Source organism: Medicago truncatula, chromosome 1 (assembly GCF_003473485.1).
Source record: "Medicago truncatula cultivar Jemalong A17 chromosome 1, MtrunA17r5.0-ANR, whole genome shotgun sequence".
NCBI classification, from domain to species: domain Eukaryota; kingdom Viridiplantae; phylum Streptophyta; class Magnoliopsida; order Fabales; family Fabaceae; genus Medicago; species Medicago truncatula.
Window position 1 is genome coordinate 423,667 of NC_053042.1, and position 132,669 is coordinate 556,335.

At 33.5% G+C, this 132,669-nt stretch overlaps 15 protein-coding genes, 1 non-coding gene and 3 pseudogenes across 25 annotated transcripts; 9 read left to right on the forward strand and 10 right to left on the reverse strand.

The window, feature by feature from the left end:
* The first annotated feature begins 2,729 nt into the window (after positions 1–2,729).
* LOC11429773 (54S ribosomal protein L24, mitochondrial) lies at positions 2,730–6,317 on the forward strand. The gene is made up of 3 exons (XM_003588412.4): positions 2,730–2,868; positions 3,010–3,217; positions 5,391–6,317. Exons 2-3 carry the CDS (start codon positions 3,021–3,023, stop codon positions 5,890–5,892), a joined length of 699 nt encoding a protein of 232 aa, XP_003588460.1. The 5' UTR covers positions 2,730–2,868; positions 3,010–3,020; the 3' UTR covers positions 5,893–6,317.
* A 1,412-nt stretch (positions 6,318–7,729) lies between these two features.
* TRNAK-UUU (transfer RNA lysine (anticodon UUU)) lies at positions 7,730–7,802 on the reverse strand. Its single transcript has one exon. It is a non-coding gene; the product is annotated as a tRNA-Lys (tRNA).
* A 65-nt stretch (positions 7,803–7,867) lies between these two features.
* Positions 7,868–11,721, forward strand: LOC11438261 (protein PEP-RELATED DEVELOPMENT ARRESTED 1, chloroplastic). Its single transcript, XM_003588413.4, has 9 exons — positions 7,868–8,287; positions 8,913–9,068; positions 9,311–9,379; positions 9,487–9,657; positions 9,758–9,901; positions 10,069–10,215; positions 10,308–10,373; positions 10,631–10,690; positions 11,464–11,721. The coding sequence occupies exons 1-9, from the start codon at positions 7,970–7,972 to the stop codon at positions 11,509–11,511; spliced, it is 1,179 nt and encodes a 392-aa protein (XP_003588461.2). The 5' UTR covers positions 7,868–7,969; the 3' UTR covers positions 11,512–11,721.
* A 261-nt stretch (positions 11,722–11,982) lies between these two features.
* LOC112418699 (metal-nicotianamine transporter YSL3) lies at positions 11,983–16,836 on the reverse strand. 3 transcript variants are annotated; one of them, XM_024775184.2, is made up of 8 exons: positions 16,626–16,833; positions 15,762–16,174; positions 15,269–15,441; positions 14,758–14,855; positions 14,529–14,663; positions 14,168–14,357; positions 13,951–14,065; positions 11,983–13,103 (listed from the first exon to the last, which is right to left on the reverse strand). In XM_024775184.2, the coding sequence occupies exons 2-8, from the start codon at positions 16,141–16,143 to the stop codon at positions 12,166–12,168; spliced, it is 2,031 nt and encodes a 676-aa protein (XP_024630952.1). In that variant the 5' UTR covers positions 16,144–16,174; positions 16,626–16,833; the 3' UTR covers positions 11,983–12,165. The 3 variants fall into 3 exon arrangements, with proteins under 3 accessions (XP_024630952.1, XP_024630953.1, XP_039687596.1); XM_024775185.2 differs by lacking the exon at positions 16,626–16,833 and adding an exon at positions 15,625–15,662 and having other exon boundaries at positions 15,762–15,901; XM_039831662.1 differs by lacking the exon at positions 14,758–14,855 and having other exon boundaries at positions 14,529–14,656; positions 16,626–16,836.
* A 2,990-nt stretch (positions 16,837–19,826) lies between these two features.
* LOC112419118 (metal-nicotianamine transporter YSL3-like) lies at positions 19,827–23,221 on the reverse strand (annotated as a pseudogene).
* A 491-nt stretch (positions 23,222–23,712) lies between these two features.
* Positions 23,713–30,278, forward strand: LOC11423167 (helicase and polymerase-containing protein TEBICHI-like; annotated as a pseudogene).
* Positions 30,279–31,604: 1,326 nt separating this feature from the next.
* Positions 31,605–33,363, reverse strand: LOC11425657 (BURP domain protein RD22). 2 transcript variants are annotated; one of them, XM_039831664.1, is made up of 3 exons: positions 33,235–33,363; positions 33,024–33,132; positions 31,605–32,589 (listed from the first exon to the last, which is right to left on the reverse strand). In XM_039831664.1, exons 1-3 carry the CDS (start codon positions 33,271–33,273, stop codon positions 31,760–31,762), a joined length of 978 nt encoding a protein of 325 aa, XP_039687598.1. In that variant the 5' UTR covers positions 33,274–33,363; the 3' UTR covers positions 31,605–31,759. The 2 variants fall into 2 exon arrangements, with proteins under 2 accessions (XP_039687598.1, XP_024633770.2); XM_024778002.2 differs by having other exon boundaries at positions 31,605–32,547; positions 33,235–33,302.
* A 4,459-nt stretch (positions 33,364–37,822) lies between these two features.
* LOC11430554 (metal-nicotianamine transporter YSL3) lies at positions 37,823–41,755 on the reverse strand. Its single transcript, XM_003588418.4, has 8 exons — positions 41,623–41,755; positions 40,761–41,173; positions 40,302–40,474; positions 39,803–39,900; positions 39,574–39,708; positions 39,215–39,404; positions 39,000–39,114; positions 37,823–38,872 (listed from the first exon to the last, which is right to left on the reverse strand). The coding sequence occupies exons 2-8, from the start codon at positions 41,140–41,142 to the stop codon at positions 37,935–37,937; spliced, it is 2,031 nt and encodes a 676-aa protein (XP_003588466.3). The 5' UTR covers positions 41,143–41,173; positions 41,623–41,755; the 3' UTR covers positions 37,823–37,934.
* An 8,064-nt stretch (positions 41,756–49,819) lies between these two features.
* LOC11429596 (metal-nicotianamine transporter YSL3) lies at positions 49,820–54,598 on the reverse strand. 2 transcript variants are annotated; one of them, XM_003588421.4, is made up of 8 exons: positions 54,424–54,598; positions 53,393–53,780; positions 52,883–53,055; positions 52,334–52,431; positions 52,103–52,237; positions 51,713–51,902; positions 51,492–51,606; positions 49,820–51,082 (listed from the first exon to the last, which is right to left on the reverse strand). In XM_003588421.4, the coding sequence occupies exons 2-8, from the start codon at positions 53,763–53,765 to the stop codon at positions 50,145–50,147; spliced, it is 2,022 nt and encodes a 673-aa protein (XP_003588469.1). In that variant the 5' UTR covers positions 53,766–53,780; positions 54,424–54,598; the 3' UTR covers positions 49,820–50,144. The 2 variants fall into 2 exon arrangements, with proteins under 2 accessions (XP_003588469.1, XP_039687601.1); XM_039831667.1 differs by lacking the exon at positions 54,424–54,598 and having other exon boundaries at positions 53,393–53,796.
* A 2,178-nt stretch (positions 54,599–56,776) lies between these two features.
* LOC11434631 (rab GTPase-activating protein 22) lies at positions 56,777–60,818 on the reverse strand. The gene is made up of 5 exons (XM_003588422.4): positions 60,416–60,818; positions 58,986–59,091; positions 58,848–58,897; positions 58,582–58,635; positions 56,777–58,465 (listed from the first exon to the last, which is right to left on the reverse strand). The coding sequence occupies exons 1-5, from the start codon at positions 60,598–60,600 to the stop codon at positions 57,085–57,087; spliced, it is 1,776 nt and encodes a 591-aa protein (XP_003588470.1). The 5' UTR covers positions 60,601–60,818; the 3' UTR covers positions 56,777–57,084.
* Positions 60,819–61,696: 878 nt separating this feature from the next.
* On the reverse strand, positions 61,697–64,525 carry LOC11434184 (pentatricopeptide repeat-containing protein At2g13600). The gene has a single exon (XM_003588425.4). It carries the CDS (start codon positions 64,392–64,394, stop codon positions 61,911–61,913), a length of 2,484 nt encoding a protein of 827 aa, XP_003588473.1. The 5' UTR covers positions 64,395–64,525; the 3' UTR covers positions 61,697–61,910.
* A 1,111-nt stretch (positions 64,526–65,636) lies between these two features.
* LOC11434632 (pentatricopeptide repeat-containing protein At3g24000, mitochondrial) lies at positions 65,637–68,169 on the forward strand. The gene has a single exon (XM_003588426.4). It carries the CDS (start codon positions 65,897–65,899, stop codon positions 67,901–67,903), a length of 2,007 nt encoding a protein of 668 aa, XP_003588474.1. The 5' UTR covers positions 65,637–65,896; the 3' UTR covers positions 67,904–68,169.
* Positions 68,170–73,291: 5,122 nt separating this feature from the next.
* Positions 73,292–82,345, reverse strand: LOC11429783 (uncharacterized). Of its 5 annotated transcripts, none has more exons than XM_013610232.3 (13): positions 82,148–82,341; positions 81,890–82,054; positions 79,988–80,086; positions 79,758–79,880; positions 79,560–79,628; positions 79,390–79,486; positions 79,210–79,312; positions 78,240–78,405; positions 77,532–77,645; positions 76,590–76,721; positions 74,576–74,656; positions 73,943–74,059; positions 73,292–73,637 (listed from the first exon to the last, which is right to left on the reverse strand). In XM_013610232.3, the coding sequence occupies exons 1-13, from the start codon at positions 82,244–82,246 to the stop codon at positions 73,548–73,550; spliced, it is 1,455 nt and encodes a 484-aa protein (XP_013465686.1). In that variant the 5' UTR covers positions 82,247–82,341; the 3' UTR covers positions 73,292–73,547. The 5 variants fall into 5 exon arrangements, with proteins under 5 accessions (XP_013465686.1, XP_013465688.1, XP_003588476.2 ...); XM_013610234.3 differs by having other exon boundaries at positions 78,240–78,417; XM_003588428.4 differs by having other exon boundaries at positions 78,240–78,450.
* A 2,267-nt stretch (positions 82,346–84,612) lies between these two features.
* Positions 84,613–88,865, forward strand: LOC11421377 (macro domain-containing protein XCC3184). Its single transcript, XM_003588429.3, has 7 exons — positions 84,613–84,847; positions 84,969–85,017; positions 86,004–86,106; positions 86,606–86,701; positions 86,839–86,913; positions 87,640–87,709; positions 88,425–88,865. Exons 1-7 carry the CDS (start codon positions 84,614–84,616, stop codon positions 88,497–88,499), a joined length of 702 nt encoding a protein of 233 aa, XP_003588477.1. The 5' UTR covers position 84,613; the 3' UTR covers positions 88,500–88,865.
* A 4,201-nt stretch (positions 88,866–93,066) lies between these two features.
* LOC112418700 (Werner syndrome ATP-dependent helicase homolog) lies at positions 93,067–99,451 on the reverse strand. Its single transcript, XM_024775186.2, has 8 exons — positions 98,932–99,451; positions 98,515–98,646; positions 96,570–96,693; positions 95,220–95,665; positions 94,599–94,675; positions 94,345–94,468; positions 93,787–93,990; positions 93,067–93,473 (listed from the first exon to the last, which is right to left on the reverse strand). Exons 1-8 carry the CDS (start codon positions 99,301–99,303, stop codon positions 93,414–93,416), a joined length of 1,539 nt encoding a protein of 512 aa, XP_024630954.1. The 5' UTR covers positions 99,304–99,451; the 3' UTR covers positions 93,067–93,413.
* A 1,046-nt stretch (positions 99,452–100,497) lies between these two features.
* Positions 100,498–103,898, forward strand: LOC11425658 (histone-lysine N-methyltransferase ATXR6). The gene is made up of 6 exons (XM_003588432.4): positions 100,498–100,823; positions 101,003–101,083; positions 101,660–101,889; positions 102,689–102,789; positions 102,874–103,086; positions 103,568–103,898. The coding sequence occupies exons 1-6, from the start codon at positions 100,580–100,582 to the stop codon at positions 103,725–103,727; spliced, it is 1,029 nt and encodes a 342-aa protein (XP_003588480.1). The 5' UTR covers positions 100,498–100,579; the 3' UTR covers positions 103,728–103,898.
* Positions 103,899–104,886: 988 nt separating this feature from the next.
* LOC11425659 (histone-lysine N-methyltransferase ATXR6-like) lies at positions 104,887–107,445 on the forward strand (annotated as a pseudogene).
* A 2,719-nt stretch (positions 107,446–110,164) lies between these two features.
* LOC120579445 (histone-lysine N-methyltransferase ATXR6) lies at positions 110,165–112,191 on the forward strand. Its single transcript, XM_039831690.1, has 3 exons — positions 110,165–110,486; positions 111,303–111,429; positions 111,506–112,191. The coding sequence occupies exons 1-3, from the start codon at positions 110,306–110,308 to the stop codon at positions 111,786–111,788; spliced, it is 591 nt and encodes a 196-aa protein (XP_039687624.1). The 5' UTR covers positions 110,165–110,305; the 3' UTR covers positions 111,789–112,191.
* Positions 111,581–115,844, forward strand: LOC11432812 (histone-lysine N-methyltransferase ATXR6). Of its 2 annotated transcripts, XM_024784604.2 has the most exons (7): positions 111,581–111,718; positions 112,201–112,395; positions 112,622–112,905; positions 113,147–113,382; positions 114,368–114,468; positions 114,552–114,767; positions 115,486–115,844. In XM_024784604.2, the coding sequence occupies exons 2-7, from the start codon at positions 112,310–112,312 to the stop codon at positions 115,643–115,645; spliced, it is 1,083 nt and encodes a 360-aa protein (XP_024640372.1). In that variant the 5' UTR covers positions 111,581–111,718; positions 112,201–112,309; the 3' UTR covers positions 115,646–115,844. The 2 variants fall into 2 exon arrangements, with proteins under 2 accessions (XP_024640372.1, XP_039687622.1); XM_039831688.1 differs by lacking the exons at positions 111,581–111,718; positions 112,622–112,905 and having other exon boundaries at positions 112,257–112,395.
* The last annotated feature ends 16,825 nt before the right edge of the window (positions 115,845–132,669 follow it).

The following is a 132,669-nucleotide window of genomic DNA, read 5'->3' on the forward strand; positions in this document are numbered from 1 at the left end:
CACTAGCTGAATCGATTGTTAGCATGAGAGCACGTTCTAAGGACGTAATACAAAGGTGCATGAAAGAAACAAGAAATGTCGTAAAAGAGATAAGATCAAGTTAAACATGAGGCATCACGTACTCCCAACAACGAGAAGAATAACGCATTATCCGAACAATTAGTCAAACAATACTAAACTTTGTAGGTCATAATATTTTGACTTGTTTAACTAATGTTTACCTATAAATATCATACTTGTTCATTTTTATTTTGGGTTAATAGGCATTTACACCCCTGTAATATAGACCACTTTTAATTTATGTAAATTTTTTTTGTCAGATTTCGTCCTTGTAAATTTTTTTTGTTTTAGAATACCCCTTAGGCCAGCTGACTGTACATTTTCGCTGATGTGGTATTTTGCGTCATCTTTTTCTGATGACGTGGTACGCTGACTGTATAATTTCTTTTTATTGGCGTGACACTATTTGAATTAGAAGCAATGGAGATACCATCCACTCGTCTCGGTGTATCTAAAATGTACTTTCCAATATAATTCTAATATTATCATGAATGAGATTTCTAATATTGAAGATCGTGATCCTAAGGTGGATAGTCAGACGAAATAGGATAGAATGAGGGTAAATTAAAGTATCTTTGTGGTGTGGTTCTCCTTGGTGTTGTGTATTTTTAAAGAAGTTAATATGTTATAATGTGATAGGTTTGAGGGGGTTTTGCAAAAAAGATAAAGTTACAAAGTTTGACGAGAGAAAAGGGGCCAGATATTGTTTATGTTAAGGAAACTAAGTTAGAGGGGCCAAAACCATTTTGTGTGTTGAAGTGATGTTTGAAGGTCTTGGGTATAAAAAACTCATAAAGGAAAAATGACAAACTTTTGAGATAGACGGTTGAGGAGATTTTATTCTCAAGGAAAAATTTAAACCGTTGAAATCTGAAATCTAGCTTGAAAGACTAACATCTGGTGCATGGTGCGAATATTAATAGGAAACATAAAACTGCAAAGGAACGTCTTTTTCACATTGACATGGAACATAAAGCAGGTGAGTTAGATGTTGTTGAAAGGGAAGTTCCGTGGACTATTTTATCTTAGGTGTTCTCTTTATCAAGAATCAATTGTAGTATGTAGCAACGAAAAGAGAGGTTGTTATGGCTCAAAGTAGCAAATGCTCACTCTAAATTTTTCCATGGCGTGATGACTCGTAAGAAACGGGGAAATGCAATTTCTATGACAAAGTGGAAAGAGTAACCAATGTTTAAAATGATGTGTTCACACATTTTAATTATAATTTCCGGTATGTTTTTCTTGAGCGAACTAAGGTGAAATTTTTTCTATTTAAGACTCTTACTACTGGTGTGGAAGTAACTCAGATTGAGACTCCTTTCACGGAAGATGAGGTTAAGATGACAGTTTGAGATTGTGATATTTTTAAGAGTCCAAGTTTAGATGACATAAATTTTGGTTTCGTCAAAGACTTATGGGAGGATCTAAAAGGTGATTTTATGAGGTTTCTTGCATAATTCTACTTGGTAAGAAGCCATAGTTGCACTTTTATAGACTTGATTCTTAAAGTGTTCCACTTTTAATATTGAATGGTATTGGCATTGCCAATGAATTGGTGGATGTTGGTGAGAAATTAAATAAGGAGCTAATTTTGTTTAAAGTTGATTTTGAAAAAGTTTATGATTATATTAAGTGGAAGTACTTAGAGCAGTCATGTTGAAAATGAGACTTTCGTGTAAACTATGTTATTGAATCATGGAATGTGTGCATTCAACAACAACCTTTGTTTTAGTTAATGTGAGTCTCATTGATGAGTTTAAGTTGGGGAGGGGGTTACACCAATGAAATCCTCTTACACCTTTCTTGTTCCTTATAACGGTTGAAGGTTTGAATGTGATGTTTAATGAATCGGTGATGGCTAGTCTCTTTACTGGTTATGGTGTTGGGGGCAGACTATAATGTTCGGGTCTCTCCCTTACAAATTGTTGATGGCACATTGCTTTTGGGTGAGAAAAAGTTAAGGAAATATTTGAGCTTTAAAGATAAACCTAAAAAATGAATTTTCATAAGAGCCTCTTGGTTGTTGTTAACGTAGAGGAGTCTTAGTTGTTAGAAGCTGTCATGATTTGAAATTGTAAAGTTCTTCCTTTTGAAACGATCCTTGGCTATATAATTATGACTTTTACATTTAAGATTTGATCAACTTTTTTTATCTTCTTGTTGATAAAAATATTTTAGTTGCTTAGATGAGGAGATTAGACTGAGGGTTAAAGGGTCATGTATAACTTTGGAAGAGAAGACTTTCTCCTTGCGAGGAGGAACTTTTAGTGGAATGTTGTTATTTGTTGAATAATATTGTTATGTAGAATTTTGTAGTGGACGCTTGGCTTTGGAAACATGATCCGAAACACGATTACACAATAAAATGACTCTATAATATGTTGGTTTACGAAGAGCAACATGTCCATTCACCTTTTACGGACACTATTTAAAATAAACCAGCGCCTCTCCAAGTTTCTATTTTCACGTGGCGACGTGAGATTAAAGTGGTGCCTCTCCGAGTTTTTATTGGTAGATAGATGAAATGATAAAGCCATCATAAAACCACACACACACACAATGGAGGTGTTGGAGTTCGAAATCCAATCGTAATGTCCGGCTTAATAATTTCAACATTATTTTATTAGTCTCGGCAGTTGAACACAAAAATTTTCGATCCAAAAAAAAAAAAAAAAGTAAAGGGTTTTTTTTTTAAATTTTTAATTAAAAAAAAAATCTGCTACTCCATAAAAAAATTAAAAAACAGTGCAGCCGTTGCCATTTTAACCTTTCATCACTGTCCGGAAAAACACTGATAAACTCGTCCAGGTTTTCTTCTTAACCTTTTTTTCAGATTAAATTCCGACGCAATTTCCACTTCATTGCGTCGTAATAGATCTCTATTTCATTCCACTCCGCTTGTTTTAAAATATCCAAACAAAACTTTAATTTTTTTTTGCTTTTGTGTAGTGATAAGGAAAATGGCTTTTAGAGGAAAAGAGATGATGAAGAAAGTTCTGAAAAAGGTTGGAGACAAGAATTTGACTCCACGAGCGAAGGAATCGATAGAGAAATGGCTTCCCAAAAACAAAGTTGTTATGGGTCGTGCAAAACGTGGTCTTTTTGCGGGGAAACATATTCAGTTTGGGAATAGTGTTAGTGAAGATGGTGGTAACAGGTTTCTATTCACTTCTTAAATCCATTTTTATTTGTTGTTTGTTGCTTATAATTGTTAATTAGGTTATAAATTTTCATGCTTTAGCTTATTGGGGGTGCGTTTGGATAAAAGCATGGCTTAATTTAAACGGAAGAAGCTATGAATTAGATACGTGGACACAGATAATAAGAGGCTTATCTGAGCTCATTTAATTGACATTGGGCCCGTTTGGATTGGCTTATTTTTGAGGTTATGCAAAACAGCTTATGCAAATAAATAAGCTTTTTTATATATTATTCATAAGCTTGTCAATGTAGTATTGTAGTTTATGAAAAAACAATACGAAGATACAATTTTCGTTAGCGAGAACTTATGAATTAACATAAAAAGCTTATTTATTTGGATAAGCTATTTTTCATAAGCTAAAAATTAAGCCAAGTTAAACAGGCCCATGAGCACGTGCGAAACTAGTTTATGGAAACAACTTATTACATGCCCATGAGATGTTTTGAGCATATTTTTATAAGCATTCCATGATGGTTTATGAAAATAGCTTATAGGAATATAATTTTATTTTATTTTCTTTTGTGATAAGAATAGATTATACAGAAACATTTATATGATAAGTGTTTATGCTGTGAGTGCTTAATAAAGTTGTTTATCTGAATATGATCTAATTTGAATAAATAAAAGTGATTGTATGTAATCACACAAGTATCACAGTTGTGTCAGTGATGCATGTCGGATACTCTACATTCGATATAAAATGTCGATGCTACATTGGGAAGAAGAGATACGTGAGTTAAGGGGGGTAAGATAACCTGATCATATAGGATCGAGAAAAACCATGCCTAGAGGATTAATACAAATGCATCTTTTCAATGTCTTTATGAATAATCATAGTAATTTTTTAATTGTAACTTTATGTAAATAACAAAAAAAATGTTTTATTTTTTATTTTTGAAGATACAAGAAATTTGAACGATTTAGCTTAATTTAAAGGGAAGAAGTGATTCATGAACTAAGGGGGATAAGGTATACTGATTATGTATAATAGAAAACAACCATAGTGAAGGATTAATACAAATGCAGCTTTCCAATGTCTTTCAATCCTTTTCTCTTTCTAACAAGGAGAGGCCATCATAAAGAGCAACAAGTAGAGCCATGAAAATCAGAATGTCCCTAGGTAATGATTATTCGCAAAAGAACCAAGAATTTCTCTCTGTTTAGAGCACCACCAATCCACATTTATAGTCATTTGGGATAACAATTTGTACTGCTTCTTCCTGACAAATCCTATAAACTTGAACTATAAGAATTGCTCCAAGCTTCATGAGCCTAGTGTTGTCAACCGCGGATCGGTGGAAATAGTGGTTTGTTGAAATTCCACTACTCTACAGTAAGTATAGCCTATATTTGACAACACTTTGTACTATATTGTGTATCGCGGAACAATAGCAGTTTGTTAAAATTCTGCTGCATTATAACACTATAGTGGTGCTATACCTCCTATTTGACAACACTGCATGAGCAAACCAAAGTTTCCCTTGAAACACTAAATTGTGAGTCCCAATCATTTGTAGCTGTTAGGCAAATCTTGTCAATATTATTAGATTATTTACATCCTTGTGATAAGCTTCTTGTCTATCGTAGGATGCCTATGATTGCGGAGTGTGAAACACAGAACTGTTCACATGTAGTTTTTAAGTGAATACTATAGTCATTGTTATTACTTGCAATTTATATTGCTTGCAACAGTACTTTGCTTGTTCTCATGACTTTAGCAGCAGCAGATATCAGCTCTCTGTTTTTGGTTCTTCCTTTGCTTTTGCCTTTCTTTTTCTTTATAATCTTGGATATTTAATTACAATAATACATGTTTGGAATATCTTGTTGATTGTTGCCTATATTTGTTAGTTTTGACATGGATCCCAAAGGTGCTGCTTGCAATATTTTGATTTCCTGCATGATCTTGCCCGTCACATTACAGTAATTGCTTTGTAAAAAAACAAGAATGAATCTGTTTGTGGGTTTAGTGGCCATAACTCAGTTTAGAACTTCGATGCTATCTTTTGGTTGCTCAAATTTGTGTTAGGAATTTCCTTTGCCTTTAATTGTATGTTTGGGAGACTGAATGAGAGAAAGAAGACTACAATACTGAGTCAAATTTGTTGTTTTCTAATGACCTTAATAGGACAAGGAGAACATGGAAACCTAATGTACAAGATAAGAGGCTCTTTAGCTATATCCTAGATCGTCATATTCGTATTAAAGTTACCACTCACGCCCTCCGTTGCATCGACAAGGCAGGCGGAATTGATGAGTACTTGCTGAAGACTCCTTATCAAAAGATGGACACAGAAATAGGTGTCTTGTGGAAGTCAAAGATTGAGAAGTTGTACGAAGAGCTTGGAAAGAAAGAGGTTGTATTCTTTTCACCGGAGGATGAAGCAAAGTTTGAACAGGGCTTTAAAGATTTGAGATTATCTGAACGGGAAGCACGAAAAGAAGTCAGAAAAATAATGCATGCCAGCATGAACAAGCACAAACTAATTGAGGTAGAAAGTAAAGATGGTGACGAGGGAGCTGCTAAAATTGAGGGAGAAATCTCACTCGATTCATCTAAGCGATTGGTTCCTGTCTCATACGTTTTAGCTCCTGACAGGCTCAAAGTTGGAGATTATATATCTAATTGATGTTATGTCAGCTGATAATGGCGGTGTAAGTTGTCTTAGCTCATTGAGTATGAAAGTCTTGGTTCTTTGATTTTTGGTTCATCCTGGTTTTATGACCTAAACTTTCTGTAGTCAAAAAGCATAATTTATGGCGCCAAAATAAAGAGTTTATTCCTTGTAGTAGGATCAATTTTCCTGATGCATTCTTAGTGAATCTAAAAGGCATTCCTGTAGTCAGTATTGTTTTCATGTTGTTAATTTTGTATTTGGGTGCACCTATGCAGGTGACTAATATCTAACAGATACATAATATTGTTAGTTCTTTTTCTTTTCATTTTTTTCTTTGTATGAGGCAATTGTTTTGGACCTTCTGACTTGTATAAGGTACTATTAAATCCTTCGTGAATGCATTTTTCAAAGAGGAAAGACGAAGACATTTAAATCAAGCAGTGTCCTAGTTGTCCACAGTAGGATACTATAATGGTTTATTTAATTTAATCCTTTGTTGTTGAATGAATGTACAATTTTACACCTAATTTTTGTGTAATGCTGATGCAGCATTGCATACATAACCAACTAAATTATCATTATTAATGAAATAAAAGAGAATATAATGACAAGAACCAAAATGTAGTATCTATATATGACCCATGCAGAAATTCCAGAATCAAGTATTATGGGTTGAAATATTTGAGTGATTTAGACTTTTTCTCCCAGGTTTTTGAAACACTTTTCTAACGAGTAGCATCTATATATGACCTTGAATTGGGAGAAATAAAATCATATTTTCTTCTCCAAAATTACATAGTATCGGAATGCAATACTCCAATCCAGAAACTGTCAGAAGTGGTGAAAATGTATAGTTTTGATTAAATCAAATATGCTCTAATACCCCTCAAATAACAATAGTCCAAGGGTATATGATTCTACTGGGGTTTGTAACATGCTTAACTATACTTAAAAAAAGCATGCTCAACTATAAACCTAATAGATTCTTCCACTCTTTTCATATATTTATGTGATAATCGCCTGGAAATTATCCATTTTAATCCATAATAAGTTGTTCTAACTAATTAATTAGCAGCAACAAGTTGCCGTCAACATGCACATTCATTTCAAAGGAGTTGGCGTCAACATGCAATAACACGTATTGTCAATTTGCATAATTTTTTATTGGCTCAGAAATCAAGAGAGAATTCACTCTGTAATTTTCAAATGAGAAACTCAAATTTTATATAATTCAATTGATGATGATACATGAAAAGAATGATCCTATTTATACTAATCTTAGAGGTCAAATTGTAATTGAAACAGTTACAATAATTAATACATCAATGGAAACACAATCTAGTAAAAATAGATATTGTCAAACATGATGGCTTATTTGGCTTAAAGTCAATAGTAGAGTGATGGAATGGGAAAGCCAGCATGGTAGAGTGGTGTCTGCGAAGTCTATGCTATTTGAATGTCTTGATCTTTATCCTATATATGACTGATTTTTCATCTAATAAATTTCAACATAATTATCCTTTGGTCTCAAAACACATCTATGTAAATGGTATCACCACTCATATTAAGTATTAAATAATACATTTTTTTCGAGCAAAAGTAAAATATCAATGAAACTATTAATCAAGTTATTTTGCAATCCTAGAGACTAAAGAAGGAGACAGTTTTAAGGAATTATAGAGTCAAAAATGAAAAGAAAAAGAACAACTTGTATGTTATTATGTCGAACAAAATATACAAGTTCTTTTTTTTTTTTTCGTGCACAAGCTACAAGCACTTTTTCCTTAAAAAAGAAAGAACTATAAGCACTTATTGAACCGGTTGAAAACGTTGAAGAAAATCTAAAAAACGCCGTCTGTGGGAATCGAACCCACGACCACACGGTTAAAAGCCGTGCGCTCTACCAGCTGAGCTAAGACGGCTTAGTGTTTTAATAACATAAATATATTTATATATATATGATTGTTTCCGTTTAGCTATAACATAACATATCCAGTATCTTACAATTGTTCTTATTTTGAGTTGTGCAGCTAAAACCCAGATAGAACCCCAAAAACGATTCGAAATTAATCCATTAATTTAAAACGCTATGTTTGGCGCTTCTTCAATTTTGTTCCCTCTATCCACACAAGCATCTCCTTACATTTTTCCAAACTTAACAACTTCCACTTACCAAGAGTGTTTTAAGTTGAAGCAGAATCTGGTAAAAGTTAAAAAGAAGAATCGATTAATTGTGTTAAGCAGCAGCAGCAGCAGCGATACGAGTTATGAAGTTGGTGGTGGATTTCCACTTAACGAACTTCTTAACCGAAATAAAAACTCAGAGGAGGATACTTCTGCTCAACGTGAAGCACTTCTTAAAGGTGGTGATCAAGTTATCTCCGTTCTTCAAGAAATGATTACCCTTGTAAGTTCTTTCTTATTTTCACCAATGAGTTATTTTATTTGAATTGACTTATTTACTATGTTTGCGAGAGCTTATAGAAACATTTTATGACGTGTCCATATATGTTGGGTACCAAATAGAAGTCAAGTTTAAAAAGTGTCGTTAACAAGTTCCACTTTACTAGAAAATTAAATTGGCAAAAACTTGAAAGGACGAAGAAACTCGTCCTTAACATTATGTTGGATAGGTTGTGGACCATCTATCAAGGTGGTCCACCCCTAGAACTTGCCGTATTGATGATGGTTGGAAACTTTTAAATTTCATTGTGTTTTTTTAAACTGCCTGAGTGAAAGCGCGAACATCGCGCATGCATTTTCTTGGTTAAGATATGAGGTCCGGATTCACTTCAGTAAGGGAATTACACAATTAGTGCTGTCACACAATCTGGACTGTTCGATCAAAATTGGACAGTCCATGTTCCAGTTTTCCGTAAATTGGGTCCAATTATAAAGTCAGAACCCAAGTCTTGGTCATGTTTATGTATTTTTCTTTCAGCATTTGCATGATAAGTTGTTAAACTTGAATTTCAATGTGGAACGTTGTTGTTAACCCCTATGTTACATGTATAAATTTGTTATTGCTTCAGTTGGAAGATATGGATATGGATGAAGAATCTGAGAAAGTAGCTGTGGAGTTGGCTGCACAAGGAGTTATTGGTAAGAGAGTTGATCAGATGGAATCTGATTTCATGATGGCCCTTGATTACATGATCGAGCTTGCTGAGAAGGACCAGGATGATAAGGTGTGATTTTCAGAATAAAGTTTTAAACTTGTTGAATTATACGTAGAATCATCCACACTCCATTCCATTTGGAAAGGTCTCCAACTATAATCTATTACAATCTACATTTGGATTCATTTGTAACAATTCTAAATCAAAGCCCTAACAGACCAAATTAACCAAAATACCATTTAGCCTAGCAAGCTTAATAATCGCAACACACACACATGCTGGAACCTAACTGTGCATATATTTCTCTGCAGCGCAAGTCACTGTTGGAAGTTATCAAAGAGACAGTATTATCACATCTAACTAAAAAATGCCCACCCCAGGTAAGGAACTTCTCTGAGCCACTTCATGAACACTTCTCTGATTGGTTCCAAGTTGTATACCAATGTGATATGAATCGTTCTTCTCTGATTTCACCTTCATCTTTTAGGTTCAAGTAATTGGTCTTCTATGTAGAACTCCCAAAAAGGAAAGTAGATATGAATTGTTGCGCCGAGTTGCAGCTGGTGGAGGTTTATTTAAAGGCGAGAATGACTTGAAGATTCATATCCCAGGGGCAAATCTAAATGACATAGCTAACCAGGCTGATGATTTATTAGAGGTATTGATACAAACTTCAAGTATTATATGATTTTTTTGCTCTATCTGAATTCTTGCCAAGGAAACCACGTGAATTTTAAACACTGATTAATTGTTTACAGACAATGGAAACTCGTCCTGTTGTGCCAGATCGTAAACTGCTTGCAAGGCTTGTTTTGATTAGAGAAGAAGCTCGTGATATGATGGGAGGGGGGATTTTGGATGAAAGAAATGACCGTGGATTATATACTCTACCTCCGGCTGAGGTATGTTGATGTGAAGTTTGCATATTTGATTTTCAGTTTCACACAATTTTGTTGTTTGTGTTAAAAGGGCTTGGAAATTTCCACTCGATATGTATAGATTTAAAACTAAATGGTCATTCGTCGCAAATAATATGCTTTCGGCATCATTAAAACTGTTGGCATTGCAGGTGAACTTCTTAACTAAATTGGTGGCCTTAAAACCTGGGAAAGTTGTGCTGGATATGATAAGAAATGTGATGCTCGGAAAAGATGAAGGTGCAGACAACTCTGGCAACGATGATGACGACAGGGTTTCAATAGGAATTACTGGAAGGGTAAGTTGAGTTGGATGATGTGTACTATTTAACATGTGAATGTGTTTTACACTCATTCAATTTATATTTGACTTGTCTGTCATGATATCCAGGCAAGTGTGACAGGACGGAAGCCACATCCTGTACGCCCTGGCATGTTTCTCGAAACAGTCTCTAAGGTAATGTTATGCCATAGTTTTTATGATGAATGGTTATCTTTGAAGCAATGAGCCTGAGAATTCCATATAATTGTAAAATACTTGGTTCAGTTGAAAATTTCACTCTATTGGGAATCCAAACTGTTTTACTTTGACAACTTTTTCCCATACCCAGTTCTTGATATATATCCTGATTATTACTCTATCATACAGTAGATTTGAATGACCTTCTCTGCCTGTGTCTGCACTTCCAGTTGATACTTTTCTATTTTTGCCAGGTTTTGTCTGGTATATATGCTGGATCTGACAATGGTATCACTGCACAACATCTGGAATGGGTAAATTCTTTCACACTTTACCAAATCCATAAATGTTTCTATTTCCAAAATAATGTGTATACAGCCTGTCATAAATATCTATTTCTAATTTTATGCATAAGCTTCTTTAAAACTGTCATGTTATCTCTGTATTTTTCATTTGAAAATTGATTAACCGATCTTTAATTAGCCCATAACTCGGTGCTAAATCAGCTACTAAGAACACTAAAGTTTCTTAAAAATATGCATTTTACTTTATTATTTTTGATACATTTGATTTTCTGTGTAACTGTTAAAAAGATTGTCAAAGTGGAGAGTCTATCTACAGAGTATGTATAGACACGATGAAGCACGGACACTTCTTAGATTAGGCGTGTCCCGGACACCTATAATTACACTGAATTATGTGATTTTTTCAAATTATTAGCGGTGTCGGCGTGTCAGTGTCCGTGTCGTGTCCGGTGTCCGCGTCCGTATCCGTGCTTCATAGGACACGACTCAAACTTGAAAGAGTTTATAAGAAAAAGGGCAATCTAGTGCCTTAGAGATTTTGACATATGACTTTTAACAATATTTTTTCCTTCTTTATTGATTCTTCATGTCACATTTGGTGTTTCTTATGATCTTTAAACCATGTTGCCACAAATACCACTTGTAGCTAGAGAAAAATGCAGGTTTGAAAAACAAGGTTTGGTGTTTGAGCATACATTCACCATATTATAAAGTCACAAGCCATTTAATCATCATGATCCACTGAATGACTTATGTCTTTTGTTCCTTTCCTTTGCTTGCAGGTTCATCAAAAGACACTTCAAGTCCTTCAGGAGATAGCATTTAACTAGTTCATTCTCTATCTCTATTTCTCTTCCTATAATCCTATTTTTTTTGTGGTGAAGAAGAATGGCTCAATGTAGTTACACTTTTTGATGCAAAAAATACTTTGTAGACTGTTTATAGCTTTACAAATGATGTCAAAATTTTGAACCTTTACAAAGTGAATAATGTAAATTTACTATTTATTGTGAAGAATAGTAGACGTCAGAAATTCATGATTTTGCTGTGGGTCGATTGCAGAGATGATGGCAAAATTCCATAGTTAAAGTGATTAGTTATACTGAAATTCAGTACTAATAAAATTCCACCTTGGTAATAAAAAAATTACTACGTTTAGTTGCTATAACATGTGCAATATTGCGCATGTTAGACAAACCCCTTTAATTTATGAAATTTAACAGTCGTGTTGTTCTTATAAAATAAATTGATGTGAATGAGTGCTTAAATTAGATCTAAATTCAACAAACTATTTACACCAATTCAGTGATCACTGTTAACTATCAAAACATTTTTTTTTTCCATTTATTGTCCCTATGCCATTTCAAATCAGATCTAAATTCTTTTTTGACTAAGATCTTTATGAACTTAATACTAAGTGACTAACTAATAGACACAACAAAATCTGACCGTACCTATTTCCTCTAAAGATCTAAATTCTTCTTCTACTTATTTGCCAAGAAGTTCATGCAAATTGGTGGATGAACCTTAAACCAAGCAAGAAGAGATGAAGGAAGAACCCATATCCCATCTCCACAAATCAAACCAGAAGCAACAGCTGGAATCATCAAACCTGCTTCCTCTTTTTTCATCCAACTCCAAACAAACACTACCAAACTTCCCACACACATGTCAATGGCAAAGTAAGCACCTACAACAAAAGGTACAGCCATTGCCATTGGAAGTGGGACCCACTTTCCAATATTTTTAGGATTCCAATCTCTCAACAAGTTAGCCAACAAAGCAAATGCAAAAAACCCATAACAGAATTGCAAGCAATGACTTGGTAGTGCTGAAAAGCCTTCAACACCAAGAATTGCCATGTTTCTATAGATGATAGCATATGGTGATTTGTATTCACCATCAGGGTTTCCAACATCATATGTATGATAGAAAATAGAGGCTGTGAGTGGTGCTACAACACAACCTATTGCTGTACCAATTGTTTGTGATACAAGCATTGATCTTGGTGAAGTTAGAGTTAAATAACTAGTTTTGAAATCTTGCATTAAATCAGCTGAAGTTGAAGCTAGAGATTTTATTAGTCCGCATGCTACAAGTCCAGCAACAACACCATTACTTTTTCCTCCTAGGGCTGCAAGAATGAAAAGTGCTACTTTTCCATAGTTATAGGACATGTTCATGTCGGTTAAGCCGGCACCATAAGCATTGCAGAAGCCAAGAATTGGTGCTAGGAGATACGCAACCACCACAAAGTACCACTTCACTTGTGGGAATATGAGAGGGATAACTGTGATTGAAATTACGGTGAGTCCCACATACCCTACACATGCTAACCATATTGGGATGCTTTCTTTTACAAAGAATTCATCGCGTGTTAGATCGTCTAGAGTCCGGTTCTGGCTATTATTTGTAAAGGAATCTGTATTGGAAAAAATATATACATCAGATTCAGTATTGTCGAATTGTGGCTATAGTGTTATAGTGTAGCAGAATATAACAAATCACCATTGTTCTGCGATATACAATTTAGTACAAAGTATTGTCAAATAGAAGTTATAGTGGCGCTACAGCGCTGTAGCATAGCAGAATATAAAAAAAAATCTCTATTTTGTGTGATCTGAGATTGACAATAACGATTAGACTTCACGAAAATATGAGAACTGGCATACTCTGCTAGTATGCATATATGTATTATTATATGTTCCAAAACATCAATAATAAAAACATGTTGCAGAGTTAAAACACATATCACAACCCATACCCGAGATAAGACGGCTTATATCCTGAATTTACCAAATCTGCTTTAAAATACATCTCAGAATATAAGCCATATGAGATTCATTTATTGGCCGAGAGATCCACATCTGCATGACTGCAGAGAATCCAAATCCATCACAATCCTACCACCCAAAACCTTTTCACTTAACTCAAATTTTTGCCAACCTCTATCACATCCTTCCCTTCCCTTTTATCTTAGCTTCTATAGCCAATTTCTTCCTTTTCCACACTCCTCCACACAGCCAAGGTTGTTTATAGCCATTTACAGTCCAAATTCATATTCTGCTTCTTAGTCACATTGTCCTACTAGTTTCATTGGAAATCAATTACTTCTAATGAATATTGATATGGTTGTATCTTGTACTTACAACATAGGAATATAGGTTTATAGAGTGGTAATATAGTAAGGCAAGTAAACATCTTAAAACTTGAAAATTACGTAACTCATGAACTGGAAAAAAAAAAATGCTAAAAGGCCATTTATTTACCTGCTTTGTGATCCTTCTTTTTCATATAGGCCTGAAAATTTAAGGTACTGAAATATAGAATTTTGATAAAATTGTAGAGCCCATCACCAAGGATTAATGCAATGGAAATAAAAACCTGCATCATGAAATGAAAATAAATGAAAGTTAAGGGTTAAAATGGAAAAAATAACTCAAATCAGTTCTAAGAGTGTTCTTCAATTTTTGTTCAGTTAAATACCTTGTAACCATTAAGACTCTTCATGCTACTCTCTGGTAAACTTTCAGGGAACCAATTTCCTTTTAGTACTCTGATCAACGGCCACATAATACCCCATGAAACCACAGCACCAAAAAGCAACGATAAATTGACAAGATGAGAACAGATCATTCCTGCTCCAACATATGTCATGCTGAAATCAAAGTAAAATCTGCAAAACAATATTAAACATTCTTGTCAGATTCATAAAACATAAAAGAGAGTTAAAGCAATTGAAGTTAAAGGACCGGTTCAAACTCCGTCTACCGAGAAAATACTAACATAACTAATATACCAACATTTACTTATTAAAAAAAGAGAGAAATGGAATCAAAGCACACACGTGTTTTTCCATGCTTTCAACCCAAAAGTAGGAAACTGAGCAAATCCGCATTGGCCATCACCAGCATAGAACCATTGGAAGAAAGACCAGAGCAAACTGAACGAGAAGAACCGCGTGAAACCCTTAACCTGCTTCCTGTGAAAGATGCCAAATTAGTTTTATATGTTTTCATCTTGAAATAACAAATAGAGTTCAAATAACATAAACATAATTGGTTTCATAATCATACTTGGCCATGACATTTCCTTTAGGAGTATGGAATCCATTAATAAGAACACCAGTAGCAGTTCCACTTGGATAAGGTAATTTAGAGTCTATTATCATCATCTGTTATTTAACATAGCAAACAATACTCAAGTTACCCTAAAGTCAATTCATCTTAAATAAAAACTTTCATCACTTCTACATTAATATATTATTACTTAAAAAATATACTTGATTTCGTCAAAATATCCTCCGATCACTATATCAGTCATTGGATGAAGATTATACGGCTAATATTCTGAGCTTGTATTGTAAACTTTATTTGGTGAAGTCAGAATATGAACAGTCTAACCTTCATCCAATGACCGAGATGTATTGACTGCAGGAACAATAACGTAAAGTAAATAGTGCATCGCAGAACAACGGCGATTTGCTCGAGTTCCGCTATGCAATATAGTTATAGATAGTGCTGCTATAGCTGCCATTTGACAGCATTATTTGACTGCACAAAATCAAGAATCATTCATAAGCAATACCTTTCTAAAGGGAATTAATGCTGTTAGCCCAACAAAGTAAGTAACAAAGAGAAAGCCTGTCATCCAACCAATTCCAGTTTCCTTGGTGTCAGGAGTATTCCCTGGTATACTAGCCCCCCCAACTCGCTCATATGTCGCCCTATTCAAACCCAAAAGGTAAGATCCAAAACCACCTATAAATGAACAAGTAAAAATTAGGAAACTACAAATACATTCACTTTCAATTCTTCATTTCTACATACAAAATATAAATTAAATAATGATCGTTAAACAAGTGGTTAATGAATTTTATTAAAGGTTTAACTGAGAATGGGAGTAACCCTGACAGGAACAATCGTTGGCCATACTTTACTTACCTCCTGGCCGAACTCCAGATTACCAGGGCTCCGTTCCCCTGGGTACCGGAGGATTAAAACCAATCAGTTTTTTCAAAAATAATTCATTTTAAACCGAAAACGGAGATATTGAATTAACAACAAAACAAAAAACTAACCTCCAAAAGATGGACTGTAGCATGCAACAGCACAAGTCTGAATTATGGTATTCTCCTGTCTAGTGAAAGGTGTTGAAACAATATTTGCTTTCTCAAGAATCTTAGTCCAAAGTTTAATGAACACAAAGCCAAGAAGTGCCACTGAAACATTGAGATTAGGAACTAGACCAGTTGTGAGGTTCAGCTTCAGCACAATCACACTATACACTATACCAATAAGGATGCTAGTTATTAGTCCTCTAATTGTGAACTGTTTTGTCCATGGTGCTATTCCACTCCCATCTTCTACATCAATTCCAACCTTTTCTACATCTTCTCTCTCTAAATTCTCAATCTCTCTGAGTTCTTGTTCTTCATTGCTTATATTGCCCATCGGAATCATCAAATCCTCTGCTTCTAATAAGTGAGTCAATCTTCAAAGAAAGTAGAATAAATATTATAGTTAGCATAGCGAAATTTATTTTGCCAGACATGAATTGATTTTAAATGAATTGATTATGTAAAATTGATTGCGACTAAGAGTGAGTTGAATTGATCATGCAAAAGTGATTGCATAAATGTTTGGACAAGTAAAAGTAGGTTGAAGAATAAAATTAAGACTGAAAATTAAATGTAGAAGCCAAAAGCTAAATATTCAAGCTTCAAGTTAAAATCAATTCTTGAGGTAAAATCAATTCAACTAAAAAACATCTAAACATGTCAAACTCAATTTGATCATGAGAGATAATTCCAAAATTAGTTTTTCAGAACTCTTTGATAAGATTGAAATTCTAATAGCATTGTAATAGCAGAAGACAAGTAAAAAGAAAAGAAAAAGTTGTTGAAATGTGAAACCTCTTATAAATATTACAAACATCATCGTACCTTTGCAACAATGAACAAGAGAGTGTGAGTGATGAATAAATCTTAGAAACTCAGAATGTGAGACAAGAATCTCACAAACCCACCACAAGACAGGTTCTGAAAATCTTATCAAATCAAATATATGTATCTGTATATATATTGAAACGTGTGATTGCACGAACAGATTAACATTTTTGCAGTACAATCCGATATTTATGTTGTCAGCCATAATAACAAAAGAAAAGTACATTGCAAAAAATGAAACAACCTTTGTGGAGCAATGTCGTACAATGTAGTAATAGGTAGTTGTGTTGTGTTGTACTACAAAAGTGTGTAAAAAGGAAATCAATATTCATAAGAAAATTTATTATTTATTGTAGCCGATTGACTTTTTCTATTTCTTGTATTTTCTAACAAAATGATGTACAAATTTGGATGTACGTTCAGCTTTTGGATTTGGTATAAAACTTTCCTTTTTGACTATGAAAGATAGAGACATAATGTATTTTTATTTGATATGAGGTCGTTTTGTTTCTCATAGGTTCCATTCGTAATTGTAGATGTAGTAATCCTTACTGTAAATGTTGATATTTCTCTTACACTAAATAAGGTTATTTGGTGTGTGGCTTACACATTGCAATTATTTTTGTGAAATTTTGCAAAATGTAGTAAATGAGTAATGAATGTGATGATGTGAATGATGGTACCACAAGAGACTTGTAGATGGTCAACAAGTCATAAATTACATAGGAAAATGTAGTTTTGAATGTCGTATAGATAGGAAAAAAAAATTGGTCAAGAGATCAGAAAATATTTTTTTCCCTGTGGAAAGGATTTGATTAATAAATTCTTTTTTATATGATCCATCTAAAAAAATAATTTTTGCATAAATTTTTTATACGATCCTTCTAGATTAATGATTGTACAAAAAAAATAAAAATAAAGATTCCAATCAATACAAATATCATAAAATATGTGATATGAATTTTTAATATGAATTTTTGAATTTGAAAATACGTGATACGAATAACAAAAAATATTGTGTTGAATTAATTTTTCTCCCAATAAATATCTTAAAATTTGTTTTTAATTCCTCTAAATACACAAAACCGTAAAAATAAAAGAAAAAAAAAATCAGAAAAGGTGTCACAACTTGGACGGAATTTTGCAATTTTAGATAGATAAAATGACAAAGTCATTAAAACTCAGAACCACATAAGTGGAAGTGTTGGATTTCGCACCCCGATTATGATGTACGACTTAACTATTTCAGAATTTCTAGTAGTTAAATTAGAATTTGTGGACATAAAATTGTTTTTTTTTTTTTTTTTTAAAATCGGCAAATTTTATTCTCGGCAAGATTGTGTAAGACACACAAAACCCGCTGACAAACCAATACAAAGAAACAACACTAGACACCGTCAAAGAAACAACATAAAATTGTACATCAAAACAGCCATGCACCCCAAGCCCTTGTAGCAGAACCACAAAACAACCGCCAAACACACTAAAAGCGTCTCAAGAGACATTCCTTCGGATTCCAACTCCATTCGTAATAGAGACACGTTGGAATTTTAATTGAACCTTAATATACTCCGCAGTAGACTCTACATCTAACACCTCATCATTAAAAATTATGCCATTCCTAACTTTCCATATGCCCCATATAGATGCATGCCAAATAATCATAAGACCCCTCCGAATCCTCTTACACCTACCACCCAATGGACACACAAATTTGGAGGAGTAATGAAGGAGATCTCCATCCACCTCATAACTTTCTCCCGCACTTTAATCACCTTATCACAATGAATAAAAAGATGTCTAGAGGTTTCATCTTCGGTTCCACACAACACACACCTAATAGAACAATCCGGAGGTAAAACATTCCTCCATTTAAGATTCCATTTGGATGGAATACGATCAAGCAAAAGCTTCCAAGAAAAAGCCACAACTTTTGATGGCGCCATGCTTTTCCATGTATTCCCAAAAACCTTCTTCTCTCCATCGCTCCATTTATCCTCAAGGATCAACAAATCTTCAAGGTTCTTGTAGGACGACTTAACCGAAAACTTACCACCCTCCTCCAACTTCCAATCCCATCTATCCTCAAAATTATTCCACCTATGACCTTCCAAATCTTTCAACAAACTAATGAGAAGTTCCTCCTCCCGCACAAATAAATTTCTCCGCCATATAAACAGCCACCCTTAACCACCCTCCTCTATACCCCGGAAAATGGAAATCACAAACTTTTCCTTCTTTTTGGTTTGAAATCCCTCCACGGAACCTTCCAAAAGCTAGTTCCTCCTCCATTGCCTACTGTCTGACTTCCGAATTAAACCAATTATTTTCGACTTCCACCTCCAAATTTACAATATCCTTCCACCATTTGGATGAGCAACGAGGCCAACTTCCCATCCCCTCCTCCATTAAATTAGAGACATTCGGGCCATATTTTCCGATAAGAACCTCCTTCCACAATGCATCGTCATCATGGAGCAATCTCCATCTCCACTTTGCCAACAAGCTCAAGTTCACCATCCTTATGTCCCTAACCCCCAAACCTCCATTTAATTTAGTATTACATTTTTCTGAGGGATTAATTAGTGGCCGATTTAAATATGAACTCGACAATGGTTTCCCTGGTCCTATGTACCCCTTTACATGTTACGGAATAAGTTCTTACTGTAAGATTTTAGTATTACCTTGTTAAATACCAGCTTATAAATGCACACATATTTATTTTAATTTTTTTTTTATATATTATAACAAAGCACTGTTGAATTTAATAAATTAAAGAATTGCTTTTGTAAAACAAAATCAATAAAATTGAGAAAACAGCTATTTACACCAATTCAACGTCAACCGTCAAAACATCCTTACACTTTTTTTCTAAATGACAAAATGAAACATCCTTACACTTTTTTTATAAACGACAAAATGTCAGTATGTTAGTATTTTTTCTCCTTATCAAGACTTGAATCCTGAACCTTGAACTTCTCAACTCCTTTAATCCCTCGTTTCAAGCCAATTGAGCTACCCAACCACAACATCTTTGCGCTTATTGTCCCCAAGTCATCTCAAATAAGAACTAAATTCTTCTCTGACTAAGATATTTTTAAACTACTCAAAAAGAAAGAAGAAAGAAAAGATCTTTATGAACTAAAGCACTAAGAAATAGTGACAACTAAATTTGACTACACCTATTTCCTCTAAAGATCTGCTAGAGAACTTCTAATTATTTGCAACGAAGTTCATACAAATTGGTGGATGAATCTTAAACCAAGCAAGAAGAGATGAAGGAAGAACCCATATCCCATCTCCACAAATCAAACCAGAAGCAACAGCTGGAATCATCAAACCTGCTTCCTTGTTTTTCATCCAACTCCAAACAAACACTACCAAACTCCCCACACACATGTCAATGGCAAAGTAAGCACCTACAACAAAAGGTACAGCCATTGCCATTGGAAGTGGGACCCACTTCCCTATGTTTTTAGGGTTCAAATCGCTCAACAAGTTAGCCAACAAAGCAAATGCAAAAAACCCACAACAGAATTGCAAGCAATGGCTTGGTAGTGCTGAAAACCCTTCAACACCAAAAATTGCCATGTTTCTATATATGATAGCATAAGGTGCTTTATATTCACCATTAGGGTTTCCAACATCATATGTATTGTAGAAAATAAAGAATGTGAGTGGTGCTATAACACAACCTATTGCCGTACCAATTGCTTGTGTCACAAGCATTGATCTCGGTGAAGTTAGAGTTAAATAACCAGTTCTGAAATCATGCGTTAAGTCAGATGAAGTTGAAGCCAGTGATTTTATTAGCCCACATGCTACAAGTTCAGAAACAACACCATTACTGTTTCCTCCTAGGGATGCAAGAATGAAAAGTGCTACTTTTCCATAGTTATAGGACATGTTCATGTCGGTTAAGCCGGCACCATAAGCATTGCAGAAGCCAAGAATTGGTGCTAGGAGATAAGCTACCACCACAAAGTACCACTTCACTTGGGGGAAGATTAAAGGGATAACAATGATGGATATTACAGTGAGCACTGCATACCCTACACATGCTAACCATATCGGAATGCTTTCTTTTATAAAGAATTCATCACGTGTAAGATCGTCTAGAGTCTGGTTCTGGTTATTATCTGTGATTGAACCTCTAGTAAAAAAATATCTATATTAGATTTAGTTTTGTCAAATAATTAGAGAACTAGGCATATGAGGTCTAACATAGAACAACTATTCATATACTAATTTCATTGGATATAAATCAATTACTTTTTCTATTGATATGGTAGTATAGTGTATTTGAATATAGGCTTCTAGAGTGGTAATTAGTAAGGCAGAAAAGCATTATTAAAGCCTAAATTTAGTGTTATCGATTGTGGATGGCAGAAAGACAAAAAGACGCCATAAAAACACACACTGCCATGCTTCATGGATTGGCCAAGGTGGTTGTCCAAAAGCATGTCAGCACAATCCGCCATGGCCGATAAAACTGTCAAACTTGAAAATTACATAACCCATGAACTGCAATAAGTGATTAAAGGCCGGTTATTTACCTGCATTGTGATTCCTCATTTTCACGCAGGCCTGAAAATTTAAGGCACTAAAATATATAATTTTGATAAAATTGTACAGTCCATCTCCAAGGATTAATGCAATGGAAATAAAAACCTGCATCATGAAAATAAAGGAAAGTTAAGGCTTAAAATGGAAGAAAAAAACACACACTCAAATCAAAGTAGTACTAATAGTGTGTCCTTCAATTTTTGTTCAATCAAATACCTTATAACCATTAAGACTCTTCATGCTACTCTCTGGTAAACTTTCAGGGAACCAATTTCCTTTTAGTACTCTGATCAACGGCCACATAATGCCCCATGAAACCACAGCACCAAAAAGCAACGATAAATTGACAAGGTGAGAACAGATCATTCCTGCTCCAACATATGTCATGCTGAAATCAAAGTAAAATCTGCAAAAAAATATCAAACATTCTTGTCAGATTCATAAAACATAAAAGAGAGTTAAAGCAATTGAAGTTAAAGGACCGGTTCAAACTCAGGCTACAGAGAAAATACTAACATTACAACTCATATACTAACATTTACTTATTAAAAAAAGAGAGAAATGGAATCAAAGCGCACACGTGTTTTTCCACGCTTTCAACCCGAAAGTAGGAAACTGAGCAAATTCGCATTGGCCATCACCCGCATAGAACCATTGGAAGAAAGACCAAAGCAAACTGAATGAGAAGAATTGCATGAAACCCTTAACCTGCTTCCTGTGAAAGATGCCAAATTAGTTTTATATGTTTTCATCTTGAAATAACAAATAGAGTTCAAATAACATAAACATAATTGGTTTCATAATCATACTTGGCCATGACATTTCCTTTAGGAGTATGGAATCCATTAATAAGAACACCTGTAGCAGTTCCACTTGGATAAGGTAATTTAGAGTCTATTATCATCATCTGTTAAATAACATAGCAAACAATATTCCAGTTAGTCTAAACCCAATTCATCTTAAACTGAATATTGTTTGCTACTTGAATATTCAAGTTAGTTCCACTGAATAATGTAGTGATTGTAGGAAATTTTGACTGTAATTTTGTCAATCGTAGACTGCAAAAATTAGCTGTTTGCTCAAAATCGTAAAGTAATTGTAATTTGACCGCACAAAATCCAGATTCATTCATAACCAATACCTTTCTAAAGGGTATTAATGCTGTCAGCCCAACAAAGTAAGTAACAAAGAGAAAGCCAGTCATCCAGCTAATTCCAGGCTCCTTGGTGTCAGGAGTATTCCCCGGTGTACTAGCCCCCCCAACTCGCTCATATGTCGCCCTATTCAATCCCAAAAGGTAAGATCCAAAACCACCTATAAATAAACAAGTAAAATTTAGAAAATAAGGGAAATGTTCCACTTGCAGTTCTTATTTATACAAACAAAATAGAAATTAAATAATGACTTTTAAGCAAGTTGTTTGACTCAAGTGGTTAATTAATGAGCTTCACTAAAGGTTTAATTTCTCGGGAGTAACCAAGGTCGAACCCTGGACTAATCCTGACAAGAGTTTACTTATCTCCTGACCGAACTCCGGATTACCAGGGATCCATTCCCCTAGGAACTGGAGGATTAAAAGCAATCTTCTTTTAGAAAATAATTCATTTTAAACTGTAAACAAAGACATTGAATAGAAAATAAAACAAAAACTCACCTCAAAAAGATGCACTGTAACATGCAACAGCACAAGTCTGAATTATGGTATTTTCCTGTCTAGTGAAAGGTGTTGAAGCAATATTTGCTTTCTCAAGAATCTTAGTCCAAAGTTTGATGAACACAAAGCCAAGAAGTGCTACTGAAACATTGAGATTAGGGACTAGACCAGTTGTGAGGTTCAGCTTCATCACAATCACACTATAAACTATGCCAATAAGGATGCTTGCTATTAGTCCTCTAATTGTGATCTGTTTCATCCATGGTGCTACTCTACTTGCATCTTCTAACTCATCTCCAACCTTTTCTATGTCATCTCTCTCCAAAATTTCAATCTCTTTAAGTTCTTGCTCATCATTGCTTACACTGCCCATTGGAATTATCAAATCCTTCAAAGAAAAGAGATTAAATATTATTAGTCCTCCAAACATATCAGAATCAATTCTACCCAATTGGATGAGTATATCTAGATGACACGATGTATTTACATGCGTAGATGATGTACTGTTGTCACGACCCAATTTCAGGCCATGACCGGCGCACAGGCTAACACTAACTCATGATATATTTAGCCTGACAAGCCTAATAAACTATAACACTTGCACGTTTCTAAAATACTGAAATTTTGGTAATGACTCACAAAATTTCAGGACATTTCAAAATACAAGTTTATTATCACAAAGTATATAAAATCTATCTCATTATTTATATATAGACTTTAAAGAAAAGAACATTCATTATCTCAATAGTTACATCATAAGTAAATCACAAAATTGGTCAAGATAGAGGTCTACCGCAAGGCATAGATGTTTTTGGTAGACATGAAAACTCTATGAGATTAATCATTTGCAATCTGTGAAAAGAAATGAAACCAAAGAAATGGTGAGTCACAATAATTCAATGAGAGCATGACAAACAAAGTGGACATAATGGATAGGTGAAAATTTCACCGGTCTTTACCCAAACAATTTTTAAACTAAAAATTTCATCATTTGGAAACTCATTCATGCCCAAAAAAAATACTTGCAATATCCACGTCAATACTATTCGACAAAAACTCATACTATTCGACAAAAACCCTTAGCATGAACCAATGATTAGTCATATATAAAGTTCTACAACCACATGTTCAAATGAATAAATAAAAACAACCATTTCAACATGACTAAGATCAATTATCTCTTTTCACTATTTGTACATAAACCACATTATCTCTTCGTTGTGGTGAACGGAGATTACCACATTATCTCTTCGTTGTGGCGAACGGAGATTAACCACATTATCTCTTCGTTGTGGCAAACGGAGATTACCACATTATCTCTTCGTTGTGGCGAACGGACGGAGATTAACCACATTATCTCTTCGTTGTGGCGAACGGAGATTACCACTAATCTAGGATTTCAAGTTCAGTCCGTGGATGATTTGAAAACTGAGCTTTGAATTGATGTAACACTAGTCTAGAAACACTTTAAAGATATAGGTGATACTCATAAGTGTGATCATATAGTACGCATATACAAAATGAACTGAATTTTGTATTACTAATTTTAATCGGTCCGATATTATTTAAATGTGATTTCCCTATTCGAATAGTAAAAACAACATGTATTAGCCTAGTGACTGAGCTGAACTGAAATAATATTTAAACCATAATCTGCTCAATGGAGTTCAACACCTGAAACAATTCCATTTGACCATTATATCTAAGCGCAGCCATCAATAATATCCTTATATCTAAGTTAAATTGGATCTTAATGAAATATGTTCATTCTTAGATCAACTTCATGTTATGTTGATAACAAATAATGAGCACCTTGATTTGAAGAAGAGAACAACATGTTATGTTCATTCTAAGAATATCAATAATGAGAATATGATGTGTGTATCTTGGTGCATAATAATTTTTTATGCATGCTCTTCTTTTAAAGTCTGGTGTCTTATGCAATAACTTGCTATCTCTGATCATTTTATATTTCAAATGGATGACTATTTATTTTTAGTACATTTGACAACACCACGTTTAAAACTGGTTTTTCTGATGATCATTTTATGTTGTTTTATAGGAAGGTTTTCTGTTATGGCATTTTATTTGTATATACATAGATTTATTTCCTCTTTATTTGGCAACTGTTTTTCATATTTTTTGTTACTTGGACAGATTTCATTTCCTTAGGCATTAGGATAGCAACTAATAGAATTTATGGACATTAGAATTATGCTAGCAACACACTCTTCCTAACACACTTTTATTGGCTGAAATTTAATTTGGTTCCACCAAATTTACGTGGTGTTTGCATGATTTAGTGGAATCGATTTGAATTTCAATGAATAGAAGAGTACGTTGCTAGCATCCTCAAATTGTATCAAGGCAGCACTATACCAGACAGAGTTCCGACCAGTTCCTTTAGAAGAATATATTAAAGTTGGTAATTCCATTTATAACAAGAGTATGGAACTTTCTAGGACAATTCCAAAAGGAGCTGACCTTGGTGGCAAGGATCCAGACCACGTTGTTGAACTATGTAACGAGGTACGCAATTTGAAGTCACAGTCACATTTTCTACACCTTGTAATTTTTCAAGATGAACAATTGATATTTTTTCAGGTTGTTCAAGAGGGACAATCAGTGTTAATATTTTGCTCTAGCCGTAAGGGTTGTGAATCAACTGGAAGACATGTTGCGAAGTTCCTTAAAAGCTTTACTGTTGATATTAATGAGAATAATTGTGAGTTTGCTGATATTACTTCTGCTATTAACTCCTTGAGAAAGTGCCCTGCTGGGTTGGACCCAGTACTTGAAGAAACTTTTCCAGCTGGTGTTGCATTTCACCATGCCGGCCTTACGGTAGTTCCATTCTTTTGGTATTATGGTTTCCGTCAACATTGTTACTAGACTTATATTTTGGAGTAGAAGTTCATATTTGATCTCAATGGAAATGCTAGGTTTATTTTACCTACCTTTATGGTTAGCCCGTTTTTAACTGTTCTGAATTCTAATAGGTTGAGGAACGAGAGATTGTTGAAACTTGTTATCGAAAAGACCTTTTACGCGTCTTAACTGCCACATCCACCTTAGCAGCCGGAGTTAATCCACCAGCTAGGAGGGTAATTTTCCGCCAACCTAGAATTGGTTGTGATTTTATTGATGGGACGAGGTACATGCAGATGGCGGGTCGTGCTGGTCGAACTTGAATCGATACAAAAGGAGAAAGTGTATGACTTTTTCTGTTATATCCTCAACTATTATACATTAGTCTATGTGTGGTTTTTATAGGTTGTTGTGCTGAATGTTGATTGATTGTTGAGAGTTTCTATGCTTTGGTATACTATTTATTGACTACTATTTTTGTTTTTTTCATTGACCCTTGGTTGTACTTATCATATGTTGTGTTTTTCTTTCTCTTTCATTTTACATTGATATCATGATTTATTTTGGCATGTCTACGTGGCTTTGACTGTAGTCTTTCATTTTAATTAATTAGGTGAGTCAAATGTTTTGCTGATTTGCGTAGGTAGTCATCTGCAAACCACAAGAGCTAAAAAAAGTTATGGGACTTCTGAATGAAAGTTGTCCACCGTTACATTCCTGTTTATCAGAAGATTTAAATGGGATGATTCATGCAATCTTAGAAGTGGTTGCTGGAGGAATAGTTCAAACGACCAATGACATTCACCGGTATGTAAGATGTACTCTTTTGAACTCCACAAAACCATTTCTGGACGTGATAAAATCTGCTCAAGAATCTCTAAGATGGTTGTGCCAAAGAAAATTTCTTGAATGGAATGAAGACACTAAACTCTACAGCACCACACCTCTTGGACGTGCATCTTTTGGCAGTTCTCTCTGTCCGGAAGAATCACTTGTAAATGTTTCTGTCTATACTTTTATTCATGGCATTTGTTCTTTTTAGTCAGCTTTGGTTTTATTTCTGTACAAGCATTTTCTACAGTATTGGTTTGAATTATGCTAAACAACATTAGGTAGTATAATCCTGTTGTGATTGACATTAATCCACACAATGGTTGATTTTGTAGATTGTGTTGGCTGATCTTTCAAGGGAAAGGGAAGGATTTGTCCTTGCATCTGACTTGCATTTGGTTTACTTGGTGACACCAATTAATGTTGATGTTGAGCCAGATTGGGAATCGTACTATGAGCGTTTTGTGAAATTGTCTCCTCTTGATCAGGTTAAAATAAATTTCCCCGATCTTATTTTTCAGCCAACAATGTTATTAAACCTTCTTAGAGTTCACCGCATGTTTACTTTCACCTATTTTATGTTGCGTACATGATACACCAATATTATTTTGGAAGAAATTAATTTATAAGAAACCAAGTTTTTCAGTAGAAAGATGTATGTATCGGTAGATTCACCGGTACATAAAAAGCGTACGATTGAATTGTCATACCACCTCTATAGATATCGATTGTTGAGTCTTTTATGTCTGTAGATTTGAAATAGTCATATAATCTTGACACATTTGTAAATATTGTTAATTGTAATTGTATTATGTTTGCAGTCAGTTGGAAATCGAGTAGGTGTTACAGAACCGTTTTTGATGCGTATGGCACATGGTGTACCAGTGGGTTCAAACAAGTCAAGATGGTCGAACAATAAACGACAAAATCAACATGGGATGTCCAGTGGAATAGTTAACTCGGATGATCAAACACTTCGTGTCTGTAGAAGATTCTATGTTGCTCTCATTTTATCGCTTTTAGTGCAGGTGCTTTTCTCTAGTATATGGACGCAGATATCTCTCCTGCAAGTTTTTGTCAATGAATGATATTTTTATTAAAAAGAATATTAATAAGAAAAAATAGAAGGGTGGTATGAAATACTTGTTGGTTAAAAGTCACAGGACGACAACCATAAACAAGGAATGAGAAAAAAAAACAGAAGATGATACAAAATTCTTCTTTGTTAAAAGTCATAGGACAACGACCACAAACAAGGAAATAGCATTAACACAACTTTCCAATCTCTTTGCTTGTCTAACCACTGAAAATTTCAGAAAGCGTTTTATTAGTTAATTATGCTTCTGTGTTCTTTATCTGTCTTTTCTATTTTCCATCTTATCTTTAAATTTTCATCAGAGCTAATATCATTTTATGAATAAATGTGATTTGATGAAGGAAACTCCTGTGGGTGAGGTTTGTGAAACATTTAAAGTTGCCAGAGGAATGGTTCAAGGTTTGCAAGAAAATGCTGGTCGGTTTGCATCTATGGTTGCTGTGTTCTGTGAAAGGCTGGGGTGGCATGATTTTGAAGGCTTAGTCGCTAAGTTTTAGAATCGTGTATCATTTGGAGTTAGAGCAGAAGTTGTTGAGCTTACCACCATTCCCTATGTTAAAGTAAGTAGCCGAAGTTCCATGTCAGTTTTACATACTTCAGATAACTTGTGTTTTGTTGTTGTTGTTGGTGTTGAAGTACTCACTCTGTTCCCCTGTTTCTTCCATTCAATTCGCAGGGCTCTCGAGCAAGAGCACTCTATAAAGCAGGTTTACGCACACCTCTTGCAATTGCTGAAGCATCCATTCCTGAACTAGTAAAAGCACTTTTTGAATCTTCATCATGGGGCACAGAAGGTAATGTGCGAAAATTGTCAGTAATCAGTTTAACAATTTTATTTAGCAAAAACGGTTGAAATTATATCCCTGTTTTACTCCTTGAAACTATATATGTAAATGTGGAGCTAAAATATTGGATCAGCATATTCTTTATGTTACAATTTTTGCCACTGTTTTCTTGAGGACGCTTTTAGGTGAAATGTCAATATTAGTGCATTATACTTCTAGTTTTTCCATGTTCATTTTACGTTTTTGTCTTTAACTCTTTATTTCATCAACTAAATTTGTTATGCCAATCTTTTAATTTGGAAGGTTCTGCACAAAGGAGCTTACAATTCGGTGTAGCAAAGAAGATAAAGAATGGTGCTCGCAAGATTGTTCTGGATAAAGCTGAAGAAGCAAGGATTGCTGCTTTCTCAGCCTGTAAGTCACTCGGATACGATGTCCCACAATTCGCTCCACCCATATCCACTGCTTTATGCAATTCTATCAGGAAAGAAGTTGGAATTTCCTCTGGAAGTGACACAGCTGACACTAGTCATAGCTTTATTGATGCAAATCACATTGGTAACTCTAATGTAGCTGCTTTAGAAAAAGAAAAGGACTTGATTAAATCATCCGACAGAAGTGCTCTAGTTTCTGTAGAAGGAAAATCAGACAGCATGAAGCCACATAGTTTGTCTACTGTTCCAGTTGTAGTACCTACAATAAATGAGCCCAGTATGGCTTTTGGTCCTGCCAAAATTCCTGATGTTACCACCCTCTCTGTTCATCTACAGAAACAAAACGATAAGTCAATTATGCATAATGGATGCCATGCTCAAGGTACAGGGGAACAAAATCATAGGGGGAATTTGGCTAGTGGTAACATGATTAACACCAGCCGAAAAGGTCCCATTAATGCAGTTAGTAGCCCTGGTGGGCTTGACATCCATTGCATCAAACGATTGGAATTGCACTCTGCTGCCCCTTTTGAAATACATGGGATTGCCATCTGTTGGGAAAATTCTCCCATGTACTACATTAATCTTCCCAGGGATATTCTGTTGTCTGAAAATAGAAAAGACGACAGTTTTTCTTTGACTGCATGCAGTTCTAAGCAGAGAGTTTCATCATCTAATTCTAAGCAAGATTCCATGCATAGATGGAGCAGGATTAGCAAAATAATAGAGAAAAAAGAAGTGAGAAAGTTCACCTGGAATTTGAAGGTTCAGATTCAGGTGCTAAAAAAACCATCAGTTTCTGTTCAGAGGTTTGGTTCGTTGGACACAATCGATAAAAATATGCACCTTGAAGTTGTAGACAATTCCTACATATTATTGCCCCCAATCCATGTTAAAGATGCAATTGACATGTGCATTGTGGCTTGGATTCTTTTGCCTGATGAAGAGAGCAGCTCTAGTCCAAACCTAGATAAGGTAACATAACTAGTTGTATTGTACTGCACTGCGTACATCATAGGTGTACACACATGCTTAACTTTGGTTTCAATTTGTGATGATTTGATAGTTGAGTGTACTAATATTAACAATCACATTTGGTATTTTAGGAGGTTAAGAAAAGATTATCCCCTGAGGATGCAGAAGCAGCTAATCAGTGTGGCAGGTGGAGGAATCAGATGCGAAAAGCTGCTCATAATGGATGGTTGCTGCCGTCGGGTTGCTCAAACACGAGCATTATGTTCTGTTCTTTGGAAATTGCTTGTTTCTGAGAAACTTGTAGAAGTGCTTATGGAAATAGAAATCCCATTGGTAAGATCCTACGAAACTATAGTACACTTAGAGAAAAGTGATGTCAAGTCTGGTGTTACTTTAAATCTTATTGCGTTTTTATACCAGTCATCGCACATGTCAAAATAAATTATATATTCGAACATCAAACATTTAGAGAGAGAAAAAAAGTAGTATTGAACAATTTTTTATTCACTAAGGACCTATGTGCGGGAGACATCTTAAACATTCATTTGGCACAACTTGGTCTTTTTGTGTGAATTTTATATTTAAGGTTTCTAATGGCTGAAACAAGTGCAAACACCAAACAATATGATATGTAAAAACCATGTACAGTTTTTATCAAACTGCTTAAACTTCAGTTTGATTTTTATTACTCCTGTTCTACTAATCAAAAGTTAAATTTCTAATATATATAGGTGGGTCTTTATACACTTTTTGTACCTGAAGCCAAAAGTTGTGTGTGAGGGAGTGTATTAGATTTTAAACTAGGGGTGTTTAAGGGGTAGGTTAGATGAGTTATGTTTGTCCTTTGCTCGCCCCTAATTTTTATTGGGGTTAATAATGCTTTAACCCCTGTAATATAGGTCATTTTCGGGTTTATCCCCTGCAAAAATTTTGTTTTGGTTTTCGTCCTTGTAAATTTATTTATTTTTTCCAGAATACTCTCCTAATAGGCCATTTTCAGATTTTTTTTTCCAGGATTTTTGTGTCCCAGAATACTCAACTATGACGAGGCATGCAGTTTATAATATCTTGGGTACGTTCTTGTTAAGTATAAAATGGAACGAGTTTCAATGCATAGCAAGATGCATTGCAGCTATGATCTACCCTTCTTTACATCATTTTTGATCTATAGGATAGGAAAGCCAAAATTTTGTTGAGTTGTATATATTGATCGAACATTGGCTTGTATGTTGCATTGTTGGAAATAAAAACGTCTTCCCATAATGTATATAATGAAATAAGTTTCCATTTAAAGTAGTTTATTCAAATTATTATTTCATAATTTTTCTTAGAGCCTTCAATGTGGATAGAAAAGTTGAGGAAAAGGTTTATATTTTTTACTTGATCACTGAGTTGTTTTGGGTGTACCGAGATCTTGAGATGAAATTGGTTAATATAAAATAAAACAAGCTTAACTATAATGAAGAAGTGAAAATATTAAAGTTCAATATGAAAATCACTGATTTTCACCCAAATGACTGATTTTCACCATATCATAAATTAAGACACATGTAATACATCATAGCAAATATATCTTACCTAAAACTGTAAAAGTAAAACAAATAGCACTGGTTCAGAGACAAAAGAAATGGTAGAGAAAATAGAGAAACACTCTAGTAGCTTCCTTATTATTCTTTAACATTATAGAGACTTCCATATTATTCTTTAGTGTTCTAGAGACTTCTGCATTTTTCTTTAGTTCTCCATATTATTCTTCATCAAGCACACTTGTAATAATACATCATAGCAAATGTAAAATACTTAAAACTGAAAGTAAAACAAAGTGATAGTTGTAAAATCCTAGAATCAGTTTCACAGTTTATTTTTATACTATAAAAACTGTGTAACTATTCTTGGATGTCACCAATAGGATTTGTTTGTTTCTACTTGCGAATCCAAACAACATGATCCTCAGGTAGGAGGTGACAAACTGGAACAGTCCCAGGTTGAACTTTGAGTACTTGAAATGCCAAATGTTTTGGGTTCCATTCTGATGTATCAGTGTGACACACAGCAATAGCTTTAACTCTGCTTCCATCAGCACCCTCCAAAGGCACAGAGTAAGCTTTAGTTGTATCTGTTTTGTGACAGTAAAACACTGCATAAGGGTAATTCTCTTTGTGACACACAACAGCTTTGTTCTTCTCACCCAACTTCTTCACTCCAGATGCTATTGTATATTGTTGTAAATTACTTTCTTTGTTCACTTCTGTTGAAACAGCCTCAACATTTTTACCAAGTTTAGAAGTAGTGAAATCAACCATAGACTCCAATGATGTTACACAAACCTTTTCCTCTCCTTTGATCCCTTGCTCTTCACACTCACTGATGGTGTTCTTCACAATCTGAACACCCTTTGACCCTTTCTTGATGTTTAACTTGTTGATTATGTATTCCACCTTGTTTAATGAAAAAGGTATTGAATTAGCAACTTGGCGCGGCAAGAATGTTGCCGCATTTGAAGTGGTCTTAGTGAATTGCAAGTTCAGTTTTGTTCCATGATGCAAGTCCTTTTCCAAAAAGAAGAGTGCTACATTTGGTTTATCATGTAACTGAGTCTCACTTGCAGCATAATTGTAACTAAATGGAGAACGTCCAACTCCAACATTCATATCAGTGCCACCTCCTTCATAGTATCCCTTTCTGACTCCAACATCTACACCACCCTTGCCTGCATCAACCCAAGTTCCTTTCTCTTCACTCCAATATCCAGCTTCGGATAAATAGAGTAAATTGAAATATATTAAAATTTATGTGATAGTTATTTTTACTTTGATCCATAACTTTTTATTTATTTTAAATTTAGTCCTTCATACATCATGAGTCCTTTCTGATAGAGATTATATGATGGAAATGAGATTTAGTTCAGATACACTGTCACTGTAAAGTTTTACACTATGAACAAAGCACAATCAATCATATGTGTGATTTTTGAAGTAATTATGGTTAAAGTCAAATGTTATTAATAATTTGAATATTAAAATTGTTTGACTGTGTAATTTTCTTTTTACACGGACAATGTGCATGAATTAAATCCTAAAATGAAATCATTTTAAACATGTGGAAGTAAAATACCATCCATATATAAAATGAGCATGAGGGTTTTCAGATATTATATAGAGATCAGTTTTAGACTATGATACTAACCAGGGTGTAGCAGATTAGTGATGGCTTTTGGCATCAAAGAGGTTGGAAGCATGGATTTCCAGTAAAGTTGAGGAGGTAACATTGTAGCATTAGTTGCCACTACCACAAGCTACATTTGAGAATATTTTAACATTAGTAAATTATTATTTTGACAAGCAAATAGTTTAATTATTTGAAGAAGACTGGTTGAATTTATGTAATTGAAGCTCACCATGAAAAAAGTAATGGTGTGAACAAGATGAAAATCCATATTGGATTAGTGAAGCTGAAACTCTAAAGGAAAAAAAATGATAGTCTTTACTCTTTTGGAAGAAATGATCAAGAGAAGTTGAGATGGAATGAAAAACAAAGGTGCATGTAGCCTTTATATAATAGTGAATGGTATGGGGCAGCACTTGGGTGACATTGTGACATTGGTCAACCACAATGTTACAACTGGCTTTTCTTATTTCTCATTCATAAGGTCTTTTTGTTTTTTATACACTTATGACATTGTGGTTGGCCAATGTCGCCAATGTCACCAATGTCACCTAAGTATTATTCGAATGGTATGTAACTATTAAAACGGAGATTTATAACAATGTATCAACTAACTTATTAATTCAACTCCACCTGGCTCAACTATGTGAGTTTTTGTTAAGGAAAATTCTATGATGAAGTTATGAGAATGACTTTTTTGCTGAAGTCATGAGAATGATCAATCATTGAACATTTGTGTATTTAATGTATGTCATGTCAAATTATACAGTTTATTGCACATTTACTTATACGATGTTCCATTATATCTTTACTAATTGCAATTGTGTCCTTGATTAAATCAAAATTAAACATTTTTATTATTATTTTATTTTTTAATCTTAAAACTTATGCATCTAAATTGGATACTACCAATTCCATCTTCCCCATCTTCGCACAAACTGAATGTGAGATTGATTCCAAATTTCTTAGTAGCTACATCAAAATTCCAGATCGATTTCTTCCTCCCTTTCTCTCCAAAATTCATCTGCTCCAACACCTAAAATGGTCCTGAAGAGTAGGTCAATTCATCGAAATTCCATATTAAAAAAGCATCAGAACCAATAAACAGGTGGAGGGTGATGGATGTTATATGATTCATGATATTTATTGGCAAGGGGTAAAATTAGGCTCAATTTCTTTCTGATTTTCTTTTCATGCAGTTTCATAGAAAGTCATCCGTACATGCACATAAAGCTTGTCATATGTAGTTGTAATTTCAACCTTAGGATTTTGATATAGATAGTTTTACCAATTCAATTGATGTTGGTATCAGAAGTACTATGTTAAGTACTTTGAAATCTTGAGGATGTGTTATAATATTTGAAGATGAAGAAAAATGAATAATTTTCAGATGAAGAAGAAAGGACTAATAAAATGAACAGATGTAGAACAAAAATGATTTTATTTTAAATAAAATAAGTTAATAAATCAAAAGTAATTAATATTTTGTATGAGGACTAAGTTGTAATAAAGTAAAGTTTAGTCGTAGAGTGGTCCATCAACAAGACATTAGCTGACATGATATCAACTACTATGTTATTGGTTAAATAAAATGACTTTTTCAAAAAAGTCATTTTCTTGACAACACCATAGAAGCCTCCGTTTGTTAAATGTGTAGTTTGGTTAAACATATGGTTGTAGATGCCAAAGTGTGTCATGCGAGTTTAGTTTTGCTGTCGGTAACACTAAAAGCGTCATGAGAATAATGAAAAAGTTACTCGAGTAAAAGAAGAGAGTAAAAGCAATTAAAAGAAAAACGGTTCGCTTTATCAATATCCTCGTGAGTTTAACTCTGCTGGTAGGAATAATGCATAATATATGTAAGGTTCGGAGTTTAAACTTCGGCCACCACAAAAAAAAAAAAATTTGACATGTAGCTTACGAGTTATGATCCTCTCTATTTTCATTTTTTTTTTTATAATTTGATTTCGCTCCCATACGTGAGTTCGCTCAATTGCGCCAGAAATATTTGTTTGATTAGGATTGATTAGGGTGAGTTCACCTTGTTTGGTTTTACTTCTTTTTATTTTTATTTTATATTTTACTTCTTTTTTTTGCCTAAAAAAAAGGAAAAGAAAAACTAACCTCTTTGGTTGATTTGACGTGTGCCTTACACGTTACAATTATTTTCGTGTTTCAGTGAAATTTTGCAAAATCTAGCAAATGAGTAAATGAATGTGATAATATGAATTATGATGAGACACTTGTAAATGGTCAACTTGTCATAAATTTCATAGGAAAATGATAAAAGTTGCAGTTTGGATAGGAAAATGTAGTTTTCAATAGAATTTTTTTTTCTGTGAAAGGATCTCTTAGGAAAATGACAAAAGTTGCAGTTTGGATAGGAAAATGTAGTTTTCAATAGAAATATTTTTTTTTTTTTCTGTGAAAGGATCTCTTTTAAATTTTTGATTAATAGAGCATACAATTTCTTGGGTCCAAAAACAATTTTTTCCTAAATCACTAGGAAAGTACGAATATCATACAATTTGTAATAAATTTGAACTACATTTAATAGATTATTGTATTTCTTTTTTTTTCATTCTAATAAATATTTTTACATGATCCATCTAGAAAAATCATTTTTACATAATTCTTTATACGACCCTCCTAGATTAATGACCGTACAAAAAAGATAAAGATTTTCAAATCAATACAAATATCATAAAATATGTGATATGAATTTTTAATATGATTTTTTGAGATTGAAAATAGGTGATACGAATAACAAAAAATATTGTGTGGAATTAATTTTTCTCCCTATAAATATCTTAAATTTTGTTTTTAATTCTTCTAAATACACAAAATCGTAAAAATAAAAAGAAAAAAAAATCAGAAAATGTGTCACAACTTTGATGAAATTTTGTATTTCTTTTTAGATAGATAAAATAACAAAGACATTATAAATTCATACACACATAAGTGGAGGTTCGGGGTTCGAACCCTAATCATACGTTCGATTAACAATTTCAGCATTTTTATCAGTTGAGTTAAGATTTATGGACATAAAATTGTATATTTAATTGTGATGAAATACAATAGTAAAATAAAAGAAGACGACATACCTCTTCTATCCATTTCACATATGTAGGCAATATATCACGCATTATTATAAGATCATTTACAAAAAAATTGGTTGTACATAAATATAAAGATCATCTATAAACTTCTTTTTTTTAAAAAAATAACGATATTCATTCATTCAAATCGATAAAGTATATCGATATAATACAAATTCAAATTCACTAAAAACGAAAAGGACGAATCTGTGAGCAAACTCACAACATCCATGTTAATAGCATAAAACGACAAAGTACCTATGCCTACAAATATGACTAATATGACTATATTCAATTCTAAGGAATACTCATGTCTCCAATCTGCAACGTTGACGACGCCTAACCCATTGTCATTGATCGAATCTGCACTTGTGCAAAGTTAATCTTTCAACCTAGATCAAATAAACACCGTACTAAGACGGAAAATAAAAAACACATCGCATAAAGACGGGAAATCAAAACAAACATAGTCGTTCAGAGACGACGAAATCACAAAAACAAACGAAAGAAAACAGAAAATATGTGAAATCACTTATTCAATTAGGATAGAAGGAAAAACAACTCGGAGGGGTGATTTTTGGGTCAAAATTGACCCTAAATCACCCCTCTGACAAGAAGAAGAAGAAGAAAGGAGTGACAGATGGCAATGGGTACCCAATGGATAGGGTACTACAATGCCCTTCCCCATGTCCGCATTTATAAAAAAAATACCCGTACCCGTGCCCGTACCCTCGTGGGCAACAACTTTAGCCCCCTTCCCAATATCCTGCGGGTACTTAAGTGCCCATACCTGCACCCATTACCCACACTTTAACTATGAAAAGACAATAAAAACATCACAAATGAAATAAAACTACGGTCCCAATTTTTAAAAATTAACTCATAAAATAATACGAATCGTAGTATTTAGTCAAATAGAAAACATCCAAAATATCCCTAAAAAATTATACACTGGCCTGATGGAGTTGTTATTGTATTAAGAAGTTTTTTTGTTTGAGTTTAAGTTTAGACTTAAATAGCTAAATTAATTAATTAATTATACACAAAAAATAAATAATTTATGATATTATATAAATATGTATAAGCGGGGTTGTGCCTCTGGGCAGTATAGTACCCTTACCCGTGCCCATATCCATTTAATTTTGTGGGTATTACCCGGACCCGTACCCAGACCCATAAAAGTGGGATTTTACCCTACTCATTGTGGATATTTTTTACGGGTACCCATTAGATCTGGGTCCAGTTGTCATCCCTAGGTGATGACTAGGGTTTGAGATCATCTATAAACTTTTAGATGCACTTATTATTTCTCTTTTAAATATTTCCTTATTAATATTATCAATTAAGATAAATTTATTACTTCAACTATATATTTTAATGTCCACATTTTTTGTTAAATAGTCCATAAAAATGGACGGAGGAAGTATTTTTTATATTTTTAAATAATATTTCCTCCGTTTCCTATGGGGCGGGTGGTTCAACTCCAATTTCTTTGCAATATAAATAAGTGTGATTTATCCGGCAAACACAACCCAATTGCTAGTTAAAGGACAATTACATATAGAGTTGGTTCTTAAAAAAAAATTATACACAGAGTTGGGGTTCGAATTCCAAAATCCTCGATCTCCACTTCTCCATATATAAAATAGTATTAAGTGATTTACCGTCAACTATCAAAACATTTTTGCATTTATTGACCCTGAGCCATTTCAAATTAGATCTAAATTCTTCTTTGACTAAGATCTTTATGAACTTAATACTAAGTGACTAACTAATAGACACAACAAAATCTGACTGTACCTATTTCCTCTAAAGATCTGCAAGAGAACTTCTTCTACTTATTTGCCAAGAAGTTCATACAAATTGGTGGATGAATCTTAAACCAAGCAAGAAGAGATGAAGGAAGAACCCATATCCCATCTCCACAAATCAAACCAGAAGCAACAGCTGGAATCATCAAACCTGCTTCCTCTTTTTTCATCCAACTCCAAACAAACACTACCAAACTCCCCACACACATGTCAATGGCAAAGTAAGCACCTACAACAAAAGGTACAGCCATTGCCATTGGAAGTGGGACCCACTTTCCAATATTTTTAGGATTCCAATCTCTCAACAAGTTAGCCAACAAAGCAAATGCAAAAAACCCATAACAGAATTGCAAGCAATGACTTGGTAGTGCTGAAAAGCCTTCAACACCAAGAATTGCCATGTTTCTATAGATGATAGCATATGGTGATTTGTATTCACCATCAGGGTTTCCAACATCATATGTATGATAGAAAATAGAGGCTGTGAGTGGTGCTACAACACAACCTATTGCTGTACCAATTGTTTGTGATACAAGCATTGATCTTGGTGAAGTTAGAGTTAAATAACTAGTTTTAAAATCTTGCATTAAATCAGCTGAAGTTGAAGCTAGCGATTTTATTAGTCCACATGCTACAAGTCCAGCAACAACACCGTCACTTTTTCCTCCTAGGGCTGCAAGAATGAAAAGTGCTACTTTTCCATAGTTATAGGACATGTTCATGTCGGTTAAGCCGGCACCATAAGCATTGCAGAAGCCAAGAATTGGTGCTAGGAGATAAGCAACCACCACAAAGTACCACTTCACTTGTGGGAATATGTGAGGGATAACTGTGATTGAAATTATGGTGAGTCCTAGATACCCTACAAATGCTAACCATATTGGGATGCTTTCTTTTACAAAAAATTCATCGCGTGTTAGATCGTCTAGAGTCCGGTTCTGGCTATTATCTTTAAAGGAATCTGTTGTGAAAAAAATATACACACATTAGATTCATTGTTGTCCAATTGTGGCTATAGTTTTATAGTGTAGCAGAATATAATAAATCACTGTTGTTCTGTGAAAAGTGCTAAAAGGCCATATATTTACCTGCTTTGTGATCCCTCTTTTTCATACAGGCCTGAAAATTTAAGGCACTGAAATATATAATTTTGATAAAATTGTAGAGCCCATCACCAAGGATTAATGAAATGGAAATAAAAACCTGCATCATGAAAATAAATGAAAGTTAAGGCTTAAAATGGAAAAAATAACTCAAAATCTGTTCTAATATAGTGTCCTTCAACTTTTGTTCAGTTAAATACCTTATATCCATTAAGGCTCTTCATGCTACTCTCTGGTAAAGTTTCAGGGAACCAATTTCCTTTTAGTACTCTGATCAACGGCCACAGAATACCCCATGAAACCACAGCACCAAAAAGCAATGATAAATTGACAAGATGAGAACAGATCATTCCTGCTCCAACATATGTCATGCTGAAATCAAAGTAAAATCTGCAAAAAAATATTAAACATTCTTCTAGTCAGTTAATATTGACAAACGTTTCATGGTTCAGTTAAAGGACCGGTTCAAACTCCGTCTACAGAGAAAATACTAACATAACAACTAATATACCAACATTTACTTATTAAAAAAAGAGAGAAATGGAATCAAAGCACACACGTGTTTTTCCATGCTTTCAATCCGAAAGTAGGAAACTGAGCAAATCCACATTGGCCATCACCAGCATAGAACCATTGGAAGAAAGACCAAAGCAAACTGAATGAGAAGAACCGCGTGAAACCCTTAACCTGCTTCCTGTGAAAGATACCAATTTAGTTTTATATGTTTTCATCTTGAAATAACAAATAGAGTACAAATAACATAAACATAGTTGGTTTCATAACCATACTTGGCCATGACATTTCCTTTAGGAGTATGGAATCCATTAATAAGAACACCTGTAGCAGTTCCACTTGGATAAGGTAATTTAGAGTCTATTATCATCATCTGTTGTATAACATAGCAAACAACAATGAAGTTACCCTAAATTCAATTCATCTTAAATAAAAACTTTCATCACTTCCACATTCATATATTGTAACTTAAAAAATATACTTGATTTCATCGAAATATCCTCCAATCACTATATCGATCATTGGGTGAAGATTATATGGCTCATATTCTGAGCTTGTATTTTAAACTTTATTTGGTGAAGTCAGAATATGAACAGTCTAACCTCCATCCAATGGCCAAGATGTAGTCACTGCAGGAACAATAACGTAAAGTAAATAGTGTATCGCAGAACAACGGCGATTTGCTCGAGTTCCGCTATGCAATATAGTTATAGATAGTGCTGCTATAGCTGCTATTTGACAGCATTATTTGACTGCATTATTTGACTGCAATACCTTTCTAAAGGGAATTAATGCTGTTAGCCCAACAAAGTAAGTAACAAATAGAAAGCCTGTCATCCAGCCAATTCCAGTCTCCTTGGTGTCAGGAGTATTCCCCGGTGTACTAGCCCCCCCAACTCGCTCATATGTCGCCCTATTCAAACCCAAAAGGTAAGATCCAAAACCACCTATAAATGAACAAGTAAAATTTAGAAAACTACAAATACAAATTATATAAATTAAATAATGTTTGTTAAACTAGTAGTTAATGAACTTTAATAGGGTTTAACTGAGAACGGGAGTAACCCTGGCAGGAACAGTCTTTGGCCATACTTACCTCCTGGCCGAACTCCAGATTACCAGGACTCCATTCCCCTGGGTACTGGAGGATTCAAACCAACCAGTTTTCTCAAAAGTAATTCACTTTAAACCGTAAACGGAGATATTGAAATAACAACGAAACAAAAAACTAACCTCCAAAAGATGGACTGTAGCATGCAACAGCACAAGTCTGAATTATGGTATTCTCCTGTCTAGTGAAAGGTGTTGAAACAATATTTGCTTTCTCAAGAATCTTAGTCCAAAGTTTAATGAACACAAAGCCAAGAAGTGCCACTGAAACATTGAGATTAGGAACTAGACCAGTTGTGAGGTTCAGCTTCAGCACAATCACACTATACACTATACCAATAAGGATACTAGTTATTAGTCCTCTAATTGTGAACTGTTTTGTCCATGGTGCTATTCCACTCCCATCTTCTACATCAATTCCAACCTTTTCTACATCTTCTCTCTCTAAATTCTCAATCTCTCTGAGTTCTTGTTCTTCATTGCTTATATTGCCCATTGGAATCATCAAATTCTCTGCTTCTAATAAGTGAGTCAATCTTCAAAGAAAGTAGAATAAATATTATAGTTAGCATAGTGAAATTTATTTTGAGACACAGATTGATTTTAAATGAATTAATTATGTAAAATTGACTGCGACTAAGAGTGAGTTGAATTGATTAAGCAAAAGTGATTGCATAAATGTTTGGATAAGTAAAAGTTGGTTGAAGAATAAAATTAAGACTAAAAATCAAATGTAGAAGCCAAAAGCTAAATATTCAAGCTTCAAGTTAAAATCAATTCTTGAGGTTAAATCAATTCAACTAAAAAACATCTAAACATGTCAAACTCAATTTGATCATGAGAGATAATTCCAAAATTAGTTTCTCAGAACTCTTTGATAAGATTGAAATTCTAATAGCATTGTGATAGCAGAAGACAAGTAAAAAGAAAAGAAAAAGTTGTTGAAATGTGAAACCTCTTATAAATATTACAAACATCATCGTACCTTTGCAACAATGAACAAGAGAGTGTGAGTGATGAATAAATCTTAGAAACTCAGAATGTGAGACAAGAATCTCACAAACCCACCACAAGACAGGTTCTGAAAATCTTATCAAATCAAATATATGTGTATGTATATGTATATATATTGAAACGTGTGATTGCACAAACAGATTAACATTTTTGCAGATATGTTTAAGATGTCCTTTGTCTATGTCTATGTCTATGTCTATGTTTAAGATGTCATTTGTCTATGTTTGATAGTGATTTTGAGATGGATTTGGTTTGTCTACATTTGAGTGGTATGGATGTGATTCTTGGTATGAATTGGTTGGAATACAACCATGTGCACATTAATTGTTACAGTAAGTCGGTGTATTTCTCTTCTGCTGAAGCAGTTGGAACGTGATGACATTTTGATGTTTTCCTTGATGGCTTCCTTATCTATTGAGAATCAAGCAGTGATTGATAAACTACAAGTGGTATGCGATTTTCCAGAAATTTTTCCTGATGAAATTCCTGATGTGCCTCCAGAGAGAGAAGTTGAGTTTTCGATTGATCTTGTTCCTGGAACGAAGCCTGTGTCTATGACACCTTATCGTATGTCAGCTTCTGAGTTGGCCGAGTTGAAGAAACAATTAGAAGATCTCCTTGAGAAGAAGTTTGTTAGACCAAGTGTTTCGCCTTGGGGAGCGCCGGTTTTGCTAGTAAAGAAGAAAGATGGTAGCATGAGATTGTGTATTGACTATCGACAGTTGAACAAGGTGACAATAAAGAATAGGTATCAACTTCCAAGGATTGATGACTTGATGGATCAGTTAGTGGGTGCAAAAGTTTTCAGCAAGATAGATTTGAGATCAGGTTATCACCATATTAAAGTAAAAGATGAAGATATGCAGAAGACAGCCTTCAGAACGCGGTATGCTCACTATGAGTACAAGGTTATGCCTTTCGGTGTTACGAATGCACCTGGAGTATTTATGGAGTACATGATTCGCATCTTTCATGCATTTTTGGATCGGTTCGTGGTTGTTTTCATTGATGATATTTTGATTTACTCCAAGTCTGAAGAAGAACATGCTGAGCATTTGAAGCTGGTTTTGCAAGTGTTGAAAGAGAAGAAGCTTTATGCGAAATTATCTAAGTGTGAATTCTGGTTAAAAGAAGTGAGCTTTCTTGGGCATGTTATTTCTGGTAGTGGTATTGCAGTGGATCCGTCTAAAGTTGAAGCGGTATCGCAATGAGAGACTCCTAAGTCAGTTACTGAGATTAGAAGCTTTTTGGGATTGGCTGGTTATTATAGACGATTTATAGAAGGATTTTTCAAGTTAGCACTTCCACTAACGCAGTTGACTTGTAAAGGTAAAGCCTTTGTGTGGGATGTTCAATGCGAGAACAGTTTCAGTGAATTAAAGAAGCGGTTGACGACAGCTCCGGTTTTGATTTTGCCGAAGTCAGATGAACCTTTTGTGGTATATTGTGATGCGTCCAAGTTGGATTTAGGTGGTGTGCTTATGCAAGATGGTAAAGTAGTAGCTTATGCTTCGAGACAGTTGAGAATTCATGAGAAGAATTATCCCACGCACGATTTAGAGTTGGCTGCTGTGGTCTTTGTATTGAAGATATGGAGACATTATTTGTACGGTTCGAGATTTGAAGTGTTTAGTGATCATAAGAGTTTGAAGTATCTGTTCGATCAGAAGGAATTGAATATGAGGCAGCGTAGATGGCTAGAATTGCTGAAGGATTATGATTTTGAGTTGAGCTATCATCCGGGTAAAGCTAATGTTGTTGCAGATGCTTTGAGTAGGAAGACCTTGCATATGTCTGCTATGATGGTAAAAGAATTCGAGTTGCTTGAACAGTTCAGAGATTTGAGCTTAGTGTGTGAAATGTCATCTGAAAGTGTGAAGCTAGGAATGCTGAAGATTGATAATGAATTTCTGAAAAGTATTAAAGAGGCACAGAAAGCTGATGTGAAGTTTGTGGACTTGTTGGTTGTTAGAGATCAGACTGAAGACAGTGATTTTAAAATCGATGATCAAGGTGTGCTGAGGTTTCAACAACTTTAATAGTTCATATAAAGAATCACAGCTTCAACAACTTGGCAACTTAAACATCTTTGACTCGACAAATGCGACTCCAACTCGACTATGCAACTTAGACCTCTTATATGCATGTGGTACCAATCCAGGGCATCAAGCCCCCAACGTATTGAGCGTAAATAGGCTCCCAGGGCATCAAGCCCTCAACTTATTTGAGCATTAATATACTCCCAGGGCATCAAGCCCTCAACTTAATTGAGCAAAGGCTCCAGGGCATCAAGCCTCCAACAATGAAATGCTAATGCATGGACTTGATGAAGGATTTTTACCTCTCATAAAACTATTTACACGTAAGTATATATAGGATCGTGTCCACAGGGAGTTGCGTATTTCATAAGCATTTTCACAATATTTGTCACGTTAAGTGTTTGGGTATAAATTGTTTGTTTGTGTAAAATTATTTTCCTAATTGACATAAAAGTAAAACGAGAAGAGATAGGGCTATTCCGCTTGCGGTCAGAGACATCAACCAAGCGTAACAGCTGCAATCTCTCGATCGATTAACGAATTCTAGCTTTTTAAACTATATTATCACAATCACTCGACAATATCATTCGTGTCCAAATGATATCGTTATTTCTAAGGGATCGTTTAAACATCGATTTCCCAAACATTTAAACAATCACGAAGTCGATTGGATAATTTAATCGACGATTTCCCAACCGATTAATTCACCCAAAAGCATTAAGTCCTAGATTAAAAGTGATTATCAAATATTAACATCCATGTCTAGAGTGATAACTTAAGATAGATTGTTATTCTATTTCTAGATTCAAAAGTATGTGTCCATATCATTTTGAATCTCAATAAAACAATAAAAGCAAGAATAACAACAATATTGAATAAATTGCTAGAACCATATATTAAATGATCAAAAGATTACATAATAGCTTGTTTGAATACCTCAAAACCACAAGAATGGATGTAGCTACATATGTCTATGATAGCTTTGCAAAGGATGAAGAAAAGATGAAGATTCCATGACAAGATTCATGATGTCTCAACAAATCTTGGCTTGAGTCTACTCCTAACTACCTTGCCTTGTATTTCTCTCTCTAGAAATGTCATAATCTCTCTCTAAAACCAGAAAAATATAAATAAAAATGTAATTGTATCAAAAAGAAGAGAAAAATCTATTTATATGGGCTGAGTATGGGTAATCTGGCTTAAGCCAGATGCGGAAAATCTCACGCAGCTCCAATGGATGGCTTCCACGTAACCTTAGCTTGTTGACATTTCTAGATCTGGCTTGAGCCTGCTTGGGGCGAGCTCTCTCTGGACAATTCTGGCTTAAGCGAGTTTTCTGGCTTGAGCCAGAAAACTTCTGCACTTTGGTTGATTCTTGGGTCCTGGCTTGTATTTTCCTGCACAAAAAGGGTAGAGTAAGATATATGAAGCGTAAATGCATAAAATTGGAGTTTTTCCATAGATAACTTGTAGAACAAGTCACTAAAATGCCTAAATTAACATAAGAAATATATCACTTTTGAGCACTTATCAGGACTCGACCTCTTAAACATCTTAAATTGACAACCTCTTATATAATCCAATAATTTGGAACTTCATCATCTTAATCAACTTAGACCGACTCATGCAGCTTAGTTAAATAACGGCAACACAGGCAGTATACAAAAACATCAAGACATAATAATATCAAATGCAAGTCAACAACATCTCAATTATTCACATATAATTCAAGTAATGCATATACAATTATATCACAATATAAACAACATCAAATCATCATAAATCAGCTTTACAGATCATCATTAATATTATTTATAATATTCATAGCTACCCCAAGGTTCAACTCTCAACGACTCGTGCGACAAAGATCGCAAAATCCTAAACAAGCATTTTGCAACTGGGTCACTCGCGAGGCGAGAGCCTCTGCTCGCCATGGCGAGTTCAGGTCAGATTCCCAAAGTTTCATTCTAAAATCTTTCCAGGTTCAATCTCATTCTACATTCTTTCCTAATCATTAATAGACATGTTCAGACACTCAAAAGCATCTAAGGATCAACTCAAAAGTCAAAATCACGGAATCTTGCAAGCTCTCTAGTCAAGCTCGCTAGGCGAGTTCATCTGCTCGCTATGGCGAGCTGCGACGTGCAACTCGCGAGGCGGATAAGGTTTGCTCGCGAGGCGAGCGATGAAGTTCATCACTCGCCGTGGCGAGGATCATAGCTCGGGAGGCGAGCGATGAATGTCGCTATAGGCAGAAGTGCAGTTTTTCATAAAAATCACTAATTCTCATGGTTTCAAGCCTAACTTTGATTCCATAATTCATCATACACCTAATCTAAGGTCTAGGAACAATTTCCACATCAATCTAACAAGTTTTCACCGTTTAATCAATAATTCTTCAATTTTAACCTACTTTTCGATTCCTCTAAAACTCATCCTACTTCATGTTAAACCTAACCATTGAATCACAGACTTAATAGAATTGCAAAGTTAGTCTCACCCTTACCTTAACAATGAAAATCGCAGCTCTCTAGGTGCTTCTCCCTTCTCTTGGCTTTTTCTCCCTTTTCTCCAAAATTGATCGTACGTTCTGTTTTTCTAAACTAGGTCTTTCCTACTTATATCTCCACCATCTATCTTATCTTATTTCTCTTTCTCCCCCCAAACTCTCTAAAATCTCATAACAACCCCTAAACTTAATATTATTTTATTTTCAAATCTTATTCTATTAAATAATATAATAAGCCACTTAATAAATCACATAATCATATTAATATATTATAAACTCATCTTAAAACAATCAAATAAAACAAATAATTCAAAGAGGGTGTTACAGTATTTGGCGAGATCCAATTTACATAATTTCCCCAATGTCATGCTCCTAGCTAACTTTATTTTTTTGTTTTGTTTGATGGCCGAGGTTTAAACCCCAAACCTTACATATATTATGTATTGTCAATAATAATTGAATAAGGTCACGAGGACCATGCTATTAGCTAGCTGCAGAGGCCAACAACTCAATAGTTAAATCAACTTAAACATAGCACGTAAGTGCCACACGGCTACAGAACATACTCGTGCAACTGCCTCATAATCGTCTCATAACTCTATTCAACAATATCCTTCAAAAAAAAAAAAAAACCTATTCAACAATAGGTATTAAAATTAATGATAAAAAATATTTTGAAGACCAAAAATTATAATTTCTTAGAGAGACGGAAAGCAAAATGTTTTTGATACGAAATAATTTTTTAAATATGCGATGAATTATAAAAAAAACTTTAATTTTTTTTATATGATCTATTAAGATTTTTTTAATATGATATATAACTTAAAATCTCCAAGTAATTACAAAAATAATGGAATATGTAATATCTTTAAACTATATTTGATAGATATATTTTTTCTATCAAATGTGAAAATATATGGTCCATTCGATTATTATTTTTTGCATAGTTAGAGGGATGAAACCCAAAATGAAAATTTTCTTTTTTCTTTCCTCCACTCTATAAGTTTTTCACGCGTCCTATGCAGTTGGATTTTAGAATCCGAGCTGCATGAAAACCTCGTAAAAACTTCAAAAACATGTTGAAATATTTTAGATTTTAGAACTCAAATAGGGCGCGTGAGAAGCTCATATGATAGAAAAAGTAATGTCCAAAAATAAAATAAACATAACATTTCTCTTTAGACCCCCCAATATCTCTAAGACCCCATAAATACACATGAGATAGTTATCTATTAGATTTGCATTTAAGGAGCCTCGGGAGAAACACAAAAACTACTCCCTCCGTTTCAAAATATAAGCAAAATTGACTTTTTAGATTCATTCATTTAATGATGTATGTGGTTTATAATATGGACCACATACATCATTAAATGAATGAACCTAAAAAGTGAATTTTGCTTATATTTTAAAACGGAGTGAGTATAAGTTACATGGACCGAACCTGCATAGGGGAACAAAAACTCAAATTCTGTTATTTAACCACTACTTCGTACATTCCTTCATTCACACATTTCATTCATTCCTTTGTAAAATCAAACAAAAATCATCGGAAACAAATTCATTCATTTAAACATTCATAACTTTTTTAGTTACGAATTAAACCAAATTCAAAACTAAAAACCAACATTCATCATTTACATTAAACCAAAATAAAATAAAAACATAAAAGTTATGGTGCTCTAAAGGGCCTCCTCCTTCTTGGAATCCTATATGCGGTGGCAGGGAGTATCTCAGCCTGAATCATCAAAAGAACGTCTTCGTATGTCCGACTATTTGGACACCCATCCTCCACCATGGCCCTAACACTAACGATGATCTACGGTGAATCCGAGTTATCCCTAGCATGCTCCTCCTCAATAATTACTTCCTGATTCGTCGACCCATGGGGTTCTCTCTCGATAGGGGTAGTATCTTCGGGAGATATACCAAATAGAACTAGGACATTTATCCTGCTACATGCTACCATGGTGACTCCACTTTGGACCCCTACCAGCCTCAAGTATAACATGCAACAAGAAATCCAAGAGAGCTTGAGCTACATGGACTTTAACATCAAGTACAGATGGTGGAGGCCTGGGAATGTCCTGCACCTGACTGTACTGCCTCTACACCTAGACTGACAAGTGGTGGTAACCTTCCCTTGACCGCACATAATTGAATATGATATTTAGTAGCCTCAGATAAATAATGATATAGATAATTTAATTTCGTACCACCCCATGACCGTCCATGAACTGTGTCGAGGTCCATGGTGGCTCAAAAAATATTACCTCTATGTGCTTGTTGTTCTTGTCCGTGAACATTGTGCATCCAATCTGATAGAGTAAGAAAGTCCTTACACACCGATTCAGATGGTTATCTCTGTCCTCCTCTCTCCCAGTTGTATTTTTCAAGCTAATTGCCTTGGTGAGATGTTCCTCGTATATTTCCTTCAGCCATGTGAAACAAATAGGAACACCATTCATACTATCGCACTCCTCAACCACATAATCTTGGTCAACACCAAACAAAATCAACCATGAGTTCAACACCTTCGTCTTGGAAGATTTTTTCCATATGATTCATCAACCTGCCATGGATCGAGATATGTAGAAGACATGACACATCATTCAACGTGATAGTTATCTCCCCCATAGACAGATGAAAACTGCTGGTCTCCTCATATCACCGCTTAGACAAAGCGGCACATAGATACATTCTTTTAAAAACACTTGAATTTGATCAAACTTAAACCATCATTAGTTAAAAGCCTAGCAACAATGTACCCTTGAAATTAGACAGTATAGACTTATCAGAAAGGGCTACCACCAAATCCCACAAGTGGCGGGTTAGAAGATTGTCAAAATGGAGAGTCTACCTACATAGTATCTATAGACACGACTTAAACTTGAAAGAGTTTACGAGAAAAAGGATAATCTAGTGCCTTAAAGCTTTTGACATGCGACTTTTATCAATATTTTTTTCTCTATTGTTTCTTTATGTCATATTTCATGTCTTATGATTTTTAAACCATGTTGCCAAGTACCACTTGAACCTAAAATGTCAATGAGATGACATAAATGTCTTTTAAAAGAATAGAGGAATTGTATGTGTCATTTAGAAATCTTATTAGAGGGGCGATTGCATTTTTTTCTTTATACTGCCTCAATTTTTAATGATTAGGCCCTCTTGGGAATTTTGTTTGCCCTTCTTTATGACTTCTTTTCTATTTTTAAAAGCATATATTATTTATTTAGAAAGTTATACTTAATTACATATATTTTTTTTTTAATTAGTAATAAACACTATGATGAAAAAGTAAACGAATTCTCTTTTTTAAAAAATAAACATGATAAAACAATGTAAATTATTAATATATTTAGAAATGATATTACATTTTTCTGAAGGATTAATTAGTGGCCGATTTAAATATGAACTCGAAAGGGTTCCTCTGGTCCTATGTATCCCTTAACATTTTAGGGAATAAGTTTTTATTGTAAGATTTTAGTATTACCTTGTTAAGTACTAGCTTATAAATGGACACAGATTTTATATATATGTTTTTATTGTTTCTAAACAAAATCAATAAAATTGAGAAAACAACTATATTTACAATAATTCGATTCAACCGTCAAAACATCTTTGCACTTTTTTTTTTGAATGACAAAATGTCAGTATGTTACACCTTACAGTTTTTTCTTTGAAAGACTTGAATCCTGGACTTTGAACTCCTCAACACCTTTAATCTCTCAGCTCAAACCAGCTAAGCTATTCAACCCCCAACATCATTGCACTTATTGTCCCAAGTCATCTCAAATAAGAACTAAATTCTTCTTAGACTAAGATTTTTTTAAACTACTCAAAAAGGAAGAAAGAAAAGATCTTTATGAACTAAAGTACTAAGAAATAGTGACACCTAAATTTGACTACACCTATTTCCTCTAAAGATCTGCAAGAGAACTTCTTCTACTTATTTGCCAAGAAGTTCATACAAATTGGTGGATGAATCTTAAACCAAGCAAGAAGAGATGAAGGAAGAACCCATATCCCATCTCCACAAATCAAACCAGAAGCAACAGCTGGAATCATCAAACCTGCTTCCTTGTTTTTCATCCAACTCCAAACAAACACTACCAAACTCCCCACACACATGTCAATGGCAAAGTAAGCACCTACAACAAAAGGTACAGCCATTGCCATTGGAAGTGGGACCCACTTCCCTATGTTTTTAGGGTTCAAATCTCTCAACAAATTAGCCAACAAAGCAAATGCAAAAAACCCACAACAGAATTGCAAGCAATGGCTTGGTAGTGCTGAAAAACCTTCAACACCAAAAATTGCCATGTTTCTATATATGATAGCATAAGGTGCTTTATATTCACCATTAGGGTTTCCAACATCATATGTATTGTAGAAAATAAAGAATGTGAGTGGTGCTACAACACAACCTATTGCCGTACCAATTGCTTGTGTCGCAAGCATTGATCTCGGTGAAGTTAGAGTTAAATAACCAGTTCTGAAATCATGCATTAAATCAGATGAAGTTGAAGCTAGTGATTTTATTAGCCCACATGCTACAAGTCCAGAAACAACACCATTACTTTTTCCTCCTAGGGCTGCAAGAATGAAAAGTGCTACTTTTCCATAGTTATAGGACATGTTCATGTCGGTTAAGCCGGCACCATAAGCATTGCAAAAACCAAGAATTGGTGCTAGGAGATAAGCTACGACCACAAAGTACCACTTCACTTGTGGGAACATTAAAGGGATCACAATGATGGATATTATGGTGAGCACTGCATATCCTGCACATGCTAACCATATTGGAATGCTTTCTTTTATAAAGAATTCATCGCGTGTAAGATCGTCTAGAGTCTGGTTCTGGTTATTATCTGCAGCTGAAGCTGTAGTGAAAAAATATCTATATTAGATTCAGTGTTGTCAAATAAGTAGAGAACTAGCCGTACCAGGTCTAACATAGAACAACTATTCATATACCAATTTCATTGGAAATAAATAAATTACTTCTTCTATTGATATGGTAGTATAGTGTATTTGAATATAGGCTTATAGAGTGGTAATTAGCAAGGTAAGCAAGCATTATTAAAACCTAAACTTAGTTTATCGATTGCGAATGTCAGAAAGCAAAAAAGACGCAATAAAAACACCATGGCGCTGCCATGCTTCATGAATTGGCCATGGTGGTTGTCACAAAGTATGTCAGCGCAATCCGCCATGGCCGATAAAGCTGTCAAGCTTGAAAATTACATAACCCATGAACTGCAAAAAGTGATAAAAAGGTCATTTATTTACCTGCATTTTGATCCCTCATTTTCATGCAGGCCTGAAAATTTAAGGCACTAAAATATATAATTTTGATAAAATTGTAGAGCCCATCACCAAGGATTAATGCAATGGAAATAAAAACCTGCATCATGAAAATTAAGGAAAGTTAAGGCTTAAAATGAAAAAAACACAACTCAAATCAAAGTAGTACTAATAGTGTGTCCTTCAATTTTTGTTCAATCAAATACCTTATAACCATTAAGACTCTTCATGCTACTCTCTGGTAAACTTTCAGGGAACCAATTTCCTTTTAGTACTCTGATCAATGGCCACATAATGCCCCATGAAACCACAGCACCAAAAAGCAATGATAAATTGACAAGATGAGAACAGATCATTCCTGCTCCAACATATGTCATGCTGAAATCAAAGTAAAATCTGCAAAAAATATCAAGCATTCTAGTCAGTTATAATTGACAAACGTTTCATGGTTCAGATTCATAAAACAAAAGACAGTTAAAGCAGTTGAAGTTAGAGGACCGGTTCAAACTCTAGCTATAGAGAAAATACTAACACAGCAACTATTAAACTAACATTTACTTATTAAAAAAAGAGAGAGATGGAATCAAAGCACACACGTGTTTTTCCACGCTTTCAACCCGAAAGTAGGAAACTGAGCGAATCCGCATTGGCCATCACCAGCATAGAACCATTGGAAGAAAGACCAAAGCAAACTGAATGAGAAGAATTGCGTGAAACCCTTAACCTGCTTCCTGTGAAAGATGCCAAATTAGTTTTATATGTTTTCATCTTGAAATAACAAATATAGAATACAAATAGCACAAACATAATTTGTTTCATAATCATACTTGGCCATGACATTTCCTTTAGGAGTATGGAATCCATTAATAAGAACACCTGTAGCAGTTCCACTTGGATAAGGTAATTTAGAGTCTATTATCATCATCTGTTATATAACATAGCAAACAATATTCGAGTTAGTCTAAACCTTATTCATCTTAAAATAAAGACCTCCATCACTTCAACATTACATAAACTAGTAAACTTCGAGAATACCAAATGTACTCAAGTAATCAAGTGAAAAGGCATAGAAAACAATTCATATGGAAAATTGATCTGATTTCATCAAAATTTTCTCCAATCACTATATATGTCATTGGATGAATATTCAACAGTTCATATTCTGAGTGTTTATATTAGACCTGATTTGATGAAGTCAGAGTATGAACAGTCTAACCTTCATCCAATATGGCAGAGATGCAGTGATTGTAGGAAATTTTGACCGCGAAAATTAGACTGCTATAGAAAACTATTTGACAAAACTTTATACTAAATGGCATACAGTAGAATAATAGTAATTTGACTGCACAAAATCCGGATTCATTCATAAGCAATACCTTACGAAAAGGAATTAAAGCTGTCAGCCCAACAAAGTAAGAAACAAAGAGAAAACCAGTCATCCAGCCAATTCCAGGCTCCTTGGTGTCAGGAGTATTCCCTGGGGTACTAGCCCCCCCGACTCGATCATATGTGCTCCTATTTAAAGCCAAAAGGTAAGATCCAAAACCACCTATAAATAAACAAGTAAAATTTAGAAAACTTTAAATACATATACTTTCAGTTCTTCATTTATACATACAAAATAGAAATTAAATAATGATTGCTAAGCAATTGGTTTGACTCAAGTGGTTAATGAGCTTCACTGAAGGTTTAATTGTTCAGGAGTAACCGAGGTCAAACCCTGGACTAACCCTGACAAGAGTTTACTTATCTCCTGACCGAACTCTGGATTACCAGGGCTCCATTCCCCTAGGAACTGGAGGATTAAAGGCAATCTTCATTTTCGAAAATAATTCATTTTAAACTGTAAACAAAGACATTGAATTGAAAATAAAACAAAAACTCACCTCCAAAAGATGCACTGTAACATGCAACAGCACAAGTCTGAATTATGGTATTTTCCTGTCTAGTGAAAGGTGTTGAAACAATATTTGCTTTCTCAAGAATCTTAGTCCAAAGTTTGATGAACACAAAGCCAAGAAGTGCAACTGAAACATTGAGATTAGGGACTAAACCAGTTGTGAGGTTCAGCTTCATCACAATCACACTATAAATTATGCCAATAAGAATGCTTGCTATTAGTCCTCTAATTGTGATCTGTTTCATCCATGGTGCTACTGTACTTGCATCTTCTAACTCATCTCCAACCTTTTCTATGTCATTTCTCTCCAAAATTTCAATCTCTTTAAGTTCTTGCTCTTCATTGCTTACATTGCCCATTGGAATTATCAAATCCTTTAAAGAATGTAGATTAAATATTATGGTAAGCACAACTAATTTGCAACTTATAACTTCTCTTTGCAATTCTTTTCTATAAAGTGATTTGAATGTGAAATGATTTATGTTTGAATACATTTATATAAAAATGAGTTATAAATTCAAGTCTAAAAATCAATTGTAGAAGCCAAAACTATAAATTCTAGCTTTAAGTTAGAATCAATTCTGAAGCTAACAATGAGTTCCACTTGAAAACATCCAAACATATCAAAATCAATTCTACCCCCTAAAATTAAATTTGTCTCATCAAAAAGTGGAACCAAGCATTCAAACATTTGAATTTTGATTTTGAGACATGGACTTCCACAATTAATTTCTCACAACTCTTGTATAAGATTGAGTGCTTGTTTGGTATCGCAATGAGTTTGGCAAAATCATCTGGAGTCACTGCTGTTTTGAAAAAGCTACGTTTTCTAGCTTTAACAAAATTATCATGCCACCTTTATTTTATCCAATCCACCTTGATACCAAACATGCACCAACGCTGCTAAATTCTAATAGCATAAGAAATGCAAGTTAAGAAGAAAAGAAAAAGTTTCTTCAAAAAAAAAAAAGTTGTTGAAATATGAAACCTCTTAAATATTTAAAAACATCATCGTACCTTTGGAAAATTGAACAAGAGAGTGTGATGAATGAAGCTTAGAAACTCAGAGATATGAGATAAGAATCTCACAAACCAACCAAAGGACAAGTTCTGAAACTCTTATCAAATCAAATATATATATATGTCAATCTGAAACGTGTGATTACACGACATTAATAACATTTGCAGTGCAATCCGACATATATGTCAGCCATAATAACAAAAGGAAAACAAAAGTACATTACAAAAAATGAAACAACCTTTGCGTTGTAATGTCGTGCAATGTAGTAATAGATTAGATAGTTCATGTTTTGTACTATTATGATAGAGAAAGAATGTACTTGAAATGAGGTTCTTTTGTTTCACATAGGTTCCATCCGTAAATGTAGATGTCGTAATCTTTACTGTAAATGTCGACATTTCTCTTAACAAATCTTGGTTGACATGAGAGTCTAATCTCTTTCGCTAAATAAAGTATTTGGTGTGTGGCTTACACATTGTAATTAATCACAAAAAGTAGTAAATGAGTAATAAATGTGATCATGTAAATGGAGAGAGAAAGTTGTAAATGGTCAATTAGTCCTAAATCACACAGGACAATGAAAAAATGTATCGATAACAGAAAATATAATAGAAAAATGTGGATTTATTTTATTTCATGGTGAAGGGAAATAGTAGTTTTAATGATAGAATATATATATATATATATATATATATATATATATATATATTATATATATGGAGAAAATACATTTTCGTTGAAAGAATCTCTTTGATATTTTTTTTTATATGATATGGAGTAAGGGTGTTTTTGGTGGGGTTTGGTTTGATTTTGAGGTTAGTAATATGAATTACAAGATAAAAAAAATGTGGTTTGATTTGGATTGATTTGGTTGTTGTGACCTTTTGCGAGACAATATAATTTCTTGTTAAAAACAATTCATTTTTAAGGTTATTTTCATCAACATAGACCAAATTAAAAACATGAATCAAAAAACATCTGAACAAATTATATGAATTGATTTTTAGTTTGAGCCGTTATCATTTTTTGGTCATGTTGTTCGGATGTATTCTATTAAACATGTCTTTCTATAAAGTTTGGTCCTTGTTCGGATCAATTTTTGACACATCACATGTTATTTCCATCAACATCATCAATCTTTTTTTTTTTTTTTTTGAAGAAATCAACATCATCAATCTTAAAACCCAAAAAAACCACCAACTTTGACTCAATATCTACTAGAAGTTAAATCAATATGAAAGTTTGAATTGATTTGACGTTGAAGTGATGAGATGATGAAGAAATTTGGAAAGTTCTTTTTTTTTTTTTTTTTTTTTCCACCTTAATTAGCTATGGTTTCATCGTTAGCAACCATGACTAGCTTTAATTTGAGCCACTGTATATGGTTTTTTTATTTTTTTTAGGGAGTGATCCTATGCTTAGCTGAATAAATTAAAATCTAATTTTTTCTATATGATACATCAAGATTTTTTTAACATGATATATACCATAAAATTTAACAAATAACTACAAAAATATCTACTAAACTACTATTCCTTTTCATTTGTCAAATTTATTTTATTTTATTTTTTGAAAAATAGAAAGTTGAAGCCCAAAATGAATGAAAACAAAGGAACATTATTTTTGTACACTACCTTAATTTTCGAAACATATTACATACCTGAAACATGTCTTAAAAATTAGGGTTTTTCTTAGTTTGTGTGTTGAACAAAGTAGATTCCTTGTACCCACATGATTTATTCTTTGTTTATTTCATAATTGAGCATAGGTGGTTGGACTAAAACTGTCATTTATGCGCGTTTATGGAATTGGAAATAGGGAGATAGGACTAAAACTGCAAAAAACATATAGTTTAGGAACGATTTTGTTCGATTTAAAAGAGGTATGACAAATTTCGTGAGTTGGTCAAAATGCAAAGATCAAAAGTATAATTAAGCCAATTTTCAAAGATATGTGACCAACTTGGCATGAAAAAAAATTATATGACCTGTTTGAAAGTTTAAATTAAGTTACAGGATATTGTGTTGTTTTGCCAATAAAATAAGACATCATTTAATTGACCATTCAACCCATCATTTCTACCAAATACACACGTAAAACTGATTCTCTTTTATTTGCAAAACTGACATGTTTGTATTATTGTGTTGAAGTACACAATTCCCTTGCTAACAAATAGCATAGCTCTTGTCATAAAACATAAACAAAATGTTAAACCAGGTTTTAGAAATTAATATCTTCAGCTACCCTTCAAAAACAAGCATTCTAGCTAAGCGATGGCTAATGCAAAAGGACAAATGAATGCCACGTAAATTAGCAGAGCTAAACTGGAAAATACCCTGTTTTAGAGAATATGAGAAAGAAAGAAAAAACATCCCTAATTGTATTGTAGATAATAACTCAACATTTTCTAACAGTTACATGGCACCGCCCCCTCTTCGCAAAGGTGCTCCAAAGAGTCATCAGATTGGTGTCTGAAATCAAAATTCAAAAAAAGAAAATAAATAGGAAGTTTCTCTATTTGGGAGTAATAAGCAATAAGCCAGGCAGCGCAACTCCGGTGCTTATTTTAAATGCAGAGGAGAATCTGCTAGTCTGAAATATGGAAATTTTGTACACTAAAAATTATAAACTAGATTTGTTGATTGCATTGATCAGAATCATGTCTCTATTTTGTCATGAAGGGTGACCACTAAGTTATGTGCGTCATCTAGCAATTTCAAAACATCAAGATGTCCTGACATGCTATTGCATTCCCTAATGATCTCATCCATGCTGCTATACTTTTCAATGATCAATTTCCTCCTCTGCAATACCGAAGCTGCTATTGCGTAAAGCAACAGATCATCTGTTGGTGGTGCACGCTTTCGAACTTTGTTCCATGCAGAATGCCCAATACCTGCCCTTATTGCAGCTTGATCTGCCCACATTACTTCCCAAAGGCAAATTGTCTGTTCAAATGTCAGTTCCCTCCGAAACAATACCACCACCATCCTATAAACAAAAAAGCAATCTTCAGCCTGAAGCTTCTCCAAATGCTTAAATAGATGGCCATCCTTATACTTGATGATTTTTGCAACTAACTCTAGTTGCCTCCTTATACCCACCTCATCAAGCCTAAAATTTTGCCGTGCCTTCTTCATGAATCCAACAAAACACCAAAAAGCCTCGTGATCCTCAGATATAATACTAACTATAGGAGATAGCAGGTCACTCATACCCTGGCAGTAGCCAATTTCAGAGTCATATAGTGCATATGCTTCAAGAATAGCAACTAGTCGGGCAGCATGATAGATTCTGCCAGCCTCTAGGTGATCATAATCCTCCAAGCCAACAGCCTCAGCAGTCTGACGTGCTATACTGTCTGATACGGAAGCTTGAGAGGGGTAGTGTGCCATCCATTCTGCATTGGCACGTAATGCATCGAGTCGGATAATCCGTTGCCAGGTGGAGAAGTCTTCATTAGTTGGTAGCTTTGGTGGAACCTTTTCTTGTAAGGGAGATGAGACTTCCTTGGTAGTTTTCACAGGATTGTTATCCTTCTGATCATCACCAGGAGGAGCTGTTTGAATTACTTCAGGACCTTCAACGGAATCCTTGGTAGTTCTCAAGGAGTTATTATCTTCCTGAACATCACCATAAGGAGCTGTTTGAATTACTTCAGGACCTTTGGCGGAATCCTCGGTAGTTTTCATGGGTTTGTCATCTTCCTGAACATCATCAAGATGAACTGTTTGAATTACTTCAGGAGCTTCGGAAGAATCCGCATCCGGCATAGATGCATCAGCATTGTTGACATTAACATAATCGTCTCCTTCCAACGAATATTCAGCTTCTGGAGTTTTGTCCTGACTAGACAGAGTTTCCCTGGCACTGGCTGCATCATCAGAACTAGAAGAAGAACTAGAAGAACGAGAATCTTGAGCAAGACTTCCATCACCTCCTTCATAGCTGATTTCACCAATTTCATTTAACTTACTGTTTTCATTGCTTTGCTTGATGAGTTTCGTGCATTGTCTACGGAGTTCTTCATATTGCTTTCTGTGTATTAAAATTTGGCCACAAAATCAACCAGATGTTAACACATGAATATAGATTTGTAATATTTATCATACACAGATATATAAATAATCTGGGAATTAAACTTGTATGCTAACCTATTTTGAGTTTTTACAGCATCTCTTTCATCTTTGGTGCTGTTAAAGTCATACCTGTCTAAGTCATACAAGTGTAATCAGTAAATGAATAAAGGAAAAAAGTAAAACACAATCTAACAGTCTAATAGAAAGAAAGGACAAGGTAATTCATTCCCTTCCTAATGCATAATTGTATATTAACTTAAAGATAACTAAGATAAGATTCATTGTAATTATGCAAGGGTGAAGACTATCTAAAAATGAAATAGAGAGAATGGCATACTTACACTCCAAGTAGGAATGGCCAAACTTCAGCCCTTATTCTAGGATGAACACCCTGCATCAGATATTTAAAATGCACTCAATCCAAAAAGAAACAAAAGACGCACAAATTTAAAGTACAGGTGAATAATTGGTAAACTCACTCCATTGCGCACTCTTTTCAGGAACTTAGTTCCACCATCACGGAGTCTACCATCTTCTGTAAACAAGCTTTTCCATTGCTGAGGTGAAAGGGGGTGTTTTCTTTTCCTGCATGAGCATGGGATTTAAGTTGACCAATTAAAATATGAGTAACAATTAAGTACTGCAATAAAAGTAAACAAAAGCGCTCTAGCACAATGGAGGAACTTTTTGAAGCCAATTATCGTTTTCCCCCATTGAAAAAGTCATTGTCATCGACTTCATACATTTTATTCTATTAGTGTTTCTGATTTTTGAGCGAGACGTTTTACACAACTATCTAAATTTATTAATCATGAAGCAGTTATTATTGTGTTAGAGCTACTTGCTTCTATTTATCTGTCTATTTTAAGAAAAGTCTTCTACTAATGTGAAAAATTTTTACACCTCTGTTTCCAGTCACTTTTCTCCCAAATCCGTGCATCGCACCGGTCTAGATTTAAGATTGGAGCTGCTGTCAGCTGTGTACTTTTCAGCACACCCAAAGGACAAACCCTAGTATCACCCAAAAAGTAAAAGTACTAACCTCAGCATATGATACATTAGTAGCACTATTTACTACTACGTCATTTTTTCAAGAGATGGAGGAACCTATATTCTCCAAGCACTATAACTCGCAATTTCTTAGTTATTTGCAAAATCCAGAATACTATATAATTTCCCCTAAAGTACTACTAGATACAGCAATTCCATAACATAGAGCATTACTGTATTTTTACAAGCAATAAACTTAATTAGGCCCAGAAAATATCCTTCTTAAGTTCCAACATGAACATTAGACAAGCTCAAAATATATGCTAACATTGATTTTTCTTTTCAGGCTAGAAATACATAAAAAATAAATGTTGCTGCAATCTTTCCTTCAAAGGAAATTGCAACAACAGATTTTTGAATATCAATCTGGAACATTATCGAGTTAAAAAAACATCATCTAAAAACAAATAAAATCCTAGTAAAAGGTAATTTAGTGGCATGCAATTGATTTGAATCAGAGATACAGTTAAAAGAATTTAAAGGAATTTTAACATTAACAACAAGGCCAAATACACATTAGGGTCCGGGTGTCCTTAGAGTTTAACGTATGTAACAGATTAGTCCTTTTACTTTCAAATTGACTTTACTAACTTCCTGACCGATTCGAGATTACAAAAGACCTTTCCCCGGGAAACCGGATGCTTAAGACAAAAAAAGGAACTTGAAATCCAATAATTTCATCATCAACACAAAACAAAGATATCCATTTCCCTATAACCAAATTTTCTCCACAACTTCATAATTTAATTAACATAAATCGCATTATTTTCAATTTTGTAAAAAAAAATAAAAAAAATCAAGAATAAAGCGATTGAAACACAAAATAGATAGATCTAGTTAGGAGTGTTGAATTAATTACCTACTGTAGAAAATGACAGCGACGATAGCGACACCGGCGAGGGCGGTGAAGACGACCGCCGGAGTAGAGTTTGGTGGCGTTGCGGCCATGAGAGAGAATCTACCCTTGCGGCCGGTTTTGGCACCGGCGGCAACAGAGAGAATGGCAGTTGTGTCGGTGTTGAAGTGGGAGGAGGATGTGTTCATCTCATCTCATTTCATGGATCAGAAATTTGGAATTACGTTAATGCCCTTTTGTATCATTTCTCTCGCATCATTCTTCTTCATTCACATTCCGAGTTATTTCTATGTCTTTTCTGCAAAAAGAGGGTGAAATGGAAATAGAAGAAGGAAGAAAGTTCCACGTTCTAGATGATTGATTGATTACGCATAGAAGAAGAAGAAGATAAGCATTTTAGTTAATTTTTGGTTATGATCGACAGTTTTTCCATTTATATATATTATTGTAGGGGACTTATACGGGAATTATTCATTTCATAGGGGCAATAAATCATTTCATGCATTTAAGATTATAACGACTGAATTTATTAATTGGTCTAATAATTTTTTTTTTTTGTGAATTTAGTCACCGACAAAGATTAAATCTAAACTAATCTCACATTTTATACCGGAGACAAATCAATCGCTATATTTTAATGGATCAGTGGTCAATACATCATCTCTTCTATATAAAAATGTCTGAGAAATTGGATTGAGAAAATTGTAAGACATCAATTGAGGTCTTCACTCTAAGATGTTAACGACTAAATTGATGGATTTTTCATATATTTCAAACACTAAATTAACTTATTTATATTTCTATAGTTTATAGACTAAATTAAAGAGAGTAATTGTTTAGAAATTAATTTGTTGATTTATTCATTGTGAAATTTTATGACAGAAGTATTAACATAACCTGACATCATTAATATTTCAAAATAATTCTTAAAAGTTAGAATCATTAAACATTACTCAGATTAGTCTATCTAATTCAATTTTTATCAAAATAAAAATCCATCAATTTTGTCTAATGATAAAAGAACAAATTTTGAATTAGGGTGTCCTGAGTTTGAACCTCACTAATACAATTGAAAAGTGTTTTAGACTGCATCATCCCCTCACCCTAAACTTTTGTCATAAAAAAAAATATATCTGAATTTTGGCCACTTAATTGCCAATGCATCTCATATCATTAACTTTAATATATCAACCAAGGGACAAATTTGATTGACATTTTATACAATTTCAGAGAATAAGTTCAACATTTTGTGTATATCCCATATATATCTTGCAGGCCAAGCCAAGTGAGAAAGCAATTAAAAGAAAATTATGCAATGCCTTGCAGGCTTATAAAAAAAAAAGTGATGCCTAGTAGTGTGGTTTCAATTTCTTGATGAGTCACTATTTTGTATTATATATTCTTTATAAGTTGATGTATAAAATTCATGTCCTGAAATATATACATGCATGTTTTCTTACCAATTCTACTGCTATTGATTTTGTACAACTCTCTACTCTCATGTTATCATTGATTTGTGTTCTTTTATTCTAATAAACTTGGTCAAATTATCCAGCATAAAATATATCTCTTCTACTCTTTGGTGACTTTTATCACTAGCAAGAAAAATATGAACCCCATCTCTGTCTTCTATCCAACTGCACCCTGGACTCTTTTGCATTCCCTTATCATTCATTAACTCTCTGGTTTTAGCAAGATCATGCCATCTTCCCGCAGAAGCATACAAGTTTGCTAACAAAACATAGTTTCCGGTGTTACTCGGCTCCAATTCTATGAGCTTTTCTGCTGCAATTTCACCTAAGGCAACTTCCTTGTGAATAAAACAACCTCCAAGTAGAGCACTCCAAGTCACTGAATCAGCTTCCATTGGCATGTTTTTGATAAGTTGATACGCTTCATCGAGCTTTCCTGCACGACTCAAGAGGTCGACCATACATGTATAATGTTTTAATGTTGGCGTGATGTTGTATGTTTCCATTAAATAAAAGCATTCATAACCAATCTTAATTGATCCCGCATGAACACATGAAGAAAGAACTGATAGGAAAGTTACATGGTCCGGTCTAACTCTGCTGTCCAACATTCTGCGAAAAATAACAATTCCTTCTTCCCCGTGTCCATGCATTGCATAAGCAGTGAGCATAGCATTGTGGCACACCAAATTCGGGTTTGATATCTTGTTATAAACTTGATAACAGTGTTTAATACTCCCGCATTTTGCATACATGTCTACTAAGGTGGCTCCAATATGAGCATCAGAGTCGTACCCTGCTCGTATGGAATATGCATGGACCTGCTTTCCACGGTGGATTGTCGCCAACTTGGAACATGCTGCTAAGATTATTCCAACTGTGTATATGTCAGGCCTCAAACTTGAAACCTGCATTTCGTTGAACAATTGCATTGCTAAATCATATTGTTTATTTTCCACAAGGCCAGCTAAAATGCTATTCCAAGTATACACATTTGGCTCAAAACCATCACTTTTCATTCTTTCAACAAGTTCTCTAATCTTTCCAATTTGATTACACCGAGCATAGCCAGATATCAATGCATTCCATGTTGATGTATCTCTTTCACTTATTTCATCAAATGCCATTTGAGCAGCTATAATGTCATTGCATTTACAATACATTTCTACCAAAGCTCCACCGACAAAACTGTTGGATTGCAGACCTTTGACAATTGCAATAGAATGTATCTCTTTCCCTTGTCGAATGCAAGTCATATCAGCAAATCCAGTAAGGATACTTCCAAGAGTGAATGAATCAGGTTCAATTCCTTCCATGAGTAAATCTCGAAACAACATCAGAGCATCATCAAACATGAAATTATCAACATGTCCTGATATCATACAATTCCATGATATTCTATCCCTCTCCACGCCTTCTTGTTCCATCTGATAAAACAGTTCCTTTGCCTTCCCGACATTTCCATTTTCCAAATATCCAACTATCATGGTATTGTATGACGCTGCACATTTCCTCGCAAACTTGGAAAATATTTTGAAGGCGCTTTTCATATCGCCACATCTTCTATACATGCCCACTAATGCATTTGCAACAAAACCATTAGAGAACAACTCATGTCTAACAATGTAGCCATGCAGCTCTTTCCCAACGAAAAGCCATTTCATCCTAGAACAAGCAGGTAAAACACTGGCCAGCGTTCGAGCATCCGGCGCCACCCCGGCTCCCACCATTCTAGCAAACAATTCAACCGACTCCACATCATAAGCATTACTCGAGAATCCTCCAATAACCGCACTCCAAGTAACAACATTAGGTTCCAATTCACTCAACAACATATTTTCCAACAAATCCAAAGCCTCATACACCACCCCATTAGCAACACACGCAGTTATAATAGAATTCCATGAGACACAGTCCTTCTGAGTCATACCTTCTAAAACCTTCTTAGCCTCATCTAAACTCCCACATTTACCATACATATCAATCAAAGCATTCCCCACATAAACATTAGTAACAAACCCATGTTTCAAAACCATCCCATGAACTTGTCTACCTAGTTCCAAATCACCGAGACCACAACAAATGTTCAAAACAACCGGAAACACAAAAAAATCCAATTTTTCTCCCAGCCCATCACATAAAAACTCTTCAAAAAGCATAAAACCTTTGTAAAACAACCCCATGTTAAGATGAAGACGTAAAACCGCAGTCCAAGAATGCAAGTTTTTAAGAGTCATTTTATCGAACATGTGCCAGGCGTCTTCGAAAGAGGAGTTAATGGAGTACATTTGAAGTAACTTGGTTTGAACAAAGTTGTGGTTGTAAAAACCAGTTTTAATTGAGTGTGAGTGAAGTTGTTTTCCTAAAGTGAGGGAGTTGGAAGATTGTAGAATGGTGGAGTAGGTGGTGGAAGTAAGTGGAGGGGTGTGAAGAAGGGAAAAATTGGGTGGTTTTGTTTGGTGTTTGGGAAGTGGTGGAAGTGTGAGGGGGTCTGAAACCAAGGTGTGCATGTTTAGATGAGAGAAATGGAAGATACACAAAAGGAATATGGAAAAGCAATTCTAAAAAGAGTTTCTTAACTTTTTAATTGCTCCATGTACCACTTGGCTAAGAGAAAACTGCATGTTATTTGGATGGTGTGTTTATGGTCTATTTTGAAAGCAACAAATGATGTTATCTTGATTTTAAATAAATTTTGGACAAATAGAAATTATATCGGCAAAATTACACTTTTAATTTCAAGTAACAATTTCATCCTTTATCTTTTTTTAATTTCAATTTAATAGTATTAGTTTTACTCCTTCAACAAAAAAAAAAGGTGCCGTCTCGTAAGTACAACTCAATTAATAGTTATGAAGACGTTTGAATTCCATAAGTCTGAGCTCGAATCTCAAATTCTCTATAAAAGTGTGTGAGTTTAGTTACTTGATTATTTAACGAAAAATGTAAAGTTTTAAAGGTTTAATTGTTTTACAGTGTATGTTTCATCATATATAGGAACGTATGTGAATTTCAAAAATATATAGAAACATATGTAGTCTAAGACTTGGTGTATGTTTAGAAATATGATGTGTGTTGTCTACCACTCAACCAAACACTCAAATGTACTTTACGTTTTCCTATTTTAAATAAAACATGATTTTAATCCTCTCATTTCTAAATACGGAGATTTTAATTCTTTATTTCACAAGTTTTATGAAGTCTTTCTACAATGGTTGATTTATTATGTCATGTCATATTAACTAATGATGTGAAATTACAAATAATGGTTTAAAATTAGCAGCATCATATGATTAAATGTAATTCCATGTTATTTAATAAAAATGACATGTCATAGTTTTAAACTAAGCTAGAGGAAACTAAAAGTTATGCGTTCAAAATTAGCTATGAGAATATAGCGGCGTTAAACCTTTTAAGAGAGAGATAGATTTGTCGTCTATTATGATCGTATACGGTTTGAGAAATTAGTTTTAATAGTTTTTTTTTTTATATAAACTATATATTCTTCGCACGCAAGATACTCGTGTCATCTCATCTAAACACTCTTGAGTATTAGTCTTTATAGTTAAGTGTAAAATATATTAGTTTATACAAAAACAGACAAACTAAACTAGAGGAAAAATCTTAGAACCTATAAGGTTGGAATACTAAAATATAAAAAATTAGTACTGAATTATGTTTGAACCCTAAAATCACTTGAGTGAAAATTTACTATTCAACTTGATGATCCTCACGCATCGAAAATACAATAGAATAGGGGACCACGAAAATTGCATGAAATCCTTTACATGACATCTTTGGATTTTCATCAAACAATATAGTATGAGATATGTGCTGTGGAAAAAAAACATGACAAAATCATAATCTTCGTTTGAAAAACCAAAAAACATCGACAACCTGCGAATTGCGAAATGAGAAAAACATTATACTAAGAAGAAAGCCGAAACAAAAAACCACAACACAACATCAACTCACTCAACTCAACCTTATATCGCCAACAAATCTTGTTGTAATGATCCAATGCAAAAGAATATCCCCATTACCCTTTTCATCCACCGCACTTTCCACAATCTTCCGCACCCTCTATCAATCCGCAGCTCCATCTACACCTCCACAATCCTCCATTCCAGACAATAACACCACCACCACCAACAAAAACAAATGTAACATCTCACATTACATCATAGACGACACAAACCTCCTCCGTCCAAGTCTCAATCCAAACTCAACAACCGGTCTTCATGTTCTAGACCTCATCAACAATGGTTCACTTGAACCGGACCGAACCATTTACAACAAACTCTTAAAAAGATGCACCATGCTAGGAAAACTGAAACAGGGAAAATTGGTTCATACCCATTTGATGAATTCTAAGTTTAGGAATGATTTAGTTATTAAAAATTCAATTTTGTTTATGTATGCTAAATGTGGGAGTTTGGAAATTGCGCGCCAAGTGTTTGATGAAATGTGTGTTAAAGATGTGGTGACATGGACTTCAATGATTACTGGGTATTCGCAAGATGGGTATGCGAGTAGTGCTACTACCGCGCTTGTTTTGTTTCTTGAGATGGTTAGAGATGGGTTGAGACCGAATGAGTTTGCGTTGTCGAGTTTGGTGAAGTGTTGTGGGTTTTTAGGGAGTTGTGTTGATGGGAAGCAGATTCATGGGTGTTGTTGGAAATATGGGTTTCAGGAGAACGTGTTTGTTGGGAGTTCGCTTGTGGATATGTATGCGAGGTGTGGGGAGTTAAGGGAATCACGGTTGGTTTTTGATGAGCTTGAGAGTAAAAATGAGGTTTCGTGGAATGCTTTGATATCTGGTTTTGCGAGGAAAGGTGAAGGAGAGGAGGCTTTGGGTTTGTTTGTGAAGATGCAAAGGGAGGGTTTTGGAGCGACTGAGTTTACTTATTCCGCTTTATTGTGTTCTTCTTCGACAACGGGGTCTTTGGAGCAAGGGAAATGGCTTCATGCACATATGATGAAATCGGGAAAGAAATTGGTTGGTTACGTGGGGAACACACTTCTTCACATGTATGCGAAATCGGGGAATATTTGTGATGCGAAGAAGGTTTTTGATCGTTTGGTTAAGGTTGATGTTGTTTCTTGCAATTCCATGTTGATAGGGTATGCTCAACATGGGCTTGGAAAGGAAGCTGTGGAACTTTTTGAAGAGATGATGTTGTGGGTTGAGATTGAACCCAATGATATAACATTCCTTTCTGTTCTTACAGCCTGTAGCCATGCCGGGCTTTTGGACGAGGGTTTATATTATTTTGAGTTAATGAAGAAGTATGGTCTTGAACCAAAACTCTCACACTACACGACGGTTGTTGATCTTTTTGGTCGAGCTGGTCTTCTTGATCAGGCTAAGAGTTTCATTGAAGAAATGCCAATTGAACCAAATGCAACTATCTGGGGAGCTTTGCTTGGTGCGTCTAAAATGCATAAAAATACGGAAATGGGTGCTTACGCCGCTCAAAAGGTTTTAGAGCTTGACCCTTTTTATCCAGGAGCACATACACTGCTATCCAACATTTATGCCTCTGCTGGTCAATGGAAGGATGTTGCAAAAGTGAGAAAGGAGATGAAGGATAGTGGGTTGAAGAAGGAACCGGCTTGTAGTTGGGTTGAGATTGAGAATTCTGTCCATATATTTTCGGCAAATGACATTTCTCATCCACAGAAAAATAAGGTTTATGAAATGTGGGAGAATCTAAATCAGAAAATTAAAGAGATTGGATATGTTCCTGATACAAGTCATGTGCATGTCTTTGTAGATCAACAGGAGAAGGAATTGAATTTGCAGTATCATAGTGAGAAGTTGGCTCTTGCTTTTGCCCTTTTAAATACTAAACCAGGATCCGTTATACGAATTATGAAAAATATCAGGGTCTGTGGTGATTGCCACTCAGCAATAAAATATGTGTCTTTGGTTGTGAAGAGAGAAATCATTGTTAGAGACACCAATAGGTTCCATCATTTTCGTGATGGATCGTGCTCTTGTAGGGACTACTGGTAGTGTCAATTATTATCAACCAATTAGTTGATTTTGCAGAATTCTCTTCTTATTATGTGATCTTACAATATCCATATGCATGAAGGTAAATTAACCGTAAAGGTTTATGTAAATATAAGTCATGATAGCAGGATGCAGTTTAGTTTAAATATTTATGGGCCAACATCTTATTTGAGGCAAAAGGTCTTCATTTATTTTTTAGATATACATTTAACATAAATGTTATATTTTGGATACGTTATTGTGAAGACATACATGGAGTTATTTTAGTTTTCCTTTTCTTCTTCAGTTTTAAGTTTTCCCTATTCATTCTCAGTGTTTATTGCCATCTGCTGAAGCATTGCAGATTGCAGATATTATATATAAATCTTATCATTGCTTCATTTGATTTCCATGATTGTGTGTATGGGTGGAAAATAAGCAAATTGAAAATAGTGAAAAAAAACTCATTTTCCCGGTTTGGTTTGCACACAAAAATGAAAGGGAGAAAAAGCATTAGGTCTTTGAGTGCAGATATCTTATCTCTTTCAGGAAAATGCAAAAGAAGAAAAGAAAGGGAAAAAAATATTGAAAGGGAAGCTTCCACTCTAGCCCTTACAGCATCTCCAATGGTTCACCGTTGGAGGTTCATAACTCTTTTTTGGTGCACTCTACTTTGCCAAATCAGATTTAAGAGCATTACCAACTTTTTTTTCCAACGATTTAACCCTTTCGGAGTTCACAACGGGAAGAAGGCATAGTATCCACATGAAACTTGCTTAAGACAAGTTGATTTCTTGAAAAAGTTTCTTTTGAGAAAATGCATGTGGAAATTGTATATTTGTGAAATGAACCTTTGATAAGTTAACAATGAGAAGATGCATAGTTTGGAAGGTACATAGTTGTGAAATGAAATTTTGAAATGTTATTCTTTGAAAAAGAACTAATTGTGGCTATGGAGCTGTTTGGATTAGCGTAGGTAGGGCTTATTTGGGTTTGTCTATTGGCACAAATGTTTATAGAACTAGTTAAAGGTTGAGCTGAAATTGTTGCTTCACAAATGATTATTCATTAGTATTAGTTGATCATTGATCTGAAATAAATTAACAACTTCCTTCATACCCAAAAAAAAATAGTATGTGATTATCTACAACAAATAAATCAAGTATCGAACAATAAAAAAGATACATAACATTAGCATTGAAAACACAACGTAAAAAATATGAAAAAGTGTGAAAAAAAAAATACTATTAGTATGAAGCAACAACATACCAAAAATGCCTAAATAATGAGGAATAGCTACTATTTGAGCTAATATTTGTCATACTAGTTGTTCATTTATTTTTTCTATACTTTTTCCTTCTTGTTTTATAATATATGTATTCTAATTCAATTTGGGTGGCCTATTTTAGCCTCTTCAAAAAAAAAAAAAATGTATTCTAATTGAAATTTTCACGCCTTTCATTAAATTTCTAAGATTTGAACAAGTTGTTATATTATATGTAAGGAAAAAATAAAAACAAAACTAAATTGTAAAAGTTTTGAATAAAATCACCATTTTAGTTTAAAGGTTTAATGACTAAAGTAAAATTCTTGAAATTTGAGGCAAATAAAGAGTTGATCCAATAAAGAATTACAATTAACTTTATAAGCCTAATCTGCTACTTATTATTGATATAATAAAATTATGTCTACCAATTTTTCTAATATTTCATCGGTTAATCTATTAATCTCATAAATTTAAAGAAATATATGGTCATTATGCAAATAATCATTCCCCGATAAAATAACTAATATCACTATTTTTTTATATCTTTTAATCTCGATTAATCTCTTAAATCAATAACTAATATCCCTATTTTTGCTAGACCAAAAAATAATCCCTATTTTTGGTATCTTTTAATCTTTTTTTAATATTCTCTTAAATCAATAACTAATATCCATATGTTTAGTATATACTCCCTCCGGTCACATTTATAAGCAAAAAATCACTTTTTTGATTCATTCAATATTTAATGTATTTGGTCAATATATAGACCAAATACATTATGTATTCAATGAACCTAAAAAGTGCATTTTTGCTTATAAATGTGACCGGAGGGAGTATATCTTATTGAATGATATGCGAACTCCCGTACAAGACCGTGCTTCTAAATCATTCTCGAATGACCAAAAAAATTGATAATAATAATACCCTTTTAATCCCCTCAAAAAAAAAAAAAACCCTTTTATTATCGACAATTGAGCAAATAGTACTTTTATAACTACATGAAATAATAAGAAATTTTATTTTTTGAATATATGAAAATATTTTACATATATAACATTAAATAGTACTTAAAAAAAACACTAAATAGCACCCTTGTCTAATAGTACTTATGATGAAAATTCTTTCAACAAAATAAATAAAATATGTGAGTTGAAAGTAAATGAAAATCTCAGTTTCATAGAATTGCTTCCATGTCACCCATGCAAATTTCAAAACATAAGGTATCAACATACTATATAACTAGCAACTTTTTCTGAATGCCCAATTCTAAAATGTTATTTACAAAAAGACAATTGATTCTGAACTGTAATCTACGTAGAATTTGTAAATTAGGTTTAGAAAACCTTTTGAATTAGGCACATGGGATTCATCATTCTGAATCATAATTTACATCAATAACTCAAACATTCATCGTTACGGTGAGTGAAATCAAAATTGAGATGTTAAACATTTTTTTCAACCATTAACAAGCATCAATAGCAATATATTTGAATTAGACAAACAATTGAACAAAATAGAAGAAATAAAACCACCTGGAGAGGATGAGATGGTGATCACCGCTGTTTCTAGATGGAAGGTTGGAGATATCGATTCACTGTTCTATTCGTAGAAGTTGGATGGATAGATAAATTGAATGTTTGTGAATTGAGTTGTTTATAACAGTTTGTTTCACAAAAAGAAAAACCAACGATGCCAAAGAAAAGAAGAAGATGAAACAGGGCGAAACAGTGTTATCAATGTCAGAAAAAAACTAGGGTGAGGTTACAGTTTTTAAAATTATATGGGAATAATTAAAAATGGTGGCAATTTACACGTAAGACCTTACATGCCATACAACTCCTTGGTACAACAAACTCATCTTTTGTTACATGGTTGAGAATGAAATATTAAATAAAATTTGAATTTAATACGTTTTTTTTAAATTAAGTTTGAATTTCGATTTATGTTTCCATTTATCATGTGGTGATGAGTAACATAATGATCTTGCACTTTTGCGTTTCTTTAGAGGTAGCCGTAAACAAGATATTGTTTTCTCTTTTGTTGACTTGTTTGTTCTTCATTGATTGAGATTGTGTAGTTTCCTTCCCAAGATAATATATATGATGATGATGATGATGATATGCATGGGCAATGAGTTTCAAAACAGTGTTCATAGTAGTGTTTTATAAACAGCCGCAGACAAGCCAGTCAAACCAGAAACCAATGGGTTAGTTTGATCCGCCTACTCGATTGACCGTGTAACTTAACTAGACCAACATAAACCAGCGACTCCCCTTTCCTTGATTCGAAAACCAACTACTATGTTTTCCATTCAATGGATGCATGGTGAAGGCAGGGTATGGCTTTTATGTCATGTTTGGATGAGTGGTATAGAGTGGAATGAATTAGAATAATCTTGAAAATGTGCCAATGATTGATACTATTGTAGCATTATTGTTATCATATTTCATTATACACCCCACTTCATTCCATCCAAAACATGTATTTGAGTGAAATATATTTTGACATAAATTTGACAACAAAACTTGACAATAATTTGGATGACATTAGTGAAACAAGAGGTTAGAGAAATGTTAGGATTACATATTTTAACACACTCCTTTAACACATCACAAGTTATCCACACCATTTCCTTATTTCAATTCATTTACCAATACAACTCTCTAATGAACTTTTTTTTTTGGAGTCAATTGATTGCAACTCGTCTTCTCCAACATTATGGTTTTGAAATAAGAAGAAAAGCAAAACAAAACAAAACAAAAAGCTCCATGCTCCTTATTCGTCACATCTCCATTTGAACTGACCCATCTCGTCTTTGTTTTATTTTGATCCCATTTCTGATTTCTTTTGTTAGCCATCTCAATTCTATTTTATTCCAATTTATCCGTGGCTCCTTTTGATTTGTTGCGTGCAAGCTTTGTCGTAATTTTCATCGATCTGAACTGTCTCGTCTCTATCGTCTTTTTAATTGGATTGTTATTTTTTGTTGCAGAATTTATCCAAAGGGGGGATTCTTTTTTCTCCCAAGAACATGTTTCCAATTGGTATACTTCTACTTTGTTTCTAGCCATTCAATATAGTAAGCAAATTCAACACTGGAAGAACAAAATTAGGAGGACAATGAACAAGCAGATTCAGATTAGCTCTCTTTTGAAGCTCATTTATCATGTTCATCTTATTGCTGCATACATGGGTGTTATAAGTGCATGGGATAAATTTTGGAGGACGATTATTAAACAATTCTATGCTTTTCAATTGGGTGAAAGCAACCATTTTTTTTTTTTTTTTACAGATGACAATCTGCGAGAGAACCTATAGAGTCTATGTATGTGGGAGGTTCAACAAAGAAGATGAAAAGTTAATATTTGATTTAATAATAAAATTTAAAATAAATTGTAAAGCTATAAAGATCAAAACAGTTATATAAAGTGAATTAAAAAAGTGGACAACATGGCAAATTATAATTAGACGTGTTAAAAGAATGTGTTAGTAGGTGTGACCTAGCATTTCTCTAGGATGTTATAGATAGATAATCAATATAACAAGTTCAATAGATGGATAATCAATATAATAAGGTGTCTTAACTCGTTAATCACCCATTTGTACACCATTAACCACAGTTTTCAAGAATTCAAATATACGACATACTGATTATAATAATTATAGGTGTGATCTAGCATTTCTCTAGGATGTTATAGATGGATAATCAATATAACAAGTTCAATAGATTGATAATCAATATAACAAGGTGTCTTAACTCGTTAATCACCCATTTGTACACCATTAACCACAGTTTTCAAGAATTCAAATATACGACATACTGATTATAATAATTATAGTAATGTTCAAATATGACGTTTTTGAGGTTTTCAAATATACTACATGATATATATTGACCATACTTTGTGTTCAAATATACACCTAAAAATTGTGGTTAATGACATTCAAAATTTTGGTTAATTGTGTTCTGCAGATGATTATTAATGAGTTGCAGCATCTGCTTATATTCATTAATCATCTACTAAACATAATTAGTCATATATTTAAATTGTATTAACCATCTAAATTATTGTCAAAACTAGTAGTCCCATTTTCTGTCAAAATAACACAGCTCTATCCTTAAATATAGGCATGAACATTAATTAAATAAACACCGAACTTTACTCTCAAAATTTCTTGAATAAATATTTAAAATAATCCAGCACCATATATCAATTTATGTTATTACAGTGTGTCACTTTACATCAAAATTCCTCCAATTACCCGCACAGAAGGAATGCTTGAAAGAATTTGGGAGAACATACCATGTTAGCTTTTATCTCAGAAGCTCGACTTTCTCGTACACGATCCAGCTCATGCATTTTTCATTTGTTCGACCCATCACCCATTATAGTTCACTCACTGTACATTCAATCTCAAATTTTCCTTCGAAAGTTGAGCTTGCCTACGGCCCAAAAAGAATGCTGTGATTATCCACAGCAAACAAACCTGGTATAAAGCAGTAATTAGATGAATACCATCAGATTGAACATACAGTGTATAAGATTAAAACATAAAAATAAAAAAAATAAAAAAAATAAAAAAAGAGTGAAAAAATAGTAGTATTAGTGTAAAGTAGCAATGTACCAGGAAAGCCAAATTAATGAGGAATAACTATGACTATTTGAGCTAATAATTATACTAGTTTTTGATGATATACTGCCAATCTATTTCTTTTTTCTACACTTTTTTTCTTTTATTAACCAACACTGCTATTTGAGAGGAGATTGATAGAATGATAAGTTCACACGTACCGGAAGTCCATAAAGGGCAGCAGTTGACGGGCTTCCGTTTTGGGTACCAAATAGCATTTTATACATTCCAGCTGCTGCAGCATCTCCAAGTCTTTGAACCAGCACATCTATGCATATCTGCATCAACATGTATGTTCATTTAATGTACTTATGAGGAAATTCCCTAAAAATGTAGCATATTAAAATGTTGTGGCAGTGAACACGTTGGTTGGCTTCAAAATGAAAATAGTACATAGCTATGTAAGCAACATTTTAGTCATTGAAGTTGTGAGAGTCAGACAATTTAGTCCCTGTAATTTGCAAAATGAAAATTTAATCTCTTAAATTATAAAACATGGTCTCTTCGCCAAAGTACCTCTTTAGAAAACACTCAACAAAACCAATGAAAGAACTACATATTGCCTTGAACAGTTTCTTGCTTCATCAAGGAAAACCTAGAACCTTTAAATTGTGGTTGTATATTCGGAAAAGGGATCAAATTGACTAATATTTTCAATTTAAGGGACTAAATTGCCATTTTGCAAATTCACTTGTGGCTGTGCCTATGTGCTTCTACAAGCCCAAGATCTACAACAACTACTTCGTTTAACCTTTAGGACGGAAAGAAAGCTCAAACAAAAATGATGGTCATACTTTAGCTTTATACTTTTCATCCTCCGAAACAACAACAAATAGAAGTTCTCTTCCTGGCCTTGTAACAACATATGTAACAACCTGCAAAATTTTAGAACATGAATATGAATACACACAAAACATAAACAATGTGCTCGTTTATTACACACAGGGTCAGACTTATGAATTTCTTCAAAAGATGAATATAATCAACAAGAAAACTGTTTAAAGCCAAGAAATAAATATATGCTGAAAAATGAAAGCAAAAACACAATATTTATAACCAAAAAAACAAATTCCTAAATCATTATTATATATCACACAACAAACCTGTATAGTAATACAAAATTCTAATACTTCCCTTCAAGCTATGGCATATAGGCTACACTTATTACAATTATAACTTATCCGACATACTTAAAAAGACACTGTTCTAAGAACTACATGTTGATCCAAGCCGTTCTTTCCATTCAACTCTTTGGTGGTGATGGTACGAAAGCCCAAATTTGTAAAGAAAATCAAATTCCTTTCTGATGATTCAACCATGGAGTGACCAGTTGTTGTATTTTAGGGAATTATTTCTAGATTTTATTTACTTAATATTAGGATAACTGCAGTTAATAGAATTTCTGAGCCTTAGTCTATATATATATATATATATATATATATATATATATGGGGTTTGCTAGGATACACCCACTAGTTTTTATTAAGGTGTATTTTAGCAAAGATATAACTAAAAAGTTGTTAAATACACCTTAAGGTGAATGTTCCTAAAACACACTGTTGAAATTTTGGGGCCTAACTCATCCTTACAAAACCGGCTTGTAAGGTGAGGAGTGCTTCCTCTTTATAAACTCTGATCAAGCTTCCAATCTAACCGATGTGGGACTAAATCCACCCCCTCAGCTTCCTCTTTATAAACTCTGATCAAGCTTCCAATCTAACCGATGTGGGACTAAATCCACCCCCTCAAAGACAAGCCAACATAAGGCAACTTGGGGCAGATCGCATCGCAATTTTAAGGTGGAATTACCAACCCACCCCCTCATATTCAGGGCGGGATTTCCAACACACACCTTCTAAAAAATAAGTGGGTGTATGTTAGCAACTCCTATAGGCATTTGCTAGGATACACCCACTTATTTTTTAGAAGGTGTGTTTTAGCAAGTTATAACTAAAAAGTAGTTAAATACACCTTAAGGTGTAGCTTGCTAAAACACTCCCACATAAAAACTAGTGGGTGTGTTCTAGCAAATCACTATATATATATATATATATATATATATATATATATATTGTAGTCTTTTGGCGTTATACATTGGAGAATAAAAAAATAATATATTTAGCTTTCTCCATTATCAATACCAGTCTTGGGACATTCAGCCACGAGAAAGTAAACACAGGTCTGGAAAACAGAAAAGCAGAGAAGCCAAACCAAACCCGATATATCCCAATTAGGGAACAGGGAACCAGGCAAATGACTGCAGGCTGCAACGACCAAACTGTGGCAAAGCAGAACCAAGGAGTGCTGACAACCAGGGTGATACCGGTTGCGAGGTCTGGCAGTGACAGGAAGACAGTGTGAACCAAGCTTTGGCAAGAATACAGAAAGAGAAGGCCAGTTGGCTGCTTCTTAGATGGATGGAAATGTCACCTTTGACACTAGACGACTACTCACAATGGGCCAGTGCTCACAGCAGCTCTAGCCCCAAACTGAAAGGACAGCTGAGGCAAAATAAAGGGAGGGATCGACCAGAGAGCTCTAATAACAAAGAATTGAATATATGTCAATAAAAGGGAATAAGTATCTGAATCCCTAAACTTTAGCAATTGAAATCAACAACAGGCTAGGACTTTACGGAAACTAAGGCATGCTATAAAAGAACAAAAAGAAAGAATCAAAAGTAATTAAAATTGCAATCTATAGCATTGAACCTAGATAAATATTACATGTTGCGAATTTGAAGCATAGTTAAATATTGTATATTTTTATTAAAAAAGCAAGAACTGTTTGTAAGTTGTAGAAGACAACCTTTCTCAGTGTCTCACAAATAGCCACCACCATCCAATCTGGCCAAAGAGCTAGAGCTGCTAAATTTAAGAAGCCAACAAAAGGAGTTGAGCATATAGCTGCAGTAACCCCAGCAACAGTAAGAATGCGCCCCTGCACAAGATAAAGAAAAATTAATGAAGAGATATACGAAGTGATCATATTGGAGTTATGCAACAACAATATAACCAGCAAATAAGAAAAACTACCACAATGATACATTTCGTTACTACTATTGCTGAGAATATTACTAATTGGAAATGGTTAATGTAGAATTTGAAATAAAAAGGGTTTAGGGAGCAGTTCAGCTATAAATGTAATTCCTTCTTTTTTGAAAAATATAAAGTAGTAATTATTCCCTCAAGTCTATGAAATAACAATATGCAATTTCAATCAAGCAAGTTCATAGAAATCTTCATGTATTTCAACCTTTCAGATGGGTAACATTAATCTGATTATGTATTCAAGTGTTTGTGTGTGGCTTTGTTGTGTAATACACGAACTCACTCATGTACTCTTTCATTTTCCTCCTTCTCAAGAGCTACTGCAGATGTGTGGTTTTTTAGGCTAACACCTCTCCTACCACTTGAACGAGAAAGCAAAATAAAATAATGCTAGCGCACTGTAGGAATGGCAAAAATCTAATTATCAATTGGTATCCTTATTATAGCAGTTCGTTTACACAATAAAAGCCAATTATCAAATTGTGTACTTATTATAGTAGTCTAGTCTATTCACCAAAACTGTCGGTACACTTTAATTCCTATATATCATGTTAGCACAAAAGAAAATTCAAAGCAATATCAAATCCTTTTAACTTTTTCAAGTGTTATATCAATATCAATATCAAAGCTGATGTCCAAACCCAACTCTAAAAGAATGTCCAAATCCAAGCATAAAATGTCATTTTTTGAAAAAGCTTACTGTTAATGTTAGTTGTCCAATAAGAATAAAAACAGCAATAAAGCTATTTATCTCGGCAAACAATTTTCTCCTTCCAAGAGAGCTAGTAACTGTGCTGGCAATCACACTCACTTTCTGCAATCACAAGTGGAAAACATCAGAAGAAATACCTTTTAGAGATGTATACAGGTTCAAAGAGTCATCTTAAAACACATAGCATGGCAATAAAGACGACTTCAGGGATTGATCATCCGAAGACGAACATAACTTTTCTTTTTAAAAGTGTATGAAAGAAATCAAATGCATCGGTTGCTCATTGGTATTCTTATTTATAGCTTGATCACAATAAATCAAAGGATGCAATCAAGGGGCTAATTGTAATCTTACTTAATGTGAGCCTAGTTAAGTACCAAATTGGAGTTTAACAAGTGTAAATATTTTAACACTGCAAAAGTTCAAGCTTACTGATGGTCTTTCAGCTAGACAGAAATAAATCATGCCAAATGGACCCAACTAAATACCACCTATCCTAGCCTGAGCATAAAACGAAGCAAATGATACTGGAATAAGACCAAGTGGTTACAACCCACGACAACCAGACACAAAACATAGAAAACACGGCAAAACAGAAGCAGATCTGGAGGCAATAGAGCTTTATACCATTTTGTAAGAACAGAGATGCAGATAATGATTACCAAAGATGTCTTATAGGACAAAAGATCACCTAACCTGGAAATAGAAGAATGAAGAGACAACTGCACTCAGCCAGATGAACAATGATATATGCAAGAGGTAGGTTGATGACAGTATAAGCCAGAGTCCTTCCAATATGGGCCAAACATTATGCTTCACTAAAGCGGATGACTTTGGGGAACCTTTTAGAGTGTGTTCAGTCCTGTCAATCTCACTAGCCTCATTTTCAGGGTTGGAATCAGATTCTCTAAAATTCAAAATAAATAATTATGTATTGTGTGGCACAGTACATTTTCTAAAAAAAATTATTTAATGAGATGCATGATCTCCATGATACCCATAATTAACATTTTTCTGACTTCCCTCTGGGTGGGGGGGTAGAGCTGGAAATTACTTGTGCACTATTATAGGTCTCCAATTAAATATGATACGCTACAAGAATAGGGAACATAGTGGCAGCGAGTAATTGTCTAATAGACAGTCAAAATGCTGATGTGTAATTAGAAATAAAAGGGGGTTGAGGTAGTTAGTTAGGAGGTAAGTGTGATTTCTGAAGAGTGAAACGGAAGGACAGACGAGACAATGATATGTCCTGGTGCGAGAAAACAAATCTTTATTACCATCTTTGTTCTGCATCTTGATCGCTTTATCTCAGAGCCTATATACCGTTGATAAATTTGCAGAGATTTCATCAATAAAGCTCTGCTTTCTTTGATTCATTCTCACATTCAGAGTCGGCAAACACGCCTCTTTGAAAAGGGCCAAGTTGCTTTTGTTACAATCTTTGATTAACTTGAATTAGGGTTACCCACCCAATAAACCAGAAGTGTAGGATAGTTATCTATGTAGGATGTACGCCTAGAGTTTGATGCCTAGTTTAGTTACATACTGTAAATTTTTCTTGGAGGTTAAATTTTGCATCCAAATAAAAATGAGTTATGGACCATCTCAAATGCGTCTCTATTTTTTATTCATATAACTATGAAGAAAAGAATAAACGAATAACCTAATGGGAGACAGTTCTTCTTCAACATGAGATGTATCGCAATTTATCCCTCTTGATGTCTGAGCCGCAAGTTCCATCAACAAAGCAGCAAACAAAAGTAAGACTGCAAAAGACAGGATATTGATGTTAAACAAAGTGAAACCAAGCAATAAATGGTTGTATAGGGACATGCAAACTTACATGGACCAACAAAAGCCATTCCAGTGGCAAACAGTGATCCACAAAGTTGTCCAAGGGTGGCACCAGCACCAATAAACCCAAATAATCTTGAACCTGACTGAACCCAGAGAATGTTAAGTGGACCCAAAACAAGCCAAATTAAAACAAAAACTATCCAGCAGTAAACAAACCTCGTTGTCCATTACGTCAATTACCCTTGCCCAAGTTGAAGAAAGTGTAATTAGATTAAGCAAAGCAACCTTCTCACACAAAAATAAAAAATAAATTTATATCACAGAAGTATCTTTGGAAGCAAGCAAGCAGAAGAATGAAATCAAATTTATACATCGATACCAAAAAAAGGAGAATAAAATCACTATAAGCCATACCCAAAGAAACAATCCTATACGGACAGAGATATAAAACCATCCACGGTTATCCCAGCTAACTGATGATGCAAGACTGCCTTGATCACCAAGTTTTGCATCTTTCGAGGTCAAAGCAGTGGACCCCTAGGAGTAGGAAAAGAAAATCCAATTTAACGCAATCTTAATACAAATAATATTGAGCTAAATATCTACACTGCAACAAACAACTTCCAGATATATTCTTGTCTTACGATCAAATTGGACGTCGAAGATCCAGCTGATGAATAGTGCCATAGAATAAAGAACACTATGAGTGATACACTGAAGAACCTGTGTATGAAAACCAAAGCCTGGAATTTCAAAAGGCATCATTACAGAATGACATGCAAGTAAACATTAACTAATAACCATTATATATCGTTTTTCAAATTCATTTTTTATGACGAAACAGACTAAATAGTTAATATGAATGCATATTAACATAATGAATTTGATTTTCTCTTATTTATTGGAACAAACAACAAATTATTACAATGATTCAGATCCTAGTTCAAAATATTACATCTAAATGGTTGGTTTAAAAAAAATACATGTTATCGTATCAATATTTCACATGTATTATTGTGTCGTGACTCGTGCAGTTTTATGAATAGGTAAAAGCCATGGCCTGGTATTTTGTTTCCATTCTTGAAGTTGAAACAAATATTTTGATTCTTAATTCTTCAGGATATTAAGGGACTGTTTACTTTGTGAAAAACTTTTTTTATTTTCATTTCTTAAAATTTGTGTTAGTTTTGCTTGTTAATAAGGAAAAAAGTGACTTTGAAGTGAACACGTGTCTTGCATTTTAGAAAACAGTGAAAATGTCAACAAAAAAAAACTGTTTTCATTATTTTTGAAACTGAATCTTTCCTAACTAGCATTTTATCTTCTCTTCATCACATTGACCCACTTCAAAAGCCTTTTATCTTCTTATTAAGAAGTTAAAATGAACACGCATTCTAGAAAATGAAAACAAAAAATGATTTTGCAAAGTAAACTGGCCCCAAGTTTTTTGCAACAAATACAAAGTACCTAGAAATTGACATTCTATGAAACCATTCAAATACTTCAATCAATATTTGAATATTCAATAATCCAAGTGTAACAATTATCTTGATAAACATGTTCTTTTCATGGAGCTCCTTCATCGTACTTTATGATGTATATCATTGTGCATTGATGCCCTCCACAAAGTGCATTAAGGAACTAACTGAGCACTCTGGCTACAAATGAGATGTCTAATTGAGTAACTAGATGATAATTTAAATCTCCAACTAAGTCACCGAATCTATTTATGTCCAAAATTAACTCCCTTTAATTCCTAGGAATTTAGTACACTTGATCCCTAGCTAAGATTGTTAAAGAACCTTGCAATCTACAAACTAGTTTCCTTATTAATGTCTTTGTGCAAAGTGGACCAAGTTGAGTACAATAACAATAGACAGCAAGTGCAATCAAGCTTTCAATACAAGCAAACATTAGGAGTGTTAAGAAGTTAAGAACACTCAATTTAACACTCTTTTTCCAACACTCACTCTTTTATTGACATGGGTCCCACAATTATAAAAATTTGTCTCACATAACATGGTAGGACCTATATGATATGATTTCACTCAATAATAGAGTGAGTGTCAAAAAGAGTGTTAAAGTGATTGTTCCTATGATCCTATGTCATTACTCTATGATACATTTGATTGATTAGATGCTAAAGCATTCTACGAAGGGTGAATGGATAAAGTTGTTAGCTAAAATTCAAAATAAAATCAAAAAATGTTCATATGATATGTAGTATTGAGACTTCATATTGAAGACATGTCTCATACATGCCATATGATATGTGACACATATGATTACACTCAATCGTTTCTAACTATAACTTCCATTTTCTCAAATTACTACGGACATATATAATTACATTCAATCGCTTCTAACTCTCAGTTCCACTCATGCGTGTCTAAACACGTTATCTGTCTGATACTAATACATATTAAGACCAATCACTTCCAGTTTTTACTTCCATTTTCTCAAATTATTATCGGTGTGGCGCGATTTATATGAATGATGAAAATTGAATTAAAAGAATAAAGAAATGTGATAAAATAAAACGAGACCTTGTTTTTAGAGAGATTAGGAAGAGAGAAGACGAGTGATGTAAACGGCGTGGCAATGACGGTGAGCAACAATGAACCTATAAACAATTCAGGTAGATTTGATAGTCCTAACGAAATTGCACCTTCGTCACGCAAAGGTAAAACTACGAAATAAGCACTCAAAATCTGCAATACGAAATTGAAAAGGTTAGTTAAACGGAAGAAGAAGAATGTGAAAGTAACATCATTACATGAATGGCATTGAGATGAGAAACTCACGAAGAAGAAGCAAAAGAAGGAATGGAGAAGAGCAGAGGATTCGTGCGGGTGCACCGTAACGAAAACGGACACGAGCGCATCTAATCGGGACCTCCCCATCGTTTTCCTGTTTTCCGATCGGAGGCAAAGAAGAAGAAGAAGAAAAAAGCAAGTTTTTTTTTTGTTATCCCAAAGGTCAAATTGTTATTGCACGTGCGTGACTTTGGGCAAACTAACTTGATTTAAGTTAAGAATTGTTGTTTACACATTTGATAAGGTTGCGCCAATATTTACCAAAATGTCATTGGCCAGTTAATTGTCAAACTTTTAGTAAACCGACGGCAGTTAGGTGCCGAGGATTTCCTCGGCAGTTAACTGTCGATGCAAATTGAACATAACAGAAGCAGAAACTCAGTTTTCTGAGTATTGCTTCATTCTTCAAAAAAATTTCAAACCAACTTCTTCTCCAATTTCGAATTTTCAGCAAAATCAAGTGCATCATCTTCATTTAATTACAAGTAAGTATCTTGATTCATTTGTAATCATAATGTTAGTTTGGGTAGGTTTTTTTTAAAATAAAAATGGTAGTTTTGATGTGGTTAGGGTTGATGTAGGAATTGAATTTTTTATGAGTGCATGTAGTTTATAATTGAATATTCAATGGTGCTATTGCCTACGCTGATGCGCAGTTAGGCCAGGAGGAGGTCATGAGCATGATCGCGCCGATTTTGACCAGGAGGCGAGGCCAGAGGCCGAGGAGGAGGCAGCATCAGCAGGACCAGGACCAATAGTAGTATTTTGATTTTTAGGACTTGTTTTTTAGTTTTGGTGTTTTCATGACATTGATTTGTATATTATATTTGTACTTTGATGACATTATTTTTAATTTCATGGGATTTTTTACTTAGTTTAATGTACAAAAATGTTTGTTTAATTAAGTTGTGTATTTGCGCCAATATTTTTTTGTTATTTGAATCGTTATGATGAATTTCAAACGTTTGTATAATTTGAACCAAATGTCGGTTTGATTAAATTATGAACAATGGTAAAAGATATTGTACTTATCTTGTTTATGTCCGAGTTTCAATGTTGTATGAATTGTTTTGCCTTTCGAAATGCTCTGGTTTAATTACAGGTAAAAACTGGCCGAAAAAAGACCTGGAAATGTTTTAGAATGATGCAGAGCTCACTGCCTGCATAATCAGATTTCCTCGGCAGTTACATACCGAAGTTTTTCTCGGCAGTTAACTCCCGAGGTTTTCCTCGGCAGTTAACTGCCGATGGGGCAAAAACGTCATTTACCCGCGTGGCACAACCTTATGTAATGTGGGAACAACAATTCTCATTTAAGTTTGCATAAGTTATAATTGAAGTGAGTTTGCCTAAATATGCTTGTTTGAATTAAGATTGCGATTGTGCAAATATACTTATCTAAATTTACTTAAACTAAGTGTCTAAACATACTTGTTGAAATTGTGTAAGATCTAACAACTAAGAATTTTCATATGGTGCATGAATTGAGTTTACGTAAACATACTTAAAATGAGTTTTTATATAAACGCATTTGAATTGAATTAAGTTAATACACTTGAGAGTTTATGCAAACATGCTTGAAATTTCACATAAAGTGTATGTTCAAGTGAAATAGGATGGAATGAATATGAATGTGGTTGCAAAAATGGTTCCAACATGAGAAATAAAAGAAGGTGAAGAAATTGAAATTGAAGAGATATCATGGAGGGTTTGGGAGAAAACATAATATGACTATGATGTAATTTTATTATTTTTGACGAAGGTTATGATGTCAATTGAAATGTTAATTTCAATTCAAGGGTGTTGCATAATATCTTAAAGTTGATAAAGAAGATTAACACGACAATAAGTATAATATTATAAATCTATTTAACTCTCAAGATGACAAATATGAATAAAATTTAATGGTCAATAAATTTTTTGTTCATGATCTTTTTATTCAAGAGTGTTGTCCTGGACTAATCAAAAGTCTTGCCCGCCACAAATTATGGCTCATTTCTACACAGGTTGAAATGAGTAGAATCTTCTTCTCACCTCATACCCTCTCTGCCTCAAAGAAGCCTTATAATGTCATGGCAGGTCATATCGACTATCATTTACCATATTTATGGACACTCTTCTATAACGGCTACCTCATTACTACATAATGGTCTCATTGACCCTATATATGAGCACTTAACAAACTCACAAGGCATGTATCTCTCTATGTTTGGCTCTCACTCTTATCATACACTGACTTGGACACCGGAGCATTAAAAGGACCAATGCGTTTGAAGTTAGCATTGACGTCACGTGGCAAGATACAACATGAACCAATGCAAGTCTACCATAGTATCACTGCTCAACACCTCATTAATCAGTTCAACGACTCAGATCCCTCCACGTAAGATCACAACGACTCCGTAACGTAAACTTTCCCTTTCATCAACTACACAAACTTCCACAAAATCTTCAATGACAACCATTTTCACAACTTCCCGTTTTCTGCTAAAAACCCTGAAACTCACCTCACATTCAAACGCCGTTAATCTCAGAAGCTTCCGTTTATCAGCAATGAACACTTCAGCTATGGCTTCCAGTAACGGTAACGGCGGCGTAGTTCGCTTTCCATTATCTTCATCCAACGCTTTGATCATTCAGAAAGGTGATATCACCAAATGGTCCATCGATGGTTCCACTGATGCAATTGTATGTCAAATTTACCTTACTATTTCATATTTCATATTTATTTTTTTCAATTGTTACTGCAAGAAATGTATATAGAACAATGTGGAATTTAATTTATGTATATGTATATGAATATTAACAGGTAAATCCTGCAAATGAGAGAATGCTTGGAGGTGGTGGTGCAGATGGAGGTAAATCATTTCTAATTTTTATAGAAAAAAAAAAGTTTCATAGACACCTAAGTTTCATTACAGGTGCGACTCCTTGTTAATCACATGCAAAATTGTATTTTAATTCAGCTGAGTACTATATGGTGAGTTTAGAACGATGAAATTGTGGTTAATCATGTAGTTGAATTAACCGAAATTTTTAATGTGATTAGTGAGGTGTTGCAGTTGTAGGAATAAATGAGTGTCTGCGTATCATTACTCTTTCTATATATACTTGAAAATTTGAGATTAGTTTTTTAGTAAGGGTCTGTTTGGATAAACAACTTATTTGCAGCTTACAACAAAAGCGCTTATCATGGTAAGCGCTTATGTTAGTTTGATTAAGCAATTTTTTCAGCAAAAGGTAAAATAAAGTTAAATTGTTTTCGTGTATGCTATAAGTTGTTTTTATAAGTTCTATTGGAGAACTTATGAAAATAAGTTGAAAAAAGCTTATGAAAATTGTATAAGCTTTTTTCATAAGTTCTCCCAAAATGTTTCACAGAACTTATGCCAGTAGATAGGCTCAAATAAGCCAATCTAAACAGGCATTAAATATCCTATTTAGTCCCTAAAATTGTAGTGGTGTAGCAACTAGTCTCCCACATTATTAATATCCCGACATTTGTTATCAACAAATACACTATTGACTTAGTTTCAAATCACTTAATTTCAAATGCATTCTTGACGTTACCAACTTAATGTCATTATAGTTTTCTACATATACTAAATGAGGTCTCAAGGACGAACTTGATTAGTATTTTACAATTTTAAAGATCATTTTGGAATATTGATTATGTGGAGGATTAGGTTGATACATTCCTATAACTTCAGGGACTGAATTGGGCATTTACTCGTTAGTTTTTAATTAAAATTAAAAGAGATTATAAATAGTACATCATGGTGCTTTATAGTTAGTGTGGTAGTGAAAATGATCTTTGAGTGATCGCCTTTTATGCTGGTTTCAGCCATACATAGGGCTGCTGGTCCAGATCTTCTTAGAGCATGCCGGAATGTTCCAGAAGTCAGGCCTGGAGTTCGCTGCCCAACAGGGGAAGCAAGGATCACACCGTGAGTTCTTATAGTTTTATATATTTGAGCTCTTTTGATGTGTATGTTTTAAATCTTTGGGTGGGATAAGCGCTTACGTATAAGAGTGAATGACCAATTTAATCTCTAAACTCTAAGGTTGTAGGGTTTCGGCAACTTGATTCATACAATTAAAGAAATTCCAAAGTATTCCCAGAAATTGAAAGCACTTGATTGCATTAATCCTTCTGTGTTGGTTAATTTGGTCCTAAAATTGTCACGGAGACACTAATGTTATCGAATATATTCAATTTCATGGAACATTATGAAATTTTGTTAATTTCAGCTCTTCTACAATTTCCGGGGTTAAATTAGTAATTTACTTAAAGTATAACTATCTTGGCTAAGCTTATTGATTATAAGCGGATGTGTTATTATTTGGTTCATAAGGGTAAAAACTAAAAAGTGAAACTTGTGAAAATAAGCCTTTGCAGAATTTTGCCTTGTGTTTTATATAGACCTTTTACTTGTTGATGTGCAGAGGTTTCTTGCTGCCTGCTTCTCATGTTATTCATACTGTTGGCCCAATCTACGATGTTGATAGTAATCCTGCTGCCTCTCTGGCAAGTGCTTACAGGTTGCTTTTCCAACTTGTGCTTGATAAGCTATTATTCGTTATCTTTGAATTCGCAAAAGTTTATTCCATTGTGTTTTGGTTCGCTGTGATTATTACACATGACTGAGAAATTTTGTATTATCAATTTGATTTTTCAGGAATAGTTTGAGGGTTGCAAAAGAGAACAACATTCAGTATATAGCATTCCCAGCCATATCATGTGGTGTTTACGGGTAAGTTTATTTATTATGTTGATGAAATCCCCTTTTCCTCCCCCTTGTTCAGTTCACTGGTGTGAAACTTTAGGTTGGTACATGGCTTGAGATGTAATTATCTTTCGTGATAGAATCATAAAGAAAAGTTATTTCCCTAGGAGTGAGCATGTGGATGGACTTATGTTTTGCTTTTGCCTTGTGAGAGTATTGTATTTAAGGATCTGCCAAAAGGACAGTGACAAATTAATATTAGTGAAAATACCACTCATTAGGGGAAAAACACAGTTAAAAAGTTCATATTGCAATAGCATGCCATTGAAGGTGTTGTGTGTCACGAACTAATTATCTGAAAAGTTTTAAGTTAGACGAATGAAAGCACATAAATGCTATTTATGTCTTAACACACCCTGATGCAAAATCCCTTCAGTCAACTTCAGGCTTACTCAACCTTATGTGGAAATTTAATTATTATTTTGAAGAATAGAGCTATCTACAAGTATTGAACTCTAGACCTTTTGACCATAGAAACTTTAATACTGTTTCATGAACCAATTATCCGAAAAGCTTAAGTGTTAGGTGAACGTGGTTTTTTATATCTGACAATATATAACCATTGTGTTGGTCAATTTGTGTTCCCAAACCTAACAAATTCTGTCTCCAGGCTTGCAAATATAATTTTCCCTTCGATTTGTTATTATATTAACTAAATCTTTCATCACAAATGTTTAATACTTCATTCTTCAGATACCCTTACGATGAAGCTGCTACCGTAGCAATTTCTACCATCAAAGAATTCCAAAATGACTTCAAGGAGGTAGTATTACGTTCCATTTACTCCATTTTCTTTATTTGGTCTGAGTTATATATGAATTGTATATGATTTGGATTTGGCTCCTTTGAACTTTAGAAGTAAGACATTGCAATCATTTTTTCGAAAGATCAAAGGTTGATAAATCCCGAGTTCATTAAAAGTTCGGTATGTTGACTTTTAAACTTGAGATGCATCTTCTTCATCTCTAAGGTGATTTACACGGTTCAAATGAGTCAAATCCATAGTTCCATACAATTTGGGTTTCTTTTGACTTTCAAATACTAGCTCAATTGGGAAAATGTCAAAAATTGATCTGATTGGTTGATGGTTGTTTTGTCGCAATTGCAAACATTCCATTAGGTCTAATTTGATCGAATATTCGATCAAGGATATCAAGGGGCAATAAAAATGTCTTTTCATTGAACATCTCATTAAAGATAAAAGTATATTAATTTTGTTTGAGATAAAAATTCAAAAGATGGGTCACGAATTGAAAAAGAATCATGACTGCATAAAAATGAGAGTACTACGTGGTTTATTCCGCTTTCAAGAGTGATGGATCCTTTTTTTTTTTAACTTATTTTTATAAAAGATGTATATAATTGATGAGGTTTGTACCTAGTAAGACGGTATTTATTTTTTTGTTTTTTGAAGGAAAGACATATTTCTATTACTGAGGTTTATAGAATACATAATTACAGTTCAATATTTGTTACAGGTCCACTTCGTTCTCTTCATGTCTGATATTTATGACACATGGTTAAATAAATCGGATGAATTGCTGAAATATTAGTGTATCCTCTCAGTTATCAGTTCACAGAATTGAAGACCGAGGTCGTTCAGACTAGTGCAAGAAAATAATTATAACATTTCAGATGTTCTCTTGTAAGGAAAATATGTAAGCTTAATTGCACCCTACTAGATGTCATGATCTTGTCTTCAATGTTAGAGTGATTTGCTATAGTATTCTATAGATATGAGACTGGAATTGTAAATGACATCTATCTATAGCCTACTCTACTTTGGTGTTCATGGAGTTTCAGGATCCATTTTCATTTGTCAAAAAAAGGATCCATTTTTATTCAAGTTTAGTGCTTATGTTTTGTAAAATAAAAGACAAAATTACTTTCAGGGTTCTTTAAGTTATTTTGTTGTAGCATATTAGTCTTTTACTTTTTATTGTTCAAGTATGTCCTTTATCTCATAATATGTATGTCGTTGACAATTTTTACAACTTCTGTTACACGAGCACCTTTATAAGTATGGTGATGTAGACTAATGAGTAATGACGCTGATATGTCCCGTTTTGCTTGTTTCTGCTGTGGCTTCTTGCGCTGAATAGAAGCTAGAATATCTTCTTAAAATGACGGTGAATACGACATTGGAATGCGAGAATAGTATACTCAATTCTCAAAAAGATTTTCCTAGAAATTCATTCTGAATTTCCCCTTGCACAAAATCAATTCTTAATAGAAACCTCCGACAAGATTAACACACACTTGCATACAATGAGTCTTTATTAGTGTATCCCTCCATTGAGTCCGATATCAGATCTGCCGATACAATTTCCGAAGCTGTGAAGGAAGGAGGAAAAGGAGTCGAGGAGAAGGAAGAAGACAAGAAGCCAAAGAAGAAGAAGAAGAAGAAGACTATGTTAGAGGAATTTGAGAAAATTGAGAAGTAAATGCTCAGAAACTAAGGGAGTATCACATACTTGAGGATCATTTGGAGGAAGAAAATAAGAAAAGGGAGGCTCGTTACTTAGCTTTGCAATTGCAGAAGGCTGATAAGGAGCGTTCCGAGAGGATGACTGAAATGGCGAGAAGAGCAACGGAGGAGAACGAGAAGAATCTATGGAATAAGAATAAATGAATGAATCTATATGCATGCACTCTTCCGTTTGATGTTTCTATTTCTTCTTAATTTGCTTGAACATAGAAAGCTGTGTTGTTTATGTTTTCATTGTTGTATTAAGTACTATGTTCTCCTTATTATTATTATTAGGCAAATTCTACGGTACACTCACAAAATGAGGTCTATCGGTACTCTTTTTTCATAATTTTATAAATTAACGATCATTTTTTATGAAATAAATAGCTTTTATCAATATTTATATTTTATAGAACATCATTTCACAAGAAAAAACATCAGTTTATTGTTTATAAGAATCATAGTATTTTTTTTACATATTATCGTAAAATATAATCAATATTGAGTGCTAAAAATTAAAAAAAAAAAAAAAAAATTATTTCGTTAACACTTTTGATGAATAAGATTTAGTTATTACAAATATAAATGATAGAAAATAATATTTTTCTTCAAAAAACAACTCATTTAACCATTAATTTAAAGAGTGAGTGTACCGATACACTCAAATATATTGGGTGTACCATAGAATTTGCCGAAGAAAGACATTTGTGGCATCCTGGTTGGTCAATGTCACTAACTACAATGTCACCAACTACAATGCCATTCAAGTGCTACCCGTCTTGGTTTGTGTATGTCGATTATATTTATACTTTTCCTATAATACTATATTCACAAGGATTTATAACTACTATTTTCATACTTCAGTGGCGGCTTGCATGGAGCGCTATGAGGTTTTTCCTATTGATTGATATTATGAAATCTCATGATGAAGACGGTGAATTCTGTTTTCATGCTGCTGTGGTTATTTTAAAACAAAGGTTTCCTCATTAGATTAGATTACATTAGATTAGTTGTGGTAACTGGTCTGTTCACTCATCCATGAAAATGTACATTGTTACTTCATTTGCTCTTTTGTCACATTTTTTGGTATCATTATTAGTTCCTTTTGTTTCAATTTAGTATTAGTTTACTAGGACTTTTGTCAAAAAAAAATTAGTTTACTAGGACTATTAAGGTATGCCACTTATTTCAAAAGTTATTCTACATTGCAGATTGACTTTTTAGGTATGCATTTAAATTATTGAGTTGGAACACCTTATTATGAGAATACACAATCTTATTTTGGTGGAATCCTCTATAATCTACTTTTCTTTGAAATTATTCTACTATTATGGTCGCGGTTCTGACACTGCAAAATGCAATTTTAGTTGTTGTTTTATTTGAGACATATGTATTTGATTTAACGTTTTAATTATGTAATTATAAATAGTGTTATGTTGTTATGTGAGTGTTAGTATGTTAATTACACAAGTATTTTAAGTTTTTTCTCTCAAAAAAAAAAGTATTTTAAGTTTTAATTGTGTAAGTGTTATGCAATTACACTTGTGTAGAAAAGTTGGTAGAAAAAAGCTTAGGTGGTTTGGACATTCAGATAGAAACTTGTAGATGCTGTCGTAAGAAGAGTAGATCAGATGAAAGAGAGTTAGGTCAAAAGAGTTAGAGGAAGACCTACAAAATCTATAAGAGAAACTATTAGGAAAGTTTTAGAGGTTAATGAGTTGGATGGAAGTATGGTTATGATAGAATACTATGACATAATTTGATTTGATCTATTTAGCCAATCCACTTAGTGGGATAAAGTTTGGTTGTTGTTGTTGTTATTATGCAACTATGCCATTATGCAAGTTAATTATGAATTTAAATTTACTCAAACATTTTAAGTGTATTTTAAGTTTTTTTTTTTTGTCTTATCTATGATATTTTATATACATATATTTGAGTTTTATGAATTTCTTTGTAATCCTACGATTAACATAACGATTATGCGATTTACTATTTTACTTCCCCTCACTTTATAGTAAAATCCTGATTTTGACTATCTCTTCTAACGGACTAGACTATTAACTTAGAAATCTGAAACCGATCGTTTTTAATGTTGTTCCAGCAAAGATTATCAAGGATCGTGAAACAGGAAGGTCTCACAAGGAGGCATCTGCTGCCCTTGAGAGCATCAATATGAAAAACCAGGTATTATCAGTTTTTGTGATGACTTAAAGCTTCATTTTAAGAATTGAGTTTTCCCCACTTCATGTTCATATTATATTGAACTATGAAATAGTAAAACACCCTTTGCAATTCTTGTAGCATTTAAAATTGTGTTGTCGCAGGATCCTAATGGTCGGAGGGTACGAGTGAACTATGCTACAGAAAGTTGGTGTCCTTCCTATAGTGTCCCAAGCAACTATCACGATAGCCATCTCAAGACTAGTTACGCTAGCTGATGATGGTGAAATAAGCATATTTAAGGGTGGACGGACTCAGCTCTAATTTGGCATATGATTATGAAATAAGAATAATGAACGGTGAATTCAAGCTGCTCGAAAGCATTTCAGAAGTTATTCCTTGCAAATAGCAAGTAACATGTGTCATCATTTAATTTGCAAGCCAATGAGATTATTACATGTGTCACATATTAAATTGTAGGCCAATCATATTCTTACATGCGTCACATTTTCATCATTGTATCATTGATGTAATTTGATTGATTTTTTGCTATAAATATATCTTCCAACTTTCAATATTTTCACACCATTCTGAGATTCATTCTAAAATTTCAAAATTATTTTGAAAGTTCCTCTTTTCGTTTATTCAAACATTGTTCATGTATCTGTTGTTTCGTATTTCTTGCTTCGCTTTTATTACGTATTTGTTGTTTCGTATTTTTTGCTTCATTTTTGTTACTTATTTGATTTGATGACTTTATATCATAGTTGGTGCAACTCGAATATGTCATTTTTGAAAAAAAGTAGATCTTGACTCTAGAATGAGAAGGACAGATCTTGACTCTAACAATGTTGTAATAGAAAAACAAAGTTATGCATCTCATCAATCTAAAATTTTTGATTCTCACCTTTGATTGATACTTTTTAACGGTTCCATACGAGAGCTTAACTTTTTGTTGTTAGGGATACATCGGATTTAAAAGAATTTGCATACTAATCATCCTGACTTACTGAACTTAACTGAATATCAAGCATGGTAGACATTCATACAATTGTTTAAAAGGAGAAGAGAAATAGTAAAAACAAAGCATGATAAAGATGAGCACGATGTATTATGAAAAATAAAGTATAAATAGTAGACTGGCCTGCAAATAAAAAAGAATAAATACAGCTATTTTTTTTTAAAATGTCCCCGTTGCTACAGACAATGAACAACAAATTAGAGAGTTGAAGGAGCACTCTGCAAATCTAAAACGATGCTTAGTGTTGAAAGAAATTGGGGAAAGATATTAACTTGAAATTTTTACAACTTCTGTAACTACTTTGTGATGTATTATTGTGTTTACAATGAAATCTTGTCACCAAAGCTAACAATGGCCAAGTGGCATTTTCTTCAATATGAGAACTAATTAAACAAATTGCATCCAAACGAAATTTATCATTCAGACAGATTTTCAACGCTACAAACAAAACGCATTTGTTATCGTCTTTAAGTAATCCCGGATGTGGTCTAAAGCACTTCCGTTGAAATTAAATAGTTTAATAAGTAGATTATACAGCAAAAACAGTTAAGTGAAGGCATTTTTCTTCGAAGACAATGTATTTAGTGGCACTATTACATTCAACCGCAGACGACATTTTTCTTCAAAGAAAATGTATTCAGTGGCACCATTACTCACGTGCACATCCTCGACAAAGTTTAAATTAATCATGTATAAACTAATTGTACACGGATTGATTGCACAATTACATTCAACCACTGATGACATTTTTCTTCAAACAAAATGTATTCAGTGGCACCATTACTCACGAGCACATCCTTGACGAAGTTTAAATTAATCGCTCAACTTGCAAATGTCAACGAACTTCTGTACTGCATTATGATACTGGGTTCCCTGAATATATGACAGGCGCAATACATTCATGTTAGAAAATCTAGAATGCCATAATAATAAATCAGAGTAGAAGAAGAAAAAAGAAATTCCCCCTCTTGTAGTCAAATTAGATAACTTCGAAACATATTTGAGGTGAAAAAGAGGAATTAACGGAAGGAAAAAAAAAAAACTATAATCATTGGTTTCAGTTGGATAAAGTAAGTGTTTGGAAAAACTTACTTCAATTTATCTTATGACATACACATTTATTTAAGATAAATGATAAGGCAATGGTAAATAGCAACTCGCAACAAACTGAACAGGTAAACAATACCTCCCAATAAAGTTGATGACAGTCCATACATTGCCAAAACTCTAAATTCTTGTTAAATAAGCAATTTGGTATTTTTTGGAAACCCTTTGCTGCTTCAATAGCCTCTTCAGTTGAAAGTGGCTTCTGAATAAACCTTCCATTGCATTTTGTGCATCTTGACATTAGCTGATCTTCGTTAATATTTAGTTGGAAAGTTTCAATAATCTGGAACATACATTAATTTTAGCTGTGTCACTATGGCATCAGTTTCTCAAGAAATATACGGCTAACGATTTTTCTATCCACCATGCGAAAACTGAACTAATGAGGAACATAACCTTTATACTTGAAAGCGAAGTAGAAAAAGACTCAATGCAGCAAAGACAAACTTTTCATGTTAAATATTAGTAATTTGACATTATTCCATGAGAATTAACATTCTAAACCTACTACCTAAGAGTTCATTGAAAGATACATATGTTATACTATTTAACTTTACTTTCATAGAAATGTATATTAACTATTTATATTTCCTCAAAATACGTAATATTTCTTTGTAGAAAACAAAGACAACCATACCTCAAGAAGCTGTTCATTTTTTAGAAGACTCTTCACTTTATATATTTGATAGTCATGTCTTAGTAACTTTGCATCCCGTGTCAAAAGCACTCTTTTCTCTTTTTGTGCTTTCGTTATTAATTCCCTGAATACAATGATCATTAATCCGACAGGAAGAGGAAAATCGAATTAAATCAATTGCCACACAAATAATAGTGAACTTACACAAGAATCAACAATGAGAAAATAACATCAGAAGCATACTCTATTATTACCTTGGTTCAGGCTTCTTTGAAGAAGGAACTGCAGCATCTATCCCAACACAACGTAAATGTTTTGCCAAGCCTTCAACCTGAGTAAATTCCTTACCAGATTCATGCTCATATTTAAATTTTATAAATACACAATCATTCAAATTGTTCATTAAAATAAAATCCCCTTTCTTTTTGGATATATGTTTCAATTATATATTCATAAAACAGAAGTCAAAATATTGACACTGATAACGATGCAAATGGCTCATATATTGTTGGAAATCCCGCCCCGAGCGTGAGGGGGTGTGTGGTAATCCCACCTTGATTGCGATCTGCCCCTAGTTGCCTTATGTTGGCTTGTCTTTGAGGGGGGTGGATTTAGTCCCACATCGGTCAGATAGGAAGCTTGATCAGAGTTTATAAAGAGGAGGCACTCCTCCTCTTACAAGCCGGGTTTTTTAAGGATGAGTTAGGCCCCAAATTTCAACATATATTATGTGCTCCGGAGTAATTAAAATTTAACTATATCCGCAATAAACCTATTGCTTAACCTCCAAAGATTAATGAAAGGGTATATCATATGTTCGTAAAAATTGAAGAAAGGAAACATCAGATGGTCTGAATTAGATTTCAGATGCTTACCATAACATCACAGAGGAACTTTGGAAATCCATCTCCCCCAACTAAAGGATCCCAAGGTGCAGTACCTTGCCACTCGTCAAAGTTCTCTAAATGTTTTTCTTTGGGAATCCCATTAATTGGCAATTGCTTCTTCCGTTTCTTTTTTGAGGTCTTGGGCGCTCTGTCTGACTCCTTTAGCAAAATCCTATCACCATGTTTTCTGACAATTTTCAACAAAAACTCATCCATTGGCTTAGTATCCCTACATGATGACTTTTGAATCACTGCCCCTGCTGAAGATATCACCCGAACAACATCAGAACAAGAAGTGGCTTGGACAATTGCCAAAGCCTCACAAAATTGTGTGCTATGAACTTTATCACTCGTATCGTGCTTCCTGAAAAGCTCTTTCAACCCAAGATTTGCACTTCGAATGGATAATATATTGGTCTTGTTAACCAACTCTCCTGCAGCGAAGAATTTAATAAAATCCAATTACAAGAAATTATATGTATACATCCCTAGTGAATGGATATAGAATATATCAACTTTTAATATGAAACAATATAGATATGGAATGAATGAATATGTACTGTGATCCGAAAGTAAGATTATAAACATGCATGCTTAATTCAAATGTGTAAGGTTGAGGATGAAAGCTAAAAGAATGAAAACGTCTGAATGGAGTGAAGGACTATTGGAGCTACATATATGAGCCAATCATCTTATCAAGATTGAATGTCTGTTTGTATCCATTGTCTTTACAAGTGATGCAAAATACTAAGATGTATAGTTGTCAAACTCTTGCAAGAAATCAATTTATCTTTTATCTTATTTTGTATTTCTCCACTATTTTATTTTAACAAACAATTATTTCAAAAATGCAAACTGAAAGAATTGTTGACATAACACTTCCTAATAATCTGCTACTTGGTCAACGACAAAAGTCAAGTGAAACTAGTGTACAAATAAGGTTGTGGTTAATCAAGCCAGCCACAAATGGAAAATTCCAAGGATGCCACAAATAAATTTTATTTCTTTTCTAGATATGGAACTCAAGTGGATTGACATGTAGGAAAACACTTCGGTTGCAGTTATAAAATTAGCCATGTATCTTTTCCAAATCATCGTAATTTCTTCTGAGGGGTTTATGCTCAATGACCAGTCAAACTTAATCGATCCAATTTGAAAAATAGAATGCTGACATTGCAGCGAGTGAGACTCTGTATACACACAACTTAATTTAAACTAGAAGGAACAAAAATTTGATCAATCAATGCAGCAAAGTCACAAATATTGAAAAGAACGAAATACAACACAACCAGAGGTCTATAGTTTGTCCAGAGATCGTATGAAACTTTCAGTAAAAACCTTCTTTGGCAACCGTTGCCTGAAAGACCTTAAATATTCCGAGCAAGCAATGAGCATCCATAGCTGCATATGTCATCTGCTCTTCTGTAAGAGGACGTTGTGACCAATCACTACATTGGAGCTCCTAAAGCAAATATAATTCAGTTAACACCTTATAGTAACCGAAAATGCCAGTTGGCAAAGTCTTTGGAACCTGAAACTCCAATGGAGCAAAACACATGCTTGAGCGTATAAGATGCTCCCCTTATGTCCTATTATATACAGCCTGTTTCTATTAACACGAACATCACTCATATTTATATTTTATTCAGCTCAATCCTATTATTCCTTTTTAAACTCAATAAACATAACATTCTGTAACTAATAATATTTGGCTCATGATCAAACAAATTATCAGTCACTTTGCAAAAATAAGATATAATGATTGATATAATCCAACAAATTTGAGAAAGCATGTTTTTATTAGAAATATAAATGACAATCTAAAAGCATATTTTATGATGCACCTATCACTTGTAAGTTCTAACCAAAGACAACATACAAAAGATAAGGTTCTCATAGAGTTCAAACCAGTCCATATGTTGGCAGCATTAATGTCATTTGGTTTTGTTAAAAAAAAACATTAATGTCCGTGGATTGATTAACAGTCTGAAATCGACAATCATCGTTTTGTTGAATCCATCTATTTAGGAATGAAATTTGCATAAGGTAAAAAAGAAATATATATATATATATATATATATATATCTAACTGAGACTACAATCTTGAAACCTTCTTGATGCAGAACACATTCCAAACAATCACTCTACTGCCTACAGAAATAAAGCACCTAATTTTGACACCAACGTGTATACTGATGTCTGACATGAATAAAATAACTGTAAGGAGATAAAAAGATATCCATGTGCCTCCAACTTGCAACTTATGCTTTGAAGAATATTAATTCTTTACATGGCATCAAAGCTTTATATAACCTTGCAGTCAGTCACTATTAAGACCAGGTGATATTTATGTAAATCTATTCTGTTTATTTTAAATAATTAGGATAGACATGATATCGTAGTCATTATGTATTTAATACTGAGATTGTATATTAATTTTCTCAGTGCCTATATAATAGAGTCTCTGTGGTGTAGTTCAAACCGGCAGTTTCACCATCACATGTCTCTAGTTTTCTCTCATTCAGGAAGTTCCCACTCACTGTTCGTGTATTAATCCTAACAGACTCATGTGAGAGAAACCATGATACAAGTTTAAGGCCATCCATGTACACTCATTCTCTATTTGATAGCTTAAACTTCCGGGACGATATATTTTATGCAAAAATGTTTTTGCTGTTTGTTGTACAAATCTTGTAGAAATATTTGAAAACTGAAAACATAATGAAAACAAGATGTTGGCTTTTTGATTAAAAGTGAAACATAAAAACGTTTTCTCAAACCAAACATACCATACGATTATGACGCTAACTTTTTATCCTAAAAAAAAAGGAGTTCGGGGAAAACATAAAACGCTTTTTTAAATCAAAGGACCCCCAAGCTTCCAAAACTAGTTTTTTTTTATCGAAAAAATACCGCAGGATCTAAAGGAACACTAGAAAATATATCGGTGGCAATAATTGAAGAGCCTAACTACATTTAATACAGCAACAAAATGAACTACATAAAATTACTACGTCATATGCTAAGTGAAAACTCAAATTACTAACGGAAAATCATTTCAAACAATGATTCACATAACTTAATCACAAACACCCAAAATTAACTACTAATTGTGCCTAGAAGTAACAGAAAAGACCAAATGCTAAGATGCAACCTACTCGACGCTGAGATTTGTTCAAAAGACACTCTAGCAACCACTACTTGTTTTCTGAACACACGCACGCACGCACGCACACACATCCACGAAGTTGAATTGAATTGCTTATTAAACAAACAAACAAACCTTAGATAATGTGATCCCCAACAATTCTCCACAAATAGTTGACAAACTCTTATTCTGCTTTGATGCAATCCTTCCGTTTTTCTTAAACTGAAGATGATTGTACACACTCGTAATATCCAAATACGGTTCAACCTATCCACAATTCACCGCAAACACAAATCAGCACAATACAAATCCATGTGTAAGCATAATTCTATTAGACATAATACTCGGTTACAATAATTTTTTACCCTATCCAGTTAAGTAAGACTACTTAGTTGTTCTAACTTGTTATATAAGCATTGTCGAATCCCTTCAATGTAATCAACGATTTCTCTCAACTACGAGTTCGATCAAGAATTCTAACTTAACTAACCAGTGTAACTGATTATTGTAACTAACTATTACGTCTAATCAATTCTCGATATGAATTCAAACCTTATCGAAACCGGGATTGCATCCCTGTTCACAAAAGGTAGAAGATAAGTAAACTAAATCTTGTTTGAATCTGAATCCAAGCTTCAAGATATCTGCGGAAACCAGCATTTCTCGGAGAGGTTCCCATATTGAAGAGAGAGGGAGGGAGATAAGGTCGAGGAGGAAGACGACTTCGTCGTCGCCGAGTTGACACGCGATTTGGAGGAGTGAGACGGTGGGGAATGAGTTTTGGTGAGTTCGAACGGGCTTCCACTCGGCGTCGAGTCCGACGAGGGAAGTTTGAGTTAGGGAACGAGTTAGGTGAGTGAACTCGGGTGAGTCGGTGGTGGTGACGAAGTGGATTTCGAGAGGTTTCTGGTTCGGCGGATCCATGTTGAAGAGGAAGAGATGAATGAAGGTTTTGGTTGTTAACTATAGGAGAAGAAATGGAATTGCTACTTTGCACCGCCATGTTTACTTGTACAACCCCGTTCTTCTTCTATTTCATGATTATCCTTTTCGAAGTTAATTTTTTTTAAATGTTAATATCATTGTTTATTTTTTAAAAATATTATCCTTCCCCCTAAAAAAAGATAACCTTAATTCCAATAAAATTGCATTCTTTTATTTTCAATTGGGCAATTTATTTATTTATTTTTATTTAAATTGTTCATTTTCATCTCCTTTTATCGTTTTGATTGATATTCATTTGTCGTTGTATGTTTGATCACAACTCAATTTAACACTATATTAGACTCACTCTTTGTTTTCATGTCAGGTTACATTATACTTCATTTGGTCATTATTATAAGTAAAAAACTATTCACACCCTTCTAAATTATAAGCTGTTTTGGAAAAAATGGCTCAAATTATAAATCGTTTTATGATACCAATGAAACATTAATGTTTTTTTTTATTATAACCTTAACCATCTCTTCCTCTCTTTTCTTTCAATTTTTAAATTTATCTTTATCGTATAATTTATTAAGGAAAATTTTGTAAAACGTGTCATGATTTCTTTTTTCCACATAAAATTAATTACATTTCTTAATACGTGTGAAATTCTCAAAACAATTTATAATTTGAGACGGATTGAGTATTTTTAGGTTCCTCAAATAATTAATTTATTTGGTCGATATATTGATCTGATACATCAATTATTCGAAAAATCTAAAAAATAATTTTTGTTTATAGTAAATTGGTCAAAATTTCTTAAATGGACCAAAATTACACAATTACCAAAAAAAAATAAAATTATTATCCTTAAAAGGTTACAATACATTTTGAATCATATTCCAAATGTGTGTTTTTCTTTTGATGAAATTTTCCTCAAAGAGTTTAGTAAATGATATTAATAACATTGAATTGAATAACCTTTTTAAGTCAAAAAGACATTTTTATAATTTGTCAAAAACAAGAGTTTAGTAAATAATTTTAATAACATTGAATTGAATAACCTTTTACGTTAAAAAGACTTTTTTACAAACAAACAAAAAGAAAATGGCGCGAGCTGAAAACAGTTCCCGCTAAAGAAAACAAAAATAACCCCGCGAAAACGCCTCTTCCAATTCTTACTTAATTACAAAACCTATTATTCCTCATTCTCCTTTCTCATTTCTCATTTCTTACACAAACAACGCCGATTCATTCTCAAATCCCAAATCTCACCATGGTTTCACCACTTCGCCGAAGAAGAATTCCAGCTCCCAAAAAACAATCCACGACCTTCAACAACAACGACGACGACGTAGTTTGCCAGAAATGCAACTCCGGCAAATCCCCAACTAAGTTGCTTCTCTGCGACAATTGCGACAACGGCTATCATCTCTTCTGCCTCACTCCTATCCTCCCTTCCGTCCCTAAATCCTCTTGGTTTTGCCCCTCCTGCTCTCACAATCCCAAAATCCCCAAATGTATGCATCTTTTCATTTCATTTCAATCGTGTCAATGTTTGGTATCACGGTGACCAAACATTCACTACACTTAGGGTCATGAATACTCTAATTTAATATATTAATAACTTGATTAGATCTGATATTTATTTATTTAGGTTTATTTTCATTTATTAATGCTATGCGGTTTGGAAATGCAGCTTTTCCTCTTGTACAAACCAAAATTATTGATTTCTTCAAAATCCAACGAACTTCGGATGCATCTCAGATTCTGAATCATGGTAAGTTGAATCTTATTAAATTGATAATTGATTGTGATATTTATGTTCTGAGATTTTGTTTGGATGGATTGATTTGGGCCTTGTTTGGATTAATAACTTATTTGAAGCTTATAGCACAAGTGCTTATGTATAAGCTATTTCTATAGTGAAAGTTAAATTATCTTCTTTTTAAGTAATAATCTGTTTTTACAAACTATTATGGAGAGCTTGTGATAAAAGCTGAAAACAGCTTATGAATAATGTCGTAAGCTGTTTTCACAAGCTATCATGGAGAGATTGTAAAAATAAGCTGAAAACAGCTTATGAACAAAGTCATTAGCTGTTTTCCAGAACCTATTGTGGAGAGCTTGTGAAAACAGCTTATGAACAATGCCATAAACTGTTTTCACAAGCTATTGTGCAGAACTTGTGAAAATAAGCTGAATACTTCTTATGAGCAATGTCATAAGTTGTTTTCATAAGTTTTTCTAAACAGTCTTACAAAAATTATGTTAGTAGATAATCTGAAATAAGTCAATACAAATAGACTCTTGATTTTTAATAATTGAAGTGTGTGTTTAAAATTGTGGTTTTTAGATTCAAAGAAGAAGAGAAAGCGGAGTAGTAGCTTGGTTGTTTCAAAAAAGAAAAGAAAGTTGTTGGCATTTGTGCCAAATGATGATTTGAAGAGGAGATTAGAACAGATGGCGTCGTTGGCGACCGCGTTGACAGCTACTAAAACAGAGTTCAGTAATGAGCTTACGTATATGCCTGGAATGGCGCCAAGGGATGCTAATTCTCCTGTTCTTGAACGTGGGGGAATGCAGGTAACTATTTCACTTAATTGAGTTTGTTAGTTAGGTATTATATCTTTGTTAGGATACTTTTGGTTAATAAGCAAGCATCTCGGTGTGAATGTTGATGTTTGGTGTCGAGTTATGTTGGTATGAGCAACAGTTAATTGATAAACTCTACTGCGGCTACTTTGATAGTATATTAGTCTATTGTTGATTAATACTTGAAAATTGTTTGAAACTTTAACAGCAACAGATGTTGCCTCTTTGTTGTCACGGCTAAGAGTTTGAGACATTGAATTGATTGTTGGTGGTTCGACAAAAACAAGATAAAACGATTATGCATTTCTCAAAACTCAATCATATTCATTTTTCTTTGTTTTGAACTGATACTGGTTAGGTGGTCAATACTAATTAGGTTACTGTCCTAGTTGTACAAATGAAGATGACTGAGTTTATACTTTTGAGAGCTGGTGGCATTTGTGCTATTAGATGATTATCTCTTAATACAAGCAAAATGTCTTTGGCTTCTCAACTTATGCTCAATGTAGGACTTGTTTAGTTAAGCTGCCTGCAGAAAAGTATAACAGCAATAGCCTAGTATGCAGTGTTACATAGAAATAAAGACAACAAAATTTGTAATACTGAAGTATAAAGTGGTCTGTCTACAAACTAGTTTGGATTTTGGCACACTGCACTATTTTTTATGATTTGGATTAACTTTTTTGTGTTATGTGCAACACTTAATCAGATTATCAGAGCACAGATGTTTATAACTACTGTTGTTATATGCATTTAGATTTGATGCATGTTCGTATATATTTTTTCTCAGGTCTTATCAAAAGAAGACACCGAGACTCTTAACTTGTGCAGAAGTATGATGGAAAGAGGAGAATGTCCGCCCCTCATGGTTGTTTATGATCCTGTAGAAGGGTAAGTACTTATGCAACACAAACTGAAATCAATTTTTTCATCTTTTGCAGTTCATTCCTGACTTTTAATTTTCTTTTTTGGTAGGTTCACTATAGAAGCAGATAAGTCCATCAAAGATTTGACAATAATAACAGAATATGTTGGAGATGTAGACTTTTTGAAGAATAGGGAACATGATGATGGAGATAGCATTATGACACTTCTTTCTGCTTCTAATCCTTCACAGTCACTGGTCATCTGCCCAGATAAACGTAGCAATATAGCACGTTTCATTAACGGCATCAACAATCACACTCCGTATGTTTCTTCCTTTTTCAAATTTTATTCTCTGCATATGTAGGAAAGTTACTCCCTATTTGTGTGGCCTACAATAATATAATATAGCGAGACATTGACAACTTCATCTTAAAGAATGTTATCAGCATGTAGACACTTTGAACGACACACACAGTTTCATGTCTTGTATGTTTTAGAAAGGGGAAATCTCTAAACCAGCAGTAGAAAATTGATAATTAAGAGCATTAATAATGACAGCATAGTTCTATTTACCCTGAAATTTGTTTAACTTCAGTCAGTTTAGTGCAAATTGACTTTTGGATTTAATTTGAATAGCACTAATATCCACTTGGCTTTTTCATGTAATGCTAAGATGAGTACATTCAACTTAAAAACTACTTGAGATTCGTGCATGATCATTGCAGCTCATGTCAAGTTTAACATTTTATATTTAACTCTTTTATTGAAATGACTACTAACGAAATTTCTTGTTTTTATGCAGTGAAGGAAAAAAGAAGCAGAACTTGAAATGCGTGAGATATAACGTCGATGGTGAATGTCGGGTTCTTTTAATTGCAAATAGAGATATAGCAAAGGGGGAAAGGTTGTATTATGACTACAATGGATTAGAACATGAATATCCAACTGAACATTTTGTCTAATTGTGTAGCCTGTCAATAATCTACAACTTATTGTAATAAGGAAATGATATCTTAACAGGAAATTGTTAACTTGTGATTTTTTTCATCTCTAAATCTATTAGTTGATTCAACTTGTATCTCTGGCATTGATAGCTTCAAAGAACTGAAACTATAAGATTGTTGTTTTGTCCATCGGTTGGGCATGTAAAGTTTAGTTGTTGACATGTAATTTTTAGATACTTCTGGTCTACCTCTTCTATGTCCAAATGGATATTTTTATCTATAAAACACTCAAGTCTAATCTAATTTTGATTCACAATGCAAGTAGGTACAGTATTATTGATGCTCAAAAAGGGCATCAAGAATCATGAGATAAGCTTGCATCTGAAATTATCATGTATAACTAAGGATAAAGTGTACTGAATCATCAGTAGTTGTGCCAATAAAAACTACGAAGATAAAAGTTAGTCAAATCATAGGAAATCAAATACAGCACAAAAAGGAAAAACATTACTGTCACTACTGCATGCTCACAATATCTTGACTCTGCTGAACCAAGTGCTTCACAAAATATGACTTGTTGTATCTAGAGTTGAAGTTGCTCCAATGCAATGTGTGATTGCGTCCATATCTTGTTCTAGGGTGGTGGTTCAACCACCTTCTCGGTGTTAGACACTGCCCTGGCTGATGTTCCTCCATGTCCATGGTAATGTTTGTTTGATAGATAAGTAAGCAAGTGTTTGGTTGAGTGGTAGACAACTGTAGAAGTTTTAATCTGTAGTTTCTGATTTGTTGTGATTTTTTATCACAATTTTAGCGTTTTCCGAAGTATTTTATCTGCATGTCTATAATATGGTTCAGGGTTATATATGTCTATGGTCCACGGTAATACTTAGGACTTGTGGTTTTTATTTAGTACTAAACAGCTGGATTGTCTCTCTTAATGGCTAATTACTTTATAAATGTGAAATGGGTATTTTTAAAGATTTGTGATCAATAAAAGAATCAAAGGATTTAGATGATTGATTATGTTGCTCGACATATCTCTTTCCTTCCATAAGAAGCTGCTGCCGTTTGTTCTGAGTGATGATTCTAAGAGGAGATTAGAGTAGATGGCTTCATTGGCAAGAGCGTTGACTGCAACTAAAACTGAGTTCAGTAATGAACTTATATACCTGAAATGGCACCAAGGGAAGCTAATTCTCCTGCTCTTGAACATGGAGGAATACAAGTAATTATTTAACTATTTGGGTTTGTTAATTTGGGTAGTTATTTAACTTTTTGTTGGTGCACTGTCAACTACCTGTCAATGTGGTTCTGCTGTAGAACTCGCCATGGTTTGTTGTAGGGTTTATCTTAACCTCTTTGGTATTGAGAAACTAGAAGTCAAGTAAGAATACAATACTGCTGTTTTGATAGATAAATTCAGTGCCACAACATAAAGGCAAACAAATAATTTTTTTATTTTTTATTTTGAGCTGTTGGTTGATTTATCTCTAAATACAGTCAAAATATCTTAGGCTTTTCAACTTATGCTTAATGTAGGACCCGTATAGTTAAGCTGTCTGCTGAAAACCATGCAAGCAATAGTTTATTATGTGTTACATAGTAACATAGACAAATTGAAATTTGCAACACTGAAGTATAAGTGGTTGTCTATAAACTAGTTTGGAATTTTTAACAATGCGCTATTCGTCATGATTTGGATCAACTTTGTTGTGTTACACGCTTCACTTAATCAGATTATCAGAGCACAGATGTTTATAACTCCTGTTGTTTCATGCATTTAGATTTGGTTTTTTGGGATTGAAGTTAAGATTTGTAATTTTTTTTTTTCTTTCCGTTTTTAGATGTAAGGAAGAAGTGAAAGCAGGGTAGTCGTTTGGTCATTTCGAAAAAGGAAAGGAAGCTGTTTCTGATTGTGCCGGGTGATGATTCAAAGAGGAGATTAGAACAGATGGCTTCGTTGGCAACAGCGTTGACTGCAACTAAAACGGAGTTCAGTAACGAGCTTACTTATACAGCTGGGATGGCACTAGGGGATGCTAATTCTCCTGCTCTTGAACGTGGAGGAATGCAGGTAGTTAATTAACTTGTTTGGATTTGTTAATTAGGTATTGTATTTGTTGTGAATTTATTTGTTATTAAGCAAGCGTCTCAGTGTGAATGTTGATCGTTGGAGTAGAGTTGTGTTCTGTGTGAGGAATGGTTTCTTGACAAATTCTACTGTGGACTACCTGTTAATGTCGTTCCACTGTAGAACCTTCCACGGTTTATTATAGGGTTTATCATAACCTTCAATCTTTCTGTTTCCTTAAGACTAGCTAGCTGCCCGAATATTGAGAAACTAGAAGTCAAGTAAGAATAGTAGACTGCTGTTTTGATAGAAAAATTCAGTGCCACAACATAAAGGTAAGAAATAAAGTTTTCATATTTTGTGCTATTAGTTGATTATCTATAAATACAGGCAAAATATCTTTTGCCTCCCAGACTGTACTTAATGTAGGACTGGTGCAGTTAAGGTGTCTGAAGAAAACTATGACAACAGTAGCGTAGTTTTTATTTCATAGTAACAAAGACAAATCAAAATTTACAACACGGTTTGTCTACAAACTAATTTGGATTTTTGCACACTGCTCTATTTGTCATGATTTCGATCAACTTGGCTGTGTTATGCACAACACTTAATCAGATTATCAGGTCACAGATGTTTATTACTATTGTTGTTATATGCTTTTAGATTTGATGCATGTTTGTATATCTCTTTTTCTTAGATGTTTTCAAAAGAAGACACCAAGGCTCTAAACTTGTGCAGGCGTATGATGGAAAGAGGAGAATGTCCACCCCTCACTGTAGAAGCTGATAAATCTATAAAAGAATCGACAATAATAACAGAATATGTTGGAGATGTAGACTTTTTAGTGAATCGGGAATATGACAATGGTGATAGCATTATGACATTTCTTTCTGCTTCTACCCTTTCAATCGCTGGTCATCTGCCCAGATAAACGTAGCAACATATCACGTTTCGTTAATGGAATCAACAATCACACTATGTATGTTTCTATTATCTTCAAACTTTATTCTCTGCATATGTTGGAAAGTTAACTTCCTATTAGTGGTAATACGAGACATTTGGTAACTTCATCTCTAACAGTACTGTCAGTATGCTGTATGTACACACTGTCAAAGACACATGGTATCTCCTGTCTAGGATGTTTTAGTAAGGGGGAAGTCTCCTCCAATCAAGGGTAGGCAATTGATAATTAAGAGTGTTAATTATGACAGCATAGTAATATATACCTTAACCTAATAAACTTTAGTCAGTTTAGTGCAAATTGACTAAATTGTTGATTTAATTTGAAAAACAGTGATTCCCTTGGCCTTTTTGTGTAATGTTAACGTGAGTACTAGTACTTTCAACTTAAAGAACTCGTGCATCATAATATCAGCCATTGTCAAGTTTAACATTCTCTTTTCAACTGTTTTATTGAGACAAATACTAATGAAGTTTCTTGTTTTTATGCAGCGAAGGTAAAAAGAAGCAGAACTTGAAATCTATGAGATTTAACGTTGATGGTGAATGTCGGGTTCTTTTTATTGCATACAGATATAGAAAAAGGGGAAAGATTGTACTATGACTACAATGGATACGAACATGAATATCCATCTGAACATTTTGTCTAATTATGTAGACTGTCAGTGCTCTACAGCTTGTTGCAATAAGAAAATAATAACTTTAACAGGGAATTGTTAACTTGTATTTTATTCTTCTCTAAATCTATTAGTTGATTCAACATGTACCTTTGGCATTGAAACTTTAAATATTGTTTTGTCCTTGTTAGATACCTTGTGGACATGTAATGTTTGGATGCTTCTGGTCTACCTCTTTTATGGTCAAATGGTTTTTTTTTTCTTTTCTTTCTATAGAAGATGAAAGCCTCTGATCTAATTTTAATTTGTGGAACAAGTCTTGCACTGCAAGTAGTTGCAAGAATATTGATGCTCAAAAATAGGACTTGTTGTATCTAGAGTTGGAAATTGCTCCAAAGCAATGTATCGCGTCCATATCTTGTACTGACGGGGGTGGTGGTTCAACCGCCTTCTCAGTGTTGGACTCTGCCCTGGCTGATGTTCACCATAAGGTTTGTTTGATAGATATGTAAGCAAGTGTCTGGTTGAGCCGTGTACAACTGTCACTGAGTTTAAAGTTCTCTCACTGTGATTTTTAGAAGTTTTAGGGTGTAATTTTTGATTTATTGTGATTTGAGTGTTTCCAAACACATTTTAAGTATTTTATTTGCATGTCTATAATATGGTTAAGGGCAAATAACTTTATAAATGCAAAATGATTATTTTAAACAATTTGTGATCACTTAAAGAATTCAAGGATTTAAATGATTGATTATGTTGCTCGACATATCTTTGTCAATTTTCAATAGAGTTTTGGGTGATGGTTTAAGTATCAGTGCACTGTCAACTACCTGTCAATATTGTTCTTTGTAAAAGCCGCCGTGGTTTATTATAGAGCCCCGAGTGGGAGCTTAGAAGGGAAATAGGATATAATGTACTCCCTCTGGTGCTATATGTAAGAGAAAGTCGGTTCAACATCAATGGAAATGAGAACGTTTATGGGTGGTTGATCCAATTGAAACGGTGTATAGAAGCCAACTTTTGGATACGTGGCAAACAAGGTTACCGTGTTTGCATTTAGAGGAGAAGCTTCCATATGGTTGGCCTCATGGAAGCAAGACAACCAAAATGCAGCATGGAATTTTATTTAAAAGAGACTTCATTAAGAAATTCATCCCAGACCTCTGGGAAATGCTTAAGGTTGCAGAAGAAAAAGAGAAGCAAGAGAAGAAGGGGCGAAGATGAGATATAATTCAGTAATGAATTTGAAATGAAGAAGGAAGGACACCTCAACACTCATGGGTTTGAGGGGCGAACTCTAGTCTCTCGTGTAAATCACGCAACAGAGACATGGGAGAAGAGAATGGGGTCCAGCGCGAGGGAGGAAAGGCGGATTGAGCAACCTTCATAGGTTACAATCAGCAGGGCCGTCCCTGTAAAATTGGAGGTCTGACTCTCTTAGTAAAAAGAGGCTCCTAAAAAAATAAAAATTATAAGAGAAACAAAACTATTATGTTTTTATTTTATTTTAATTTTTTTAAAAAATAATTAATAATGTTTGTTGTTAGAACTTTGCGATTATATACGACAAAGACCATTAGACTTAAAATAGAAAGAGAAAAACATTATAATTGAACTGAAGTAGAAGGAGAAGAGATATTATTGAGGATATAGAACTCAATTCCATTAAAATTAGGACCAAAAAGACCCTATTATGCTGGAAAAAAAAAATTAAAAATATATAAAAATTTGGCATGGGAGTTGAACTAGAGCCAAAATGCATAACACCCTAGTGTTTTGCCACTAGCATACGCCATTAGTACTATTATTATTTCAAAATTACTTGAATATATTAATATTTGCAGCATTATATATTTTAAAAAAAAATAAAAAATATTTTGGGCCCCAAAATTGGGGAGGCCCAACTCTATAGAGTTGTTTGCACCTCCCTAGGGACGGCCCTGACAATCAGTTCAACAGCACCACCAAAATCGCCTAAGGACAGGGATCCTTAGGTTACATTGGAGGGAATAGTGAATGAAACGTCGAGGGAGAAAACGACGAAGTTGCTAAAATTGTTAAAGGACGAAGGGAGATTGCAAGAAAATATGTGTAGCCCATCTTCCTTCACTTTTGCCATTGCGTTTTTAGACCTAAAACACTCGCAACCATCTCCCCCCAATCTGAGTTTTGCATCCATTCAAATGTTAGTTCGCGTTTGCTCAAACATTTGGTGTGTTTAACAAATTGTTTTTCGTCTCTATAAATACAATAAATTTTGATTTTAATCTTCTAAAAAAAATTGTATTGTTTTTGGTCCTATAGTTTTGACATGTCATTGATATTTGTTGAACAAAATATTATAAGACATAACATGAACCAATCTTAAACATAAATAGGTCACATGGATATTATTATGAATGTAAGTGGATCGATAAAGGACCAAAATGAAGTGGAAATTTTTTGAAAAATGGAAGACGTTATTTTTAAAAGAAATGATATATGTACAACAACTTTATCATAATTATTGGACAACTCTCGTACTCGTGTTCTTACTCATTCTCTTTCTTTTTTCTTTTGAGAAATTATTCACGAGTGCTATTTGTCCTGATAGAATTTCGTGAAACGTCCACAAAGTGAAATCAGCCAATTGAAATTGTTTCTGTCCGGAATAAACGATAGGTAACGGGCTATTTTTTTTACGATACATTGGATAGCTAAATGTGAGATCGTGAAATTTTCACTAGGATTTCTTTAGCTAAAAGTAGCAAGCAATTCCCATTATTCACTCTCTTTCTTTTCTCTTTATTATTTTTTGACCAATCCAAAAGTTATCATCAAATATCATTACTCTATATTTTTAATTTAAGCACGAAATACAAATACTCGTTTACCCTTTAATCATAAACCCAATAGAAGAAGCCGAAAGAAATCCTCATTTCACAGCTATCACCTTAAACTCGACGATGGAAATAATATTTCAATATTCATTACGAAATGGGGAATTTTACACATGCAGGGAAAGTGATGAGACTAACTTGGCAAACTTTGCTTTATCTAATGTGATTGGTTCTTCTGAAGCCATATATTATTGGGGTTATGGAGTAGAGAGGAGGATCAAACTTATAATTCTAATTGATGGACCAGGTATTCCTATAATCCTTCATAGATCAACATGTCCTGGATCCTAGTTTATATTCGTGCTTGTATCATCATTTGTTTTCCACACTAAAGCATTATTTGAGCATGTGGTAAATAATGAGTGGGGTGGGAGGCGTAGTTGGCTAGTTTGTTATGCTCTATGAAGCAGAGACTCCTCGGATATGACCCCGACAAATGTAATTACATTGAATTATGTCATTTTTCAAATTATTATCATTCTATGTGCCATTGTCCGTGTGGTGTCCGGTGTTTGTGTTCGTGCTTCATAGGTTATGATTTAGTAGTATAAATAGTGAGTTGGGTGAATTGCAGCGGTATGCAAGAATATTGTTGAAACCATTATGATTAGGCACAGAGAGAGTTTTCTCCATCTCCGAGGAGATTGGCTCGGGGATAGTTTGGGATTCACTCTCTTCTGCAAGGTTATTTTCTTCGTCCATTGAATACATTTCTAATATTTTATCTCTTTTCTTAATTCGGATTCTGAAATTTTTCAGTTCCCATCAATTTATTAGAGTTTATCATAACCTTCAAAATATCTTAAGCTTTTCAACTTATGCTTAATGTATGACTTGTATGGTTAAGCCGGCGGCAGAAAACCATACAAGCAGTAGTTTAGTATGCGTTACAACAAAGACAAGTTGAAATTTGCAACACTAAAGTATAAGTGATTGTCTATAAACTAGTTTTGAATTTTTAACACTGCACTATTTGTCACGATATGGATCAAGTTTGTTGTGCTATGCACGACACTTAGATTAACACTGCTAATTTATAACTTTTGTTGTTTTATGCATTTAGATTTGATGCAAGTTTGTATATCTCATGTCTTATCGAAAGAAGACTTTGAGACTCTAAACTTGAGCAGAAGTATGATGGAAAGAGGAGAATGTCCGCTCCTCATGGTTGTTTTTGATCATGCAGAAGGGTAAGTACTTATGCAACTCACATCAAAATTTTCATCTTTTGCACTCCATTCCTGACTTTTAATCGTTCTTTTGTAGGTATACTGTAGAAGCGGATAAATCCATAAAAGACTTGACAGTAATAAGAGAATATGTTGGAGATATAGACTTTTTAAAGAATCGTGAATATGACGACGGAGATAGGATTATGACACTTCTTTCCGCATCTAATCCTTCACAATCACTGGTCGTCTTTCCAGATAAACGTAGCAACATAGCACCTTTCATTACTGGCATCGACAATCACACACCGTATGTTTCTTCCATTTTCAAATTTTATTCTCTGCATATGTTGGAAAGTTACTTCCTATTAGTAGCCTAAAATAGTATAGTGAGACATTGGCAACTTCATCTCAAAGAATGGTTTTAGTATGTACACACTTTCAAAGGCACACATTGTCTCCTATCTTGTATGTTTTAGAAAGGGGAAAGTATTTAATCAATGGTAGGATATTGATAATTAAGAGTGTTAAAAAAGATAACATAGTTATATTTATCCTAAAACATGTTTAACTTAAAGTCAGTTTAATGCAAATGGACTCATTCGTGGATTTATTTTGAATAGCAGTAATATTCACCTGGCCTTTTTATGTAATGCTAAGACGAGTACTTTCAACTTAAAATCTCTCTTGAGACTCTGCATGATCATTGCACTCATGTCTAGTTTAACATTTTCTTTTCAATTGTTTTATTTTAAATAACTAGTACTAATGAAGTTTCGTGTTTTCATGTAGTGAGGGGAACAAGAAGCAGAACATGAAATGTGTGAGATTTAACATTGGTGGTGAATGTCGGGCTCTTTAGTTGCTAATAGATGTATATCAAAGGGGGGAAGCTTGTACTATGATGGATATGAACATGAATATCCAGCTGAATATTTTGTCTAATTGTGTAGCATCTGTCAACGATCCGGAGCTTATTGTCACTTTGTAAGGAAATAACTTTAACTAAGTATTGTGCACTCTTGATTTTTTTTCATCTCTTAACCTATTAGTTGATTAAACTTTACCTTTGGCATTGACAACTAGAGAAAGAATTGAAACTTTAAAATGGTTGTTTTGTTTATGTGTTGGGCATGTATAGCCTAATGAATATTTATTTATATTTATAAAACATGAATTTTTCTAATCTAAATTAAATTTGCGCTGCGGGTAGGTGCTCGATTTCTCATTTCTCACTTACTCACACAAGCAAACCCTCGTCTCACATCCCAAATCTCATGGCTTCATTGTGTCGAAGAAGAACACGAGCTCCCCAAAAAAAAACCTCCATCTTCAACAATGACGACATTGTTTGCCAGAAATGCAACTCCGGCAAATCCCCAACCAAGTTGCTTCTTTGCGACAATTGCAACAAAGGCTACCATCTCTTCTGCCTGACTTCCGTCCCGAAATCCTCGTGGTTTTGCCCCTCTTGCTCCCACAACACCAACACTAAATGTACGCATTCATTCTTTCATTTCATTTACGTCAATGTTTGGTATCACTATATATGGTGACTCACCGTGATTCTGAAAAATTCACTGTCATACCAAACATTCACGACACCTAAGCTGAATCTTATCAAATTCATAATTAATTGTGATATTAATGTTTAGAGAATCGGATTGAATGAATTGATTTGGTTTTTAATGATTGAAGTTTGAGATTTGTAGTTATAATTTTTTTTTTTGGATTTTAGATGTAAGGAAGAAGAGAAAGCGGGGTAGTCGTTGGGTGAGTTCGAAAAAGAAATGGAATCTATTGCCATTTGTGCCGAGTGCTGATTCTATGAGGAGATTAGAACAGATGGCTTCGTTGGTGAATGCGTTGGCTGCAACCAAAGCGGAGTTCAGTAACGCACTTACATATATGCCTGGAATGGCACCAAGGAATGCAAATTCTACTGCTCTTGAAGATGGGGGTGGGGGAATTCAGGTAGTTATTTAACTTGTTTGAGTTTGTTAATTAGGTATTATATTTTTTGGGATTTTATTTCTTAATAAGCAAGCGTCTCGGTGTGAATGTTGATTGTTTGGCGTAGAGTTATGTTATGCGCGAGGAATGGTCTATCACTCTATTGACAGTTATAAGTTGGACTACTTTTATAGGTAGTTAATACTTGAAAATTGTTTGAAACTTCAACCATAACAGATGGTGCCTCCTTGTTCTTGCGGCTGAGAAGTTTGATTTATTGTTGTTTGTTCAACAAACATAAAAGAAAATGAGTACGCCTTCCTTAAAACTCAATTTATATTCATTTTCTTTGTTTTTGTCGAACCATTATTGGTTAGGTCATCGTCATAGTCACATAGATGAGAAGAATCGGGAGATTCTACTTTTGAAAGGCATCGTCAATCAAGTTTTGGGTGATGTTGGTTCTATCGTAGAACCTGCCACGGTTTGTTACAGGGTTTATCATAACTTTCAAATCTTTGTTTCTTCTTAAGATTAGCTACCTGCCTGAATATCGAGAAACTAGAAGTCAAGTAAGAATAGTAAGACTGTTGTTTTGATAGAAAAATTCAGTGTCACAACATAAAGGCAAGCAGATAAAGTTTTCATATTTTGTGCTATTACTATTAGTTGATTATCTATAAATACAGGAAAAATATCTTTGGCCTCCCAAATTGTGCTTAACGTAGGATTTGTAGATTTAAGGTGTCTTCAGAAAACTATAACAGCTATAGCGTAGTTTCTATTACATAGTAACAAAGACAAATCAAAATTTGCAACAATGAAGTATCAAATGGTTTGTCTACAAACTAGTTTGGATTTTTGCAACTGCACTATTTGTCATGATTTAGATCAACTTGGTTGTTTTATGCACAATACTTAATCAGATTATCAGATCACAGATGTTTATAACCATTGTTGTTATATGCATTTAGATTTGATGCCTGTTTGTATATCTTTTTCTCAGGTATTATCAAAAGAAGGCACCAAGGCTCTAAACTTGTGCACAGATATGATGGAAAGAGGAGAATGTCCACCCCTCATGGTTGTTTATGATCCGCTGGAAGGGTAACTGCTTATGCAACAAAAACTGGCATCAACTTTTTCCCGTTTTGCACTCTAATCCTGACATTAAATTTCTTCTTTTGCAGGTATACTGTAGAAGCTGATAAACCCATAGAAGCTTTGACAATAATAGCAGAATATGTGGGAGATGTGGACTACCTAAAGAATCGGGAAGATGATGAGGTGAATAATAGCATGATGACACTTCTTTATGCTTCTGATCCTTCACAATCGCTGATCATCTGCCCAGATAAACGTAGCAACATAGCACGTTTCATTAGTGGAATCAACAATCACACTCGGTATGTTTCTATTATCTTCAATTTTTATTCTCTGCATATGTTGGAAAGTTAACTTCCTATTAGTGGTAATATGCGACACTGGCAACTTCATCTCAAATAATACTGTCAGTATGCTGTATGTACACACTTTCAAAGACATGGTGTCTTTTATCTTGGATGTTTTAGTAAGGGTAGGAAATTGATAATGAGTGTTAATAATAACAGCATAATTATATTTACCTCAACCTATTTAACTTTGGTCAGTTTAGTGCAAATTGACTGAAATGTTTGTTTTACTTGAATAACGGTAATGTTTTTTTAAGTTAAATAAAAACAGAAATTCAAATGATTGGGGGGACACAAACCTGACTCAGTAAAACCACATAAAAGTGTTAGAGACATCCATAAAGAATATTGCAAACAGAGCCAGACTACACCAAAAGTGGTATGAAACAAACCTTAAAGGGTAATGAAAAAACACAACTAGACAACAACGAATTGAAGCTACCCGGCAGAGAAACCCAAATCCGAAGCAAACGAACACCCACCACGCACACTACCCGACGAATTGAATAATAAAAATATTCACTTGGTCTTTTTGTGTATTGGTAACTTGAGTACTAGTACTTTCAACTTAAAGAACTCGTGCACCATCATCTCAGTTCGTGTCAAGTTTAACATTTTTTTTTCAACTGTTTTATTGAGACAACTACTAATGAAGTTTCTTGTTTTTATGCAGTGAAGGAAAAAAGAAGCAGAACGTGAAATCTGCGAGATTTAATGTTAATGGTGAATTTCGGGTTCTTTTAATTGCTAAAAGATATATACCGAAGGGAGAAAGATTGTATTATGACTACAATGGATCCGAAAATGCATATCCAACTAAACATTTTGTTTAACCGTGTAGCCTTTGTCAATGATCTAGAACTTATTGTAAGAAAATAACTTTAACAGGGAATATCTTTAGCATTGTCAGCTAGAAAGAACTGAAATTTTAAAAGGGTTTTGTCCATGTGTTGGGCATGTATCTTGTTATATACCTTGTGGATGGATATTTATATTTGTAGTAATATATTTATGTTTTGAAAATAATTTAAATTTATGGCTCAAAAATGGTATGCAGAATCTATGAGTTAGCCTAGTGAAAGATTGTGTTACTACTATATACACTAAAAGTGTAGTGAATCATCAGTATTTTGCTAACTTATAAAAAAGTTAGTTAAATCACAGGAAAAACATTACTGTCACTACTGTGGTGAATCATTGTAGTGGTTAAGCAACTGAAATTTGTTTTCAAGCTGCTCCTCTACTCATATTGCATGCTCACAGATACCCTGATCCTGCTGGTCCAGATGCTTAACAAAATATGACTGATGTTGTATCTAGAGTTGAAGTTGCTCCTAGCAATGTGTGATAACGTCTATATCAACGTTATCACATGTTGTTTGAGAGATTTGTAAGTATCTTATTTGCATGTCTATGATATGGTTTTGGTTCTTATAGATTAGTAATCAGCTGGAATGTCTCTCTTAAATGAATGTTACTTTATAAATGGCACATAGTTGTTTTAAAACGATATGTAATTAAGAAATGAATTAAAGGATTTAAATAACTGATTATGTTGCTCGATGTATCTCTTTCCTTCCAATAAAATGTTCAGTCCTTCATTTATGTTGCTCTATGCATCTCTTTCCTTCCAATGAATGTATTTAAAAGTTTTGTGTTGAACTTACATTGGGTGCAAATCCTAGTCCAGTAGCTACTAAATGGGCCTCCTTGATCCAAATGAATCTCTTAGATCCATTGTTCCTAGTTCAAAGTTTCAAGTTTCAAATTGTTGACAAAAAAAAGGTTTCAAACTTAAATCTCTTGACCTCATTATCTGTTAAAAAAATGAAGCATAGGATAACTTCAGTTGTACAGCGTTTGATTTGCAAAATTGTTTTAGGGACAAGACAAACTTGAGGCAAGGGACAACACAAAAACTGAAAATTTTGTCTCTCACTAAACCATAACACAATTTTTTGTCCCACATAGAAGTTGTCTAAAATACCAAAGTAGCTTTTTGTTCACCAAAAATCGTAGAGGACTAAAAATTGTCCAATACCATAAAAATTTGACATGTGTTATTCTACTTTGTGTTGTGTTGTTCCATCTTGGGTTGTTTTGTGCTGTATATATTGTTTCACATATCAAACGCACCCATAAAGTAGTTGTTTCGAACAAAGCTTTACCGCAACAGCTAGATGACTCATAGACTCAATTGGCATTGCCATTGTTCAATCATGGATAGCTAGTGACTTGTGTGCCTCAACTCAAACTCTATTATTAGATTTGTTGTTATATTTACCTTTCTTTTATCATTCACCAAGGACCCCATTTTTTTTAATAACAAATGATTTATTAATAACTAGAGAAACCCCCACTCAAAAAGAGGGGTGCAAAAGCATAGTTGGGCTTTTGATGAGCTACTCTCACCAGGTCATGAGCAGCCCAATTACACAAACTAAGTTGATTACTACAGAACTTTGCAACCCTACCACCCCAGTAAGTATTTAAGAAAACTGCTCTAGGATCTTTTAATTGTACATTAAACATAACATTTTCTTTGTTTAAATTATACTCTTATTTTTTTTTCAATTCACTATGTGAATGCAGTAACATTAAAACTTAAAGAGAACTTCACCGTCAATTGTGATCATATCTAGGTCAAAGAAATAGTCTTTAAAGTCATGCGCAGACGATACCTGATTTACAACAAAAATTAAAACATAACTAACATGTGCACAAACTCTACAAAACTATATCACATTCTACCTAGAAATTAAAGAATATAATAAAGTGATGGCAAGAAAGAGATAAAAAGAAAAAGGGTGGAAGAAGAATTATCAACGTGGTGTCCCCTACTCCAATTGGTTTTTGGACACACCAACAGATTCTTAACTCACTATGCTGCATGCACATAAAATACTAATACTCCTACGTAGTACAAAAAGCAGCAATGACACTGACAAACAAGGAAGAAACAAACACACTTTCCTCACACCTTATGATTATTATTGATCCTCTCTTTTTTAAGGACCACACTATCACACACAGTCTTATGCATCCAAACACAAATTCTAGACTCTAGTACTCATATAGCATGGTCCATTCCCTTATTTAGGTTTGTACCAGAACCAATTAACTAGAGCAGCTGGCAAAAACCAAAAAGTCTCAGACACACAGGCAAAGATCACTGTCTGATCTATATATCCAATCAAACACCCGCAGCCATTAAACAGAAACTACTAAACTAGGAGTGGACCCTTTATCCCATCAATCAAATTTGTTTAGTTCAAATGATTAACAAGTTTCACTTAAGGACGAATGGTTCAAGAGAATCCAAGTTTCAGTTCAGTTTTAAACAATTATTGACCAGACTTTACCTATCGCTGCTCAGGATTCTATGTCGTAGTCACAAATTTCGATCGTTAAATGAATATTTGGTAGTTTGTAGTCTAAGATGCATTTTGAAAACCAATATGGTAGACCTAGAATACAAGTTTTCAGATCTCCATAGGTATTAGGAAAAATTCAAGTATCTGAAAAGAGTTTATAAAGAAAAGTCACACAGACACACAACACACACCTCATCTTAAAAGTCGGTTTTGTAAAGATGAGTTAAGTTATATAAAAAACTTAATAATGGCCACATGAGCTGGATTTCGGTTGTGACTAATGAAACAATTGATTTGGAACAGATGCAGTAGCCCAACAAGAATTGTGGTCCTAACCAGTGTGTGTATTATACTAAAGGTGTTATTAGGTTTGGAGAACAGTTTGTTGTATCAATCAACTGCCATATACTTTTCATATCAGATTCAGAACTCTGATCCCTCTGAAAGAGTCTTCTTTTAAGTGGGGTTTTTGTAGAGGTTTAAGTGATTCTGGGACCATTACAAGACTCTCAGACAAGTGATGTTTTGATGTGAAGTAACCTCATTCATTTCTATCTTTTTCTAGATACAATATTAATATTTATGTCTGTCACAAAATTTATACAACCAATGCTTTGAATTTGAATTTTCTATTTCCAGTGAGAAAAATGTTAATTATCTATGTTTATTTAAGGAAATACACCCAACAAGTGTAGCTCAGTATGCTGAGTTTATAGGTGAACTGACTAAGATTTATTCATGATTTTAAATTGTGGTTAGCATGACAGTTGTGTTAGGATTAGGGTTTTTAATATTATAGAAGATTAAGGACAAATGTAGTTGATGTAGCAGTAGTTATAGTTGCAATGTTGTTACATGAAACTCAACAACTTTTGTGTAACCCACTATATTAAAAATTTATTACGACCATATTTCATCTAATGTGATGAGAGTAATCCGATAGTGGTAACCTAATAGCATTTGATCAAAGATTTTTGATAGATTTAGATATCATATTAGGTTTTTATGTTGACCTTAATTTATTCTTATAAAGTTAATTTATAAGGGGAGATATGACTTTTTATAAGGAGAGGAATTATATGATATCTACTTGAAAAAGTAACTCTTTTTGGAATCTATTTTTAATATTTGGTTGGCCTAGAATCGTGATATGACCAAGATAACCAATATTATTATCAGCTTCATTTTTTGTTGTTTTAAATTGTCAAGTACTCTTTCATGATTATTGAGAATCAATGAGATAGCCAAACATGTCATAAAATTCACGTGATTCGATGCAATCAAACTGATCTGATCACAGACTGACATAAAATTGTTATTTTAGATCATATACAGGCCACCAAAAAACAATCCGACAATGGGCCCAGAAAAGCCCATATTTTTCTCTTCAAATTATCTACAAATTTTCAAACTAAACGGAAAATGAAATACTTCCTAGTTCAATTTTAAACAATCTAATTTAAAAATATGCGTTATTGACGTGACATACTTTGATCATATTTTTTTACTACTAATATATAAAAACAAATTATAGTATATAGTTGTTAGATTTGTCGCAGTGAATATTTTTAAAATATCAAATGTTCATAATTTTTTTAATAAAATTATTAAAGATATTTAAGATCAAAATTGTACATTGACATACGTGACAAATGAAACAACAAATATAATAGTAATAATTATCATAATCATAATAATCATCAATTGTGTTTCCCTTTGTTTTAACTGCAATTGAGTATGAAGCTACTGCTCTACAAGAAACTCTCCAAATTGCTTTTGGCCTTGGTCTCAGCCTCAATCAAGTAGTTTTCAAAATTGATTCTTAGATAGTTGTGACTGCAATCCTTAATATGTGAATGAATTATTAAATTTACTATCTAATTGTAGAACTCTGCTCTTATCTAGTGTTAGTTATGCTCTAGCTTATATAGAAGACAAGCAAATAGAGTTGTTCATAATCTTACTAGAGCGTCTATATTATATGCTAGTCCCAAAACTTTTTCATTCCTCCATTTAGTTTTCACTCTATTATTTTGGATGCAATGAAATGAATTATCTTTCTGTAAAAAAATTAATAATCATAAGGAGATATTTGATCCATTATTTTGATTATCTTTTTATGTTGAGGTTTGGTTTTTTTTCTTGAATGAGTTTGTTTTTGTGCTAACATTTGTTCACAAGAAAAGAGACTCTGAAAATTCGAACGTTCGATAAACAGATTTGTTTTTTTTATTGTTGAATGAGTTTGTTTGTTGTTAACCTTCGTTATAATAGAAAAGAGATTATGATAATCTGAAGTTCAATCAGGAGGTAAGTAAGGCCTGACTTAAAATTTATTGTTAAATGCGTTTAATTTTTTTTATCTGAATCAAGAGGATGACATGCATCAGGAGAAACATAGACATGTTAACTAGGTTGGCACCTCCCTAAAAAAAACTAGGTTGGCACCTATCTGAAACCTCATCCTTTGTCGAGTCTCATAAAATAAGTATTATAATATATATATGCTGTTAACTTACACCCACCTAAAAACACTAAGGTGCAAGTTAGCAAGCTGCACCGACTTATAATTTACTAAAACACTCTTTTGTTTATATTCTAATTAATTTTAAATAGAAGGGCAATTTTGTAACTAGCTTAAAAAAGATCCTTAAAAAAAGAAACAAAAAATACAATGACATGCTTAAGGTACAAAATATGTAATAAAGACAAACTTTTAAGGAAACAATATTTGAAATGATAAAAGTGAGTGTAAATTAGTGAAGGTTGTTAACTTAATAATACTTATAAAAATGAGTGTAAGTAATCAAGTGGGTGTATGTTTGTAACTTGCACCTTAGTAATTTTAGGTGGATGTAGTTTGCTAACTTGTACTTTAGTGTTTTTAGGTGGGTGTAAGTTATATATATATATACACACACAGAGACAGACACAAGAGGAGGGGTGGGGGTATATATACAAAGGGTAGTTGGATATAAGTGTTGATGCATAAATTAGCATCACTGGTAATTTAAAACTAAGTTGGAGAATTTGTTGGATGTGCCTTAAAATTAGTGTTTTTTATTTCTCATCAAAGTAATTTGAATTATACGAATGGGTAATTCGAATCATGAAGTGAGAATTGACGTATGGGGGTAATTCGAGTTATGTTAAAGGCCTGGGAAGGATAATTCGAATAACATCATGTTTTCAATATATAAAAGCAAAGTGTTGGAATTAGATTTAATAAGTCACGAAAAAACATAAACTCAAAGGAGAATTAAGGCTCTTCGATTGAGTGTTTTTTTTTTAGATTAACTTAGTTCAAGAACAATAGGAAAAAAATATGTAACACAGAGAAGATTGGGGATCCTGTGTTTAGTGTTTTTTTTTTTTTTTTTTTTGAGATTCTTGAGTGAGAAACGTGCAAAAAGAGTGCATGTGAAGGGGGAACTAGAGCTTTCTTGTGGAAATTATTAGGGAAATTGTTAAAGATTTGTCTATCGAGGGGTTGAGATTGAAATGGAGAGAAATTAGGGCATTGTTCTTGGTCACTTTCGTAACTTTCTTGAGAGAAAGGGAAAATGTATAAATTAAATTAGGGTTTTATCTTGTTGAGCTCTTGAAGCTAATGTATTATAGCTCTTTTGTATCTCTAATAAAGATGTGTTGATAATGATCAAATAGTTGTTAACTCTCCCAAACGTAGATTAGTTTGGGCTGAACTCGGTAAAAACATCTTAGTTCTTGTCTCTCTACTCTCTTTATCTCTTGTCTTTGATTTTGTTGTTTTTAATATCTATTTTCTTGGTTTGTTAAGTTTGGTTTTCATTGTTATTTGTTTCATTTTTCTTATTGAATTCACAATAGGAACAACAATTTTTTAACAATAGTGAAAAAGAACTTATATATTTTTTTTCCTGAAACTCTAGAAGGGTTAGAGATTATGAGGTGATGTGATTCCTCCCCTCAACCAGCAATTCTTATTGTTACAAGACCTGACCACCCCTTAATCATCCTCTACCTTTAAATCTTACCATTATAGGTTTGACCTCACTCTCTAATCGGTTTTCAAACACCTCTCTCAAAAGGCATCATGATATCTTCGTTTTTGGTCACTCTATCGCAGCTCGATTTAAGATATAATGTCGTTGTTGGTGTGTGAAATTATTCACTTGTTCTGTTTATTTGATTGTTTTTCGTCTTTATTGAAGGTGAGAAAAACACAATAAGAATGAGAATGAATCAATGTAAATAATTGAAAGATAAAGAGATAAGAAAAGTGAGAAGCATTTGCATTGAATTTTCGCATAACTTGTATTGTATATACTAAGTTTAATATTTACAATGTTTTTGTATAAGTGACTATCATCAGATGAAGGAATGTTTCTTCTAAACATGTTTTGCTTTGTTCCAATCATATCAGAAATTCTACACATGAAACACAGACGGTAAAAGATCTATTATAAGATTATAGGATTAAATATTGTAATAAAAATATCAATTAATAATACATTTTCATGTTATTTGAGTCTACTTTTCACCTGTATTTACGATGAACAAACTAAAAATACAATCTATTTCATTTGTTTGTATAAAAATATCTTCCTTCTTGTCATTGTCACAATAGGTCCTTTTTTTAAGCAACTTTGTGACCTAATTTGTCATGTCTGAGAATCATGTGCTGCATGTCGAGAAAGTTAGTAATTTGTTAGACGGAAAGAAAAAGAAAAAAAAAAAAACTAAATTTGTTTAACTATAAAAAATTGGAACAAAACTTATTTTGAATAATTCTCATAGATAAAAAAGAACACAATAAATTAACCACAATTTTACTGAGCCTAAAACAAAGCTATCTTAAATTTAAATAACAAACATATGTGAATGAAGAAGTATCTGTAATAAAATCAAAGTTACCCTTTATCCTTTTTTTTGGTCTTACAGATTATTCGAATAATAGAAGAACATATTGCATTTGACAAACATATTTTGAAGAACCTTTTTTTTTTTTTTTGACAGAATATTTTGAAGAACCTTCTTTGTAGTTATCTTTTTATTTATTTGAATATACATAAATTTAAAGAACCTTGTTTTCAATTATGAACACATGTAGAGTTGGGTGGTGAGTATAAATGAAAATTAAATTTACCATTTGAAGATGAAAAAAAAAATATTGCACAAATTTAAAGTCTAAAAGTAGAGTTTTTTTTAAATAAGCGAAATGACAATAGTCTTTAAAAATTCACACAAAAATACATAAAAAAAAAATCCTTTGTTCTTTTTTTGGGTATAAGATACTCCTTTTGCACAATTGCAGCTATTAATCCTGTTAATCGATCGAACCACCAATATGTTTTATATTACTTATAATATACGATATTCCTACCAACTGAGTTAAACTCACGAGGATAGATATTTATGTTACTTCTTTCTCATAGTTGAATTCAAGTTCAAGACCATTAATAATGCTTGAAAACATTCGAATCATCCTATCCAAACACTCCCAAATTGCGGGGACAACATCTAATAAGGTTGCAATGATTAAAAAACTGATAAAGTCATGTACCCAAAAATAATGATAAAGTCTACAATGGAAGATAAAGTCTATCTTGGTTAGCACATGAGGTCAAGAAATGGTTGAATGAATTATCATGTGCTAGCTACTTCAAAGTTTGTTATAACCTCTAACAATACTAACTGTTATAGTAGTATTTGAGTAGGTATGATATGATCAAAGTCATCAAACTATTTGTGATTTAAATCTATAATCATATGAGCTAACAATCACAACTTCCTTGCCAGTTGTTATGGGTTATCTTTTGTGAAGAGAAAAAAATGATAATTAGTGATCTCTTCACATAATTATAATAAAAGCCATGCACCAATTGATAAAAATTAACAAAATTATTATACATCATATTCTTTTCAACATTTTTCAATGAAATACTCCAATTTGTATTTTCTGAATGAAATGCATTTATTTAAAAAATAAAATAAAATGGAATTTATACATCTTAAATCATACCAACCCCACACTTTCCTCCATACTAGCTTGTTTGGTGGAAATTTGTCAACATCACCACAGCACATAGTTGTGTTTGTTTCTCCCTTTTTTTTCTCCATTGTCACAAAACATATAATTCATATTATCTAATGCGTGGTACTTTTACGGTCTAGATTTGCGTGATTGTGAGCCCCATCACCAAACATATATGTATATGATCAAATCATACACTCTTCAACAAACAAGAAAAAGAGGAAAAAGAATACCCCACAATTGTTAGTTTTTTTTATCACTTGGCCTCCACCTTTCTATTTTGGTTTGAGCTTGCAAAGACAATCTTAACAAATGACATTCATATTATAGGGTGACCAGCCCACTATGGTGCAGGCAGGGATGGAGGGAGAGGTGATGTGGTCCCTCCTAAGTTTTATAAGTTCATTTGAGATATTATAGAGTCAATTACTTTATGACCTTATGATGATTGGTTAAGTATTAAAGTAATGTTTGCATGAAAATAGTTTTGATAGAAATTTGGAGAGTGATGTTATAATAGAAGATGTTGGCTACTAGCTAGACTAATGAGATATGAAGTTTGGAGAGTGAGTGGTAAAACATAGTAAAAGACCTAAAATAATCAACAAATTTTGTCTGGTCGTTGTTTCATTCTATAACATATAAAATACAGGATTAATTAAGTTTTTAATTCCTATAAATATTCATAGTTTTGTTTTTAGTCCCTACAAAATAAAATCACATTTTTCAGTTCCTGTAACATTTTCTTTAAGCATTTTAGGGACCAAAACTGTTGATATAAATTTTTGATAGGGTTAGAAATGCTGATGGAAAAATTTATAAGGACTAAAACCTTAATTAACCCTAAAATATATTATATAAATATGAAAAGTAGCTAGACTAATGAGATATGAAATTTGGAGTGTGAAAGTGGTAAAACGGAAATTTTGAGTAACTTTTATACTGAACATAGCAAAAGACCTAAAATAATCAACAAATTATTCTCAAACGTCAATTTTAGATCCCACGGTCAGAATTAGAGGTGTAAGTGGTTCGGACAAAACTGATGAAATCAAAAACCCAAATCGAACCAAACCGAAAAAGTATCCAATCTTGTTTGGTTCGGTTCAAAACCAAACCGAACCAACCTAAACCGATCTAGTTTGATTCGATTCTTAATTTTTAATTTTGAGATCCAATAAACCGATAAACCGAACAAATACTAACCCCAATCTCTACTTTAGTAAATTTTTCTTATACAAGAACCATAGAAAGTATATTAAATTGACCTAATACCATTGCGATACAATACAATGCACTTTGATGAAATTCCCAAATGCCAAAAAAACACTATCGAAATTGATACGGACGAACTTCGAAGTCTTTTAATTACATTTTTTTAATATTAAAAGTCAACTATATATTCACTAAAAAAAAAATACTTGGTGTCAAATACAAGGTCAACTGCGTGTACCTCTCACCATGCAAAGTATTCCATATTTGATTTGACATTGAATTCAAAGCATGTACCCCTTTATGTAAGATGATAGTAAAAAGCACTATATCCATCATGTGATTTTTCTAGAATAGCACTTTGTAATTCTTATCCTTAAAATTTTTGAACAGTTATAAATTAGTACGAAAATGATTAATAAGAGTTGTACGACCTACACCAAAATCTTGTATTAGATTCAGTTGGTCCCGGTTCAATTCATATATCAAAAGATGATAAGAAAAGAGGACGAAATAAAATTGAAAAAGAAAATAATAATGAAAAGTTTGAGTGATGATGTAATCTTGAGCTATTAATTATATTATATGTTCTCTTTATTATATTTTATTTTTAATTTTAATTAAGCAAAAATGTGAAAGTAACATGAAGAAAAGGGTGTCAAATCTTGACCCAACTAAGATCAGCTGCTATTTACTTGTCCTGTTTGTCCAAAGGAATTTCAATGATCAATTTGGGTGAAGATGTTGAACAGCATTAATTTCATTTCCTCTTTTCTCTCCCTCTCATGATTGAAATTTACAAATATCTGTTAATTTAGATTGAGTCACAGAAAAAAGAAAAAATTAATTTAGTTATTTATAGATGGAACGGAAGTCTATAAGAATCTTATTCCAATTATAATAATTTTATTGTTAAACTAAAAAAAAATATCCGAAAACATAATTCAGTTGGCAGGGACACGTCACATTATATATGCAATGGTTGGAGTTCAAATCACATATTCTCTACTTATTTACGTTAAGGATGAATTTTTAACCATTAGACAACTTGACAAAAATATAAATAATCTACACCCCATTTTTATTTTAAGAAGTCAAAATGAAATATAGAGAACACTCCTAAATAACCGAACTGAATGAGATGATCAAAGTACTTGAGACAACTTTTACATGAAATATTTCTTTAGTTGCAAGTGTATTGTTTTCTTAGAAGTTTGTGATAATCTACTCGTTTTGTGTCGCATCATTAATGATCACTCTCCGCACTTTTTAGCCTCAAATATCACACTTTTTTTAATAAAGTGGTATCTAGGGTTTATTTGTGATGATCCTATGAGTGATACTTGTTGGAATATTGATGAGTAATCTTGTGTAAAAAGTCTAAAGTATTATCGATTCTGAATCATTACCAAATCAAGCTATTTTTGCCAAACAAACTTGCATTTGGCAAGAATTACAAACAAAATGATGTATGAAGATGAGAGTGATATTTTGGTTTCTAGGACTAGAATTAGTCAAAGTTAGGATCCAAGTACCGGCCCTATAAGAACGTGTAACGGAGACTCAAAATGCAATTCATAACGAATTCAAGAAGAAAGAATGTAAAACAAATTTAATTTTTTGATTCACCAATGCGTAGTTCTTCAAATTTTCAGAATATTGTCTTTGTAAATTTAACAAACCTTACATTTTAAAATAAAAGTATAGTAAATAAAATATAGCCAAGATAATCCCAGAGGTCTCCCAACTTAATTTCAAATTTCATATTCATCTAATTTTAGCTTTTTGTTTTCCAAGTTAGTCATAATTGGGTTTTTTTTTTTTTTTTTTTATTCATTTTCCTTGTAGCTCTTTTATAAAATTTGTAATATTTTAGAGTCTAACTTGACACAAACGAAATTTCTAAAAAAAAAAAAAAAACATGGCACAAAATATCTTATCGGTTGTTAACATTTTTTTACATAAAGAACAAGCTTGGATGTTTTTTTAAAGAAAAGATAAAGGATGAATCTAAAATATTAAATTAAGATAAGAGACAATTTTAAAAGTAATTTTGTCTAAAACTAGATTGAAAAATATATATTAGTGTTGGGGAGACTTAAACGAGCGCATAAAGCAATAATAGATAAATAATTCAAGAGAACAAGATATCATATATTCATTTAAAATCTTAAGACTTTAGATAATGATCGTCACCTCTCTTATATACAATATTTTTTTCTGTTCATAGTCGATATGAGACTAATCACTCAAATTCAACAATACCTCTTAAGTGTGAGTGTCCCACACATCCTATACTTGGTTCAACACCAAGATCCACTTATTCTCCCACACCAAGTTGAATCGAGGATCTTATATACCATTTGTTGGGAAGTTTGAGAGAGGGTGATGAGTAACAACAGACAAATGCTCTAAGACCATAAGAGAGGGAGACGTAACATCTTCATCCAAAATCTTAAGACATTGGGAGTACGGGTCACCCTCTCTTATTTATTCAACATTGAACCATTCATAGTCAATCTGAAACTAACCAACAATTCACACTCAAATCCAAACAATCTCCCCTCAAATGTGAAACTGTCTCATCCTATACTTTATCCAATACAAGAATTCACTCCCTCTCATCCACCAAGACGGATCAATCTTTTATACCACTTGTTAGGGAAGATCAAGAAGGCGCCTAGAATATAGGTTATTTCTCTTATCTATCTAACATTCACACTAATTATAGTCAATGTGCATTTGACAACTCAAATTTGAAGGAGATATTGTTATGTTCAAGTGAGAGCAGTTAGCCCCTCATCTACTATAAATAAACAAAATGTTGAATATATGTGTGTGATTGAGACAACTCTTACTTCAAATGCCTTAAGATTTTTTGTAGAGATATGGTGTCTTTTTTCAGTTATTGTTCCCAACCCTCTCCCTATCCCTACAATCATCAAAATCTTCTTCGTTGTAGGATTATCTAGGATGAAGAAAGCTTTGGTGTTTTTTTCTTCTTCTAATTCCTTTGCTCATTCAGAAGTTGCCCACAACTTAAACATCATTTGACTTTAGTTTGGTATGTTATGGTGTGGTTGATTTGGAAGTCGCAAAATGATGTTATCTTCTTTGATAAGGTGGTGAGTGTTGATCAATTGGTGGATCATATAATATTTCATTCTTGAAAGTGGTATTTGGGTAAGTCATTGAGACCTCCTTGTAATTTTTTATGAGTGGTAATAAAACCCACGTTTGTTTGCTTAGATAGTCTTTGGATGTAAATTCAATTTGTGGAGATTAATATCTGAAACCTTGTAGAACCTAAATAGATGGTATATTCTCTCTAAAAGTTTTAACGTTGCTACATATCTAAGGCTGAACTCGAATCCAACAAGAGGAAGATGTGAAATCCCATTCCCTGTACCACTAAGGTTATATAACCTTTTTTTTTTCTTTTGAAAGATATCATTCTTATTTTTAGTAGTTTCAATTATTTCAATGTAGTGCAATGTATGAATCAGCCGTTTCAAAAAAGAATAGAAAAAAACAACTTACAATAATTAAATAACCGTTATATCAAAATTTCAATACAATCCAAATTTATTTTAATAATATTTTTTTCTACAATGAATAAGTAATTATTTATTGGTTTCCTAAAAAAAAGTAATTATTTATTGGTGAATACAATTAGTTTGTTTGGATATTTACCTCTCATCCAATTATTAAATGTCATATCAAAATTTTATATTAATTTATTTTAAAATAAATACAAATGTTAAACAAATTTTGTATAAATTATATCGTTTTCTTTTTTTTGAAAGGAAAGAGTCTAAATTGTATCGTTATTCAACCATCCTTGTACCTAAAAATTTACCTTATTTAAATACTACACAAAATACTAAATTATACCGTCTGTCTACAAAGTACAAGACTTCCATCATTTGTCGGCTATAAACACATCAACAAACATTACTATGATATGGCTTTAATTCGTAGGTAACTTCCACCAGATTGTTCACTGTACTTTATAATTAAGATATTATGTCGGCAGCCAAATATTGGAATAGTTTATAGCTCCCACTCGTGTTGAGATTATGAGATGTGAATTAGCACAAATCACTTAAAATAAAGTAGATATTTTCCAAATTTAATTTAATTATATTGAGAAATGCTTTCCTATTAATAAATTTAAATGATGATGAAGACAGTGTATAAATTTTGACTATTTGGTTTGACTAGTGGAATCAAAATTTTAAAACAAAGTTAGACTATATAACGTGACATATTTTTTTCAGAATTTTATTTGGTTAACTAAGTTAAAAAATAGTAGTCATGTTCATTTTAGTTGCGTGATCATATTTTTTAACTTCTAAATAGTGGTTACGCAATTGAAAAATGTGGTTGCACATATCATATATTTGGTTAACTTAAATTTTTGAGAGTGATACAAATAAATGATGTACACATTAAGGATGTCTATCGATCTTTAATAAGAAAAAAAGGAAAACATCTTCATCTAAATCAATATTTGATCAACTTTAGACGAGTATGAATTGTGTGATTTACGGGTATTAACCATTAATAGATAGTTTCTAATGTCCTTTTTTTTGTTACATGAGAGAAGAAAAAAATACAAAATAAAAAAAAAAACAGAGAAAAAATAACATCCTAGTAAAGGATACTCCTATAGCATTAGCTGATAAGGGTTGAAGATAGACATAATGATAGTTGATATGCCATCACATAAGGATAGACATAAGGAGTACATCTGAATAAACTCTAAAATGTTTGCATATTGATGAAGCCTCGTGCTAAATTTGCATGGTAATGTCCATTGATTTCTTAAAAATGACTTACTTCTAAATTTAATAATCCAAACAAAAAAAAAACCTCATTTGAGGCCGGAATTCGAAAGTTCATAATTTGAACATGATTTTAGAAAATATAAAATATGGATTTTCCAAGTCCAGCCTCAAATATAAAATATAAAATATGTTGTAATTGAAATGTTATAAAATATGTTTTTTTATTAATAGAGACTAGTTATATTATTTATTTAAAATTATTTTTAATGAAAATCTTAAATATATTTAAAAATATATAGATTTAACCCCTAAAAATATATCCTTCCTCAATTATGATCCAATCAAATTAACATATCCTTACTGTTACATATACATGATGGTTTGTATTTTCAATAATGAGAACAAAATCAACACATACCAAGCATCTGGCCTTTGATATATTCTTACACAAAATTATATAGTTATATCATTTTTGGGCGGTCGTGGGGGTTTCCATAAAATGATTTGTAGCTTAAGAAGCAGGCATGGCCTGCAATCAGATAAATAAATAAATTCATTTCCAACCAAGTTAATGTCTTTTATTTGATTCAATTTACAGCATATCATATCTGTCATACAAGTGGAGGTGGTTGCTAAATGATACTTTCTAAATCCAACGAAACTAAAGCTTAAAATTAGATCACAAACATGCATGTAGATAAATAATTTCATATTTTTATAATAAAGAAAAACATTAGTTTATGGAAGTCTATGAAGTTTAATCTCAACTCTTTTATTTATAACAGACAAACAAGAAGAAAATTGTAATCGGCAACCATTCAGAAGGTTGAAAAGACCCAAAAAAATAAATGTTTCTTCAAACATAAATGTACAAAATACATGTGCATCAAAATCAAAGTTAAGCTGTGTTTGCTTTTGCCTCCCATTTGTTTCTTTCTCTTTGGGTTTGGTAGTATCAATGGTGACCTAATCTATATATATTATGAGGTAAACTTAAAAGATCTTTCTTTAAAATGTTTTATAAGTGTAAGTGATTAACCAATAAAAAAAATTGTGAAAGATTAAGTTTCAAATCGTTTATAAATGAATAAAATATTGAACATATAAGGGAGGTGACTCATATGTGTAATGTTTTACATTTTTTGTGAAGATTGACATGAAGATCATGAAATCTTTATTTATTTATTTATTTTTTAATTTTTTCAGTTGTGGCACTGAAAAGGTACAACTATGGAGACCTTGTGTATTATGCTTTAAATGAGAGAAATAAATTCTTCAAAATGACGGAGAAGCGCACTCCGAAGGTTGAAGAAGGTATGTAATGACTTGTGGGATTAGAGTATTACCCAAAAGAACAAGGGTAATTTGAGGCAAATTGGGTCTTCAGAATGACACAAATTCTAGTGAAACTACCTAAAAAGCCAGAGGCAGTTGGACGAAAATCCTTCAAAATGGCGAAAGACGTTCTAAGGTTTTAAGAGATAAATGTGAAATCTTGTGAGACAACAAAGTGTAGTTGGATGCAAGGTCAGCCAACTAAGTGATGGATGGATAAATGGGCATCACCCCTGATTTGAAGTTAAGGTGGAAATTTATGAAGACTTACATGAAAAATAAGGAAATCTGTTTTTTCTTTTATTCAATTCTACTTGATGCGCCCCGACGATCAAAATTAGGTTCTGGACCAACCTAGTTTATAAAGCTATAATAATTAAACTCTCTCTCTTTATATATATATATGACATACGCACAACCTTTTATGTTTAAAAATTTTACATTGTCACATGTCGCAATTGGATTGGTCAATGTCTTGTGATATTATGTCACTAAAATGCAATCCTTTGATTAGTCGATCATTGGATTAGATATCGAGTTTAATAAAAAATTAGTATTACTCCCTCCGGTCCTATTTATAATAAACATTTGACTTTTTTGATTTATTGTATAAATGATGTATTTGATCTATATTCTAGATAAGATACATCAATTACTCAATGAATCTAAAAAGTTAAAATTTTCTTATAAATAGGATCGGAAGAGGGAGTATTATTTAATAAGATGACGTGATGATAAACTGTAAACTTGTTTAATTAGAGTGCCCCAAATGCAAGGCTAGTACGTTTTGCTAAGCTAAACTAGATGAACATTTACTATGCAATGGGAGTGGTGGAAGTTATACATGTTTGTCAAAACATGGTGAGACATCATGGTTGACATATGCTGAATATATACTATTTGGGGGCTACTATGAGAAATATACCAATTGACGTAGATACATTTATGTGTGGGGACGACCATGTTGAAGAGGTTAGAAATGGTGCAGATGTTCATGATCATCCAAATATGTTTGAGAGGTTGAAAAGTAATACAAACACACATAGTTAGTATGTGATTTGACACACAATATGTTTCTGAATGATAACTTGTTGCCTTGGGAAAAAAAATGTTTCATTGTCAAGCACATG

Excerpts from the sequence above, each read along its gene's own strand:
- LOC120579445 (XM_039831690.1), top strand. The coding sequence starts at position 110,306 with ATGGAAATAATATTTCAATATTCATTACGAAATGGGGAATTTTACACA. Across the intron at positions 110,487-111,302 it reads AATTCTAATTGATGGACCAG|ATTTGATGCAAGTTTGTATA; the intron begins GTATTCCTATAA and ends TTATGCATTTAG. Across the intron at positions 111,430-111,505 it reads GTTTTTGATCATGCAGAAGG|GTATACTGTAGAAGCGGATA; the intron begins GTAAGTACTTAT and ends GTTCTTTTGTAG.
- LOC11425658 (XM_003588432.4), top strand. The coding sequence starts at position 100,580 with ATGGTTTCACCACTTCGCCGAAGAAGAATTCCAGCTCCCAAAAAACAA. Across the intron at positions 101,084-101,659 it reads ATCTCAGATTCTGAATCATG|ATTCAAAGAAGAAGAGAAAG; the intron begins GTAAGTTGAATC and ends TGTGGTTTTTAG. Across the intron at positions 103,087-103,567 it reads GGCATCAACAATCACACTCC|TGAAGGAAAAAAGAAGCAGA; the intron begins GTATGTTTCTTC and ends GTTTTTATGCAG.
- LOC11434184 (XM_003588425.4), bottom strand. The coding sequence starts at position 64,394 with ATGCACACCTTGGTTTCAGACCCCCTCACACTTCCACCACTTCCCAAA.
- LOC112418699 (XM_024775184.2), bottom strand. The coding sequence starts at position 16,143 with ATGATTCCGATGGGCAATATAAGCAATGAAGAACAAGAACTCAGAGAG. Across the intron at positions 15,442-15,761 it reads CTACAGTCCATCTTTTGGAG|GTGGTTTTGGATCTTACCTT; the intron begins GTTAGTTTTTTG and ends GTTCATTTATAG. Across the intron at positions 14,066-14,167 it reads AGAGTCTTAATGGTTACAAG|GTTTTTATTTCCATTGCATT; the intron begins GTATTTAACTGA and ends TTCATGATGCAG.
- LOC11425657 (XM_039831664.1), bottom strand. The coding sequence starts at position 33,273 with ATGGATTTTCATCTTGTTCACACCATTACTTTTTTCATG. Across the intron at positions 33,133-33,234 it reads ACACCATTACTTTTTTCATG|CTTGTGGTAGTGGCAACTAA; the intron begins GTGAGCTTCAAT and ends TCTCAAATGTAG. Across the intron at positions 32,590-33,023 it reads CACTAATCTGCTACACCCTG|CTGGATATTGGAGTGAAGAG; the intron begins GTTAGTATCATA and ends ATTTATCCGAAG.
- LOC11429783 (XM_003588428.4), bottom strand. The coding sequence starts at position 82,246 with ATGGGGAGGTCCCGATTAGATGCGCTCGTGTCCGTTTTCGTTACGGTG. Across the intron at positions 82,055-82,147 it reads CCTTCTTTTGCTTCTTCTTC|ATTTTGAGTGCTTATTTCGT; the intron begins GTGAGTTTCTCA and ends TTCGTATTGCAG. Across the intron at positions 78,451-79,209 it reads GAAGAACTGTCTCCCATTAG|AGAATCTGATTCCAACCCTG; the intron begins GTTATTCGTTTA and ends TTTGAATTTTAG.
- LOC11429773 (XM_003588412.4), top strand. The coding sequence starts at position 3,021 with ATGGCTTTTAGAGGAAAAGAGATGATGAAGAAAGTTCTGAAAAAGGTT. Across the intron at positions 3,218-5,390 it reads AGTGAAGATGGTGGTAACAG|GACAAGGAGAACATGGAAAC; the intron begins GTTTCTATTCAC and ends TGACCTTAATAG.
- LOC11432812 (XM_024784604.2), top strand. The coding sequence starts at position 112,310 with ATGATGGATATGAACATGAATATCCAGCTGAATATTTTGTCTAATTGT. Across the intron at positions 114,469-114,551 it reads GTTTATGATCCGCTGGAAGG|GTATACTGTAGAAGCTGATA; the intron begins GTAACTGCTTAT and ends CTTCTTTTGCAG. Across the intron at positions 114,768-115,485 it reads GGAATCAACAATCACACTCG|TGAAGGAAAAAAGAAGCAGA; the intron begins GTATGTTTCTAT and ends GTTTTTATGCAG.
- LOC11434632 (XM_003588426.4), top strand. The coding sequence starts at position 65,897 with ATGATCCAATGCAAAAGAATATCCCCATTACCCTTTTCATCCACCGCA.
- LOC11438261 (XM_003588413.4), top strand. The coding sequence starts at position 7,970 with ATGTTTGGCGCTTCTTCAATTTTGTTCCCTCTATCCACACAAGCATCT. Across the intron at positions 9,380-9,486 it reads CTAAAAAATGCCCACCCCAG|GTTCAAGTAATTGGTCTTCT; the intron begins GTAAGGAACTTC and ends TTCATCTTTTAG. Across the intron at positions 10,374-10,630 it reads TTCTCGAAACAGTCTCTAAG|GTTTTGTCTGGTATATATGC; the intron begins GTAATGTTATGC and ends TATTTTTGCCAG.
- LOC11434631 (XM_003588422.4), bottom strand. The coding sequence starts at position 60,600 with ATGAACACATCCTCCTCCCACTTCAACACCGACACAACTGCCATTCTC. Across the intron at positions 58,636-58,847 it reads TGGCCATTCCTACTTGGAGT|GTATGACTTTAACAGCACCA; the intron begins GTAAGTATGCCA and ends TGACTTAGACAG. Across the intron at positions 58,466-58,581 it reads GCTGTAAAAACTCAAAATAG|AAAGCAATATGAAGAACTCC; the intron begins GTTAGCATACAA and ends TTTAATACACAG.
- LOC11429596 (XM_003588421.4), bottom strand. The coding sequence starts at position 53,765 with ATGGGCAATGTAAGCAATGAAGAGCAAGAACTTAAAGAGATTGAAATT. Across the intron at positions 52,238-52,333 it reads AAAGGAAATGTCATGGCCAA|GAAGCAGGTTAAGGGTTTCA; the intron begins GTATGATTATGA and ends CATCTTTCACAG. Across the intron at positions 51,903-52,102 it reads TTGAAAGCGTGGAAAAACAC|ATTTTACTTTGATTTCAGCA; the intron begins GTGTGTGCTTTG and ends TATTTTTTGCAG.
- LOC11421377 (XM_003588429.3), top strand. The coding sequence starts at position 84,614 with ATGACAACCATTTTCACAACTTCCCGTTTTCTGCTAAAAACCCTGAAA. Across the intron at positions 86,107-86,605 it reads GGGGAAGCAAGGATCACACC|AGGTTTCTTGCTGCCTGCTT; the intron begins GTGAGTTCTTAT and ends GTTGATGTGCAG. Across the intron at positions 86,914-87,639 it reads ATATCATGTGGTGTTTACGG|ATACCCTTACGATGAAGCTG; the intron begins GTAAGTTTATTT and ends TTCATTCTTCAG.
- LOC11430554 (XM_003588418.4), bottom strand. The coding sequence starts at position 41,142 with ATGATTCCAATGGGCAATATAAGCAATGAAGAACAAGAACTCAGAGAG. Across the intron at positions 40,475-40,760 it reads CTACAGTCCATCTTTTGGAG|GTGGTTTTGGATCTTACCTT; the intron begins GTTAGTTTTTTG and ends GTTCATTTATAG. Across the intron at positions 39,709-39,802 it reads AAAGGAAATGTCATGGCCAA|GAAGCAGGTTAAGGGTTTCA; the intron begins GTATGGTTATGA and ends TATCTTTCACAG.
- LOC112418700 (XM_024775186.2), bottom strand. The coding sequence starts at position 99,303 with ATGGATCCGCCGAACCAGAAACCTCTCGAAATCCACTTCGTCACCACC. Across the intron at positions 95,666-96,569 it reads GGCAACGGTTGCCAAAGAAG|GAGAGTTGGTTAACAAGACC; the intron begins GTTTTTACTGAA and ends TCTTCGCTGCAG. Across the intron at positions 94,676-95,219 it reads AGTTCCTCTGTGATGTTATG|GTTGAAGGCTTGGCAAAACA; the intron begins GTAAGCATCTGA and ends GAATTTACTCAG.